The sequence below is a fragment of the Gigantopelta aegis genome, chromosome 15 (assembly GCF_016097555.1).
Source record: "Gigantopelta aegis isolate Gae_Host chromosome 15, Gae_host_genome, whole genome shotgun sequence".
In the NCBI taxonomy this organism is placed as follows: domain Eukaryota; kingdom Metazoa; phylum Mollusca; class Gastropoda; order Neomphalida; family Peltospiridae; genus Gigantopelta; species Gigantopelta aegis.
In genome coordinates, this window is record NC_054713.1 from 6,014,468 (window position 1) to 6,120,469 (window position 106,002).

The 106,002-nt window shown below is 38.6% G+C and overlaps 5 protein-coding genes across 5 annotated transcripts; 3 read left to right on the forward strand and 2 right to left on the reverse strand.

Annotated features, from left to right (window-relative positions):
• The first annotated feature begins 18,723 nt into the window (after positions 1 to 18,723).
• On the forward strand, positions 18,724 to 22,571 carry LOC121390300. The gene is made up of 4 exons (XM_041522086.1): positions 18,724 to 20,352; positions 20,951 to 21,035; positions 21,471 to 21,530; positions 22,185 to 22,571. Exons 1-4 carry the CDS (start codon positions 19,282 to 19,284, stop codon positions 22,370 to 22,372), a joined length of 1,404 nt encoding a protein of 467 aa, XP_041378020.1. The 5' UTR covers positions 18,724 to 19,281; the 3' UTR covers positions 22,373 to 22,571.
• A 1,057-nt stretch (positions 22,572 to 23,628) lies between these two features.
• Positions 23,629 to 29,489, forward strand: LOC121389911 (A disintegrin and metalloproteinase with thrombospondin motifs 4-like). Its single transcript, XM_041521569.1, has 3 exons — positions 23,629 to 24,181; positions 27,725 to 27,881; positions 29,358 to 29,489. The coding sequence occupies exons 1-3, from the start codon at positions 24,029 to 24,031 to the stop codon at positions 29,447 to 29,449; spliced, it is 402 nt and encodes a 133-aa protein (XP_041377503.1). The 5' UTR covers positions 23,629 to 24,028; the 3' UTR covers positions 29,450 to 29,489.
• A 3,675-nt stretch (positions 29,490 to 33,164) lies between these two features.
• Positions 33,165 to 54,287, reverse strand: LOC121390098 (neuronal migration protein doublecortin-like). Its single transcript, XM_041521819.1, has 6 exons — positions 54,133 to 54,287; positions 45,249 to 45,391; positions 44,118 to 44,302; positions 40,951 to 41,354; positions 39,760 to 39,858; positions 33,165 to 33,982 (listed from the first exon to the last, which is right to left on the reverse strand). Exons 1-6 carry the CDS (start codon positions 54,151 to 54,153, stop codon positions 33,980 to 33,982), a joined length of 855 nt encoding a protein of 284 aa, XP_041377753.1. The 5' UTR covers positions 54,154 to 54,287; the 3' UTR covers positions 33,165 to 33,979.
• Positions 54,288 to 61,068: 6,781 nt separating this feature from the next.
• Positions 61,069 to 63,522, reverse strand: LOC121390302 (extensin-2-like). Its single transcript, XM_041522087.1, has 2 exons — positions 63,385 to 63,522; positions 61,069 to 63,081 (listed from the first exon to the last, which is right to left on the reverse strand). Exons 1-2 carry the CDS (start codon positions 63,520 to 63,522, stop codon positions 61,069 to 61,071), a joined length of 2,151 nt encoding a protein of 716 aa, XP_041378021.1.
• A 15,123-nt stretch (positions 63,523 to 78,645) lies between these two features.
• LOC121390303 (fibroblast growth factor receptor 3-like) lies at positions 78,646 to 103,259 on the forward strand. Its single transcript, XM_041522088.1, has 16 exons — positions 78,646 to 78,670; positions 79,605 to 79,717; positions 81,202 to 81,445; positions 83,862 to 84,003; positions 84,534 to 84,679; positions 85,119 to 85,229; positions 86,636 to 86,755; positions 88,566 to 88,693; positions 89,878 to 89,946; positions 90,657 to 90,834; positions 92,659 to 92,769; positions 94,263 to 94,438; positions 95,477 to 95,599; positions 97,637 to 97,748; positions 98,728 to 98,824; positions 102,955 to 103,259. The coding sequence occupies exons 1-16, from the start codon at positions 78,646 to 78,648 to the stop codon at positions 103,130 to 103,132; spliced, it is 2,073 nt and encodes a 690-aa protein (XP_041378022.1). The 3' UTR covers positions 103,133 to 103,259.
• Positions 103,260 to 106,002: the final 2,743 nt, after the last annotated feature.

Sequence of the window (106,002 nt, forward strand, 5' to 3'; positions counted from 1 at the left end):
CCATTAAATTGTTTTCGTAAATCACAGTACTAAAGTCGCCACCACTTATAATATGACGTCATCACGATTAGCACAGATTAGTTTGACGTCACGCATTTAAAAAAAAATCTTTGAAAACGTTACGCTCAGGTACACGTGTCTTGTTGGCTTGTAAGCAAATGACCCATCACCTTGCAAATTTGCATACCATTATTAACCGGGTTAATAATATAAGTTGTAGAAGCATCACGAGGGGTATATGGCTTTTTATGTACCCTCTGTGTGTTCTTTTACCCCGAGCCGAAGGCGAGGGGGTAAAAGAGCACACAGAGGGTACATAAAAAGCCATATACCCCGAGAGATGCTTCTACAACGAATTTATCTTGCCGACATGTTAAACCATATAGCCAAATAATCAAAATAACGCCAGAAAATAATTGTTAACAATTTATTAACGGAGCCGTACCACGCGGACGCGAACGAAACCACTTGCCAGTGACGAAAAATAGTTCCGTCGTTAAACGAGTTTTTAACTTCAAATGTTTGTAATACGAAATTGTCTGAAACAGATATTAATACAAAAAATAAAAAACACTTTTTTTTAATTAGAAATGTATGTAGTAAAAAAAAAAAAAAAAAAAAAAAAAAAAAAAACAACAACTGTTGCTAATCGCGCATTAATACAATAACACCACGACCGTAATTAGGTGGCCGAGTTCAACGTTGCAGCTTTTAAAAGTATTGAAATAGTGTATTTTATAGTAAAAATAAAATTAATTATGTATACTTGGTTGATTATCAATGTTATTTATAATCTAATTATTGCTTTAGCATTAACTGGGGCGGCTGGAAACTGTTGGAAATTACAGACGGGGTATAAGAGGATTTGGCTCCGCCCACAGGGGAATAAGGGATTTGTCCAACGGCAAACAACCAATGGGATTAAAGAATTTTACATGAAGGCGAGATAAAGTAAATTATCATATGGGTTTATGACATATCATGGGTAAGTTATAGGATAAATGTTAGTATTATACTGTGTTGAAATGTTTGCTTAATATTGCTTATTATTTAATATCATAATATATTAAAGACGTTAGTATTATATAATGTGCAGAGAGGTTAGTATTATTGTGCATTATTGTATTATTCGCTGAAATCTTTCTTATTTTTTAATTCTAATTCAACACATTTGTAAGAACGAATCTGATTGGACCTCTACTAAAAAATTCAGGTGGTAAAATCACCGATATACCAGTCGCAAATTTTCTGGCAGAAATACGTCATAAGTTAAGTAAAGAACAGGGTTGTTTTGTAATGACGTCATAAAGACAATTTCTGTAGCGTTCATTTTACATACAGAAGTCGTTAAATACTGTGATGGTTTTATGTCAGAAATGAACATATTATTCTTTATCAGTCGTTATCTAATCACGAGAGCTGATTAAATATGTCAAATTACACATCTATGTTCGAGTCGCTAACTGTCTAACCACCCATCGTCTGTTAATGGGCAGCCTAATGACGTCACCAGCTGGTGACGTTTATATGCTTATTCTTATTACAAATGTGGCAATTTCCTATTTAAAATCAACCAGCAAACAGTTTAATTAGAATAGGGATAACCCTACTGTGTTTTTCGATTTGCGGACGTATATCGGTGGTTTTACAGTAGCAAATTTACGCGTCGACAATAAAACTTAATTTGCGACAGTAAAACCACCGATATACGTCCGCAAATCGGAAAACACAGTCGGGTTATCCCCTAATTGCCCAGCATAGCTTTGCTTCCGCGTTGTCATTATTGGCTATTTGTTTTCAGGCCATACATATGCCGTAGGATATAAAAGACCTAATGTTCATGTCTGTAGTTGAGTTCCCATGTTATTTCTTGGACGAAGTGTCGCTACTCTTAAAATATACAAACTATTTGCCGGATTTTATAATGTTTTCATTGAACTTATTTTATAATGTGCTCAATGGCTTTATTTCTAATGTTGTCATTGAACGTATTTTATTATATATATATATATATATATATATATATATATATATATATATATATATATATATATATATATATATATATATATATATATATATATATATATATATATATATATATATATATATATATATATATATATATATATATATATATATATATATATATATATATATATATATATATATATATATACCGGCCTCGGTGGCATCGTGGTTAGGCCATCGGTCTACAGGCTGGTAGGTACTGGGTTTGGATCCCAGTCGAGGCATGATATTTTTAATCCAGATACCGACTCCAAATCCTGAGTGAGTGCTCCGCAAGGCTCAATGGGTAGGTGTAAACCACTTACACCGACCAGTGATCCATAACTGGTTCAACAAAGGCCATGGTTTGTGCTGTCCTGCCTGTGGGAAGCGCAAATAAAAGATCCCTTGCTGCCTGTCGTAAAAGAGTAGCCTATGTGGCGACAGAGGGTTTCCTCTTAAAAACAGTGTCAGAATGGCCATATGTTTCACGTCCAATAGACGATGATAAGATATAAAATCAATGTGCTCTTGTGGCGTCGTTAATTAAAACAAACTTTACTTCTTTTTTTAAAATATATTTTGTACTGTTCTCGTTGGCTTTATTTTTAATGTGGTCATTGAACTTATTTTATAATGTTCTCAATGGTCTTATTTTATGAAGTTTTCATTGAACTTATTTTATAATGTTCTCATTAGCCTTATATTATAATGATCTCAATGACCTTATTTTATGTTCTCAATGGTCTTATTTTATAAAGTTTTCATTGAACCTATTTTATAATGTTCTCATTAGCCTTATATTATAATGATCTCAATGGCCTTATTTTATATTGTTCTCAATGGTCTTATTTTATAGTTTTCATTGAACTTATTTTATAATGTTCTCATTAGCCTTATATTATAATGATCTCAATGGCCTTATTTTATAATATTTTCATTGAACTTATTTTATAATGATCTCAATGGCCTTATTTTATAATGTTTTCATTGGCCTTATTTTATAATGTTTTCATTGGCCTTATTTTTAATGTTATCGTTGGACTTTGGGGTGGGACGTAGCCTAGTGGTACAGCGTTCGCTCGATACGCGGTCGGTCTGGGATCGATCCTCGTTTGTGGGCCCATTGGGCTATTTCTCGTTCCAGCCAGTGCACCACGATTGGTATATCAAAGGTCGTGGTATGTACTATCCTGTCTGTGGGATGGTGCATATAAAAGATCCCTTGCTGCTAATCAAAAAGAGTAGCCCATGAAGTGGAGACAGCGGGTTTCCTCTCTCAATATATGTGTGGTCCTTAACCATATGTCCGACGCCATATTACCGTAAATAAAATGGATGAGTGCGTCGTTTAATAAAACATGTCTTGCTTTCTTTCGTTGGACTTACTTTTAATGTTCTCGATGGCCTTATTTTATAGTGTATTCATTGTCCTTTTTTGTAATGTTCTCATTTGAATTATTTTATAATGTTCTCGTTGCTTGGTAACAAACATCTTTTGCTTTCCTCTTCTTGATCGTTTTAGAGATCTCGGTTATGAAGACAACCTCGATACTCATGGTTTGGTGTCTGGCTGCTATACAAGCATCACTGGCCTTGGGTAAGGTTCAATACCACCATTTATTTCTATTTTATTTTATTATTATTTATTATTATTTGCTGCTATACAAGCATCACTAGCCTTGGGTAAGGATCCATACCACCATTTATTTCTACTTTATTTTGTTTTACTATATTTTATTATTATTTATTATTATTTGCTGCTATACAAGCATCACTGGCCTTGGGTAAGGTCCCATACCACCATTTATTTGTTTTACTATATTTTATTATTATTTATTTTATTTGCTGTTATACAAGCATCACTGGCTTTGGGTAAGGTCCCATACCACCATTTATTTCTATTTTATTTTGTTTTACTATATTTTATTATTATTTATTATTATTTGCTGTTATACAAGCTTCCCTTGGTAAGGTCTCACACCATCATTTATTTTAAAATAGTATAATGATGACTTACGCACCTTCCCTTGGATGAGGACGGGATGAAGTCCAGTGATTTGAAGTTGGGTCTAGAATTGATCCCCGTAGGTGGGCCTATTTCTTGTTTCAGCCAGTGTATAATGACTGGTATATCAAAGGACATGGTATGTGCTATCCTGTCTATGGAATGCTGTATATAGAAAATCCCTTGTTACTACAGAAAATATGTTGCGGGTTACTTCGCTAAGACTATATGTCAAAATTACCAAATGTATGACATCCAATATGCGATGATTAATGAATCCATGCGGTCTGGTTGTGTTGTTAAACAAAACTAATGTTAACTTTTCATTGAGCAGCTGACATACACTCACAATCAACTATTCATTACATGGTCCACTGAGCAGCTGACATACACTCACAATCAACTATTAATTACATGGTCCACTGAGCAGCTGACATACCCTCACAATCAACTATTCATTACATGGTCCACTGAGCAGCTGACATACACTCACAATCAACTATTCATTACATGGTCCACTGAGCAGCTGACATACACTCACAATCAACTATTCATTACATGGTCCAAATGTGATGTCAGACACAGATAGAACATTGTTATTCCGTATAAAGAAACTTAATTGTTTGAGCTAACGAGGAAAGAGTATATTGTAATTACGCATTATGCTCTACATGAAATAGGTTAAGGAAATGCCTTGCAAAATGTAAAGGCGGGACGTAGCCCAGTGGTAAAGCGCTCGCCTGATGCGCGATCGGTGTAGTATCGATCCTCGTCGGTGAACCCAGTGGGCTGCTCTTCGTCCCAGCCTGTGCACCACGACTGACATATCGAAGGTCGTGACTTGCTATCCTGTCTGTCTGAGGGATGGTGCATATAAAAGATCCCTTGCAACACAAGGCAAACTTTAAGGGAAAATTATACTATTTGGTCAAACTTTAAATGCCATTTCACCTTTTTAAAATGTTCACATATTATAAAGATATGCTTTAATATATTACTGGAATATACATAAACATAAAATCATAGGCCACCGTATAAAATGTTGATACACGGGCCATAAAGTGAATAGGTGTATGAATCAAGATGACGTTTCCTTTTTTCCGCGCGTAGTCGAATTAATCATGTTTTATATCCATTGACTATATTTAATTTTAAACGTTTCTGTAATGCAACAAAGCGAACATTATTTGTGTTGCTTAAAATGATATCCAGCAGACACACAAGTACATATATTCACTACTGTTTTAAATAGATGGGAACTAAAGGGAAAAGTGACTTTTAAACACATTTACTGACTATTTATTTTACAATTGTATACAGGATCGAATATCATTACAACTTATAATTTTTGTACAAATAGTAATACAGGGTGAGTAAATCAATATGAGATAATAAAAATGTACTGTCATCGATGAAAGTTGTCTTACAGTCAGGGCTTGAAATACCCCATGCATAGAAACAAAATCATTAAATTTCCATCATAAATCTTTTGAGCACTTTTCTTTTAAAAACAGCTTTATTGGAGTGATCAATTATGTTCTTAAAAACACAAACAGTACAAATAACATTAAAAAAATTCATTGTAGGTGTGGGTGGGACTGGGGTCGGGGTGGAGGATGGGGTGGGAGTAACGGTGGGGTTGGTCGTGTGGTCATTATTCCCACATATCTGTATGTACTGATAAAATGCTCTACCTGTCAAACGTGACGAACTAGTCAAACAAATTACACTAACACATGAGATGTGTTATTGAATACGAAGACAAAATAGCAGTCCTTTGATTGCCGTCCATTGTAGGACTAACATGGAAGTACACTATAGTGCGTTTAAATCATACAGTTTTTGATAGAATATTATTTAATTTCACATAACATTAACTCTTTTTATCATAACTGTTATCTTTTTTCCCTTCGTTAACATACACAAACATTATATATGAAAAACAAGTTTTGAAGAACAAAAAGCAGACTATGGCTATAGCCTACATAGACGGACGATATTTTGTTACGTCATTGTGTATGTTTCAGGGCTAAATCTATCCGTAGTGACGTCACGCCACTGTCGTCCTATTAGTTAACGATTCTACCGCTTTCAAATATAGTGGCGCTGCGTACGATACTATCATTTCCTCTTAACTACATTTTGTTGTAATTCTAACGTTTGCTTTGTATATAGATATAATATTGTATATCCTTGTCTTATTTCCTTGCAGGGCTTGTTTTCGATTATGCATCTTGTTGTACAGATACGTGAAGAAAAGGACTAGTCAGAGAAACAGGAATAAAGGAAATACGCCAGATATGCCTTTATTGACAAAAGCAAAACTGAAGACTCCAAAATCCACAACTTAAGTCATTCCGCAGTGTGTGTGGGACCGGATATAGCACGGTGGTAAAGCGCTCACCAGATGCGCGGTCGGTCTAGGATCAATCCCCGTTGGTGGACCCATTGGGCTATTTCTCGTTCCAGCCAGACTGGTATATCAAATGCAGTGGGTTTCCTTTCTAAGACTATATGTCAACGTTAATAAATGTTTGCCATCCAGTAGTCGACGATTAATAAAAAAAAGAAAGAAATGTGCTCTTGTGCTGTTGTTAAAGAAAATAAACTAAATTTGTGTAGTATGTGATTCCATGACGAACATACTGCGGCCTGGTACCAATAGTGTACGCATCACCAATAGTCAAGTGAATTTTTTTTAATTTTTTTTTTTTGGGGGGGGGGGGGGGGGGTACGTGGCCCAGTGGTAAAGCGCTAGCTTGATGCTCGGTCGGTGTGATATCGATCCCCGTTGGTGGCTTATCGGACCATAGTAAGAAAACGACACTTGCAGGGTTATGGACGCCATTTTGGTTTTATGGTCTGATATTATGATGTAGTCGGAATACCCTGCGCGTGCTGTAACCTCATCGTGGTGCAGGCGTGTAACATTCTCTTTGAGAATGGCCAATACAGCACAAATCCCCTTGTTTTCTTCGAGATACAATTGAAATTTTGAGTAAAAGTCAGTATCTACTGGATGTTTTGTATTTTTGCAGTTCTCTAAACTGTGTTTTTATTTAAATCTTAAATTTTTATATTGATGTTGATCATCACTTTATTTGTTTGCATTACCATAGTTTGACACCCAATAGCCGATGTATGTTTCGTGCTGGAATGTCGTTAAACATTCATTCATTCCATTCCATTCATTCCATTCTTGATACGAGATAACTGTATTTGATTATTTCATTACAGAGGGAGAAAAAAGAAAATAATCAGTTATGTCATTAAACAAGACCATATCAATCCATAAAACCAAACCGCTGCAAGCGTCGCATTTTTACTATGGTATGTATTACAGTTTTATTTATTTCTGAACCGAATTTTTGTTTTTTAATTGCACACAAAAATTGTCGTTTTATATTATTTCCAAAACAGTTTTACTCCTTTTTCTTGCGTCCAACCAAATTAAAATTATTTACACCATTTTTTAGAAGACTGGGGCAGACTGTAGGTACAGATTCATGCAGGGGTAGGGGTAATACAGGTAGCATGGTGGTAAAGGGCTCGGCTGATGCGCGGTCGGCTTGGCATCGATCCCCGCTGAGCTGTTTCTTGTTCCAGCCAGTGCACCACGACTGGTGTATCAACAGGCCGTGGTAAGTGCTATCCTGTTTGTGTGATGGTGCCTATAAACGATCCCTTGTTATTAATGACAAAATGTAGAGGGTTTCCTCTATATATATGTAAAAATTAGCAAATGGCATTTCACATCCAATAGCCGATGAAACAATGTGCTCAAACATTTTAAACTTTCATGAAATCGACCACTATTTTGCCAATTTTCCTTTCGACTCTGTGTTGTGCAGATATACTGCCTCAATCACGTATGACAGTGTTATCGTTCTAATTGTTTGAAAAAATGTGTCATGTAACACCCAGAGATACGGCCTCCATCACGTATGACAGTGTTATCGTTCTAATTGTTTGAAAAAATGTGTCATGTAACACCCAGAGATACGGCCTCCATCACGTATGACAGTGTTATCGTTCTAATTGTTTGAAAAAATGTGTCGTGTAACACCCAGAGATACGGCCTCCATCACGTATGACAGTGTTATCGTTCTAATTGTTTGAAAAAATGTGTCATGTAACACCCAGAGATACGGCCTCCATCACGTATGACAGTGTTATCGTTCTAATTGTTTGAAAAAATGTGTCGTGTAATACCCAGAGATATCATCAAACAAGTAACCCAAAACAGATTTCAAGCATAAAATTATTCATAGAATAAACCGGCCTCGGTGGCGTCGTGGCAGGCCATCGGTCTACAGGCTAGTAGGTACTGGGTTCGGATCCAAGTCGAGGCATGGGATTTTTAATCCAGATACCGACTCCAAACCCTGAGTGAGTGCTCCGCAAGGCTCAATGGGTAGGTGTAGACCACTTGCACCGACCAGTGATCCATAACTGGTTCAACAAAGGCCATGGTTTGTGCTATCCTGCCTGTGGGAAACGCACATAAAAGATCCCTTGCTGCTAATAGGAAAGAGTAGCCCATGTAGTAGCGACAGCGGGTTTCCTCTCAAAATCTGTGTGGTCCTTAACCATATGTCTGACGCCATATAACCGTAAATAAAATGTGAAGAGTGCGTTGTTAAATAAAACATTTCTTTCTTTCTTTCATGGAATAACGGCCACAAACATTCATGGATGTTTAACAACATGATTCTGCGCATTTGTCGATTAACAGGTGAAAATACTTGGATACAGAGAGGAGAAAGGATACTAAACCATTTAATTAATTTTGATAATAAAAACATTCCCTTTTTAAAAGGAACTTTTTAATAAAACAAGAATCACTACGGATATATATTTGTGTTGATCTCTCTTCGAGTTAACTACATACGTGAATACTGAACTATTATTGTCTGTAATAATATATTCGTATATGCAAATACAGAAACAAAAATGAATAATAATAAAATTGAGTTGACGGGAGGGTACTGAGAGAGAGAGAGAGAGAGAGAGAGAGAGAGAGAGAGAGAGAGAGAGAGAGAGAGAGAGAGAGAGAGAGAGAGAGAGAGAGAGAGAGAGAGAGAGAGAGAGCACATTGATTTTATATCTTAACATCGGCTATTGGACGTCAAACATGGTCATTCTGAAACTGTTTTTTAGAGGAAACCCGCTGTTGCCACATAAGCTACTCTTTTACGACAGGCAGCAAGGGATCTTTTATTTGCGCTTCCCACAGGCAGGATAGCACAAACCATGGCCTTTATTGAACCAGTTATGGATCACTGGTCGGTGCAAGTGGTTTACACCTACCCATTGAGCCTTGCGGAGCATTAACTCAGGGTTTGGAGTCGGTATCTGGATTAAAAATCACATTCCTCGACTGGGATCCGAACCCAGTACCTACCAGACTGTAGACCGATTGCCTAACCACGACGCCTACGTAGGTTTCGTTTCGCATCTTTATACTGGCTCCTCGTATCTATAGTATGTTGAATAAGACCACTACATCGATTTGTTTCTCGCTAACGACGGGGCGGGACGTAGCCCAGTGGTAAAGTGGTCACTTGATGCTCGATCGGTTTCGGATCGATCCTAGTCGTGCACAACAACTGGTATATCAAAGGACGTGGTATGTGCTATCCTGTCCTAGCATATAAAAAATTCCTTGCTACTAATGTAAAACCTGTCCTGAACAGAGGGGCCACAGAAAGTCGATACCTGCGCCCATGACAGGCGTGTTCTACAACAGCTTGTTCTGAATGTGCACGTTAAAACCTATAAACTGACCTTTTCCTAATGGAAAACAATATAGAGCGTTTCCTTTCTAAGTCTGTATGTGAAAATTACTAAATGTTTGACATCCAATAGCCGATGGTTAATAAAGCAATGTACGCTATTGGCGTCGTATGATATGGCGATTTTTGATGTTCAATATGGATCTGGGCCCATGGTGGAGTTAGCCGGACCTTTCGCAAGGTACATGGGAGCTAAATTTGTTCTAAAGGTCCAAAAGATTTGAAATCCACCCTCAAACTTTGGTCCCCGAAAAATGGTCACGTGGCAGCCAAATATGACCTCACTATTTATTTCAAAAAGTATAACTATGTGTATGGGGAGGGGGTAAGTTTTCTTAATGGCCACAGTCACACACACACACACACACACACACACACACACACACACACCACCACCACCACCACCACCACCACCACCACCTTTCAAAACCGTTGACAGTTTCATACAGGTCAATTTGTACTGTGTTAGATGATTTGGTAGTGTAAAAAGTAGTCTTAAGACATGGCTGCTTGATACAAGTGGGTGGAGTAAATGTAGATTTCACTTTAAGTGTGTGTGTGTGTGTGTGTGACTGTGTGTATGTGTGTGTGTGTGTGTGTGTGTGTGTGTGTGTGTATTTGTCTGTGTGTGTCTGTGTTTGGTGCAATGTTGTCAACAGGGTTTCCTTTGTGTTATGCACTTTGACATTCTAAAAAATATATTATATACTTTTGCATAAGGCAATCATAAATATAAACACAACATAAAAAGAAAAAAGATCTGCTGAAGGAGTTAGCAGTGGTTTATCAAGGATTAGCCTAGCCGCTCTTTTTGTAGCTTTATTAATCTGACAACGTATGATTTATTGCAGCTATCCCATGTTACTGACCCGTAATAAAATATGGCAAGAATATATGCATTATAGAATAGAGATTGTGATTCTGGGGTGAGAAATTTGCTAATTCGTCTCAAAAGAGCCAGTTTAGCTGAAACTTGTGAACAAATGCGATCAACTTGTGTGTTCTAGCTAAGATTTTGATCAACACAGAGTCCTAAATGTTTCTGGCAATGAGCAGGTGATATAGGGTTATTATTGATACTGAGTTGCAACTGATCAGTTCGGCCCAATTTTTGCAGTGTACTAATTAACATACATGTAGTTTTAAATGAGTTTACAAACATATTATTTTCGATGCGCTAAGAGTTTACAGCATCTAAATTTGTTTGTAACGTGGTCTCTATTACAGACAAATGTCTGCCTATTAGTACCAATATCTCAGCACCTATGTCACCTAGGATCGCAATTCTTTGGTCTAAACTAACATTTTTAGGGGCAAGGAATGCAATGATAGAATTACAAATATTACTGGCTAGATTTGTATAAAAGGAACGAAATATAGAGAAATATTATTGAGGAAAACAAACGTCTATTGTGCATCACCAGCTTCTTGCTGTATTATTATCGTTATGTTTTAGAAAAAATCTTTAAGAAGAAACTGTACAAAGAAAACAAGAAATGTTTTATTTAACGACGCACAAAACATTATGGCTTCGAAAATATGGTTAACGACCACGGAGATAATTAAAGAGGAAACCCGCTGCCGGCTCTCCATGGATTACCCTTTTTGATATGCAGTCAAATAATTCACGAGAATGTACTTGAAGATCGATACGGTAACATATTGTAGTCACGGCATAGATTAACACAATAATTGTAATATGCAGAGGTATTGTGTTTTTTTAATTAAAGCTATACTTATCACAGTAGCAAATACAGTTCAATACACTCCAGTGCAGCACATCTTTTACCGTATCACCTCAGACTTGAAACTACACTTAACGCTTCACTTCCATTCCGTTAAAATGCCATTTAGTCGAATAATAAAATAAATTATAAAAAATAGCGAGTGAAATGCTAATCATCTAACGGGTACATCCATTTGAACCAGTCAACATTTCTTTAACAGAATAACAAGAAAGATATGACAATAACATGTTATAAAACTATTAGAAAATACAACATTTTAATGAACATTTTAGTGAATAATACTTGAGGAATAGTTTGAAAGTTTGAAAGTCATTTAGTGATTAATGCCAATGCTATCCGAGTTCAATATTAATACGACTTAAAATAGTACCGGAATACACCTTGCTTAACATCATTATTAATCAGTCACAAGGTATTTTAAACAAATGCAACACAAATTAGAGACATCTCAGTTAATATATTAGTTAATATAATTAAACACTTTACCTATTTTATTATTATTACTAACAAACCCAAACGAGTAGAAGCTTGATCGTGTAAGTTTACGCAAATCCATTTATTAAACACCCAAACGTCCCAAGTAAAGATTGTACCGACTTTTCCATCATTGTGCAGGTAAGGCTATGGTCTTATCTTTTAGACCAATTGCAGTGGAGACGTAGACGTAATGGGATGACGCCCACATATTTTATTTCAGGTCTTGGATGCTATAAGTAGAAAGGCTGTCTTTATCAAAAGTCCATCCCCACTCCTCCACCGAGTGGGTAACTGTTCATTGATAAGACATAATTCATCTTGGTAGGCAACCTGTTTTGACTGCTGCAGTCGGGCATCCTGGTGTAAACGAAATGGTTTCTATTATCTTCCCCTTGATTCATTGACAATTGTCAGGTCACTGAATTTATCATACAAGATAACTATAATGCATTTCAGTAGCTTGGGGATATTTCCAGGTGGTAAATGTTGCTCTAGAGGTGTCGTTAAACAAAACAAACTTTCATTGTGAATGTCGAATCACACAAGTTTAGAAATTTCAGACTTCATGTGACGGAACATGCTCTTAATTTGTTTTCGCCTGTGGCGATATTAATTGTTTTAGAGGTCCGTGTGCAGCCCCAATATGCACTTAAGCCCATGTGGGCACTTTGTTACGTAATACCTCTGCGCGACGGTGGTCGAGCTGTTTTCAATACACACTCAGAACAGGTTCGGAGGCCATGTGGCCAGTAGTTACGTAATACCTCCGCTAGTTCGGTACGATCGGGGTATTGCTGGCGCGAACTAGGCGACGACCAGTCTAGGCTTCTAAGAAAGAGATGCCGTCTTGGTCGCTGTCGAAATATCACTTGTAGGTATTCGGTGCCGCCTTGTACCCCCAGGCGATATTCGGATTTTTATTATAAATAGCTAGGGTTTTAGAGATATCAGGGAGAAACATAGGAAGGCTCCCAGGGAACGTTGTCCGTCCGGACTGGTAATTATCTTATTTCTGCTCTGTTGTATAACCTTGATGTGATTGATGTGACTTTAAATATTTTAATACTGTATTATACCAATATTATTTAGACGGTGTTTCCGGTAATCTGACGAAGTAAACTGAAGGATTCATTGTTCTAAAAATTATTAAAGCTTAACCAGTCATCCTAGAGGACCTAGGTAAACTGTAGGTTATTGTCTTTATTGTGATAGGTACCAGTATTAAGTCTGTACTACAAGGTTACTGAATGAGTAGTTACAGGTTAATTAAAAATTAACCAGTTAGGAACAGAGTTGTAATTCCTTTATTAATTAAGTTCCCCTGGAAGCGTTTCTCAATTATGACACGTGTGGGTGTTGTGTCACGGTGAAGTGATTAGAATATTGTGTAAACTAGACACCTAGAGATTGATTAACTAATTAAGTGATCAGTTCTGGGTTGTTATTATTTGTTGTTGTTAATTAACTACTGCGGCAGTACATTTGTCAGCGTAGTATTAATACAGATTCCAAAGTGTATTGTGTTTTTGTTGTGTTTTCTAGTGAACTAAACGTGCTATATTACATATACTTTATATAAGATCTTATGACTGATCATACCTAGACGAGCCACGCGGGTTTTGAACTGCCCGTTACAGAGAGATCTAATAGATATACAGTTAGGAGAGAGATTTGGATAATCGTGTTTCATTCAGTTACGGGTATTGTAGGATCCCCGTGACACTTCATGTGTAAATGATACAGTCGCCATAGTTTCAAATGGCGAATGAAAGTAGCGCAGAGAAACAAATGGTTACATGTTTTCAAGATATACAGCTGGAGAAAAGACTTTCAGAATTAAGGAATTACCAAAATGGAAACTATTACTGTGATTCTCTCTGTCTCTCTCTCTGTCTCTCTGTCTCTCTGTCTCTCTCTCTCTCTCTCTCTCTCTCTCTCTCTCTCTCTCTCTCTCTCTCTCTCTCTCTATATATATATATATATGATAAGAGTAATATCTCCTTGCGTTTCGGTTTCGCCAGTATCATATACCAGGGACAAAATTAATTAACTATATATATATTTGTATTCTTAATGTGTACTAGTAATAGTTACGTTAATGGAACACAGTCTGGTAATATATTTCTGTGAATTGGCATGATATTATTGGCAAGACAAGACAAGACTGTATTACACTCAGGCCGTATTCTACGGCATATGAGGACATGTGTTCAATGGTAGGACATGGTTTAGAGGAGAAAAAATTGTATAATTATAATATTGGTAGTAGTACAGATATAATAGAATTGCGAAAATGAGTAAATATGATATTTCGTCAATAGTATATAAATATAGCTAATGATGTAGTACACAAATACGTTATATGTTTGCTACATATAGAGTTTGGGGTGGGCGTGTACGAAACATAGCATCCATGAAACCACATCGAGATCTTAATTATACACGATAATGGAAGTGATAAATATACGATGTTCAAAACTATGTATCTTTTTTCTGTAATTTTGTTGTTGATGATATTTGGCTATGGATGATTTAAACATAAGAGTTGGACTGAATGTTTGTGTTTGCGTTTTAAACATGCCAGCAAGTTGGATGTACTACTGCTTGTCATTTTAACAGGATGCCCAGACCGTGCTTATGGTAGTATTTATATTGTTGGTAGGGACTTACGGCTTCGTAAATTTATTCATGATTATGTTTTGTTAGGCGACACATACATACACGCACACACACATGCACGCACACACAGAAATAACGCACACGCAGACATCACACACAGACACATACGCACGCACACATACAGACATTACAAATATCCACACAGAGATACATATACAGACATAAACAGACACGTGACCACACAACAATTATATTTAAAGAACAAGCAAAACCTCTTATAAAAGTTTGGTTCAATTATATCCTTGTCATCGGTATGTTTGATTGCGTGTTCGATTAATGCCGACAGAACAGAGCAGAACAGAACAGAACTTGATTACGCTCAGGCCGTTACACAACAGAAGGAAGGAAAGAAGGAAATGTTTTATTTAACGACGCACGCAACACATTTTATTTACGGTTATATGGCGTCAGACATATGGTTAAGGACCACACAGGTATTGAGAAAGGAAACCCGCTGTCGCCACTTCATGGGCTACTCTTTTCGATTAGCAGCAAGGGATCTTTTATATGCACCATCCCACAGTTACACAACGGCATATGATATATAAACTGTAGCGACAAGATAGGGTTTACAGGATACAGTAGAACAATGGTATTAATACAAATGCAATACAGTAAAAGAGACAATAGTATACTACAAATACAATAGAATAATAAAGACAGTAATATAATACAATTAGAATAAAGTAATGTAATGCCACATTGTTGTAATTACTACCAAATGTATTAATCAGACGTGCGAATGCGCGCACACATATGTATACTTGGGTAGTGATAGACATTGTAAATAATTCATATATACATAGGCCAGTGTTTGGTTTTGGGGGTTTACTGTATTTATCGATAATTGTTTTTATTAATTTACATACTTTTTTTTAGAACACTTATTTTGCTATTCGTCATTAGTTATTTAAATTTCAGCGTACTTGGTTTATTATAATAATATGGCTTAACCAAATGTTTACGGGTGTTAGTGAAATAAGTACATGTGAATAAATAGTGAAAATCGTCTCCAATGTCATTATTGCTACATAACGTGCACGTTCGATCTTCTTCTGGGGTGTTGTTCCAGCGTCCTATTTCGACTGGTAAGTAGTGGTTAGATGTTCTAAATTTGAGTAATATAGCCCAGGATGTTTGTGGTAATATAATAAGATAGTTTTCTAATCTAAGGTTTTCTTTAAATAGAGTGTACGCTTTACATCTTGATGATAAAGCTATGTTACTATCCCATTGTTGTAAATACTGATCGTTATGTCTTAATTTTACTTGATTAAGAAGTATTTTTATGGATGAAAAGTTCCGTGACATCCAAACATTTGTCATGCCTAGCTGGTTAAATGTATCTCCGACAAGACGGTGGAATCCGTGTTAATCGACTAGTGTGAGCCAAGCTTTAATCTACATTCCATTATGAAAGAGAAATAACTGTTGACATATTCAGTCAAGTGTATGGCGCGGAACACAAAGACTGCATACCTGATTAGTTAACCTCAAATATACTGCCGTCCATTGAACACGCACCTGTTAGATTTGAAAGGATATGAAAAGGTAAAACTAGTATATTAATCTTTTAATTTTGTTTTATATAACAACTGAATGTATTCTGATAGACAATAATTGCTACGTGTCTCCCCTGGGTTGTCATGCCACGATCTGAACAGATCAGGCCCTTTTAGGGGCCCCTATGGGCAACCTAGCGAGACATGTCAACACCAACTAGGTCTACTTAGCGAGCTACTCTCGGCATACTAATCTTCCAAAACTATATGTAGCTCCCTATTTTTACTTTTTGGCGGACCGTTAAAAATTGCGCCTAATTTCCTTCATAAATTTGCGCACCCTTTCTCTTTGGCTTAATCCTACGGTAGCATAACACCATGCTACCCTCCGCCTGTTACTGGCCACGGCCAGACTGCTGGTGCTCCTTTGCACATGCCAGTGAAGGCGCATCGATGGTATCATCGTTATGCCATCAGAAATAAGGCCGGTAGGTACTGGGTTCGCAGCCCGGTACCGGTTCCCACCCAGAACGAATTTTAACTACTCAATGGGTAGGTGTAAGATCACTACACCGACTTCTGTCTCACTAATCACTAACCGACCGTCCATGGCAGACAGCCCAGATAGCTGAGGTGTGTACCCAGGACAGCGTGCTTGAACTTTAACTGAATATAAGCACGAAAATACGTTGAAATGAAAACATTTAATGTGTTTATAGCAACCTCGCTTACACGTTGCGATAGCAACAACAACGGAAAATTGGCTGTTGCATTTTCAATGGCGTTCAGTATATTTGCTAAAATGTGTTACGAAAATATTTTGACAAAATTCGAAATCGAAAATATTTGTCGATGCTAAGCTTCTGAGCATGGTTTATTTTCATAATCTTACTGTATAACAGGGACGGACTGAGCTTGGTTGTTATTTGAAACGAAACGAACATCGCCCATTTAACAGAACAGATCTACTGCAAAAAATAACGTGTACAGGGATACATGGTGGAAAACGAATTTCATCATGAACATGTTTTTCACACTGTTGACGGTTGTCGCGTGTCATGCAGGTAAAAGTAGTTTTATTTATGTGTTAAAAGTTTGTTTTGTTGAACGGCACCACTAGAGCACATTTGTTTATTAATCATCGTCTATTCGATGTCAAACATTTGGTAATTTTTGACACATAGTCATGGAGAGAAAACCTGCTACATTTTTCCATTAGTAACAAGGGATCTTTTATATGCACCATCCCACAGACAGGATAGCAAATACCACGTCTTTTGATATACCAGTCGTAGTGCGCTGGCTGGAACGAGAAATATCCCAATAGGCCTACCAACGGGGATCTATCCCAAACCGACCGCGCATCAAGTGAGCGCTTTACCACTGGGGTAAATCCCGCCCCCTTATTTATGTTTCTATGTGCGTGGCAGGCTCGTAGGAAGGATGTCTGGAGTTGGGGGGGGGGGGGGGGGGGGGGGGCACAATCTCTAGTTAGTGGGTCACAGTCTCTAGTGGGGGCACAAACCATATTTATTTTTATATATATAGAATAGGACAAAAAAATTCAATTTTTGTTTTCATTGAGGTGGGGAGCTGTAACACTACCTAACTCCGGTTTCTACGGGTCTGCGTGGAGCGAGATGATGCTCTGTGCTAGAGTGTTAGCCTGAGAAGTGATGGCTCGCAGGATCAATCGCCCTCAATGGAATCTGGGGTTTTCCCTCCCAACCAGTGCCCCACGACTGGTACACCAAAAACCGTGGCATGTATTTGAATTCCTATAGGGCAGTGGTAAAGCATTCGCTTAATGTGCGGTCGTTCTAGGATCGATAACCCGTTGGTCAGCCCTTTGGGCTATTTCTCGTTCCAACAAGTGCACCACGACTGGCATATTAATGGCCGTGGCATGTGCTATTCTGTCTGTGGGATGGCACATATAAAATATCCCTTGCTACTAATGGAAAAATGTAGCGGGTTTCCTCTCTAAGTCTAAATGTCAGAATTAACAAATGTCCGACATCCACTATCCGATGATTAAATGAATATGCTCTAGTCGTGTCCTTAAACAAAACAACTTTAACTTTTCCTATTGGGAAAGTGCATACAACATATATCTTGCTACTCGATAGTAGTAGCCCCCTCCCCCAATCACACCCCTCTTTCCCCCATCACATTTTATACTAGCCCGTCGTAGCAATAACACGTGTGAAAGACATCCACCCCCCCCCCCCCCCCGACTCAATATAAAATACTGCCTACACCAATGCACTCGATGTAAATTTAAAGCGGCTTAATCTGTGCGACTAGACTTTACTGGCAACTCACACCCCACCCCCACCCTCACACAATTCACGTCTTCACGTTTGATTTTGGAATTCATTTTGCTCTCTCTCTCTCTCTCTCTCTCTCTCTCTCTCTCTCTCTCTCTCTCTCTCTCTCTCTCTCTCTCTCTCTCTCTCTCTCTCTCTCTCTCTCTCTCTCTCTCTCTCACACACACACACACACACTTCCCGCCTTCATATTTGATTTTAGAATTCATTTTGCTGTCTTTCTAAATTGGGGTAGGCCGTTATTAAGATATGTTTCAGTTTGTTTATTACCTTCTGCTAGATTTGTATGCACTAAATGAAAAAAATTGATATTGACACATACGTAATCCGAACAGCAAAACAGAAAAGACGAAGGGGTGCTTTGACATGGTCATGGTTCCTTATTTTATTTATTTTTTCATTTTGTTTCATTATCATTTTATTTTATATATTAGTATTCTATTATATTGTTCTGTTCTTGTAATATTCCATGTCATTACGTTGCATTCCATTATTTTCATACCACTCCATTCTGTTTTAACTCTCAGGCAGAGACAACCAAGGGAGAGAATTCATTATCGGTTTCATTGACAACAAACCGACCGGAAATCCTCTTGACTTGGAAATTTCATTACAACCATATCCAACTTACCGTGCATTGTCAACGTCACGACGCCCGGATACAACGATTCGTTCTTCGTACATCTCGAAGTCGCTCGGCGCACCATTCAAAAGATAACTCTTCCCAGTGGCATGCGAGGCACGGGAACCTCTAAAGAACGGAAGGCTATCTGGATTCGTGCCACAGGGGAGATAACTGTGTACGCCGATAATAAACAGACGTACTCCACCGACGCTTTTGTAGCTCTGCCAGTCGATATCCTGGGAAGGGAATATTACGCAATCACGTACAAGACTCACCCCGAAATAATGATCGTTGGGATTGAAGATGAAACAAATGTTATCATTACCTTTCCCATCGGGGCTACGTTACCCATTTCTGTGTTCTATAAGGGAATAACATATGGAGACGGCGAAACGATGACCATATCTCTAAACCGTTTCGACACGTTTCACATAAACCAGGTTTCAACGAACGCCGATTTCACCGGCAGCCATATTGTTTCCAATAAACCAATCGCTGTCTTCTGCGGGAACTACAAAATCACAGTCCCGCTCAGCTCGGGGAGTTCAGACCATCTCGCCGCGCAAATGACGTCACTTGACACGTGGGGGATGACCTTCTCTTTCGTCAGTACACCGTCGAGAGGCGTCGGAGACTTGTGTCGGGTGCTGGCTTCCGAAGACAACACGACGGTAACAGTTAGCGGGATGTCTCCTCAAATGATCGCTCTCGCTGGGGATTTCCTGGAACTGGACTTTGCCACCGACGACTTTAAGACGATAGCCGCAGACAAACCGGTTTTGGTGGCAGCATTTTCTAAGACCTACCAAAACGATGGATTCCAGTTAGGCGGAGATCCGTCGATGTCTCTCGTCGTTCCTAACAGACAGTTTGGTTCGGATTACACGTTCAGCACCGTGGAGACTCCTTCCGGGGAGTTCTACAACTACCTCACCGTCACCATTGAGGACGTCCGCAAATCTGGTCTCAGGATTGATGACGCCGAACTGGGCGCGATCGCATGGAAGGGTATCCCGGATTCCGGTGGTATGGTGGCAGGAACTCTGACCTTTGAACCCGGCGCTCATAACATCTATCATGTTGACCCTACAGTTGTGTTTATGGCGATGGCATCAGGAGTCGCGCAGCTGAACTCGTACAAGTATGCGGCTGGGATGCGTTTGGCGCATATTAATACGGTACGAATGTCAGTCTAAGGTTATATTTGAGCGAGTGTTCTAGAGTATACTATACAAATCGTGTTCAGTATAAAACTCGAGTTATAAATACAGAATTAGTGTTGGTCTCTCGAAGATTAGAATGAAAATCATGTTCATATCCTTTCAGGAATGCATTTAAATTGTTAATAATAATAATAACAGAGTAAACTAACGTTAAGCAAATAAATAAGTAAATAAATAAATAAACATTCCACTGCGATCTCTTTCCACATCATGTGGCATCCAGGGCCGTACCCTGATCAAAATCCTGGGGGGGGGGGGGGGGGGGGGGGGGGGCACAAATTAAACCCTGAGATGTGTATCCTATTTGTTTGGTGTAAAAAAAAAAGAAAAAAAAAAGAAGAGATTAACAGGGGGGCAACTGCCCCCCACCCCCTTGCCCCCCGTAGAGTACGGCCCTGACATTACGTAGCCTACTCGTTACCTTTGGTATACGCTACAAGTGGTGTTTTCCCGTTATTCTTGTAGCCAATCCACTTTTCACAAGCAGTATATTATACTCTAAACTGATGTCTGTACTTTTTTTTTAATCTGTTTATTTTTCACCATTGTCCAGGTTTGTTCAACGACAACGCCTGTTGCTGGTGATATCATTGACAACGACTGCGACGGCAAAATAGACGAAGAAACAAACAACGGCATTGGTGTGTATACAATATAGCAACAGGACATAATTTCGGAATTATCTTTTCTTTCAACTCACCGCGGAGAATCATTTCGCGTACAATAATGACTTTCCGACGACAAGAGCTAACAATTCATGGCAACGTTGACCTATTTATGAAATAAAAATTTAAATAATAAAACCCCCATTAAATCGGTATATTATATGATAGCATAAGCAGCTGCCACTATATGTGTTTTGTAGTGGTAATTATAACTGATGGTTGTAAATATGCCCACTCCTAATCAACAAATGTGCGATGGAGGTGGGGTTAGGGTGATCCTGTTACATTAACTAGTCTAGGTAGCACTTTATCTACTCGTGTCCATTCTAACACCGGGCAGCCTAATAACATAATCTGTTAACGTCAATAGTGTTACCAAGCGTGTGGACCCCACTACGTTTTGAGTGTATATTTCAGATGATGACGGAGATGGGCTAATTGATGAAGACTTGGCAATGCCACCACGAAGTGAGTGGGGTTTTTTTTATATATATCCTACAATCATTATATATATTGACGAGATACGATCACTAGATACATTTCTGATGAGATCTGAACAGATCAGGCCCTTTTAAGGGCCCCTGTGGACAATGGAGACACCTCAACACCTACTAGGTCCCCTTAACGAGCTACTCTAGATATACTAAATTCAAATGGTTATCGAATAAAATGGTTAATTTCGTTAATTTGGAATATCATCGTAATGTAGGATTGCAGGATAAAAACAAAAATAGTTGGTTACTGACTTAAGAGATCAGATTTATCCTGCTCTGATCACTGATTGAAAGTTAAAGTTTGTTTTGTTTAACGACACCACCAGAGCACATCGATTGATTTATCATCAACTATTGGATGTCAACTATTTGGTACTTCTTCCATATAGTCTTAGATAAGAAACCAGTTACATTATATTTGTTTGCATTAATAATAAGGTATAACTTATATGCACCATCTCACAGACAGAATAACACATACCACGGCCTTTGATATAGCAGTCGCGGTGCACTGGCTGGAACTAGAAATATTGCAATGGGTCACCGACGGGCATCGATTCTAGACCAAACTGCGCACCAGGCGAGCGTTTTTACCACTGGGTTGCATTCCTTCCCCTTTATGTTTTAGGTGACGGTAGCTGGGGTGAGTGGCAGTCGTGGGGAACTTGTTCTTTGACGTGTGGCATTATTTCCGGTCTGAGCACGCGAATAAGAAATTGTGACAACCCGGCACCTGTCAATAATGGACTCTATTGCGCCGGAAACGGAACTGAAAACCAAACATGTGTGCCATCTACAGCGAACTGTCCAAGTTAGTATCTGTCTGTAATATATTTCTTCAACTGGAGCAGTCATTTGAAGTATAAGAATAGCTTATAACTATATATGGCTATAGTAGTGTTCTATCATTTTGAACCAGTAAAATATATTTAACCTTTAGAAGACAATAAAGGATATATAGCAATTACACGATGCGTGAGCCGAAATGATGTGAGAAATTTTTTATATTTACCCCCCCCCCCCCCAAAAAAAAAAAGAAAAAAAAAAGGAGTGAAACAGCACGTAACCCGGCGTTTATATTTCTTTCCATGTCTTTTATTTATTTTTATTTCATTTTGTTCACTCTTCCCCCCCCCCCCCCCCACCCCTCCTACGCAAAATTTAAGAAACTGATATCATACCGAATTCAAACTGATAAACATTAGATAAAACATATTTTCTTTGTTCGAGGTCAAGGTCAAAATGTCTCTTCTTTCAAACGCCATATGTCTTCTCTAATTAGCTTTGTATATGAATTCTTTATCTAACTACCTGTCCTGGGTTTTTAATTTTTTTACCTAACTACCTTGCTACCTGACCTACCTATCCACCTATTTACTTATCTATTTAGTCATCCACCAATCTGACCATCCATCTATTTATTCACCCGTCCACCCTGATATCCATATATCTTTTCCATCCATTCATTTTACTTATTTAGGCACATTCCTTCACACAGTGTGTGTGTGTGTTTGTATGCCCACGCATGACTGTCAGGTCAGATGTCGGGGAAATACCGTATTTATATCAATTTAATGTTTAAGCACGCTTGTTGCGAGTAGCATTTCTAATGAGTGCAAGAAACTGTTCTCAGAACGAGATGGGATGGGTGAGTGTAAAAAAAACAACCAAAAACGTTTATACAAAAGGTTAAAAAGGTTTATACAACTGATTAGATAAAACTACTGAATTGATGGTTGAATAAAATGCATTTACAAGGAATTTATAAATGGTTTATTCACGCATTCATATTTTGTTTTTTCTTAAGTTGATGGAAACTGGTTTTCGTGGGGAGGCTGGTCCCCCTGTGTTGTGACGTGTGGTAACGGAACCATCGGAAGAACGAGATCCTGCGTTAATCCCTCCGCGCAGTACGGCGGCACCACCTGTGTTGGTAATGACACAGATGTGGACGTTTGCAGTACTGGAAGTGAATGCCCAGGTGGAGTATAAAAGTTTTAATTTGGGTTGAAAGCTAAAGTTAGTTTTGTTTAACGAAACTCCAGAGCAAATATATTTATTAATAATCGGCTACTGTATGACAAACATTTGATAATTCTGACATATAGTCTTAGAGAGAAAACTCGCTACATTTGTCCATTGCTAGCAAGGTATCTTTTATATGCATTATCTAATAGACAGGATCGTATACAAGACAGCCTTTGATATACCAATATTGGTGCACTGGCTAGAACGAGAAATAACCCAATGAGTTTCTACTTCATCATATAATATTGGTTGTGTTCAAGTGCATGCTTTGTGATGTGGTGCAATAAAATATATTCACCCCTGGCACTAACGGGCTTCCGTAGATTACTGTGTTGATGAGAGTAGTGATTATATACTTTATTTATTTATTTATTTATTTATTTATTTATTTTTCATTAAGCGGATGGCGGGTGGGGCGCGTGGAGTGCCAAGGCTGGTTGCTCTATGTCGTGTGGCGGAGGACTAGATACACGGAGCAGGACGTGCAACAGTCCAGCCCCGGGATACATGGGAGCAGAGTGCGTGGGGGATTATGTTAACACCGTGCCATGCAACACTGACCCCTGTCCAGGTCAAACAGCCATCCCGTACAGTGAAGTATGAAAATAATTATACATTGAACAATTATACAGTGTTTTTCTATAGAAAAGGAAAGGAGTATGAGAGAGAGAGGGGCGGAGAGAGAGAGAGAGAGAGAGAGAGAGAGAGAGAGAGAGAGAGAGAGAGAGAGAGAGAGGGGGGGGGGAGGGGAGGGAGGGAGGGAGAGGAGAGACAGACAGAGACACAGACAGAGAAACAGAGAGAGAGCGGGGGGATAACACGAGAGGGAAGTGAGAGGGCGAGACTAAGATACGAATAGGATAGAGAGAGAGAGAGCGCGCAGGGGTGTAGGAAGTGGGGCCACGGGGCCATCCCCCCAATCAAACGTTTTTAAACTTAAATTTATATAACATTTTACACATACATACATGCATACATGCATACAAGAACCCCGTGTCACTATAATTCTCTAAGATGTATACTAATACACTGACCTGTCTTGGTGATGTCGTACTGAACAGAAACCTTTTTCTGAAATAGCAGCATACTATATATACTATAATATATGCATACCATTCCATCCGTGTACACGTTAAATATGCTCATGGACGCCAAATGAAGACGAATGTACGTGGAGCAATTTGACGTTCATAATCGTATTGAAACGTCATCGTATTGTTGACGTCATAGCTCTGTATAGCTTTCGGCAACGCCCGTAATATACGGAGAATATCAAAGTGACGCACAAAGTTTTGTTTTTGTTTTTCAGTTAAAGTTTATTTTGTTTAACAAAACCTCTAGAGCACATTGATTTATTAATCATCGGTTACTGGATGTTACACATTTGATAATTTTGACATATAGTCTTACAGAGAAAACCCGCAACATTTGTTTTATTCCATGGACAAGATGGCACATACCACGGCATATGATATACCAGTCGTGATGCTCTGGCTGGAACGAGAAATACCCCAATGTGCCCACTGTCCAGGATCGACCCCAGACCGACCGCGTATCAAGCAACCCCTTTACCAGTGGGTTAAGTCCCGCCCCATGTTTTTCAGAGTCAATAACGAATATATACATGTAAGATGAAAAAAAGTGCAGACCATTACACATGGGCCTACATCTCTTACATGTATATCAAACAAGACATGAGGAACCCTACATCACTATACACTATAAATGGGCGGTCCAGGAGTTTGTAAAACGGGTAGGGAAAGGTTACAACATTCTAAAAAAAAAAAAAAGCCTAAGGCAAATGAGCTCAGCTCCCAAAGGGGGCAAGATCTGTAAGGTGGTTCGGGAAAATTATTGTGAAATAAAGATGCACAGAGGCGAGTTTTTAGGGCAATTAACAAATCAGTGCAGTATGTCGTGGGTGATGAACTAAAAAACCCACAAAAAACAGGCCCAAAAACAGGTAGGAAATTGGGTACTCGAGTACTCATGTTGAATTATTCGACGAGTACTCGAGTGCTCGCCTGGAAGTTGCGAAGCGCCTTGCCCGAGGTTGTGACTAAACTAGGGGGTCCTGGAGTATGCCCCCACCCTCACCCCGAATTTTTGTTTAAACTGAGACGGCCAAATAAGCGATTTCCTGCATTTTTCGGTCGTATTTAGCACCTATAACTCTTCTGAAAAGTAAACTATTTTTTAAATAAAAATATTTATATTTTAAACTTTGAAGTGTGGATGTGTGGATATATAATTATTTTCTAACTAAATTTATGACAAAAAGAGAGACGACAATGATACAGAAATACTTCAACTTATCTTCCAACAATTCGAAATGGGTCCAAACGGTCGATCGAGTGTTGTCCGCCATTGTTCATTACAAAGGGGAGATCACTCTCGAGTACTCGAGTATCAATTTATTACTGGAGTAGTACCAATCGGAACACCTCGTCACATTCTGCTACGCTAGATGTAGGCTCGGACACAAGTTGTAGGAATACACCAAATTTTCATGTATTTGGTGACGCGGTTAGGACGAAGTTCGTAACATAATGTAGTTCGATCAAATATGGAACATCTTTTGACACAACATTTTTTTTTAATTATAAAATTATTATTCTGGAGTTACTTAAGCAAATATTATGTGTGGGATCGAGTAAATTGTAGTTATTTATTACAATCGCATGTGAAAATAGCATAATATTTTAATTTAACTCTGATATTGCACCTTTAAGATATTTTTTAAAATGTTGCTAAACATGGACAGTGGGTTGGTGGGTGCATGCAAGCACATGTGTAATGCAATATTTTAATTATAACATTTAAGAGTTCTATGGTTTTAAATGTCCAGTATCACAATAAACTATTAAAAAAAGCCCCACTTAGTTTTTTGGAGGAGCTGAACCTAATGACAATCTGTACCAAGAAACAGCTGATTAAACAGACTGATGTTTTGATGAAATTGTTCTTAAATGTGAAAGCGCTGGATTGTTTAAAAAGCTGACTTGTCACTATTTCTATGGAACATGCTCGCCAACTGCACACATTAACTGTGATATAGATTTAACCGTGGTTCATGAGTAAAGATAAAGATATGACGACTAAAAAATTGTTTCGTGATGGATTTGTATTTTCAATCTGTTTTAGAAACTTCTGAAAAAGGTTACTTCAACATATTTAATTATAGTTAAAATTGAAGAAATTGTAATACATTTATTTTGGAATTTAATAATTTTATTTACACATCTGTCACATATTCTGTAACTGTCAGTAGGTTTAAAGCCTAATGTGTCTGTTATCTTTTGTATTATATCATTCTCGCGTATTCTCTTCGATGCATTTGCTGTTGTATGTAGTTGTCTATTCACTGAAGCACAGAATGAGCAATTATATTCCATGGCCATGTTTTGATCATGTGACTGAAAAAAGTTCCGTCCAAAATGGTGACGCATTGTGTCCGAGTTTATATTTCGTAAAAATGTACGAGGAGTTCCGATTGGAGTAGTACATGTACCCGACCTGTACTCGAGTACCCGGGTACCCGTTTCAGCCCTATCCATAGGGGCGGGGATGCACAGGCCCCTCACTACTCGACGACAAAAATGTCCCTGTTTTTGTTTTCTGGTTTGTTTGTTGTTGTTGTTGTTTTTTGGGGGGGATCCTATTCTATATAAATAAAGATAAAAGTATGGCTTGTTCCCCCTCCCACACACACACGCTCCAGACATCGTTCCTACATGCCTGATTAAAAACAAAAAGGTCATTACATTCATTCATAGGCGAGATGTAACCCAGTGGTAAAGCGTTCGATTGACGCGCGGTCGGTTTGGGATCGATCCCCGTCAGTGGGCCCATTGAGTTATTTCTCGCTCCAGCCAGTGTAGGCCTATCACGACTGGTTACTCAATGGCCGTGGTATGTGCTATCCTGTCTGGGATGGTGCATATAAAAGATCCGTTGCTGCTAATCGAAAAGAGTAGCCCATGAAGTGGCGACAGCGGGTTTCCTCTCTCAATATCTGTCTGGTCCTTAACCATATGTCCGACGCCATATAACCGCTAATAAAATGTGTTGAGTGCGTCGTTAAATAAACCATTTCCTTCCTTCATTCATTCATTCCTATGTCTGTTTATCGACTTCCAGTTGTGCCCGTTTCGGTGGTTTTCGTGCCGGACAAGTCGTCAGTGTCTCCACTTCCTCAAGAGGTGTGACTGTGTCAAAGACTGTCCTGACGGGAGTGACGAAGACCCCCACTACGCCATGTGCATTCCCGAAATAACCATGTGTACCAATTCAGCGGGTATAGGTGTTTTGTACATGTACATGCATTTTATTAGATACTCTTAAAAAAAAGTAGGGGAACTCTAATAAGAATTTACAATTGCCAAAATTGTAAGATATATTAGCTGTGGGGAATGGTTATATGACAATAATGAATTTTATTAATTGGGCAAACATTACAACTGGTAGTTCAGTATTACAGTAGGTTTTATGACCACCAAAGATCTTGAAGGACGGTTGACGTTTTTTTTAAATCAGTAAATCGCAAATTCAAACAATAAAAATGACTAAAAACAAAACAATGACAACTGTATGATCAACATAATGAAAAACATTGACAGAAATAATGTTCCACGGTGATTAATCGACCTTCCTGGAAATTGTCAAAATCGAGAATGACACCCCATGCACGTGTACGGGGCAACTGCGTGATGCACGTGCAAACTATGGAATGTGTTTCGGTGTGATGATAAACAGACCTGGACGTTCTCTACTGGGATGTCTGTGGTCAAAACGTATGTTCGGTCTAAGTTGATGTCAACATTAATATTTCAGGTTCCCCTACTTTTTTTGAAGAGTATAGTAGGAGTAGCAATAGTACTTAGTTTTAACCATGTGTACCAACTCAGCAAGTATAGGTATGTTTTACATGTACATACATTTTATTATAGTAGTAGTAGTAGTAGTAGTAGTAAGCTAATAGTAGTAGTAGTAGTAGTAGTAGTGGTAGTTGTAGTAGTAGTAGTAGTAGTAGTAGTAGTAGTAGTAGTAGTAGTAGTAGTAGTAGAAGTAGTAGCTGTAAGCTAATCGTAGTAGTAGTAATAGTGGTAGTAGTAGAGGTAGTAGTAGTAGTAGGTAGTAGTAGTAGTAGTACTAGTAGTAGTAGTAGTAGTGGAAGTAGCGGTAGTAATATACTTGTAGTAGTAGTAGTCTTGATAGTAGAAGTTTTAGTAGTCATAGTGGTGGTAGTAGTAGTTGTTGTTGTAGACATAGTAGTTTTAGTAGTAGTTGTTGTTGTAGACATAGTAGTTTTAGTAGTTGATGTTGTAGTAGTGGTAGTAGTAGTAGTAGTAGTAGTAGTAGTAGTAGTAGTAGTAGTAGTAGTAGTAGTAGTAGTAGTAGTAGTAGTAGCAGTAGTAGTAATATTACCAGTAGTCGTAGAAGTAGTAATAGTAACAGAAGTAGTAATAGTAGTTATTAGTATTATTAGTTATAGTAGTAATATTACTAGTAGCAGTAGTAGTATGAGTAGTAGTAGTTGCTATTGTTGTTGTTGTTGTTATTGTTGTTGTTGTTGTTGTTGTTTGTGTTGTAACTAGTAGTAGTGATACGTGGTTAAAACAGGTGTAGCAGCTGTACCTGTGTCATCGTCTCCTAGTTTTCCTCTTAATTGTGATGTTCATACCCATTTATTTGCCTCTGCGTTTTTATGTTCTAGTATTTAATATTTTTGCATACATAATGTAGCTTGAATTTATTTTATATTGTTTTTCAGATTCACAGCATTTGTCTTGGATTGGCCTTCTCTCGATTCTCTGGTTTGCCGTAGACACCTGGTGTCACCACTGTTTGTCCAGTGATTCATGAGAAGATTGCGGCAGAACTTTGTAAAAAAAAAAAAAAATCCTTCTGCTCCATGTCGTAAAAACTGTGATATGTATATTTATACCCATCGACGGTCGGTAAGAGGCGTGGAACTGAATTCTAGCATCTTATCATTAGGCTATATAACAGGGTCGAAATCGTTTGTTCACGTTGTAGGGTCAAAGGTCAACATTCATTTGCTATAATTATAGTCATGTATATATCTCGATCCCCGTCGGTGGACCGTTGGGCTATTGCTCGTTCCAGCCAGTGCACCAGAAAAAGTATATCAAAAGCCGTGGTATGTGCTGTCCTGCCTATGGTGCGTTTCATATAAAAGATCCCTAGCTACTAATGGAAAAATGTAGTGTGTTTTCTCTCTAAGACTGTATGTCTAACAATACCAATTGTTTGACATCCAGTAGCCAATGATTAACAACTCAATGTGCTCTAGTGGTGTTATATAGTTTTATCTTTAATGATGGTTCTGGTACTGATTTCTATTTGCTATTATTATTGATATGATTGCCAAAATGTCGATCCCTTAATTCTTTCCATAACGTGGCGAGCGAAGTTTATAGTGCGGTCGACCTAGAAAATGAATGAAAGAAAAGAAAATCTGCTTGATCAAGGAGGGGTTTCGACTCATAACTCTCTCCCTGCAAACACACTAGGTTTTAGTGCATATAAGAATCAGTGAGTATATCCTTTTAGGTGTCAAATGCATAAATAAACAAACAAACAAACAACAAAACTTGATTTACTTTGTAAATATATTTATATTTCTCAAACGGACAACAGTTGAAGAAACACCTTATTAAAGCTGCAATCTCGATTTCAAGCATATTAAGTTATTATTTAATAATTCAGAATACATAATGTACGGGTTTTTTTGTTTTTTGCTGGTTTTTTGTTTCTTTCTTTTTCGGTTTTTTGTTTTTGTTTTTTGGAGGGGTTTTTTCATAACACCCTTTTCTTCAATATACTTTAGATACAATCGATAACCTAGATCACGTAAAATGTATTATTTGCTATTTCAAAGCTTCAGGCAAGTTGAATTTTCGCATTCCAGTGACACAATATATTTTAGTTTTTTCAGTTTATATATTTGCACATTATATGAGAGCTATTGATCATAATTCACCTCTCTTAAAATGTATGGTTGTTATTTACTACATCTCCCATCTGTAAACGAATTGTTTCCAGGTTGGTCATGTGGTTAACGCTAAGGTTTATCAAAATGTCTTGCTCTTCGGAGCAAAAGGTTCGAATTTCGTTAAAATACCTTTCTGTGATTCTGTAATGAAACTCGAGATTGCAGCTTTAACTAAAGCTGTGTACATACATATACTGAGGGTGGAGGCAAGATGGGGGTGTATTGAATATCACACACATGCTGGACGAAAGCCTTCCATGATAACAACATGATAATACTAGTTTTAACAAAATACTAAGTCTTATCTCATTAATATAAAATAGTTCTTCGTAAAGGGTCGTTTTCCATGTGAGTGATTTTTAGCGCTGGCGCAGAATGCGTCAAGCAGATGCGCCAAAATATCTTCATTATATAAAAAAATGTATTACTTATCATTAGTACTGTTTCCATCTCAGCTGCGATGTTCAAGGTCATCACGCTGTAAAATCACGTTAGTTCCACGCACCTGAAGAACGACCATTATGAAGACAATGTAGGGAGAGTTCCTACGCACGTACGTGTGTCTGTGTGTGTGTGTGTGTGTGTGTGTGTGTGTGTGCGTGTGCGTGTGCGTGTGCGTGTGTCACCAGGGTTCGAAATACACACTATTCCGCTTTTCCGAAAATACTCGGTTTTAAATCGTAATAGTAAATAAAATCTCCTGGTATCCGTCATGAAAGTTTCATTAAAACACGGAATAGCGAAATTCATATGTGGCTATTCCATCTTTACTTCATGGGATCCTACGCTATTCTCGAAATGTTTGGGTTTTTTACGAATGAAAGAACTTTATTGAACGAAACTAATCTGCTGGGTGCGTTCGATTCTAGTTCTCATTGCTGCGTACACTGACACACACTTGCTTGATCGTCGCTCTGTCGTGCGTAGCGTAACATAACACGGTAAATGGTTAGGAGAGCAGCGTTGTACATGCCTACAGTTATTTTGACGTGCGATTTTTATGGGATAGTACATTCCGTAAAGGAATAGAGATTCTTAAAATTCATCATTCTGTTGGAATACTAGTAAAAAAAAAAAACACAACTAAATTTCGATCCCTGAGTGTGTGTATGTTTGTGCGTGTTCGCGCGTGCTTCAGTGTTTGTACATGTATATATCTATGTGTACGGGCGTATGTGTGGCTTTTTGCCTACGTATGCGTGTGCACAGAAACACTGCAGGTTGTGCAGGTTGGTAAACAGACAGAAATGGTATTGTGCACGTGGATTCTGAAAAGAACCATAAAATCAATCAGGCACTATACTAAGTGCTTCTAGATCAACGTAACCATAGTGACGGCACACTCCACACAGGCACTGACCTCAACAAACTATTAGTATTTAACGTGTAAGGATCTATTTTATAAAATTACTAGTATTAGGCACTTTAATGTAAATATGTTCCAGTTGATTAATATAGTATACAGACTATTCTGCTGATATTAAATGGCTTAAATTATTTTCTCACCAAGGCACCGACTTTCATTACTAGTTAATAAACTATCTTCGGCTATTCCAATTTCTGTTTACTGTTTATTGTTAACTTAAACATATATTAAAATTTTTTGTTTAAACTGATTACATTTTGAAAAATCCAATCTGCGTTTTATGATCAACAGAAAACTTACGAAGTTCAGAATCAAGACCGACATATTTAAAAGACACTGCCGCGTGTTGAATACAAATAGGTTTTATAGACTATGGCATAGTTTTCAATATTACAGCCTTTTTTTGATAATTGAAATGGGATATTAGGCTATTTAGATTTTCATGTTTAGATTACCAGTCTCTGTACATTCGGAGTGTTTCCGGTCATACCAGTGTTTCACGTAACACGACATGCAATTTTCATATTTGTTTTAAAACGCACGTACCTCTGAGAAGTCATGGCCATATCTAGTGGGGGGGGGGGGGGGCAATGTGCGCACTTGCCCCTCCCCCCAGAACAAAATCCGGAAAAAAATTATAGAAACTTAAAGCAAAAGTCTCTTCTTCACCGTTTAAGGAGTTTTAGACTATTAACTACTCAGTTGCCCCCCCCCCCACCCACCCACCCCCCCAAAAAAAAAAAAAAAAAAAAAAAAATAAATAAATAAATAAATAATAATAATAATAATAATAATAATAAATAAAAAAAATTAAAAAAATAATAATAATTTTAAAAAAATCCTAGCTTCGGCCCTGGAAGTAACGGTTATATGGAGACGATATCTAGTCTAATTTTAAAAGTATTTCACAATTTCAACATCACTTACCGATACTTGTTTTCCTCATTATCCAAATATGTTACAGGTTTGTAGATTTTCACGGGCTCAAACTAGGGTCTGTGACTTTAAGAGGGTTTTTTCTCTGCCAGAAACAAACGGAATAAGGAGATACTGATATTCTACTCGCTCCAGCCAGTGCACCACGCCGTGGTATGTACTATCCTGTCTATGGGATGGTACATCTAAAATATCCCTTGCTGCTAATCGAAAAGAGTAGCCCATGGAGTGGTGACAGCGCGTTTCCTCCCTCAATATCTGTGTGGTCTTTAACCATATGTCCGACGTCATATAACGGTAAATAAAATGTGTTGAGTGCGTTGTTAAATAAAACATTTCCTTCCTTCCTGATATTCTAAACACGAAAATGTATTTAATTATGTAATTTCAGTCGTAAAAAGGGTTTGGTGGTCGAATAGGGTACAGTGGCAAAAAACTCTTTATTGATTCTTATTTTATTATTATTATTATTTTTTTTTTTTTTTTTTTTTTTTTTTTTTTTTTTTTTTTTTTTTTTTTTTTTTTATTTAAATCTTCTTTTTTCGGGCAATAAATATTCTGTCATATTTCGTGACTAACAACACTAAATAAAACAGCAGTCAGCCTTATCGCTTTGTGAGACGGGGATAGCAACCTGGGGTCTAATTCACTAAACTCTCGCAACTTTGCGATCTCGCAGTGCAATGCTAAACGACTTGCAATGAGGATGCTTTGTTGTCTAGCAGAGCCTAAGAGATATTTGTGAATTAGGCACCTGATCATGTTTTACTATGAATAATCACTGATGTAAGCCAGCCAACATTTCGGGGGACAGGAAAGGGAGTGTCTGGTCTATGGCAGGTGCCCCCTATCACTCGCCCACTTCCAAACACCACTGGTTCCACCGTCTCTGTGTATCAGAAATAATGGTGCAAGTATCAGTCCACGGAGTTCTTGGAATGTTTAATCACAGACAAGAAATGTATTGATGAAGATATAAATAATATATCCGAGAATTAAAACAGTTTTGTTCTTGTTAACGAAATACTGGAAAGTTCACACATCACAGAATAGTTGCCAGTTTATCTGTTTTTAATTACTGAAAATAGAAAATGTATATTAATAAATTATAAATAAGCAATTATTTATTTATAAGCAATTGCGAAATGATTCAACACACTATTAATCCTTTGTTGACGAATTTCTTCATAATTTGCAAATGGTCATGTGTTTAATGTTCATCTCTGGAATTGGTCTTCTGTATCATTGACATGTTTCGTATTGTTTTGTTTTGTTTTGTTTTGTTTTGTATGCTTGTTCGTTTGTTTTATTTTGTATGTTTTGTGGGGGATTGGTTTTTTTGTGGGGGGGTTTTGTGGGGTTTTTTTTTTTTGGGGGGGGTGGGTGTTTGGTGGGTTTCTTTGGGGGGGGGTTGGGGGTTTCTTTCGTTTTTTGTGGATTTTCTTTTGTTGTTGTTGACATTATAAATCTGTACCGTGTTAGTTATATATTCATGCATATAATTAATCTTTAAAATAAACCATATCACTGTACAAACACTTGTTTATTTTCAGTTTGTTTGTGAATGGTTTGCGCTCATGCGCGCGTACTTGTGTGTGTTTGTGTGTTTCTGTTTTGAACTGGGTTATTTGTTGCTGTTTTTGTTATTTTTATTCTTCGATTCTTTGTGTTCTAATTTTGCACTTTTGTGTTGTTTTGTATTTGTAGTGTTTACCGCTATCTGAGCTAACCTTTATCTGTGTGAGATAACCACACTTACCGTAGTGTTTACCGCTATCTGGGCTAACCTTTATCTCGTGAGATAACCATAGTTACCGCAGTGTTTATCACTATCTGAGCTAACCTCTATCTGTGTGAGATAACCACAGTTACCGTAGTCTTTACCGCTATCTGGGCTAACCTTTATCTGGCTGAGATAGCCATAGTTACCGTAGTGTTTATCACTATCTGAGCTAACCTTTATCTTGTGAGATAACTACCGTTAACGTAGTGTTTACCGCTATCTGAGCTAACCTTTATCTGGCTGAGATAACCATAGTTACCGTAGTGTTTACAACTATCTGAGTTAACCTTTATCTTGTGAGATAACCACAGTTACCGTAGTGGTTATCGCTATCTGAGCTAACCTTTATCTCGTGAGATAACCACAGTTACCGTAATGTTTACCGCTATCTGAACTAACCTTTATCTCGTGACATAACCACAGTTACCGTAGTGTTTACCGCTATCTGAGCTAACCTTTATTTCGTGAGATAACCACAGTTACCGTAGTGTTTACCGCTATCGGAGCTAACCTTTATCTGGCTGAGATAACCATAGTTACCGTAGTGTTTATCACTATCTGAGCTAACCTTTATCTGTGTGAGATAACCACAGTTACCGTAGTGTTTACCGATATCTGGGCTAACGTTTATCTGGCTGAGATAACCATAGTTACCGTAGTGTTTACCGCTATCTGAGCTAACCTTTATCTTGTGAGATAACCACAGTTACCGTAGTGTTTACCGCTATCTGAACTAACCTTTATCTCGTGACATAACCACATTTACCGTAATGTTTACCGCTATCTGAGCTAACCTTTATTTCGTGAGATAACCACAGTTACCGTAGTGTTTACCGCTATCGGAGCTAACCTTTATCTGGCTGAGATAACCATAGTTACCGTAGTTTTTATCACTATCTGAGCTAACCTTTATCTGTGTGAGATAACCACAGTTACCGTAGTGTTTACCGCTATCTGGGCTAACCTTTATCTGGCTGAGATAACCATAGTTACCGTAGTGTTTATCACTATCTGAGCTAACCTTTATCTTGTGAGATAACTACAGTTACCGTAGTGTTTACAGCTATCTGAGCTAACCTTTATCTGGCTGAGATAACCATAGTTACCGTAGTGTTTACAACTATCTGAGCTAACCTTTATCTTGTGAGATAACCACAGTTACCATAGTGTTTACTGCTATCTGAGCTAACCTTTATTTCGTGAGATAACCACAGTTACCGTGGTGTTTACCGCTATCGGAGCTAACCTTTATCTGTGTGAGATAATCACAGTTACCGTAGTGTTTACCGCTATCTGAGCTAACCTTTATCTGTGTGAGATAACCACAGTTACCGTAGTGTTTACCGCTATCTGGGCTAACGTTTATCTGGCTGAGATAACCATAGTTACCGTAGTGTTTACCGCTATCTGAGCTAACCTTTATCTTGTGAGATAACCACAGTTACCGTAGTGTTTACCGCTATCTGAATTAATCTTTATCTCGTGACATAACCACATTTACCGTAGTGTTTACCGCTATCTGAGCTAACCTTTATTTCGTGAGATAACCACAGTTACCGTAGTGTTTACCGCTATCGGAGCTAACCTTTATCTGGCTGAGATAACCATAGTTACCGTAGTTTGTATCACTATCTGAGCTAACCTTTATCTGTGTGAGATAACCACAGTTACCGTAGTGTTTACCGCTATCTGGGCTAACCTTTATCTGGCTGAGATAACCATAGTTACCGTAGTGTTTATCACTATCTGAGCTAACCTTTATCTGGCTGAGATAACCATAGTTACCGTAGTGTTTACAACTGTCTGAGATAACCTTTATCTTGTGAGATAACCACAGTTACCATAGTGTTTACCGCTATCTGAGCTAACCTTTATTTCGTGATATAATCACAGTTACCGTAGTTTACCGCTATCTGAGCTAACCTTTATCTCGGGAGATAACCACAGTTACCGTAGTGTTTACTGCAATGTGAGCTAACCTTTATCTGGCTGAGATAACCATAGTTACCGTAGTGTTTATTACTATCTGAGCTAACCTTTATCTTGTGAGATAACCACAGTTACCATAGTTTTTACCACTATCTCAGCTAACCTTTATCTGGCTGAGATAACAATAGTTACCGTAGTGTTTATTACTATCTGAGCTAACCTTTATCTTGTGAGATAACCACAGTTACCGTAGTTTTTACCGCTATCTCAGCTAACCTTTATCTGGCTGAGATAACCATAGTTACCGTAGTGTTTATTACTATCTGAGCTAACCTTTATCTGGCTGAGATAACCATAGTTACCGTAGTGTTTATTACTATCTGAGCTAACCTTTATCTTGTGAGATAACCACAATTACCGTAGTGTTTATTACTATCTGAGCTAACCTTTATCTTGTGAGATAACCACAGTTACCGTAGTTTTTACCGCTATCTCAGCTAACCTTTATCTGGCTCAGATAACCATAGTTACCGTAGTGTTTATTACTATCTGAGCTAACCTTTATCTTGTGAGATAACCACAGTTACCGTAGTTTTTACCGCTATCTCAGCTAACCTTTATCTGGCTCAGATAACCATAGTTACCGTAGTGTTTATTACTATCTGAGCTAACCTTTATCTTGTGAGATAACCATAGTTACCGTAGTGTTTACCACTATCTGTGCTAACCTTTATCTTGTGAGATAACCACAGTTACTGTAGTGTTTACCATTATCTGAGCTAACCTTTATCTTGTGAGATAACCACAGTTACTGCAGTGTTTACCGCTAGTTGAGCTAACTTTTATCTCGTGAGATAACCACAGTTACCGTAGTGTTTACCGCTATCTGAGCTAACCTTTATCTTGCGAGATAACCACAATTACCATAGTGTTTACCGCTATCTGAGCTAACCTTTATCTCGTGACATAACCACAGTTATCGTAGTGTTTACCACTTTCTGAGCTAACCTTTATCTGGCTTAGATAACCATAGTTACCGTAGTGTTTACAACTGTCTGAGATAACCTTTATCTTGTGAGATAACCACAGTTACCATAGTGTTTACCGCTATCTGAGCTAACCTTTATTTCGTGATATAATCACAGTTACCGTAGTTTACCGCTATCTGAGCTAACCTTTATCTCGGGAGATAACCACAGTTACCGTAGTGTTTACTGCTATCTGAGCTAACCTTTATCTGGCTGAGATAACCATAGTTACCGTAGTGTTTATTACTATCTGAGCTAACCTTTATCTTGTGAGATAACCACAGTTACCATAGTTTTTACCACTATCTCAGCTAACCTTTATCTGGCTGAGATAACCATAGTTACCGTAGTGTTTATTACTATCTGAGCTAACCTTTATCTGGCTGAGATAACCATAGTTACCGTAGTGTTTATTACTATCTGAGCTAACCTTTATCTTGTGAGATAACCACAATTACCGTAGTGTTTATTACTATCTGAGCTAACCTTTATCTTGTGAGATAACCACAGTTACCGTAGTTTTTACCGCTATCTCAGCTAACCTTTATCTGGCTCAGATAACCATAGTTACCGTAGTGTTTATTACTATCTGAGCTAACCTTTATCTTGTGAGATAACCACAGTTACCGTAGTTTTTACCGCTATCTCAGCTAACATTTATCTGGCTCAGATAACCATAGTTACCGTAGTGTTTATTACTATCTGAGCTAACCTTTATCTTGTGAGATAACCATAGTTACCGTAGTGTTTACCACTATCTGTGATAACCTTTATCTTGTGAGATAACCACAGTTACCGTAGTTTTTACCGCTATCTCAGCTAACCTTTATCTGGCTCAGATAACCATAGTTACCGTAGTGTTTATTACTATCTGAGCTAACCTTTATCTTGTGAGATAACCACAGTTACCGTAGTTTTTACCGCTATCTCAGCTAACCTTTATCTGGCTCAGATAACCATAGTTACCGTAGTGTTTATTACTATCTGAGCTAACCTTTATCTTGTGAGATAACCATAGTTACCGTAGTGTTTACCACTATCTGTGATAACCTTTATCTTGTGAGATAACCACAGTTACTGTAGTGTTTACCATTATCTGAGCTAACCTTTATCTTGTGAGATAACCACAGTTACTGCAGTGTTTACCGCTAGTTGAGCTAACTTTTATCTCGTGAGATAACCACAGTTACCGTAGTGTTTACCGCTATCTGAGCTAACCTTTATCTTGCGAGATAACCACAATTACCATAGTGTTTACCGCTATCTGAGCTAACCTTTATCTCGTGACATAACCACAGTTATCGTAGTGTTTACCACTATCTGAGCTAACCTTTATCTGGCTTAGATAACCATAGTTACCGTAGTGTTTACCACTCTCTGAGCTAACCTTTATTTTGTAGATAACCACAGCTACTGTAGTGTTTACCGCTATCTGAGCTAACCTTTATCTTGTGAGATAACCACAGTTACCGTAGTGTTTACTGCTATCTGAGCTAACCTTTATCATGTGAGATAACCACAGTTACCCTAGTATTTACCGCTATATGGGCTGACCTTTATCTGGGTGAAATAACCAGATACCGTAGTGTTTACCGCTATCTGAGCTAACCTTTATCTGGGTGAGATAACCACAGTTACCGTAGTGTTTACCGCTATCTGAGCTAACCTTTATCTGCGTGAGATAACCACAGTTACCGTAGTGTTTACCGCTATCTGAGCTAACTTTTATCTTGTGAGATAACCACTGTTACCGTAGTGTTTACCGGTATCTGAGCTAACCTTTATCTGGCTGAGATAACCACAGCTACCGTAGTGTTTACCGTTATCTGAGCTAACCTTTATATTGTGAGATAACGACAGTTACCGTAGTGTTTACCGCTATCTGAGCTAACCTTTTTCTTGTAAGACAACCAGAGTTACCGTAGTGTTTACCGCTATGTGAGCTAACCTTTATCTCGTGAGATAACCACAGTTACCGTATTGTTTACCGCTATCTGAGCTAACCTTTATCTCGTGACATAACCAGTTACCGTAGTGTTTACCGCTATCTGAGCTAACCTTTATCTGTGTGAGATAACCACAGTTACCGTAGTGTTTACCGTTATCTGAGCTAACCTTTATCTGGGTGAGTTCTCTGGGCGTCATCTCTTCGCCGCATGCTAGAAAACCATCACCGTTCTGGAAATCCCGGAGTAGCTGATGCAGACTCAGTACCTGAAAATACATATAACACGTTTATAGCGTTTCAGAAGAAAGGAATGTTTGTTGTTTTAATCGGCGACTATCAAAGAGACTCTTCTGTGCTGCAATTGTAACATGTTGTTGGGGGATCCACCAGGTCCATGGAACTCGATATCTATTCAAATGGGTCCTCTTTTTTTCTTTGTTTTTGGCTTTAAAAAAAAAAAAAATAATAATAATAATAATTAGTCCCCCCATCCCCGCCCCGCCCCCCAAACAAATAATTAAAAAATCACGGATCCGCCCCTGCAGACTTCTAATGGAGCCCTACTTAATGACTCAATTTACGAATTAAACACATTGACCACTTGACCAAGTAAATGTGTCCTTAAATATGGGGTATTTGGTTTAAAGAGATTATGTTCTGTAACGAGTTTTTTTGTTGTTGTTGTTGTTTTTTGTCTGTTTGTTTTGTTGTTGTTTCTTTGTTTTTTGTTTTTTTAAGACGTCTGATTTGGATGAAATTCTTTATTTATTTATTTATTCATTCATTTATTCATTTTTATGGGTTGCACCATACATCTTGTTTAGAATACCAGTGTCTGTATGAATAACTTGTTTCTAGTTGTCCTAGTGTTGGTAGTAGTTCAAACGTATATAACGCCGTACGTTCGAAACTGAAGTTACTGTAGGTCTACACGTATAAGGATGACATGAAACACTGTATTTAATAAACACTAATATTCTAATGAAATATACTTTATTGTGTAACATGTAAAGACAAACAGATAGACAGATAGACGGACAATCGAAGACACAGACAAACCATAGTTTATCGTTCCAGCCAGAGCACCACGACACGTATATCAAAGGTCGTGGAATGTGCTATCTCGTCTGTGGAATGATGCATAAAAAAAGATCCATTGCTACTAATAGAAAAATGTTGCTTGTTTTTTTGTTGTTGTTGTTTTTTTGTTTTTTTTTTGGGGGGAGGGGTTTGGGGGGGGGGTTCGGGGGGGGGGTCTCTAAGACTATATGTCAAAATTACCACATGTTTGACATCCAATAACCGATGATAAATAAATCAATGTGCTCTAGTGGTGTCGTTAAACGAAACAAACAAACCTTAGTGTACGGCGGTTTGTCGTAATGCAGACTTTTGATTGGTGGACGAGGTATGTCTAGCCTCGTTATGATGTCTCGCATGAGATCGGCGAATGTGTCTCTCGACTCGGGATCTATCACGAACAGTCCGTGACTCTTTCGCTTCAAGTTGCTCGTGATCGTGAAGAATCGGTCCGTTTCGGAAGTCGGCTCGGGATCCTCCGGCGTGGTCTGTGGTGGATTCTTGCGCGTGTGCGTGTGCACTACTTCGGCGTTCTCCGGATTCGCCAGGGCGTCTCCGTAATCGGTGTCTTTGTTGAGTGTTTTCACCGAAGAGACGACGAGAATTCGAGAGTCCAGTTTATCGAGATCTTCGTTTGTTTTTACTTCAACTCCAGAAGGCCAGGAAAACAAATATCGAACACCTACGGGTGAACAAAACACAAAAGTATTATTCACTTGAATACTTTTTAAACGCCGCCTCTCCATGAGACATAATCGCATGAGAGGCCAATTGCCCACACCCCCACACACATCCTACCAACTGTACCAAGTACTGCAGCAATCCTCAAATGGGCGTCTTAGCTCAGAACAGGGGAGATAATAAAACAGGTGGCGCGTCACTCGTCAGGGTCCAACAAACTCGGACAATAGCTGTATTGTTTCCATTGCTTTGTCATTCTTTGTTATACCACGATCATAAGAGACCAAAACCTTATCGGCTCTGTACAGGACGTTCCTATACAGCACGGTTCTGCACAGGACGGTCTATAGTATACGCTGCAGTGAACGGTTGCCAGTTGTTACCAGTTGACATTTGTCTATATGTGTACTGAAATATGGGGGGGGGGGGGGGGGGGGGGGGAGTCAGTAATAATAAAGAAAATATATGTATATTGTGGATAATAGTATTAAAAAATATATATAGTGATGACGGCTCTGTACAGAACGTTCCTACACAGGGCGGTCTAGTATTTTATATACTTAGATATGGTGGAAACACATTAACAGTAAAGGGAATAAATATATATTTTGGTATCGTTCCTACACAGGGCGGTCTAGTATTTTATATACTTAGATATGGTGGAAAACACATTAACAGTAAAGGGAATAAATATATATTTTGTATATAAAGAAACTATATGTATATTTTGGATAATACTCGAAAAAAAAGAATATATATTTAACGTGTGCGTGTGCGAGTATTAAAAATATATATAGAGATGACATGACGGCTCTGTACAGGACGTTCCTACACAGCACGGTTCTGAACATGACGGTCTATAGTATACACTGCAGTGAATGGTTACCAGTTGACGTTTGTCTACACGTGTACTGAGATATGAGGGGGGAAGTCAGTAATAATAAAGAAAATATATGTATATTGTGGATAATAATCAATAAAATATATATGAAAAGCCGGGATTGTTTTTATATATCGTCAACGTCCCTAACTTCGTTATGCTTCAAATTCCGTTCACTTTGTTTTCTCGTGCACGGTTCGCGCAATCAACATCCGATGTGTCGTCATCGGCATGTCGTTCATTTATAAGGATTTTCTTCACAGTTCAGGAAACGACAAAGAGAGCGCTAAACAGAGTATTTGTGTCTGGACACACACACCAGGCATACAACCAACACCAATGGGAGCCGTGCTCAGGAAGGCGAGAGCTCGCAAACAGTTTGACTGGTTTTTCATCACATCATATCCTATCACATTAATTTATTATTAAGCACAAAAAGACAACAACAAAAAGCATTAAAAAAAAAATATATATATATATATATATATATATATATATATATATATATATATATATATAATTATATATATATTGTTTTCCAAAGACTGAAACTTAAATCGGAAATTATAACACATGCAGGCACTAATTTCGGGTTGAAAAAAGTTGAAGTGATGTCTCCCAAGAACTAAATGAAATTTGATTTTAAAAAATTTGCGAAGTGATCATCAATCGGTACATGTATTAATGTTTCGTCATTCATTCTGAGGTAGTGCCTCCTCCCAGAAAATAAATCTGGAAAATATTATAAAAACTAAAACAAAATTCTCTTCTTAACCGTTTAAGGAGTTTTAGACTATTAACTACTATTGCCCACCCCCACCCACCCTCACACACACCCGATCACCCCCCAACCCCACCCCATCACCACCCCCCACCCCCCCCCCCCAAAAAAAAACAAATAAAAAATTTAAAAATCCTAGCTACTGCCCTGGTGCCTATATCCAATTAAGTTTCAAGCACGTCTCTTCCCGGGCACAGCTGGGTCCGGGACAGAAGGGGGTTGGGGGTACAGTTGGATATGGACAGAGTTTTGGAAATAGAAATTAGTGAAAGAGTTAAAATAGAATTTGTTTTTTAAATGAGAAAAGTTTAAAAAAAATAATAATAATAAAAGGGAATTGACCGCTCGGTCGAATATTTATATAATTTGGAGCATTTTAGAAGGACGGTCCAAAGATAAAGAAGAGAAAGAAGAGAGGGTCAGACTGTTTAATAATATAAATAAGGTACTTTTGCACTAACCATAAGGTTTACACCACACATTAATTGTTTACAGTGTGCTATAGCGACATTAACGATCTCATTATCGCTCATTGTTAAAAATCTTCCGTGTCTTATCGTGTGACAAATGAACATTAATTCGCTAGAAATAAAAACCTACAAATTATTTATGTTTTAATTATCTTCACTGTTTTCTCGGCGGATATGTATTTTATGCATGTTTGTACTCGGAACTTAACGCTGCGTGTCGTGTGACCTTTATTGCAGAAGGTCGTCTTAACTTTATTCTAACTATTGACTTGTGTTGAGCAGTTAATTGTCTTAAGTAAAGAAAATGATTATTATTTAATTAACAATGTTGGCAATTTTTTATTGAACTTTGGTCGAGAGAGAACGTTTAGACAAACAGATAGAGCTATTGCGCAATTTCTCGTAGCAGCCAGTGCACCACGACTGGTATTTAAAAGACTATGGTATGTGCTATCTTGTCTGCGCTATGGTTTATATATAAGATCTATTTTTACTATTAATTTTTTTTGCGGGTTTCCTCTCTAAGTCTGTCAAAATCACCAAATGTTTGACATCCAGTAGCCGATAATTAATAAATCGATGTGCTCTAGTGGTGTCGTTAAACAAAACAAACTTTTTTATTTTAGTTTTTACCTGTGGGTGTTGAGATCTTCTGGTTGAGCCACGTGGTGAATGACTCGATCACCGGAAATTGCTGCCGACTGTACGACACCGGAAGTCCTTTGAACAGCTTGTCGTTGTTCCTGTACACGCGGTACAGTGTGGCCTTCTGGGGGCGGTAGTCGTTTCCGGGAACCATATGTGAGTCTTTGTTGCGTCTGAAAATATATACGGGTTTGAGTATTATTGTTGAGAATATCAACAGTAGCATGTCGCATTTTCCTGGCTGGGGTTGGAGTTGAAATCCATTCATGCTCAAACCGAATGTTCCTCTTTTATATATATATCTCATGTGTTTCATGACCCGAACCCTCCTAGAAACTTCTCTACAGTCTAGACCCCCCCCCCCCCACACACCTATTGCATGGATACGACATCGGCCTCGATGTTTCATTGGTTAAGACATCAGACATAAGGCTAGTGGGTATTGGGTTCGCGTGGAGGTATACGGCCACTACAACGACTTCTCTCTCACTAACCACTTACTAATAGCTCAGTCTCCTGGACAAACAGTCCACATAGATGAGGTGTGTGTGTGTGTGTGTGTGTGTGTGTGTGTGTGTGTGTGTGTGTGTGTGTGTGTGTGTGTGTCCAGGATAACGTGTTTGAACGATAATTGGATATGAACACCAAAATAAAGTATGAATTAGTTATAGCAGTTTTTGTATCTTGACCTTAATATCACCACGTGGACATCATATATCACCTCTTATTTTTTCTCTTTTTTTTCTTCTTCTTTGAGAGAGACTAACCCGACTTTGCTCTCATTGTAACATGTTTTCAACAGCGCCCTTTTGTCGACTATGGAGTTTCTGATTCATTTCTTTCACTTCAACTTATTTTCGTGCTTATATCCAATTAAGGTCAAGCACGCTGTCCTGGGCAAACACACCACAGCTATCTAAGCCATGCTACAAACGCATATGCCCCCCCCCCCCCCCCCCCCAAAAAAAAAAACAATAACAAAAAAACAACAACAAAAAACAAATAAAAAACCCATTAAAAAAACAACAACAAACAACAACAACAAACAAACAAACAAATCACTAACCAAACAATTGGACAATTTCAATGAAATGACACACCAGTTCTACAAACACTCACTTGAGGTTGGAGTGGTCCTCATATCGCTGTTCTGCTTCCTCTTCCTCCTCGTTCTCCTGTTTTTCAGGGTCCTCCCACCTGTCGTCGTCCTCGTTCACGTCGCTCTGAGGGGTGCCGTTCACCCGGCGACCACGTGGGTCGTTCTGAATTACGAGTAAAAGACAAACATTTATAAAAGGAAAAAAAAAAAAACAAAAAAAAAACAAGACTAAAACAAACAACAAATTTATTTACAGAGATTTGAATTACCAAGCATCTCGTGGATATAGAGTAGTGGTAAAGCGATCGCCTGATGTGTGGTCGGTTTTCGGATCGATCCCCGTCTGTGGGCCTATTGGGCTATCCAGCCAGTGCACCACTACTGGTACATCAAAGTCCGTGGTATGTGCTATCCTGTATGTGGGATGGAGCATATAAAAGATCCCTTGCTATTAATGGAAAAGGCTCTCGAAGGCTGTATGTCAGAATTACCAAATGTTTGACATTCAGTAGCCATTGATCAATAATTCAATGTTCTCTAGTGGTGTTGTTAAACAAAACACTTTTTTAAAAGTTAGCCGTAATTTAAACCAGACTTGTGAATCGAATAGTTGGAGTGGCAGTGCTCCTTCGGACAGCAGACGAAAAAGTAAAGTTTGTTTTATTTAACGACGCCACTAGAGCACATTAATTTTTTTATCTTATCATCGGCTATTGGACGTCAAACATATGGCCATTCTGACACTGTGTTTTTTTAGAGGAAACCCGCTGTCGCCACATAGGCTACTCTTTTACGACAGGCAGCAAGGGATCTTTTATTTGCGCTTACCACAGGCAGGATAGCACAAATCATGGCCTTTGTAGAACCAGTTATGGATCACTGGTCGGTGTAAGTGGTTTACACCTACCCATTGAGCTTTGCGGAGCACTCACTCAGGATTTGGAGTTGGTATCTGGATTACAAATCCCATGCCTCGACTGGGATCCGAACCCAGTACCTACCAGCCTGTAGACCGATGGCCTAACCACGACGCCACCGAGGCCGGTCACGATAGGCAGCAGACGAAGAAAGAACGTACAGTCAAACCGACTATTAAGCAACCATTACAGTCTTGATAGTTTTGCAGAAGAAAAAAAAACATCATTTGATCTCTTGTACGCCTTTGTCATAAACAAAACGAAAGAAAGAAATGTTTTATATAACAACGCACACAACACTTTTTGTTTACGGTTATATGGCGTCAGACATATGGTTAAGGACCACACAGATATTGAGAGAGGAAACCCGCTGTCGCCACTTCGTGGGCTACTCTTTTCGATTAGCAGCAAGGGATCTTTTATATGCACCATCCCACAGACAGGGTAGTACATACCACAGCCTTTGATGTACCAGTCGTTGTGCTCTGGCTGGAACGAGAAATAGCCCAATAGGCCCACCGACGGGGATCGATCCCAGACCGACCGCGCATCGAGCGAGCGCTTTACTACTGGGCTACGTCCCGCCCCCTTGTCATAAACAAGACAGTACATACCACGACCTTTGATGTACCAGTCATGGAACAATGGCTGGGACAGAGAGGGAAAAAAGTACATAGAGGTTGATCGATCCTTCGACCCATCGCATGTGCGGACTGCGTTATGTCACCGTGTTATACCCTGGTTGTGAAGAGTAAGCCCGCTACACAAGGGAATATTGCCACACAACAATTTTAATTACTTGGAACATTAGCGAAAGTCCTCTGGGGATTTACTGATTATACTAACATGATTTCAATACCCGTAGTTTAGAATAAATTTGACAGCCGTTTCAGACTGGAAGGAAGGAAATATTTTATTTAACGACGCACTCGACACATTTTATTTACGGTTATATGGCGTCGAACATATGGTTAAGGACCACATATATATTAAGAGAGGAAACCCGCTGTCGCCACTTCATGGGCTACTCTTTTCGATTAGCAGCAAGGGATCTTTTATATGCACCATCCCCTAGACAGGGTAACACATACCACAGCTTTAGATATACCAGTCGTGGTGTACTGGCTGGAGCGAGAAATAGCCCAATGGGCCCACCGACAGGGATCGATCCCAGACCAACCGCACATCAAGGGAACGAATTACCACTGGGCTACGTCTCTCCCCCAGTTTCAGACTGATAAACCTTCATTATAACGGCTATCTTATTAATTTAACAAATACGGCAAAAGTTAAAGTTTGATTTGTTTAACGACACCACTAGAGCAGATCGATTAATTAATCATCGCCAATTGGATGTAATTTTGGCATACATTCTAAACGGAAACCTGTTACATTTTTCCATTAGTAGCAAGGGATCTTTTATATGCACCATTCCACAAACAGGATAACACATACCACGGCCTTTGATATACCAGTCGTGAAGCACTTTGGAATGGATATAACCCAATGGGCCCACTGACGAGGATAGATCCTAGACCGACCACGCATCACCACTGGGCTACGTCTTCAAGGGAATGATTCTTGAGACAAGTCACAATCTTGTCGAAATATCCTTTATGGGAAGGATATGAAAGATCCCTTGCTGCTATTAGTTAAAATATAGCGCGTTTCCTCTGACTGCGTGTCACAATGGCTTTAAATGTTTAATATCCTAAAGCCGATGATTGATAAATCAATACAGGCATTTTTTTAACATATTTTTTCTTTGTAGAAGTATGACATGAACCTGTTCGCTCAACACAGTCTAGACACTCGCTGCTCAATTTCCTGCTCTCTTGGTGTCGTTAAACAAAACAAACTTCAATAATTAAATTCTGAATTTTGCAGAAGGAAGAAAGGAACGATTTCTTTAACGACCCACACAGGTAATAATGGAGGAAAGCCGCTGACACGCCATGTACTACTCTTTACGATTAGCAACGAATGATCTTTTAAGCCCCAGTCTCACATACACGAATTATACCCCGAATGTCCAGGAATATACACGATCCTATGCAGCCCCGATTGCTCCCGATTTTTTGCGGAAAAATGTGCATGATTCGGCTTCTTTCCCGAACTGTGTACGAATGCTCACGACTGCTGCAAGAACTAATGCGATATCGTTACGATCTTGAACCCGACTCATTACGAATCAGAACGACCTACTACATGTCTCCTAGGATGCCTTCCCGAATATGCTACGAATCATGACGATTAATGCGGAACGCGTCAAGAATTACTACGACACGCCTACGAATCCGCACGACTGCTATACGAATCAGTACGAATGCCCCAAGAACCAGTACGACTGCCGCAAGACGATTATATGAAGGCTGCCGAACAGGCCAAATTTCATTCGATGTTCTGCCTGCAAGCAGTGAGCATCACAATGCCGCTTTTCAAGAAGTCAGCAACTGGCCGCAGGGACGAGGGAAGAGCCAGCGTACCCGTGGAGAACCAGAGGCAGAGAAAGAGCCAGAGGTAGAGAAAGACCCTTCAATAGCCGTACGAATACCCCACGTTTAACCACGAATATCCCGAATGCGTCTACGAACATACTACGGTTACGCACGATGCCCTCAAGAACTGGTAAGATTAAGTTACGATTTCAACTTTATTCACGATTGCTCCCGACAGTTTTGAACATGTTCAAAACAGTCGGGAGTCGATCAAGAACATTCAAGAATACTGACGAAAGACCAGGAATCCCCAACGGTCTCAGTACGTATATCCAAGAATCACTAAGAATTCTTAAATCGGGCCCATTCGGGATATAATTCGTGTATGTGAGACTGGGGTTTCATATGCAGCATCACACACACGGAACAATACATACCACGACCCTTGTTAAACCAATTAAAGATCACTAGCTTGAACGAGAAATGGGGCGGAACGTAGCTCAGTGGTAAAGCGCTAGCTTGATGCGCGGTCGGTCTAGGATTGATCCCCGTCGGTGGGACGATTGGGCTATTTCTCGTTCCAGCCAGTTCACTGCAACTGGTATATCAAAGGCCGTGGCATGTGCTATCCTGTTTGTGGGATGGTGATATCAAAGATCCCTTTCTTCTAATGGAAAAATGTAGCGGGTTTCTATGACTGTGTCAAAATGACCATATGTTTGACATCCAATAGCCGATGATTTATAAACCAATGTGCTTTAGTGGTGTTGTTAAACAAAACAAACATCTACTTCACACAGACGGGACTATACATAACACGACCCTTGTTAAACCAATAATGGAGCACTGGCTTGGACGAGAAATAGCCCAACTGGTCCATCAACGAGGATCGATCCTAAACCGACCGCTCATCAGGCGATCGCTTTACCACTGGGCTACTTGCTCTTGCAAGCACACGTACACACGTTAATGGTGTTGCCGTTTTGATTAAACGTGCCGAGAGGCCGCTATACAAATAGTTGTATTACTTTCTTTTAGCATGAAAAGGTCTGCAGCGACGCTCGCCTGTGGCAGGAACCCACGTTATCCGTTGTAATCAATAGACTTAATCGACCATTTCTATAAATATTTAACACAACAACACCACTATGAGGAGCAAAAGACAACCTGTCAATACATGTACACGACTTTCTCAAAGATGGTGTCAGTTTGGAAGAGAGAGAGGCGAAGATAACAGATCTAACTCTCTCGCCATAATCAATAAAAACAATTCGAGTTTGCTTAAATAAAATACATAAATAAATAGCTAACTAACTAACTAAATAAACGAATGAATGGAAAATAATGGATAGGGTTTTTGTCATTATAAAAAAAGGTAAAATTGAGGTTGCTTACATAAAATAAATAAATAGCTAACTAAATAAATACATGAATGAATGTAAAAATAATGGATAGGGTTTTTGTCATTATCAAAAAGGAAAAATCGAGGTTGCTTAAATAAAATAAATTGGAAAATGGAAAGGATTCTCGCCAATATCAAGAAGGAAAACTCGAGTTTTCTTAAATAAATAAAATAAATAAATAAATAAATAAATAAATAATTGTATAAATAAATACATAAATAAATATATAAATAGAAAATATGGAAAAGGTTTGACATTCAATAGCCTCTTGATTAGTCAGTGACCGAGCTTTAGTGGTGACATTAAACAAAACACACTTTAACGTTTTCGAAAAAACAACTAGATAAAAGCAATTCACTACACGTTACCTACAGCTTCCATGTTCTTAAAGGGACAGACCCTAGTTTTTAAACACAAATGCATATTTTTCACTATTAGAGCCGTTTATGATCACTGAAATCAAACATTACTTATATTTTATTGTTTAGTTTATCCATGTCCGTACAACCGAAGTGTTTCTGGTCATCCTGGTGCATCTCATACCACAAAATGCATTTTTCATATTTTTTAAAATTCACGTGCGTCTGAGAAGTAACGGTTATGTAGTCGTGTTTTTTCTTCTTCTATTTTTAAGGGTATTTCAACGTCACAGACTCCTGTTTCACTCTGTCGTATCCCAATGTGTTACAGTTTGTAAATTAACCAAACTTAGTATCCATTTTTATGGGTTGAAACTAGGGTCTAGGTGAAAGATATGCCTTAGTGTTTAAAAACTAGGGTCTGTCCCTTTAATTAAGATAGTTAAGAGTGAACAGTTGGCAACTGTCATTAATAAAATTCTGAACGGTTCAGTGTTCAGATTTGAATTCGAACCCACAATCTGCTGAACTCGCACACCATGCATTTGCAATTTGGTTTAACATTCAAGGCTAAAGTGACAAGAAGGAATTAATATAACACGTATAACTGTGGAACACTGATGGTACTGGGCAAAACACAATGTATATGCGACTGACAGACAATTTAAAAACGCATTTTTAGCGATAATATTTACCCGTATAACTCTGAATCTTGGACGTTCTAAACCATATATCAAAATACCTGAGACTTTCTAAAACAATCTAATTAAAATTAGCTCCACTATTACATGTGGATCTAACAGCAGCCAGTTGTAGCTCATGTCCACCAATCAAAACCTAACTTGCAGAATCATGCTAGTGATTTAAAAATAATTTGAAAATATTTCGAATTATCCTGAGGGTATACGACATGTTTCGTGTGAATTACGAATGCCTTAAAACATGTTTTATTTTATAAAATAAATAATTTGTAATGTAAAACTGAAGACTGATTTAGTTGGGGTTTGTTTTATAAATAAATAAATAATTTTAATGTAAAATTGAAAACTGATAACCCATCGCGTACGTATTGGTATGGTTCGCTGTACTGCGGCCATTAAAATAGACTCGCCCGATATTTTTAGAATTTGTATGCTCCCAAATAACGTTATAAAAGGCAAAGTGTGATTGGTCAATATTTAAATTATTATATACAGACGAAATGTTACATGGACATTGGAGACTACGCAGTGTTGTTAGCAATCTGATTAAAATTAGTTCTACTGGTCTAAATAAGGCATTCGTAATTCACATGAAACATATCGTATACCCTCAGGATTTTTCGGAATATTTTCAAATTATTTTTAAATCACTGGCATGATTCTGCAAGTAAGGTTTTGATTGGTGGACATGAGCTCCAACTGGCTGCTGTTAGATCCACATCTAATAGTGGAGCTAATTTTAATTTGATTGCTTTCTAAAGGTTATACCAAAATATTCGATAGTTCCTAAAGCGTACACCAAACTACTGCATAGTTTGTAAAAAGTTTTCCAAAATAATAAAACATCTCTAAGGCGTATGCAAACGGTGAAATTATATAACCCACACCGAAATATACCAAAATATGAGATAATTTCTAAAGGAGAACATATCAGCTATTGTTTTTAAATGTACAGTATAGTCGTGTTGACATATAAAGTGTGCCATCGATTTGTATATTAAATGTTGTGCTGAGAGAGGGCTTGATTGCTGCTAATGACAAAATGTAGCAAGTTACCTCTAAAGATCTCTTGTCAGAATTACCACCTTTCCAAGTGGTTGGCATTCACTAGACGGTGGTTAATTAATCAATGTGTTCTAGTGTTGTCAGTAAATAAGAGAAACTATTTTCCTACTGGCTCCTAATCAGGTTTCTTTGTGTCTGCGTGTATGTCTGTTTCCAAAACCCCAAAATAACTAGCTCGGGTATTGTTAAACAAATCAAACTTTAACATACAAAAGTTACAATAAAGATTTAGAGAATAACTAACGAGCTACGAGGAATTATGAATTATCTGTCCCGAGTGAATGAATGTTGTAAACCCGAGCCTTTGGCGAGGGTTTTACAACATTCATTCACGAGGGACAGATAATTCGTAACTCCTCGTAGCGAGTTGGTTATTTTCTTTATTACCCATTGTCAATTTTAACTGATTTTTAATGTAAAAATTCCTCTGCAGTCTACAACAAAGCCATCAGCCATTACGTCATATAATCTTACGCACATTACATGACGTAATGTAAGTGACGTCATAGCATAACGGCGTTCTTTTTACAGCCAAATGTTTACAGTACAAAATAATACGACTGTATTTGAATTTGAAAATAATTATTTTTATATATTACTAAAGCCGCTGCTTATGAAAATATACCATTTCATGTTTACGAAACAAGTGAGTCCATTTGTTTTTGTAAATCTTTGTATATCGTATAACGTATGTGTAATCTGACTCATGAATGGAAACATTATATGAATGAAAGTGAAGTTCCGGCCATGACAAGCAACCAACCAAACATCGTGATTTTTAAGCCAGCCAATCAGTGGCTGTAGAAGCAATCTGCACACTGTGCAGAGATCGAAAAAATATTACCCCGTATATTTGAGCCCATATGGGTAATAATATATTGTATTCCATTTTATTATCCATATGGTTCAACATAACCGAGTTAATAATAATTATACGATGCAAACGTGTAATAACAAGTGTAATGACGTAATTTTGGGAAGCGACGTCATAACATGACGTTGCTTCTCCAGTCCTAGCTCAGACTGTGCATTTGAAATATGACGTCATTTCGTCATCTCCTAGTTGTGACTAAAACATTTTGAGTTGGGTCTTGTTATTCATAAAGAAAACAACAATAATAATATGGATAATAAAGAAATTATTACACTCGCGTGTGAGTCGTACTGATTTTACGAAACTCGTGTCAGGATTCATGTATTGCCCTCGCTCGGGCAATACAAAAATTCTGACACTCGTTTCGTAAAATCAGTACAACACACAAGCTAGTATAATAATCTCTATTTCTCTCATCCTCAGGTATATGGAACAGAGCTATCCCATGCAAGAAAGCCATGTAAGAAATTTCTATCTTACATGGGATATCACGCGCTTGCGTTTAACATGACGTCAGTGGTAATATATGACGTCATATTAATGTGAGGCGGTGACATGAGGTTATTAGAATCACTTTTAAATTAATATGTTGTTATGAAAACCTTCATTTTAAAAGCTATCTTGTTAATTTGTAGTGTTAAATATTATTTAACACATGAAAAAAACACGGTAAATACGATAGTGCAGTCTATTTATGATAAAATGGTCAAATAAAAAGGTTAATTGTTCAACCATTTTTGTCTGTTCGTGTAAAATAATGGTTTATTTACCGAATGAATGATAGAAAAAGACTCCATCATCTGTGGTCATGTGGGATAGAAAAGGTACACCCTCGGTGCTGAAAATTTTGACCATGGGACTCGGCAAGCCTCGTACCAGTATCTTCTATTCCTAACCTGTTCATACGTGGAAATAGGTCTAAATGGCATTCATGCTACATCAATTTGCATCAATCTCGTATATATGTATTACATTCATGCTACATCAATTTGCATCAATCTCGTATATATGTATTACATTCATGCTACATCAATTTGCATCAATCCCGTATATATGTATTACATTCATGCTACATCAATTTGCATCAATCCCGTATATATATATATATATATATATACATATGTAACTTAGTATTACATCTACATACCTGTAAATCTCTTTTAAACATTCTTCTGTTTTGTCTTTCAAACGCCGCCCTTCAGTATGCGCTCAAACGATGTAGTGTCAATATGATGATATGTGTTCGTTCCCTTCATTCCCCGTCTCGCTTGGTTAGTCAAAATACAGATAAATATTTCCCCATCTCCATGACAAACGCCCCAGCAGACCTGCACCTAAAGAAGCGTCATCACAAAGCGCCGCAAAGAACCCATTGATGCTTCTCGTTCCAGAACTCACGAGCAAACGACCATTGATCTATAGAATCCGCGCATCAGTGACTCTATCTCCGCATGTGTATTTGTCCAACGTGCAGAATGGAAATACAGATGAAATATTGATGTGCTTAACTTACAGAACGTTAATAATGGTGGGGATTTTTTTCATCGTATTGATCAAATTGGCTTGGGGTATTGAAACAACACATGCTGATGTCAGGGGCTTAAAAGAACTGGAAGAGATAGACCAATATCTGTCAATACATCTTTAAATACCTATCAAATATTTAGGGTAATGTCGTCTCCTGGCTGTCTTATTTAGGTGAAAATGGTTGAAAGTTGTTTGACATGCAAACGATTTCTCTAATGTGCAGCGGACTGGTGCAAAAAAACATCTATAGTATTTCCCAACCTCCATGAACATAGGTGGGTTTTGGGGGTTTTTTTTTTTATAATTTCACTTTCATTAAGTGTTTTGGAAATACAAAAGAACTGCATTATTCTTGTGCGCAATTTAGAAAACAATCATATTAGAAATAAATCACTTGTAGTACATACTCTATTAAGAACATAACATCTGGCGGAACAGACTATAGAAGGAGCTAGATATGTGGTCCTGTACAGTTATTGTTGCTATTGCGGCCTACAAACAAACATTCCACATTGTTACCAAAGACAAAAACAACATTCCCCTTGCGTCCTCGAATATGAATTTTAAATAGTAGCGTAAAATAGGACTGTTATACAAAAATTGTCGTTTTCCATCTGCGCGGTTTTTGGAGCGGGGGAGATAGAGGCGCGCGGCGGCGCGGAACGGAAAAACAAAAACAAAACGGACGCGAAAAACGGCCGCGTTAAAAAAAATATCGATTCTGGTTATCATGTGGTTAGCGTAAGTGTAACATGCAGTGCGTCATATAACAATATTTAACGATGTAAAAGGGGTCATAATGGCTTACAAAACGTTACGAAGAGGGAAAGAGGGAGAGTGTTTTGGAGTTCCGTAACATATTCTAGATCGTATGTCATGGTTATACATAATTTAGATGCAGGCAGTCATTGACCAAGAAAGAAAGAAAGAAATGTTTTATTTAACGACACACTCAACACATTTTATTTACGGTTATATGGCGTCAGACATATGGTTAAGGATCACACAGATTTTGAGAGGAAACCCGCTGTCGCCACTACATGGGCTACTCTTCCGATTGGCAGCAAGGGATCTTTTATTTGCGCTTCCCACAGGCAGGATAGCACAAACCATGGCCTTTGTTGAACCAGTTATGGATCACTGGTCGGTGCAAGTGGTTTACACCTACCCATTGAGCCTTGTGGAGCACTCACTCGGGGTTTGGAGTCGGTATCTGGATTAAAAATCCTATGCCTCGACTGGGATCCGAACCCAGTACCTACCAGCCTGTAGACCGATGGCCTGCCACGACGCCACCGAGGCCGGTCTCATTCACCAAGAGTGCAAATGGTTTGGCTGTAATGAGGCTTGGTATTCATTCACCGAGCTACAGGCTGGTAGGTACTGGGTTCGGATCCCAGTCGAGGCATGGAATTTTTAATCCAGATACCGACTCCAAACACTGAGTGAGTGCTCCGCAAGGCTCAATGGGTAGGTGTAAACCACTTGCACCGACCAGTGATCCATAACTGGTTCAACAAAGGCCATGGTTTGTGCTATCCTGCCTGTGGGAAGCGCAAATAAAAGATCCCTTGCTGCCTGTCGTAAAAAGAGTAGCCAATGTGGCGACAGCGGGTTTCCTCTAAAAAAATCTGTGTGGTCCTTAACCATATGTCTGACGCCATATAACCGTAAATAAAATGTGTTGAGTGCGTCGTTAAATAAAACACTTCTTTCTTTCTTTCTTTCATGCACCGAGCTCAACTTGTCACAAAAGTGAGACGCGACCATTTAGGCTTGACGCAAACAATTTGTGTTTTAAATTCTAACTGTAAATTTAGTTATTATGATGCATTAAAATAATTATGTGTTGTTGTTGTAAATTCCAGAGCCCCCTTCCGTCGTGGACACATCTACTGGGGAATCACAGTCGTTCTTGAACCTTCAGTTGATGTAGGCACGAGTTAAAGGGACATTCCCGAGTTTGCTGCATTGTAAAATGTTTCCGACTAATAAAATATTTCTACGATTAAACTTACATATTAAATATATTTACTTGTTTAGAATATTAGTGTCTGTATATTCAATGTGTTTCTGGTCATCTTAATATTTGTAAGCAACCCAAACTGGATTTTCTTTTCAAATAATTTCGTACGTACGAAAGAATATTTTTTAGGAAATATAATGAAAATTAACCTAGTATAAATATCAGAACGATCAGAAACACGTTTAATATACAGCCACTAATATTCTAAATAAGAAAATATATTTAATATGTAAGTTTAATCGTAGAAATATTGTAATAGTCGATAACATCTTAAAACATTGCAATAAACTCAGGAATGTCCCTTTAAATGGTTGATTGATTGACCAGCTTGAGGAATGTTCAAACAAGCTTAATTTTATGAAAATCTTAATAACTGAACTTTTATTCAAACTATGTTATTAGAACGGCAGAGCATCCCTGCATTCGCCATTCTAGCCTTCGCAGAATAAAGCCGATATCTTATGATAGTAGCCAGTTATTCCATATATATATAAACACATATACACATACATACATACATACGCACGCAAACACGCACACACGCACACACGCACGCACACACACACATATGAATACATACACCTATATATATACATAACTGTATGTGTGTGTGTGTGTGAGTGCGCGTGCGCGCACGCGTGTGTCATATCAAATGTAACAAAGATCGTGGTATGTACTATCCTATCTATGGGATGCTGCATGTTAAACTATCCCTGCTGTTAGCCGGAAGGAGTGGTCCTTTGCTAGGCTATAGAGGATTTCCTTTCGCAATGTATGTGTGGTCCTTAACTATATTTCCCACACTAAATAACCGAAGTTAAAATGTATTCAGTGCGTCATTAAATAAAACATTTTCACTTCCTTTCTTCGAATTGGCAGCTTTAACCAATCACTGAACAATGCTTGACTCTCATTCCATGTATACTTATGTTCGTGCTTATATATCGATCTTACTTAAATATTTGTTAGCAAGGGGTTCCTGAGAGAAGAACGGATATTCTTCTTCTTCTTTCTTCTTCTTGTTCTTCTTGTTCTTGTCCTTCTTCTACTTCTTCTTCTTCTTTTTTCTTCTTCTTCTTCTTCTTCTTCTTCTTCTTCTTCTTCTTCTTCTTCTTCTTCTTCTTCTTCTTTCTTCTTTCTTCTTCTTCTTCTTCTTCGTCGTCGTCGTCGTCGTCGTCTTCGTCTTCTTATTCTCCTCCTTTTTATCTTTTTTTCTTCAAATTCTTTTTTCTTGTTGTCATTTTTTTTTTCTTTCTTTCTTTCTTCTTTGTTTTCTTCTTGTCCTTTTGTGATTAGGATCTGGCTAAGTCGGTAGAACACTCGCCTTAGATGTTTGGGTCAAAGGATCGAATCTTCTGTGGACTGATAAGTGTTTTTTTCCGTCTCGACCAATGTCCCACGATTGGTATATCAAAGGCCATGAAATGTGAATCCTGTTTGTCGGAATGTGCAAATAAGAGATCCCTTGCTGCTAATGGAAACATGTTGCCAGTTTCCTCGGACTACGTGACACAGTGACCAAATGTTTTGACATTCAATAGCCGATGATTAATAAATCAATATACCCTTGTTTTCGTTAAACAAAACAAATATTTCTTATTTTGTATTCGATTTTTTTTTTCACGGCGGATATTTCATTAGCATGGACGTGACGATGAAGTTTGTAGTCCACCGGATGTCGTGGATAGATCCTCAAAGATTGGTTTTCAAAGACTTGTCACTCCATAGGCGTACGGGCTCCGGTGTTTGTAGGGGGAGGGGGGAGGGGCAGGGAGATTTTTCCCGAATTAAACGAAAATGCCCGAATTCGGATAACGACATTTATTCATATTAGAATTACTGACAAACAGCTATGTCGGGTTTGGTATGGATTACAACTAATATTGTTGGTAGAAGATGGAAATACATAGCGAAAAGGTTACAAATAAGCTAATTTTGCCCGAATATCTCTATCAGTTTTGCGCGAATTTGAGGATTGTCTCCAGCTCAGTGGGACGGGAGTTGCCTCCACCCCTGCCCTCCCCTCTGTCTTGTACCTCTATGTGTCTCTGATTGCTCGTAAGATATTTTATTAGTACTCGACACTAATTGGTCTGATTGGCAGGTCGTTAAAGGCCTGTCACACCTAACCGATTTGACTCGCCGGAGCTATACCGGAGCATAAATTTGGCAGCGAAACGGTATCACATCGCTAAGAACGGTAGTACATCGTCAGGACATCGTCAGAACATCGGCGAAAAAATTAGCAACGGCAGGCGACGGTATAAATTTTTGAACATGCTAAAAAATGTCTGCCGTTGCGCTGCCGGAGTGAGCAACGGGACTACAACGGCAGTACAACGGCAGTACTCCGATATGGCTTCGTTAATGTCGGTAGAGCACATGTAGCGCCCCGTAATGGATCGGCGGCTCTCCGGTGGCCTCAATGTGTACCGTACTTGTACAGATGTGATACCGTAGTCCTGCCGATGTACTAACGATGTACTATCGTTCTTAGCGATGTGATACCGTACTAATACCGTTGTGCATTTTGCATATAAATAGGGGCACAGACTACCAGCCCGTCATTCCTTCATTTGTCACCTAGGATGGCGGACCTGTGGCTACACGATTATCAAATAGCCGTTCTCCAACACCAGAACCTGGTGACTCAGTTGGCACTTCACCAGATCCAGGCCAGGAGGAGGAGAAGAAGAAGAAGAAGAAGAAGAAGAAGACCTCAAGTACCTCGAGCAGTCTGGGTGAGACCATGGATCAGCAGGCGTCGTCAGTTTGGCATGTATGACCAGCTGCTGGTGGAGCTCCGTAGAGAGGACCAGAGGGCCTTCAAGAACTTCCTCAGAATGCCCCCAGAGATGTACGATGAGCTGGTACAGCGAGTTGGTCCCAGGATCACCAAACAAAGAACCTGGTACAGGGAGCCCCTGGATCCTGGTCTGAATATTGCCATCACTCTGCGCCACATCGCCTCTGGGACCAAGTACGCGGCCATGAAGTTTGGTTGGAGGGTACCCCACAACACACAGTCACTGGCCGTGAGAGAAGTCTGCCAAGCCATCATTGACGAGTACCTGGACGAGGCGATGACCTGCCCCACAACCTCTGAAGGCTGGCGTGAGATCTCAGACCAGTTCATGGAGAAGTGGAACTTCCCACATACCTGTGGTGCCTTTGATGGCAAGCACGTTGCCTGCAAGGCTCCTCCAAAGAGTGGTTCCGTGTATTATAATTACAAGAGGTTCTACTCCATCGTGCTCATGGCACTGGTAGATGCGGACTACAAATTCCTCTGGGCAGATGTGGGTAGTCCCGGAGCCTCGTCTGACGCCCAGATCTACAACGAGTCTGAACTCAAAGAAATGGCTGAAGATGGAACCATTGGCTTCCCTGCTCCAGATCCTCTTCCTAATGACTACAAGGATGTGCCATACGTCTTCGTCGTTGATGACGCGTTTGGCCTACGGAAGCACACGATGAAGCCATACACCTTGCGTGGTCTTACATATGAAGGGAGGATCTTCAATTACAGACTGTCCCGAGCCAGGAGGGTTGTTGATAATGCCTTTGGCATTCTGGCAAACCGCTTCCAGATTTTGCTTACCACAATGCAGCACCACCCATCCACCATCAAGATCATCCGTGAAGGCATGCATTGTTCTCCACAACTTGATGAGGATGAGGTATCCAACACTGCAGAACCAGCAGCTAGACTGTGCGGAGAATGTCAACAGAGACTTCATCCCAGGAGCGTGGAGGCAGGGCAGAAACCTACAGGACATCCATGTCGTGGCTGGCTCCAACACCTCCAGCAAGGAAGGGAAGAAGCAGCGGAACCTGATAAAACATTGGGCCAACTCCGAAGCTGGTTCTGTGCCATGGCAAGACAGGATGTTGTAGAGGAGATGTGATTGTCATAATAAAAGATTTCTACACTCTAACAACAGTGTTTAGAAAGTGAAGGCAACATGTATTTAAATGGTTTATGTTTAGATATTAAATATTTGGTGTTTAGAAATTGAACATTTAGTGTTTACATATTTGACATGTTTAGAGATTAAACGCTTTAGATATCTGACAAACGTTTAATCTCTAAACATGTCAAATATCTAAACACCAAATGTTCAATTTCTAAACACCAAATGTTCAATTTCTAAACACCAAATGTTCAATTTCTAATCCTTGTGACTTGATATTTAATCTGATATACAATTCACACATTTTCGTTACATTTTTGCAATCACCAACAATGTTAAATTGTACCTTTAATAAAATAATATACTGAAAGAAGATCCATTGGAAGCAAGGTTTAGACATAGTAAGTTGAAAATAGCAGACTCGCTTTTATTGAGTATGTTCATGAAAAGTGTAGGGTAGTGTAGTGCACATGATAAAACACCAGATTTAAGTTGACAAAACTTTTATTAAAATACAACACATACAAAGATGATGATATCTACAGTAAAGACACATGGTACCACACAGAGTCACTATCTGCACTATCCGTACTGGCACACACAGTCACTATCCATTCTACTGGTCTTGTGGTGGTGGAGTGCCCATTGGCCCTTCAGCATCGTTCAGGAGGCTCGTGTCCAACACTGCCGAAAGGTTTGAAATGTTCCCCAAATTAATGCTACCAGCCAAGAAGGGGAGGGGCGAATGCAGTGTCGCTGCAGCTGTACTCGAAATACAGGACACGAAGGAGGAAGAGGATCGAGGTTGCTGCTGTTGCTCCTCCTGCTGCTGCAAATAGGACACGGTGGAGGAGGGCTGCTGTGTACGCTGCCGCGGCTGCAGGATAGTGTGGGTTGGAGGAGGCAGCATCTGGTACTGCTGGGGCTGCTGGTGCAGGTCGGGCTGCTGGAAGTACCTCTCCATGTACTCCGGTGTCTGGGAGTTCCACACTGAAGAAGGTGGTGGCTGGTGTTTCCACATGGCAGGCATTGGCTGGTACTGCTGGGGCTGCTGGTGCAGGTCGGGCTGCTGGAAGTACCTCTCCATGTACTCCGGTGTCTGGGAGTTCCACACTGAAGAAGGTGGTGGCTGGTGTTTCCACATGGCAGGCATTGGCTGGTACTGCTGGGGCTGCTGGTGCAGGTCGGGCTGCTGGAAGTACCTCTCCATGTACTCCGGTGTCTGGGAGTTCCACACTGAAGAAGGTGGTGGCTGGTGTTTCCACATGGCAGGCATTGGCTGGTACTGCTGGGGCTGCTGGTGCAGGTCGGGCTGCTGGAAGTACCTCTCCATGTACTCCGGTGTCTGTGAGTTCCACACTGAAGAAGGTGGTGGCTGGTGTTTCCACATGGCAGGCATTGGCTGGTACTGCTGGGGCTGCTGGTGCAGGTCGGGCTGCTGGAAGTACCTCTCCATGTACTCCGGTGTCTGTGAGTTCCACACTGAAGAAGGTGGTGGCTGGTGTTTCCACATGGCAGGCATTGGCTGGTACTGCTGGGGCTGCTGGTGCAGGTCGGGCTGCTGGAAGTACCTCTCCATGTACTCCGGTGTCTGGGAGTTCCACACTGAAGAAGGTGGTGGCTGGTGTTTCCACATGGCAGGCATTGGCTGGTACTGCTGGGGCTGCTGGTGCAGGTCGGGCTGCTGGAAGTACCTCTCCATGTACTCCGGTGTCTGTGAGTTCCACACTGAAGAAGGTGGTGGCTGGTGTTTCCACATGGCAGGCATTGGCTGGTACTGCTGGGGCTGCTGGTGCAGGTCGGGCTGCTGGAAGTACCTCTCCATGTACTCCGGTGTCTGGGAGTTCCACACTGAAGAAGGTGGTGGCTGGTGTTTCCACATGGCAGGCATTGGCTGGTACTGCTGGGGCTGCTGGTGCAGGTCGGGCTGCTGGAAGTACCTCTCCATGTACTCCGGTGTCTGTGAGTTCCACACTGAAGAAGGTGGTGGCTGGTGTTTCCACATGGCAGGCATTGGCTGGTACTGCTGGGGCTGCTGGTGCAGGTCGGGCTGCTGGAAGTACCTCTCCATGTACTCCGGTGTCTGGGAGTTCCACACTGAAGAAGGTGGTGGCTGGTGTTTCCACATGGCAGGCATTGGCTGGTACTGCTCAGATGGGGATGAGGATGAGGCGGCGCCAAACGCAGGTGCTGAAGATGGCCGCACTGACTGAGGGATGTTGGGGGTTGCCAGGGTGGGCCTCATGGGCGGTATCTCCATGTCCTCCTCGTCACTGTCCACCAGCATGAGGTCAGACAGCACCTTGTTGATGTCCCTCATTGCCGTCTTGTACTTCTTATCAGACATGGTGAGAAGACTGTCCTTGACGTAGTTGGCGAAGGCGCTGCGAGCAGTGGGCTTGACGGGGTGGCGCTGTGCTGTGAGGTCCTTCAGGAGCTCCCCTGACTGCTGGACGCTCTCCTGTAGGGCGGAGAGGAGGGGGATGTCCGGGTCTTCCTGGGGACGCCGCTGCTTGCGTGAAGAGGTAAGGGTGGTGGTGTCCAGCTCCACGGCGGCAGCTCCAACCTCAGCGCAGGCAGCCTCAGCAGCTTCGAGGTCACCAGCATGAGCCTCAATGGTAGCCTTCAACTGCAAAGACAAATGTAGAAAATCATAATTAAAATGAATGAAAACATTAATGCAATAATGCACATTTGATTGTCATAAAATGTTGAAAATCAGAACTAAAATGAATGCAAAAAATATGTCACTGTCATGAAATTGAATTAAAATTGTAGTATACTTTTCATGGGTGCAGCCTTGGTGCGCTGGACCACCTTCCGGATCTTGAACCGCTCCAGAAGCCAGGACTCCCTTTCAGTCAAGTGTTGCGCACCAGAGCTACTCTTGGTCTTGAGGAGCTTGGTGTGCGTGTCACGGGCAGAGGTGTACCAGGTGAAAATGGTCTCGTACGACTTTCCCCATGAGGGCAGCCTGGTCCTCCCACAGCTTCTTCTTATTGTCCCGGCACATGTAGTCCATCATGAGTGTGTTCCACAGGATGGGGTTGTCCTCCAGCCAGTCCACCATCTGGTTCTCCTCCTGGAGTGTCAGGCTGCTAGTGTTCTTTTGAGTCCCTGCCTTCCTCTTGGCCTTGTAGAGGTGGAGGCGGCGGTGGAGGTCACTGAGGTGTTGGAGCCCGCTGAAGATTGGGAGGCCACTGAGGACGACCGGGACTCAGGAGAAGGTTCACGGGGGAGTCATGAGGAGGACTAGGCGATCTTGGGGCAGGTTCATCAGGTTCATCAGCAGCAGCGTCAGCCAGGGGACCAGGGGCTTGGGGTGTTGGTGAAGTGTTCTTGCCACGACCTCGTCGGCCCTTGGGAGACTTGGGAGCCGGCTTCGCCTTCTTCTTAGGAGGTCCCTTCCGCTTTGATGGCATGGCCTGAACGTAGTAGTTGTAGTAGTATTAGTCACTGTTGTCAGCTCGGCGTCTACGGCAGGAATGGTGAGGTTCTCCAAGAGGGGCCCATATTTATACTGATTGGTCACGTAGCCGTGGCGACATTTCGGTATCACATCGGTAGCACTTCGGTAGTGCATCGGCAGTACAACGGCAGCGCCTCGGTATAATATCGGCGGCGCATCGGTAACACTAAGGTGACAGAAAAGTGGTATTCAGTAGCACATCGGCTCTTACATCGGTAGGACAAAGGTAGAACAACGGTATCACAACGGGAACGCCGGTACTACATCGGTATTGCTACGGCCAATTATGATTTTTCAAGTGCTTTCTCGACGGAGCTCTGCCGATTTTCTCGCCGTTGTTAATTATCTGCTCCGGTTTAGTCCCGGCGAGGTACATCGGCAGTGTGTGACAGGCCCTTTAACTACGCCGAGACCACGGCAGACATCAGATTACCAGTTAACTAATTCTAATCAATGTACATGTAAAGATCAATATATAAACTGTATTGTTATAAAGTTGCAATTGTAACACGGTGACAGTGTTATATTCAGACATACTGTTTGGGGTACTTATGCATTTAAAGTGACATGCCCTAGTTTTTAAACACTACATTTTTGTCACTATTAAAGCCATTTATACTTGAGACAGACATTACTTACATTTAATTGTTTAGATTATCCATTTCCGTACATACGAAGTGCTTCTGGTCATCCTAGTGTTTCTAATACCTCAAAAGTGGCTTTTTTCAAATCTTTAAAAATACACGTACGTCTGACAAGTAACGGTTGTGGAGACGAGCTCTTGACTGTTTTTCACAAACTCGTTTCATTATATATTAACTTAATATTAATGGGATATTTCTCGTTCCAACCAGTGCACCACAAGTGGCCAAAGGCCTTGGTATGTGCCTTCCTGTCTGTGTGGAACTGACTATAAAAGATCCCTTGCTGCCAATGGAAAAATGTAGCGGATTTCCTCTGACGACTACAAGTCAGAATTATCACATGTTTGACATCCAATAGCCGATGAGTAAATAATCGATGTGCTCTAGTGCTCTAGTGCTCTGGTGTCGTAAAACAAAAACTTCCTTTTTGATCTAGATGTTTTACAGGTTTGTATATTATCCAAAGTTAAGAGACTATTTTCACGGATTGAAACTAGGGTCTGCTACTTTAATTCTATGATCTAGGCAGCGTGTATTAAACACATTTCAGTTGTGACAGGGACGGGAATTAGCCCAGTAGTAAAGCGTTCGTTTGATGCGCGGTCGATCTAATATCGATCCCCGTCAGTGGGCCCATTGGGCTAGTTCTCGCATCAGCCAGTGCACCACGACTGGTATATCAAAGGCCGTGGTATGTGCTATCCTCTCTGTGGGATGGTGCATATAAAACACACCTTGCTGCTGATCGAAAAAGAGCAGCCCATGAAGTGGCGACAGCAGGTTTCCTCTCTCAATATCTGTGTGGTCCTTAACCATATGTCTGACGCCACATAACCGTAAATAAAATGTGCTGAGTGTGTCGTTAATTAATACGTAACAATTGATAATTCAATGTATATGGTGCTTACTTCATTTGATTGTCTAGCTGTTGCGAATGCGTCGTTAAATAAAATATTTCCTTCCTTCTTTCCTTGATCATAGACAATCATGTCTGGAACTGTCTTGGCGAGACTATTCATGACAATAAACGATCGTCTCGTCTTGACGCTTGTTTACATTTGGAGAATGTTATGACGTGAACTGCATGCAAGGAATCAATAGATCAGTATAACCGTTATAGGAATGTTTACCGAGCAGTAAGGGAAAGCTAGCACATTCTCTCTGAGTGCACAATAACAATAAGTGAAAAGTACTGGGTACATACGGAAACATCTAGGAATCGATATAATCGATGTGTGTGTGTGTGTGTGTGTGTGTGTGTGTGTGTGTGTGTGTGTGTGTGTGTGTGTGTGTGTGTGGATGTGGGTGGGTGTGTGTGGATGTGGGTGTGTGAGTGTGTGTCTTTAGAACTGTTCCGGAGACACAGCCGACAATGTCTTGAGGGTTTTCTAAGCTGGTCTTGCAAGTGGCAGTCCTCCTAATCGCGGTGCAGGAGGGATGAAACATCCTGTTACGGATCTCCTACGAAGAGGCGGTCCTCTTAAGGACAATCACCTCATAGTGCACCATGGAAGTAGTGACGATTTTCGTTCCGGCCTTGTGCAGTGATACGATTTTTATCACTAAATACGGTTTTGTTATTCAGATTAGGCGAAGTTTCATATTTAGAGCGTCAAAATAGTTTCTGTGGTATCTTCCGTTTACCTATTGTTGTTTGTGTGTTGTTGATTTTTATCCCTTTTTTCTTTTATTTTATATTTCTTTTTCTTTTTTTTCTTTTTTTCATTTCATTTTTTTTTCTTTTTTTTTCTTTCTTTTTTTTTGTTGTGTTTTTGGGGTTTTTTTTGTTTTGTTCTTTTGCTGTTCTTCTAGTTTTGTTAAAGCCCAACTGATATTAATGCTCCCAATGTCTGGACAGTATATGCCACGGCTTTTAGCAAACCAGTCGTAGAGCTATGCCTACCCAGAGTGCATAACGTAGTGGGTATGCCAGGATATTGTGACAACCTTATTTTGATATACATGTATGTGTATTTTCCTCAGTGGACGTATTCTATCATTCTTCCCCTTCTCTACCAGCGTTCAAATACTAGTAACTGGTGTCACGGGGATCCTACAATACCCGTAACTGGATGAAACACGATTATCCAAATATCTGTCCTAACCGTATATCTGTTGGATCTCTCTGTAACGGGCAGTTATACCCGCTGGTGGCTCGTCTAGGTATGATCAGAGATACGATCTTATATAAAGTATATGTAATATAGCACGTTTAGTTCACTAGAAAACACAATAAAACACAATACACTTTGGAATCTGTATTAACCTACGCTGACAAATGTACTGCCGCAGTAGTTAATTAATAACAACAATAATAACAACCCAGAACTGATCACTTAATTAGTTAATCTCTAGGTGTCTAGTTTACACAATATGCTAATCACTTCACCGTGACACAACACCCACACGTGTAATAATTGAGAAACGCTTCCAGGGGAACTTAATTAATAAAGGAATTACCACTCTATTCCTAACTGGTTAATTTTTAATTAACCCTTAACTACTCATTCAATAATCTTGTAATACAGACTTAATACTGGTACCTATCACAATAAAGACAATAACCTACAGTTTACCTAGGTCCTCTAGGATGACTGGATAAGCTTTATATATGTATATATCAGAACGGTGAGCCTACAGTATACTGCGTCAGATGACCGGCAGCACCGTCTAAATAATATTGGTATAATACAGTATTAAAATATTTAAAGTCACATCAATCACATCAAGGTTATACAACAGAGCGGAAATGATATTTACCAATTCCTAACGGACTAACGTTCCCTGGAAGCCTTCCTATGTTACTCCGATATCTCTAAAACCCTAGCTATTTATTTAAAACTCTCAGAGACAGCGAATATCGCCTGGGGGCACAACGCGGTACCTCACCTATCATCTGATATTTCCACCTCTCCCAGAGTCGGCATGTTTTTCTCTGATCGTCAGACTGCCTGTCGCCATTCCGCGAGCAATCCCCTGGTCATAAACAGCACTAGCGGTGTTATTACGTAACTATTGGCCACATGGCCTCCATACCTGCGCTAGGTGTGTATTAGAAAAGCTCGACGACCGTCGCGCAAAGGTATCACGTAACAAGTTGCCCACCTGGGCTAAGTGCATTGGAACTGCACACGGCCTCTAAAACAATTAATATCGCCACAGGCGAAAAGAAATTAAGAGCATGTACCGTCACAACTGGTATATCAAATACCATGGTATGTGCTGTCATATCTATGCATATAAAAACATCCCTTGCTGCTGATGGTTTACTATTACTACGTAGTTTGACATCCAATACACGATGATTAATAAATCAATGTGCTCTAGTAGAGTCGTGAAACAAAATAAACTTTAACTTCAAACTTTTAAAATAATATGATGCTTGCACTGCTAATATAATGGGCGGGGCGGGACGCATCCGAGTGGTAAAGCGTTCGCTTGATGCGCGTCGGTTTGGGGTCGATCCCAGTCGGTGGGCCCATTGGTCTATTTCTCGTTCCAGCCAGTGCACCACGACTGGTATGGTATATCAAAGGCTGTGGTATGTGTTATCCTGTCTGTGGGATGGTGCATATAAAAGATCCCTTGCTACTAACGGGAAAATGTAGAGAGTTTCTTCTCAAAGACTATAATATAAAATTTACCAAATGTCTGACATACAAAAGCCGATTATTAGTAAATCAATGTGCACTAGTGGTGTCGTTAAACAAAACAACGTTTGATAATAAAGGTGTTCAGTGTACTAGTCTGTAGGCAGTACTTTCTTCGGGCGAGACCTACTTCTTTCTTCCGTATTTAACTCCCGCCTCTGGGCTTCCTTCACTGAAGCGAAAACCACAAACTTCCTGTTTCGTTTTAAAGAGTTCAATTTAAAATGGAGTATTTTAAATGTCTTGCGTATTTGAAATACCGTGAACATAATATAGAATACGAATTATGTTTGAAATATAGTACAATCGAAACAGTTTAGCTAGATGTGCAAACGAGATCTCTCAAATGTAAGCGTATAGGGATTATTATTGCCATTGACTGTGTCGTGGATAAGTTCTGTTCACCTGTAATTAAGTGTGGCACATACATTCATATGGAGATTTATTTGTTTCTGCTTGTTGGTAAGTTTATGTATTTGTTTTGTGATGTTTCACAGAATGCTGAAGTTTCATATTTATCATATGTAGCTATTAAAGAACGTCTTTAAAGGGACATTCCTGAGTTTGCTGCAATTTTGAAGATATTATTGACTAACAGAGACTTTTTAACAATTGTAAATACATTTCAAAAATATTAGGTGTTGTATATTAAATGTGTTTCTGATCCTTCTAATACTTGTACTAGGTTAAATTTCGTTTTATTTCCTAAAATATTGTTTTTTCATTCGTACGAAATTATTTGAAGACAATATATTTAATATGTAAGTTTATTCGTAGAAATATTTTATTAATCGGAAATATCTTACAATGGAGCAAACTCAGGAATGTCCCTTTAAAGGTATTGATAGTTACGAAAGTTATAATTACTATCAAACCATTCGGAAATGTGTATGCAAAATGTTACATCCTCAAACTGACGTTTTAATTGCAAATGTCTATTTACCTCCCTAAAATTTACAAAACGCTCATTAACTCCCAGCTCTGCCTCTCATTGTGACGTAATTCCAAACACACACACACAAAATATTACAATTATTATACTTGTATGGGTTTATTAATTATTCATATGCAGTATTACAATTATAATTGTAGGTATTTATTATTTACTATATTTTAGTACATTAATATATGTATTAATTTATTAGCTATTTAATTATAGTATAGTTATATTTGCATTGATTAATTAACTATTCAGTTATGTTATATGAGTATACTTGCATTGATTAATTAACTATTCAGTTATGTTATATGAGTATACTTGTATTGATTAATTAACTATTCAGTTATGTTATATGAGTATACTTGCATTGATTAATTAACTATTCAGTTATGTTATATGAGTATACTTGCATTGATTAATTAACTATTCAGTTATGTTATATGAGTATACTTGCATTGATTAATTAACTATTCAGTTATGTTATATGAGTATACTTGCATTGATTAATTAACTATTCAGTTATGTTATATGAGTATACTTGCATTGATTAATTAACTATTCAGTTATGTTATATGAGTATACTTGTATTGATTAATTAACTATTCAGTTATGTTATATGAGTATACTTGTATTGATTTATGAACTATTCAACTATGTTATGGGTTTATTTGAATTCAGTTAGGGACGGTCCATAAATGCTAATGGTTTTCATAATCCTAGCAATGTTAGGATTGGGTTTGATCCCCCCCCAATCATAACATAAAAACATTGATATAATGTGTACTACAAGATGACTTTTATTAACAGATTATACGTGTTGGCTTTACACATTTACTGGTAGATATAAAACATTAACCCTAAGGGGCGGTACATATTTTGACGCTACTTGGGATGGCCTAGATCACAATTGTAGAGAGCGCAGCCGCAAAAACTAGCCCTAAAAATACCAATGTTATGGCCTGAAAAGCAATCAGAATATGGCGTTTACCCCGTCCCCCTTGTTTTGAATTGTAAGAAATATTGACCATCGATGGACCGATGTTTTACCTGAAAAGCAATCCGAACATGGCTTTTACCACCTCCCCACCCCCCCCCCCCCCCCCCCCCCCCCCTTCCGAACATTGTTCGGATTGTGAAGCACATCGATATTTATGGACCGTCTCTTATTCGCTTATAGTACAGTTATACTTGTATTTAGTTATTAACTATTCACTTATAGTACAGTTATACTTGTATTTAGTTATTAACTATTCGCTTATAGTACAGTTATACTTGTATTCAGTTATTAACTATTCACTTGTAGTACAGTTATACTTGTATTTAGTTATTAACTATTCGCTTATAGTACAGTTATACTTGTATTCGGTTATTAACTTATAGTACAGTTATACTTGTATTTAGTTATTAACTATTCGCTTATAGTACAGTAATACTTGTATTTAGTTATTAACTATCCGCTTATAGTACAGTTATACTTGTATTCGGTTATTAACTTATAGTACAGTTATACTTGTATTCAGTTATTAACTATTCGCTTATAGTACAGTTATACTTGTATTTGGTTATTAACTATTCGCTTATAGTACAGTTATACTTGTATTCGGTTATTAACTATTCGCTTATAGTACAGTTATACTTGTATCAGTTATACTTGTATTCGGTTATTAACTATTCGCTTATAGTACAGTTATACTTGTATTCGGTTATTAACTATTCGCTTATAGTACAGTTATACTTGTATTCAGTTATTAACTATTCCCTTATAGTACAGTTATACTTGTATTCGGTTATTAACTATTCGCTTATAGTACAGTTATACTTGTATTCGGTTATTAACTATTCGCTTATAGTACAGTTATACTTGTATTCAGTTATTAACTATTCGCTTATAGTACAGTTATACTTGTATCAGTTATACTTGTATTCGGTTATTAACTATTCGCTTATAGTACAGTTATACTTGTATTCGGTTATTAACTATTCGCTTATAGTACAGTTATACTTGTATTCGGTTATTAACTATTCGCTTATAGTACAGTTATACTTGTATTCGGTTATTAACTATTCGCTTATAGTACAGTTATACTTGTATTCGGTTATTAACTTATAGTACAGTTATACTTGTATTCAGTTATTAACTATTCCCTTATAGTACAGTTATACTTGTATTCGGTTATTAACTATTCGCTTATAGTACAGTTATACTTGTATCAGTTATACTTGTATTCGGTTATTAACTATTCGCTTATAGTACAGTTATACTTGTATTCGGTTATTAACTATTCGCTTATAGTACAGTTATACTTGTATTCGGTTATTAACTTATAGTACAGTTATACTTGTATTCAGTTATTAACTATTCCCTTATAGTACAGTTATACTTGTATTCGGTTATTAACTATTCGCTTATAGTACAGTTATACTTGTATTCAGTTATTAACTATTCCCTTATAGTACAGTTATACTTGTATTCGGTTATTAACTATTCGCTTATAGTACAGTTATACTTGTATCAGTTATACTTGTATTCGGTTATTAACTATTCGCTTATAGTACAGTTATACTTGTATTCGGTTATTAACTATTCGCTTATAGTACAGTTATACTTGTATTCAGTTATTAACTATTCGCTTATAGTACAGTTATACTTGTATCAGTTATACTTGTATTCGGTTATTAACTATTCGCTTATAGTACAGTTATACTTGTATTCGGTTATTAACTATTCGCTTATAGTACAGTTATACTTGTATTCGGTTATTAACTATTCGCTTATAGTACAGTTATACTTGTATTCGGTTATTAACTTATAGTACAGTTATACTTGTATTCGGTTATTAACTATTCCCTTATAGTACAGTTATACTTGTATTCGGTTAGTAACTATTCGCTTATAGTACAGTTATACTTGTATCAGTTATACTTGTATTCGGTTATTAACTATTCGCTTATAGTACAGTTATACTTGTATTCGGTTATTAACTATTCGCTTATAGTACAGTTATACTTGTATTCGGTTATTAACTATTCGCTTATAGTACAGTTATACTTGTATTCGGTTATTAACTTATAGTACAGTTATACTTGTATTCAGTTATTAACTATTCCCTTATAGTACAGTTATACTTGTATTCGGTTATTAACTATTCGCTTATAGTACAGTTATACTTGTATTCGGTTATTAACTTATAGTACAGTTATACTTGTATTCAGTTATTAACTATTCCCTTATAGTACAGTTATACTTGTATTCGGTTATTAACTATTCGCTTATAGTACAGTTATACTTGTATCAGTTATACTTGTATTCGGTTATTAACTATTCGCTTATAGTACAGTTATACTTGTATTCGGTTATTAACTATTCGCTTATAGTACAGTTATACTTGTATTCAGTTATTAACTATTCGCTTATAGTACAGTTATACTTCACTTATAGTACAGTTATACTTGTATTCGGTTATTAACTATTCGCTTATAGTACAGTTATACTTGTATTGAGTTATTAGCTATTCGCTTATAGTACAGTTATACTTGTATTGAGTTATTAGCTATTCGCTTATAGTACAGTTATACTTGTATTCGGTTATTAACTATTCGCTTATAGTACAGTTATACTTGTATTGAGTTATTAGCTATTCGCTTATAGTACAGTTATACTTGTATTCGGTTATTGACTATTCGCTTATAGTACAGTTATACTTGTATTCAGTTATTAGCTATTCGCTTATAGTACAGTTATACTTGTTTTCAGTTATTAACTATTCGCTTATAGTACAGTTATACTTGTTTTCAGTTATTAACTATTCGCTTATAGTACAGTTATACTTGTATTCAGTTATTAACTATTCCCTTATAGTACAGCTATACTTGTATTCAGTTATTAACTATTCGCTTATAGTACAGTTATACTTTTATTGATTTATTGGCTATTCGCGAATATTATAGTTATACCTCAATGTATTAATACATTTACTTTTCATTTTATGTACAGTTATGCTTATGTTCATTATATTAATAATTCACTTATAATACAGTTATACTTGTATTGTTTTATTAGCTATTCACACATAGAACAGTGATATATTTTAGTGTGTATTAATTATTCTCTTGTGGTACAGTTATTCTTGCGTTAATGTATTAACTGTTCATTAATATCACAGATACATACTCATATTGACGTATTAACTATTCCCTTATCATATATATATATATATATATATATATATATATATATATATATATATATATATATATATATATATATATATACTTGTATTGATTTATAACGTATTCCCTTATAGTAGGTATACTTGTAATGATTTATAACCTATTCCCTTTTAGTAGATATACTTGTATTGATTTATAACGTATTCCCTTATAGTAGCTATACTTGTATTGATTTATAACCTATTCCCTTATAGTAGATATACTTGTATTGATTTATAACGTATTCCCTTATAGTAGCTATACTTGTATTGATTTATAACCTATTCCCTTATAGTAGATATACTTGTATTGATTTATAACGTATTCCCTTATAGTAGCTATACTTGTATTGATTTATAACCTATTCCCTTATAGTAGATATACTTGTATTGATTTATAACCTATTCCCTTATAGTAGATATATTTGTATTGATTTAGTATATATTCACTTAAAATATATATACTTGTATTTATTTATTATCTTTTCATTATTAGTACAAGTATTCTTGTATTAAATATTCACATTGTTATTAATTTGTGGGAAATAGCGATTTAATTTTATTTAGAGAAAAGTTGTTAATTTTCGTATTATGAAAAAAAGGCGAACAGAAAGACAGACAGAAAAACGAACAGACAACATCTAAGACCGTGGTATGCGACGTCCTGTATGTGGGAAGATCTCTGCAACTAACAGAAACAAACGTATAAGAATATGTTTGACATCCAATAGCCGATGAATAATATATCAATGTCCTCTAGTGGTATCGTTAATCAAACTTTAGATCTACAAATCTCTGATTCACAGGCCTCAGTCTGATGTGCCCTTCAGGAGGTCAAGAAGAAGAAGAAGAAGTTGTTGAAGTCCACGCGGGTATCTATCTGGAGTCGTCAGAAGAAAACAGTACAGAACGTTATTATTCCAATGGCTTTACATATCGGCATATGACGAACTCGTCTGCTTCTGTAATAAAAGGGGGACAACTTTCACTGAAATGTGTAGCTGTGAACTTCACAGAGCCGCTTCAGGTTAGTTCATTTCAATCAAAACACTTTGAGGGGCGTAGTGTTTAAGTAATCGGACATAAGGCTGGCTGGCAGTGGGTCCCCCCCTCCTCCCCCCCCCACCCCCCACCCCCAGTACCGGCTCCCACTCAGAGCGTGTTGTAACGACTCAATGGGTAAGGCCAATACACCTACTCCTCTCTCTCTCACTAACCACTAAACACTATCCCTTAACCCGCTGTTCTGAGCAGACAGCTCAGAGAGCTGACATGCATGTCCAGGACAGCGCTCTTGAACCTTACTTGGATATGATCACGAAAATAAAGATGAAATGAATCGAGGCGCGGAACATAACCTAGTGGCAAAGCGCTGGCCTGATGCGCGGTCGGTCTAGGATCGATCCCCGTCGATGAACCCATTAGAGTATTTTTTCTGCCAGCAAGCGCAGAACTATCTGTATATCAAATGTCGTGGAATGTACTATTATGTTTTGGGGATGATGCATATAAGAGATCCCTTACTACTAATACAAAACAATAGCGTGTTTCCTTTCTACGAAAATATATCAAAATGACAATAACCAATGAATAATATATCAATGTGCTCTAGTAGTGGTGTTACGGACAACGCACATGTCCTCTTTGAGTGGTGGATGATATAGTGTCCACTAAAAGATCTCCTTAGGAGTAGCTCCTTATCTTATAAAAGAAGCACTAGATAGAGATTCATGGAATCACCCAAATATCCATTCGACTCTGGATTGTGCACAGATACGGACTTGTTCGCGGATAACGGTTTTACATCAGATTAGATTAAGTATCCAACCCCGTGTTAAGCAGGTTTTGATTTATGTGACAGCGTTTCGTGTACCTCTCATATGTCCGTGTGTTGGTAGCTCGTGGCGTTCTGTTATCGATCACTCGGTTAATCATAGCTCTTCCTGTTGCACTGTGTTACTTATCAAGTAGTGTCAAGGCGCGGATTTAGGCAGGGGTCGAATGGGCAAGGGCGATATCTCTAGTTGTGGACAACAGTGCTTTCCCACTCACAAACTAAACCAAAAAATGAATGAAGATACGGCTTAGGATTAGGTGTCCTTTTCTTCTTCTTCTCTTCTTTTTTTGTTTTTTGTTTTGTTTTTTGTTTGTCTAGCTGCAAAAGGTCCTCTATTATTTTGTTGTTCTTTTCTGGGGGTTTTAAACACACACACACACACACACACACACACACACACACACACACACACACCATCCCCTGCCTTTTTATTATAGGCTCCTCACCTTCGTAACATATGGTGGGGAGATGTAGCCCTGATTAAACGTTGTACAGGGGTGTCGATAGACAATCTGTTCTGTTCCTTTCTAAATTTGTGACCATGAACCTATGTTAGGCCTACATTGTGGCTTACTAAATTCCAAACCTATACGTAGCTCCTTACCTTTCCATTTAGGTCGACTGTTCAAAATTGCGTCTAAATTCCTTCATCAAAAATGCGCACCCATTCTCTTTGGGTTAATCCTACGGGACATTTCAAATTCCATAGCACCATAACACCCTACGCCTGATACCGGCTACGGTCGGACTGCTGGTGCTCCCTTGCACCTGTCAGTGCAGGCGGTCCCCCTCCCCTTCCCCCCCCCCCCCTCCTATCCATCCCATACCTTTCCTGTCCTGGACGGAGGAGCCGGTCGAGGTCGGCACTTGTGCCCAGGACAGGCGTGCGCTACAACAGCTTGCTCTGAATGTGCACGTTAAATAATCCTGTCCTTGTCCTTATACAAAGAAAACAGTGTTTTGGGGGAATCTGGCCCTATCTAGAGGATTTAGCTCAGTTTGTTGAGTACTCGCTTCAGGTGCTTGCGTTGCAGGATCGAACCACCTCGGTAGATCCATTCAACTGATTGGGGCTTTTTTCTCGCTCTAACCAGTGCACCACAACTGGTCAAAGGCCGTAGTATGTGCTTTTCTATCTGTGAGAAAATGCATATAAAAGATCCCTTGCTGAATTTGGAAAAATGTAGCGGGTTTCCAATAGCAGATGATTAATTAATAAATGTGCCACAAACAAACAAACTTTTTTTACCTAGAAAAACAATAACCGACTCCTTTTTTTCTTCAATACATTAAAAATATATCTGTGTATATATATATACATATGTGTGTGTGCGTGTGGTTGTGTGTGTGTGTGTGTGTGTGTGTGTGTGTGTGTGTGTGTGTAGGTGAAAAGACATAATATTTATCTGGAACCGGAGGGGTGAATATAGTAAAACAAAAAATACACAAAAAATCAGCCACCCCCACCCCATCTCACACCCACACCCAAAAGAGAAACCTCGACCTAGTCTACACTATTTTTCGCCGGTTTAAGGAAACATTTTATGCCTTATTAATTTAAAACGTATTTTATTTCATCAGGTAAAATGGAAGAGGCATTCGAATTCTGAAAGTGTTTCATCTGAGCACTACGAAATCGATCTGCAGACTTCAGACAATTTCCGGTTTTCAGTCAGCCAATTAAATGTAAGCAAACAGATATTCACTGCCGTTCTCTCGTCTGTTCAGTATGACGACGGAGGATTCTTTTCCTGCAGCGTCGACGTAAATTCCTCCATCTATAGTGACACTCTACTTGTTGAAGTGGTTGGTAAGTAGTGATTTGTTGTTTTATGTGCTTTTTTGTCGTCGTTTTGTTTGTTTTGGGAGTTTTATTGGAGGACCTAGATCAGTTGTTTTGGGAGTTTTTTTTTTTTTTTTTTTTTTTTTTTTTTTTTTTGGTCTGTTATCGTGTATTACATTATTTAGATTTTTGTTTAATTCTGGGTAGTCTTTTTTTCACTTTGAGTCAAAATGTTTCGATTTTGTATATCGTAAGAGTTTAATTATTTCTTAATCAGGCAAACCGGAAATAGAGAAAACAATTTCAACTAAAGACGTCATTTTGGGTCACACAGTACATATCAGTTGCCATTTCCAGGCTCAACCGACACCTACTAACATCACGTGGTATGGTCCAACCAATCAGATACTTCAGAACGACACGAAGTCGCCCAAGTAAGAAGTGTTTTTAAAAGATATCTAATTATGACTAAAGCAAACAAATATATATATATATATATATATATATATATATATATATATATATATATATATATATATATCACAAAGACTAATGCTTTAAACATGAATCTGTATTTAGTATGTACTTTTATTTCTTAAAGGTAAAAGTTGTTTTGTTTAACGATACCACTAGAGCACATTGATTTATTAATCATCGACTATTGGATGTGAAACATTTCGTCGTTTTGGTATTTAGTCTTAGAGAGGAAACCCGCTATATTAGTATGCATCATCCCAGACATGATAGCACATACCACAGCCTTTGAAATACCAAATATACCAAATGCACTGGCTGGAAGGAAACTAAAACACCAATAGGTCCACCGAGGGATCGATCTTAGGACGACCGGGTATCAAGCGAGCGCTTTACCACCTGGCTACATCCTGTCCTCTCTTCAGTTGTTAGATAATGATGTTAGTCAGTAACACCTTACAATGGCAGCACACTCAGGATAATACTTTATTTTTCACTTCCGTTTTGTTATTTTTCACGTATTTGAATAATGAATAATGTAGGCCTATATTGTATCTCATAGGGCAAGCCATTAAAATGTATATAATTGTCTTGTGTCGAACGATCAAACTACCTCGGTGGATCCATTCAACTGATTGAGGTTTTTGTCGTTCCAACTAGTGCAACACAACTGGTCAAAGGCCGTGGCATGTACTTTCCTGTCAGAGGGAAAGTGTATATAAAAGATCCCTTGCTGCATTAGGAAGAAAGAAAAAAATCGGGTTTCCTCTGATGACTACGTGTCAGAATTACTAAATGTTTGACATACAATAGCCGATGATTAATTCATCAGTGTGCTTTAGTGTTTAGTTAGACAAAACAAACCCCGAGTGAGTGCTTCGCAAGGCTCAATGGGTAGGTGTAAACCACTTGCATCGACCAGTGATCCATAACCGGTTCAACAAAGGCCATGGTTTGTGCTATCCTGCCTGTGGGAAGCGCAAATAAAAGATCCCTTGCTGCTAATAGGAAAGAGTAGCCCATGTAGTGGCGACAGCGGGTTTCCTCTCAAAATCTGTGTGGTCCTTAACCATATGTCTGACGCCATATAACCGTAAATAAAATGTGCTGAGTGCGTCGTTAAATAAAACATTTCTTTCTTTCTTAAACAAAACACACTTTTTAAAGAGTCTCTGTTTGTCGGCAACAATGTTAACAATGGAAGAAAAGTCACGTTAGTCCCTTTAATGAGAAACATCTCAACTGTCTGTTTCAGATATTTTCTGCATTCGTCTCAGTCTCAGTGGGATGGCTTCACGTTTCTGGTCATCTCAACTTTCACAAAACAAGATGTCGGCCAGTACAAGTGTCGTGTGCAAAACAGTTTAGGCGTCGACGAGCATGTCATTCATTTAAAAGGTTTTAGAATCTATTTATTTTGTTTGATGTATTTATGTATTTATATATGTTTTCTATCTATCTATCTATCTATCTATCTATCTATATATATATATATATATATATATATATATATATATATATATATATATATATTCAGGTCCGTACGCCAAAAATCTACATTGTTTTTTCTAGTCAAATATAGATAACGTTGCGTAAACGGTTTTTTAGGTTGTTGTTGTTGTTGTTTAGCCATTTTTGTCCCATCACGAATAATTCGCACCAAACCACCTCCCCCACCTTCCCAATTAAAAATCCTGAATACGGGCCTATTATTTATTTATTTATTTTATTTTATTTTATTTTATTTTATTTTATTTTATTTATTATATTTATATTTATATATATTTTTTATTTTTATTTTTTATTTTTTTATTTACTTACTTACTTATTTATTTACTTACTTATTTACTTTATTTATTTACTTTTATTTGTTTATTTATTTAATTATTTTCTTCTTTATTATTATTAATTTGTTTATTCATTTATTTAGTTAAGTATTTATTTATTGTTATACCTTTCTGCTGTTATTATTATTAGTAGTAATGGTAGTAGTAGTAGTAGTAGTAGTAGTAGTAGTAGTAGTAGTAGTAGTAGTAGTAGTAGTAGTAGTAGTAGTAGTAGTAGTAGTAGCAACAACAACAGCAGCAGTGTGTATTTTCACGTTTAATTAAAGGACATATTCAGCTTATATTTATTTTCACTTGCAGGTAACCCGTTTGTTCAACTAGTTCCTGACAACAGTTCCTCAGTTGTCGACTACCGTACAGTTACTTCGTACAGGTGCATGGCAGTTAATTTCCCATCAGGGGCCGACATCGAGGTAAGCCAAGAGATATCAGACATATGGCGTGATTGATACATATCATATATTTGTAATCTCCCATCAACAAAAGTGGTTGTTTTAATGTTTGCTGCACAGACTTATGTGACGTCATGCAGGTCAGTAAATACAGAAGGGTGCCACTAAAATGCGCTCATTACTTCAGTTTTAAAAAAAAGTTAAATAACTTTCAGTAGTAACACGTTTATTGTTCCATTGTACTGCGGCGGTGAAACAAATCTTTTTTAAAGAAAGATTTTAACTTTAAAAAATAACACAGATGCTTAGGTGCTCAGACTTAGGTGTCACCAGTGTACAAGTTTATAATTTTTACTCAAATATATTCACTTAAATGTTTTATAAATACATAAAATAAAGTTCATATTTGTATCAGTAAGTATTATTTTCGTGTATTTTTCTAATTTTTATGATATCTTAGATCAGTTGATTAAACTTATGCCAAGAATATAAAATAGTCGCGTTTATTTACGGGCATTTCTGTCCAGCTATCCAGTATATATGTCCAATATTCCCAATAACAGTGTCTTTCTGACCAGAATTACAAAAACAAAAACAAACTATGATTCATATCCCAATATATGGTGATTTTCATTGTTGATAAAACGATCAGATTTATTATCAAATTAGCTGTCACAATCAGCTATCGATCCTTGAAAATGATCGCGACGTGCCGCCGTTGTTGTCAAGTGAAAATACTTGCCGAAAACCACTTTTTTAACTCAAAATTCCAAGGTATTTTCTCATCAATTACGTCTACGTTTGTTTCTAGGATGTTCTTGGAGTGTCGGATCTTTTACTTTTTAGAGCATGTCGTATATTTAAATTAAATGTTTGTGCCAAAGGGACCATGGACCATCTTGTGAAAACCCAACAATGTTTTTAAGCAAGAGAAAGGAGGCACTTGAATATATATAAGGGGAAACGGGTCACCATTTACCCGCCTTTGATCCGCTTGTGAAATTCCGAGAGGCCATAGACTAGCTGTGACTTTTCATTCTCCTAAGACTGCAGAACCAGAATGTTTCTTCTTTTTGCTTTAATTCTTTATAACCCGAAACTTCTGATGACATATTATTGCATGCGTGCTATTGAAAAGAGTTTTTGAAAGTTTGTTTTGTTTAACGACACCACAAGAGTACATTGATTAATTAACCTTCGGTTATTGGATGTCAGACTGAAACATACGGTTTGACCAGTTGTGGTGCACTGGTTATAACGAGAGAGAAAAAATTAGTTGAGTGGGTCAACCGATGTGGTTCGATCCTTCGACGCAAGCACCTCAGGCGAACAATAACACGAATGAGCTAAATCCTAAATCAAACCCTACCCCATCCCCACCCATCCCCCACCCTCACCCCCACCCCTCACCCTCCAAATGTTTAAAATGCACAATCTATGATCATAATGTGCACCTAAATGTAACGTTCCTGAATCCATATTACATAGTTTGTTGTTCATTGCAGATCTCCTGGTACATGCGCACAGAGTTCAGTTCGCCGATAAAGCTGCACGACTTCACGTACAAGGAAGGGTGTGAGATTAAAATCGTGTCCTGGCTCGAGGATCCAGCACAGCCGGCGTTCGGCGCCCAGAAGTTCTCCGAGCTCAGCATCATCAACGTCACGTACATGTTCGACGGGAAGCTGGTTTGCAGCACCACGTGGGATGGAGAGATATATGACACGTCTGTCAACATCTCTGTCATAGGTAAAACATCTGTCGACATGTCTGTCAGAAGTAAAACATCTGTAGATATGTCTATCATAGGTAAAACATCTGTCGACATGTCTGTTATAGGTAAAACATCTGTCGACATGTCTGTCATAAGTAAAACATATGTTAACATTTCTGTCATAGGTAAAACATCTGTCAACATATCTGTCATAGGTAAAACATCTGTCGACATGTCTGTCATAGGTAAAACATCTGTCGACATATCTGTCATAAGTAAAACATCTGTTAACATCTCTGTCATAGGTAAAACATCTGTCAACATATCTGTCATAGGTAAAACATCTGCCGACATGTCTGTCATAGGTAAAACATGTCAACATCTCTCATAGGTAAAACATCTGTCGACATGTCTGTCGTAGGTAAAACATCTGTTGACATGTCTGTCATAGGTAAAATGTCGACATGTCTGTCATAGGTAAAACATCTGTCGACATCTCTGTTATAGCTAAAACATGTCGACATCTGTCATAGGTAAAACATCTGTCGACATCTCTGTCATAGCTAAAACATCTGTCGACATGTCTGTCATAGGTAAAATATCTGTCGACATCTCTCATAGGTAAAACAGCTGTAACATCTCTGTCATAGGTAAAACATCTGTCGACATCTCTGTCATAGGTAAAACATCTGTAACATCTCTGTCATAGGTAAAACATCTGTCAACATATCTGTCATAGGTAAAACATCTGCCGACATGTCTGTCATAGATAAAACATCTGTCAACATCTCTCATAGGTAAAACATCTGTCGACATGTCTGTCGTAGGTAAAACATCTGTCAACATCTCTGTCATAGGTAAAACATCTGTCGACATGTCTGTCATAGGTAAAATGTCGACATGTCTGTCATAGGTAAAACATCTGTCGACATCTCTGTTATAGCTAAAACATATGTCGACATCTGTCATAGGTAAAACATCTGTCGACATCTCTGTCATAGGTAAAACATCTGTCGACATGTCTGTCATAGGTAAAACATCTGTCGACATCTCTCATAGGTAAAACATCTGTCGACATCTCTGTCATAGGTAAAACGTCTGTCAACATGTCTGTCATAGGTAAAACATCTGTCGACATGTCTGTCATAGGTAAAACATCTGTCGACATGTCTGTCATAGGTAAAACATCTGTCGACATTTCTGTCAGAAGTAAAGTATCTGTTGACATATTTGTCATAGGTAAAACATCTGTTGACATGTCTGTCATAGATAAAACATTTGTCTACATGTCTGTCAGAAGTAAAGCATCTGTTGACATATTTGTCATAGGTAAAACATCTGGCGATATATTTAACAGAGGAAAAACATCTGTCGACATAATTGTCAGAGGTAAAATGTCTGGCGATATATCTTTCAGAAGTAAAATATCTTTCGACATATTTGTCAGAAATAAAACTCTGTTGATATATTTGTCAAATGTGAAACATCTGTCGACATATTTGTAAGAGATAAAACATCTGTCAACATATATGTCAGAGGCAAAATATTGTTTTAGAATATTTGTCATATGTGAAATATTTGTCGACATATTGTCAAAGGAAACACATCTGTTGATATATTTGTAGAGGTAAAACATATGCTGACATATTTGTCAGATGTTAAACATCTGTTAACATATTTTTCAAAGGAAAGACGTCTGTTTACATATTTGTAGAGGTAAAACATCTGTTGACATATTTGTCGGAGGTGAAAAATATGTAAAATGTAAAACATCTGTCGACATATCTGTCATAGGTAAAACATCTGGCGGCATATTTGTCAGAAGTAAAGTAAAACATCTGTCGACATATCTGGCATAGGCAAAACATCTGACGACATCTCTGTCAGAGCCAAAACATCTGTTAAGACATTTCTACCAGAACTAAAATGTCTAATCTGGAGACTCAACATCTGCCACGTGTAAAACATGTGTCAACATATGTTAGAGCTAAATCATCCGTTAATCAGTTGAATGATGTCTGTCAGAGGTAAAACATATCAACATCAGAAATAGTCAGCCTTGCTTAAGACAAAGCCAGTACATATACGTGACTGGGGTGGGATTTATCTGTTGAGTGCTCGCATGAGGTGCTTGCGTCCCAGGATAGAACCACCTTGGTGGATCCATTCAGCCGATTCTTTTCTCTCTTTCCAACCAATGCACCACAAATGAACAAAGGCCGTGGTATGTGTTTTCCTGTCTGTGGGAAAATGCATATAAAACATCCTTTAATGTATTAGAAAAAAATGTAGCGGGATTCCTCTGATGACGAGTCAAAATTACCAAATATTTTACATCCAATAGCCGATAATTATTAATCGATGTACTTCAGTGGTGTCGCTATACAAAACAATATACGTGACTGGTGCATCATTTGCCTCGTAGATGTTTATATATTACTTCTGTTTAAGGAGAGCCAGAGATACACACAAGTGGGACGGTCCCTGCTCAGTTGGGAGCATTCACAGAAGTCGTCTGCAATGTGACGTCACGCCCTCCATCATCCATAGTAAACTGGTTCATCAACAGCACTAGAATGGATTTCTACTCGAGGTATTATTCATAATTAGTAAATTAAAAGAATAAGGCTTCTTTAGTTATTGCTCTAGGTTTCGGAGGAAATGCATTTAGGAAATAACATACTTTGATTCTGCTTCCCTTTTAGCATATTAATATTTTAATTGATATCACCTCTTTATCTTGGTATCTCTGTTTTATTAATTATCCCATCCATTCGTTCATCCGTTCAATCATGCATTCCTCCAGATGGCATTCAACCGTCCAATTCGTATTGCAGTTGTATCGCAGTAGCATCGCAGTAGCAAGTTCCACCCTCTATTTCTGTCTCCCTCTATGTGTCTGTCTGTATGTCTGTCTGTCTGTGTGTGTGTGTGTCTCTCTCTCTCTCTCTCTCTCTCTCTCTCTCTCTCTCTCTCTCTCTCTCTCTCTCTCTCTCTCTCTCTCTCTCTCTCTCTCTCTCTCTCTCTCTCTCTCTCTCTCTCTCTCTCTCTGTTAGTTTAACTATGGACTATGTAGCACTGAGTTAAATGTTAAGACTTCTGTATATGTTTATATTCCACAAGGAAACACGGGATTCGGAACACGGTGATTGGCGTCACGATTCTTTCTCGACTCACTATATTCCGCGTCACTCACACCGACTTCGGCGTGTACACGTGTCAGGCGGAAAACGACTATGGAGTCCAGTCTGGCATCATAAACCTGCAAGGTAAAGTAGTCGTGCGAAGAATTGGCTCCGATTCATTCATATACCGTGAAATACGTTAAATATACATTTGTCGGATATCTACTAGCTGATGTCGTTTGGATATGTAAGGACATGAAGGGTCCGAAGGAAATAGCCTATGATGTCTAAACAAAGTCATCATTATAAAGATCGTGTATGTCAATGTCACACAAAAAAAAGGGTTTCGAATATGAACCAAGTGGACCCTTTTTTATTTTGCTTTTTCACCACCAGAAACTCCATATGTATAAACCTGTATGTTTTAGTCCTGGGAACGGATAATTTGCTTCAGCTGGGAGGGGGGGGGGGGGGGGGGGGTCGTACGAACCCCCCTCTCCCAGCCTACGCCCCTGCATTAATTCATTCATTTATCCATTCATTATCTTCTATTTAAAGATAGAATGAATTTTTTTTTTCACAGAACAGATAGACTGCACGAAGCATATGTGTGAAGGAAACAGAGAGTGTAAGGATGGAATTGTCTGTATATGCAAACACGGGTACCGAACAGACGGCGATATGGATTGTATAGGTAATTGAAACGTTGCAAGCCAAGGTTTCTAGTGCTTATTACGGAAACATTACTCCATAAATACTCTTAAGATTTTGTGGTAATTTATTTGTTTGTTTGTTTGTCAATAAATACTTAAAAACAACAGAAGAGCAGTGACATTATCAATGTCATATCAAATTTGAACGACAAACGTTATTACCACGTAGCATAGCTTTGCACAGTGCAGAGTGGAATGGGCATTTATCAAACTAGTGGCTGATTTCATGAATCTCTATCTAGTGCCTCATCTATAGCAGGACAGCCATTCCCGAGAATACCTTTTACTGGGCAATGCATCCTTCACACACACGATGCTATCAAGCCAGTCTTGGGAAAGTGGCAGTCTTCTTATAGGCAGTGCAGGACGGATGAAATTGCCTTGTGTCGTGCTCGCATCGGGCATACATACTTGACCCATTCATTTATCTTGAAGACGGATCGTCCACCTCAGTGTGAGCACTGTCATTGTACGCTACATTTTGGTGGAGTGTACTCATTTTAAGGAAACTAGAAAAGATATATTTGGACAACGAAATGTGATGGAATCACTTCGATTCCATCCAGAACTTTTATTACAATACTTACGTGATACTGACTTTTTATTCTAAATTTTAATATTACCTATCTGTGATATTTGTATTTTTCTCACAGTTCTTTACATTATGTTTTAATTAACTTTCGATTTTTTTATTATATTGATGTGGTTCATCATTTACTGTTTGCATTTACCATAGTTTGCACCCAATGGCCGATGTATTTTTCGTGCTGGGGTGTCGTTAAACATCTATTCTGTTGTATTCTATTCTATTTTATTCTATTCTATTCTATTCTATTCTATTCTATTCTATTCCTTCCTGCACAGCCCAAACGAGGACTCCCTCTCCCAGACTAGTTTACTAAATCAAAACAAGCGACAGAGTTCATTGGAATAAATAATAAGCCTGTTATGAGGTCATATATCAAATGATCAATAAGTAATTCAAATACTCATATTACCAAATCTCATCTCATTGACGAATTTTTATTACGTTTTTCACTGTCATGGACAAAGTGCCACATATGTACTATGTCCTTCAATGTACTATGTCCTTCAATATACCAGTCGTGCAGAATTGGTTTGAATGGGCGGAAACTAGTTGTGCTTTTTTTTTGTGAGAGTTTTTGTGGGGGTTTTGTGGGGGGGGGGGGGGGGGGGGGGGGGGGGGTGGGGGGGGGGGGGGGGGGTCTAATTTTTTCTGTGTGCGGGGTTTTTGTTTTTTGTTTTTGTGGGGGGTTTTTTGGGGGGGGTTGTTGTTTTTTGGGGGTAAAGTGGTTGGAATGGGTGAAAATGGTCCAATTTCCAGACTCCTCAAACTGTTTTTCACTTTCGCTGCATCCCGTTTCAGATGTTAATGAGTGTAGCGGCCGTCATGGGTGTGAACAGGACTGCAAGGACACCCCCGGCTCGTTCATGTGCGCCTGTTTCGCCGGGTATACACTGGCAGAGGACGGAAAGACGTGCCAGGGTTTGTATAATAATTACAAAATCATGTAGCCTGAAAACCATCAAAAACAGACCCTCTGTAAACCGGAATTTCCTCAAATCTACGTTTTATACGGTCTTCTTTTTAAATATCTGAGGCCAATGTCACAAAACATGCATGGGCGTATGGGGACTCTTTGATTTAGGCCCCTGCGTGTGCTGTAACCTCACCGTGGTGCAGGGGTGTAACATTCTCTTTGAGAATGGCCATTACAGCACAAATTGAAGTTTAGAGTAAAATTCGGTGTCCGTAAAATTCTGTGATATTTGTATTTGTATTTTTGCACAGTTCTTTACACTGTTTTTGTTTAAACCTTGAATTTTTATATTGATGTTGATCATCACTTTATTTATGTGCATTACCATAGTTTGACACCCAATAGCCGATGTATTTTTCGTGCTGGGGTGTCGTTAAACATTCATTCATTCATTCATTCATTCATTCTTTGATTTAGGGGGGCTGGAGGGGTTGATTTGCCCGAAATTTTACCCAGATAAAAACTGCCCGAATTTTTCCCACTGTTTTGCCCGAATTTGGAGAGGGGGGGGGGGGCAATTGCCCCCCTGCCCCCCCCCCCCCCCCCCCCCCCCGGCTCGTACGCCCATGACAACTAGCAGTTAAACAGGGCATACGTTTACACGTGTTTGACATCTATTTAACGAAGAACATTACATAATTACGGCAAATGGAGCATTTTAAGGTAGAAATTAAATAAAACGTGTATTTCTAACTATATCTGTTGCACTATAACAGTAATAGGAATTGTGGTTTAGTCGTAGATTTACGCTTACGATGTTTAGTGAAATTGGACCCAGTATAGAACATATACTTGGTCCCATGGGTGTCCGGTATAGAGAAGGGCTCATTCTACTTAAAACCTCGTTATCTCGACCTCAGCTATCTCGACAACTCGGGATATCTCGAGGTACAGACATGGTATAATTTGCACCAATAACTACAATGGTTATCTCGAAGTACCGTTATCTCTTGGTTCATTCCTTTCAACATCGAGATAACAATGTTTTTTTCTGAGCGTGGTCCCAGAGAAAATAACTGAGGCAAAGTCATGTTAATTAACCTTATGCTTTATGTTCAAATCAACTTTAACGCTTTAATATTATATTTATTAATCTCACATGAATTACATTTCTTTTGTTTTATTGTGTTATTGTATGCTAACTTCATTTCATGACAACAAACTACAAGTCCTATATCAATAAAACATGTTTTACAGTTGCACATATGCTAGTATACGGGTGTTGGTTTTTGTTTTGTTTTTTAAATACTTCTTCTGTTTTTTTCTTTTTGTTTCTTCTTTTTTATGTATGGTTTTATGTATGTGTTTTGTGTCAAGGATTTTTTTTCGAGGAAGGGGGTCGTGCTGGAATATTAAACATTCATACATCCATTCATTATAATCTGTTCTAATTTTTAAACATGTGTTAAATTTTACGGAAATAATAACAAAGTCTACATGTTTTCATATCATTTCAACTTATTTTCGTCCTTATATCCAATTAAGGTTCAAGCACGCTGTCCTGGGTACACGCCTCAGCTATTTGGGCTGTCTGTCCAGGACAGTGGGTTAGTTGTTAATTGTTAGTGGTTAGTGAGAGAGAAGAGGGTGTAGTGGCCTTACACCTACCCACTGAGTCGTTAAAACTCGCTCTGGGTGGGAGCCGGTATCGGGCAGTGAACCCTGTACCTACCAGCCTTATGTCCGATGGCTTAACCACGACGCCTCTGAGGCCGGTCTATATGTTGATATTAATGTTGTTGTTGTTGTGTTTAGTGTACCATGCGTTGGACACGGCCATGTTGAGAAGTCTCTTAGTCGGCATCGGTATGGGAGCCAGCGCCGTAGTCTTAGTGGGTGTCGCCGTCGTCATGTGTGTATGCTACAGACGTCATCTCGATGTGGTACGTTACTAAACCTGTACTGGCGGCAATATTTATAATAATCCTCTGTTTCTCTTTTTGTCTCTCTATCTCCATTGCACTTTCAGGAATCGATCCCCATCAGTGGGCCCATTGGGCTATTTCTCGTTCCAGCCAGTGCACCACGACTGGTATATCAAAGGTCGTTGTATGTGTTATCCTGTATGTGTATATTAAAGATCCATTGCTACTAATGGAACAATATAGGATGTTTCCGCTTTAAGAGTGAATGTCAAAATTACCAAAAGTCTAACATCCATCGATGTGCTTTAGTGGTGTCGTTAAACAAAACGAACTTTACTTTTAACCATTGCACTCTGGTGTGGGATTTAGGTCAGGTCGGAAGAGCATACTCCTAAGTTTCGATGGGTCGCTTAATCAATCACCCTCTTTGGACTTCTCTTTTTTTCTTCTTTTTTTGTCCTAGCCAGTATACCATGACTGGTACATCAAAGTCCGTGGTATGTACTGTCTTGTCTGGAAAATGTATATAAAAATCTCTTTGCTGTTTGCCAACGTTTTTCTCGAATCATGTTAGACACCAAATAACCGAAGTTTAAAATGTGCTTCACATCACTGATTGATTGATTCTCTCTCTCTCTCTCTCTCTCTCTCTCTCTCTCTCTCTCTCTCTCTCTCTCTCTCTCTCTCTCTCTCTCTCTCTCTCTCTCTCTCTCTGTGCCTGTCTGTCTCTCCAATCTCTCTCTCCTCTCGCTGTGCCTGTCTGTCTCTCCAATCTCTCTCTCTCTCTCTCTCTCTCTCTCTCTCTCTCTCTCTCTCTCTCTCTCTCTGTCTGTCTGTCTGTCTCTCTCCTCTCATCTCGCTGTGCCTGTCTGTCTCTCCTATCATCTCGCTGTGCCTGTCTGTCTCTCCAATCTCTCTCTCTCTCTCTCTCTCTCTCTCTCTCTCTCTCTCTCTCTCTCTCTCTCTCTCTCTCTCTCTCTCTCTCTCTCTCTCATTCGCTCTGTCACTGTCCCTCTCATGTATCTACTATGGTGTTGCCAAATACATTTTAATTATGTTTTCAATTGTGTAGCTTATATCACATACTTCTACTGTACATTTTACAGTACTATTTAGTAACGTTATGTTTATCATTGTTTTGTTGCATACATTATATATCTGAATATATATTTCTTTTCTTTTTGTTCATTTGTTTTTACCAGAACAAACAGCTGATTGACAGAGAAAACGATTCTATGTTTGGAAGTGTTTTGTATACCAGGCATGAACGAGTAAGAAAATAGATTTGAATTTACCTCAAAATCCCTTAGTTCTGGTGAAGTGCGTCGTCCCCCCCCCCCCCCCCCCCCCCAATACATTTTTTTTTTAAACTGTATTAAATTTTATAAAATCATATATCTTGGCATTCGTGTTATTACGTATTCTGTGAGGTGGGGTTTTTCCCGGTCCAATGCTTAACATGAACATTAATTTAGCATTGCCTACAATCTCGCTCTCACTCTCTCTCTCTCTCTCTCTCTCTCTCTCTCTCTCTCTCTCTCTCTCTCTCTCTCTCTCTCTCTCTCTCTGTCTCTCTGTCTCGTTCTGTCTCTCTCTATCTCTGCCTGTCTTTCTCTCCTTCCCTCCCTCTCTCTGTCTCCCTCTCTGTCTGTCTGCCTGTATGTCTGTCTGTCTGTTTGCCTCTCTCTCTCTCTCTCTCTCTCTCTCTCTCTCTCTCTCTCTCTCTCTCTCTCTCTCTCTCTCTCTCTCTCTCTCTCTCTCTCTCTCTCTCTCTCTCTCTCTCTCTCTCTCTCTCTCTCTCTCTCTCTGCAGAATTATATACAAAATTTGTGAATTCAGCATTTGCTAATAGTTTTCGAATACTAAAACGTGTATATACATTAAAAAGTCATTACAAAGAGTACTTTAAACGGGTAGAGGGTGTCATGAGACCCCTATCATCCCCGCTCTAAGCGCTAATGTGCTGTATTTGTGTACATAGCTGACGGAGATTGACGTATACGAGACTGTTGAACGACTGAGTGACGAGTTTCCCCGAGATCGACTTCGGTTTCTGGAGCAGCTCGGGAACGGGACTTTTGGCGCGGTTTTCAAAGCAGAAGCTCTAAGTATAACCGGTTCGGGGACATGGGAAGTCGTGGCTGTGAAACTCTGTAGAGGTATGGCATCCTGTTCATAGTATACAGAATCTACCAACTTAAATGCTGGTCATAATTAACATATCTACTTACATCTTGTTCATAATGAACATACATGTATCTACTTACATCTTGTTCATAATGAACATACATGTATCTACTTACGTCTTGTTCATAATGAACATACATGTATCTACTTACATCTTGTTCATAATGAACATACATGTATCTACTTACATCTTGTTCATAATGAACATACATGTATCTACTTACATCTTGTTCATAATGAACATATCCTCTTAAAAACTGCTTTCTACTTGTACAAGTTTAGTTTTATGCTCAAAAAGGATATATATATATATATATTATATGATGATGATGATGATGTTGAGATTTTGAAGTTGAAGTTGATGACGATGATAATGATGGTGTTGATGATGATGATGATGACGACGATAATGATAATAATGATGATGATGATGATGATGATACATAATTAAAGGCATGTTCTGTAATCAAAGGATACCTTGTATTAAAGAAGTGACAGCTATTTTGTGTGACAGCTATTTTATAGAAAATAATCCTAAAACAATATTTTCAAAACAAAAGGTCCCACACCGTAACTTTTAGTTAAATAATAGTTTGTTAAGCACTATAGATCACATTTTGTCCGCTTTGTAAAAGACATTTATTCGAGGGTGAAATCAGACAATGGGAAATATGGTGGCGTAGAAAGGACATCGACATACTAACATTATTTAGAAATGTTTTTACGACAAAACAGTATATTCCTATGCTTAGCTACCATAAGAATATTAAAGTTTGTTTTTATTTAACGACGCCAATAGGGCACATTGATATATTAACTACCGGATATTTGATGTGAAACATTTGATAATTGTGATATAGGTCTATAGTCTTAGAGGAAACCCGCTACAATTTGTCCATTAGTAGCAAGAAATCTTTTATATGCACGATCCCACAGACAGGATAACACATACCACGGCCTTTGATATGCCAGTCGTGGTGCACTGGCTAGAACGAGAAGTAGCCCAATTTTCCCACCGACGGGAATCGATCCTAAACCGACCTCGCATCAAGCGAGCGCTTTACGACTGGGCTACGTCTTCAAGGGTATGATTCCTGAGACAAGTCACAACCTTGGCGAAATGCATTGGAAAGTACATATGAAAGATCCCTTGCTGCTAATGGTAAACCATAGCGAGTTTCCTCTACTCTGACTGTGTGCCACAATGACGTTTAAAGGTTTGACATATCATATAGCTAATTACTGATAGATAACAAGAAGAAGGAAATGTTTTATTTAACCACGCACTCATCACATTTTTTTATTTACGGTTATATGGCGTCAGACATATGGTTAAGGACCACATATATATTGAAAGAGGAAACCCGATGTCACCACTTCATGGGCTACTCTTTTCGATTAGCAGCAAGGGATCTTTTATATGCACCATCCCATAGACAGGATAGCACATACCACGGCCTTTGATGTACCAGTCGTGGTGCACTGGCTGAGGCGAGAAATAGCCCAATAGGCCCACCGACGGGGATCGATCGTCCCGCCCCTACTGATAGATAAATGCAGGAATAGATTTTCTTTAAGGCCATTTGTTCAGTATTTTAGATCACATTTGATTTGTAAAATATATTTAGGCGAGTGTAAAATCAAACAAGGAGAAATATAGTGGCGTAGAATTGACATTGACATAATAACATAATTTTAAAACGTTTATACAACAAAAAGATATATTCCTATGCTACCATAAGAAGAAGATGACACATCCCTTCCCTGGATAATTGTTTATTTTGTTTTGTGTGTAGAATGCGCCACAGACTTGGATAAGGAGGACCTGTATAACGAACTGATGATCGTGAAGAAAATCCCGGGTCACGTGAACGTCGTGTCATTCTACGGATGCTGCACAATCGGAGGTAGGTGATGGTGTTGTCGCGAGAACAGGCACGGCGGAGCAGGAGGCTGAGGGTGGGAGTGCTCTCCTTTCCCGAATACTTCTGAATCAAAAATATTATTGGTAGTAAATCTTAAAGTAGAGAGAGAGAGAGAGAGAGAGAGAGAGAGAGAGAGAGAGAGAGAGAGAGAGAGAGAGAGAGAGAGAGAGAGAGAGAGAGAGAGAGAGAGAGAGAGAGAGAGACAGACAGACAGACAGAGAGAGAGAGAGAGAGAGAGAGACAGACAGACAGACAGACAGACAGACAGACAGACAGACAGAGAGACAGACAGACAGACAGAGACAGTGAGGAGAGAGGGGGGGGGGGGGATAGTATTATCATAGTTAATTCAAGTGTACGCCGTCGATCTCAGTCAGACCATTCCATCCTCACCCCTGTCTCTACTTGCTTCCGCCGTGCCTGAACAAACAGGTTATGCTAGGCTTTAGACTGTCAACTGTTATGACGAGGTTGGTCAACTCGACGGTTGTGTTATAATTTCCCCATTTTGCGGTCAGATTGATAACTAATGGTTATATGACAAGAACCGAGTTGTAAGATCTCTCAGACTAACATCTGGCAGACATTTGGCCAACTTTGTTGTGGCAGCAGTTAGTAGTCTGATGCTGCCATTAGAAGAATAAATGTTTTATTTAACAACGCATTCAACACGTTTTAATGACGGTTATTTGGCGTCTAGGTTGATTTTAAAGTGGGATTGGTAGTAGCGTGTCTGTTTCAAAATACACATAAAATGCATCTTGTTGCCAGTCAAAAACAAAAAGAGTAGTATGTGTGGAAAACATGTTTTATCTCACACACTTGGAAAATACTGTTGTTTGATGACACCAAATTAAAGGCTCGTATGGATGCGATCGGCAAAACAAATAACTTTAAATACATTAGTTTCAGTGTGAATATCTAGATTGGATGCGTGCGTCTGCAAAACACGAGCGACCAGCCACAATGAAATAATCATAATAATATGGTTTATATGCCCAAAACGAAAGCCGCAGAGACGTCATAGGATAATGTTGGGCCACACGCACGCGCCGCGTCCAGTCTTTGTAAGTCTTAACTGCCAACTGTTTCAGACCTGTCCTGGATAGAGGAGCCGGCGAAAGTCGACACCTGCTCCCATGACAGGCGTGTGCTACAACAGCTTGTTCTGAATGTGCACGTTCTTTCTTTTTCTTTTCAACTTATTTTCGTGCTTATATCCAATTAAGGTTCAAGCACGCTGTCATGGGCACACACCTCAACTATATGGGCTGTCTGCCCAGGGCAGTGAGGTAGTTGTTAGTGGTTACTGGTTAGTGAGAGAGAGAAGACGGTGTAGTGGTCTTACACCTTCCCACTGAGTCCTTAAAACTCGCTCTTGGTGGGAGCTGGTACCGGGCAGCAAATCCATCGAGGCCGGTACATGTGCACGTTAAAATCTACCTACCTACCTACCTACCTACCTACTGTTTCAGATCCGCTCGTCCTGATCATGGAGTACGCTCCTTGCGGCAATCTGCTTGAGTTCCTCAGGAACCGGCGACCCGAGAACCTGGAATCACATGCCTATGACAACGACCTGACGGCTAAGGACCTGCTGTCGTTCGCGCTGCAGTCCGCCAGAGGGATGGCGCACTTATCCCATAACAGTGTGAGTAGCAAATCGTGGTTTTATGAGACTAAGTCAACAACAAGGTCTTGCATTTAAAGGTACGCTGTCGTCTTATGGAAACAGTGATGGAAAGAAATAACAGATCATGGCGACTTTAGTCTCAGACCAAAGAGTGGCTACAACCTATAGTCCATCCCACAGGGAACGCCTTTTTTTCATATCGTGGAATGTAGAACAAGTTATTTATGTCTGAGCGGATTATTAAAACAAAACATGTTTACAGAATGATGGGATGGACTATAAATCATTATCGATAGTTTCAGGAAGTCAGCCGTGTTACTGACATTCAATCTAACATTACTGACAGTCAATCTCACATTACCGACAGTCAATCTCACATTACTGACAGTCAATCGCACATTACCGACAGTCAATCTCACATTACTGACCATCAGTCTCGCATTACCGACAGTCAATCTCACATTACTGACAGTCAATCTCACATTACTGACAGTCAATCTCACATTACTGACAGTCAATCTCACATTACCGAGTCAGTCAATCTTACATTACTGACAGTCAAACTCACATTACTGACATTCAGTCCACGTTGTATGTTTGTATTTTTATACAGACATTACTGCGCTAATGGTCTCTAATAACAAGTGTTCCCAGATTGTTTGGTTTTCTCTCAGTATATATTGTACAGTATAAATGGTTGAAATGTGCAGTTCTGTCTTAAAGTATTATTTTCTATATAACTTTTCTATTCTTCCTTCTCCTACAGTCTGTAAGAAACTCAACATGTCAAACCAGTGCCTTGATGAGGCTGTTTCTTACACACCCGTTGATGAGAATACCATGCATTATTTTTTGTTAACACATAGGTTGTTACACACGTACGCTGCTCTTAGGTGATGACCAGGTCACCACTGCCATACGTTCAATGAAAAAGTACACGATGGAAATCGATTACATTGTGACGATTAATTAACCTAACAACCATGGGTCTGTGACGCGTATATATGATAGTAATTTCTAAGCTAATTTTAGATATTTGTCCGTTTTTGTCAATAGATCATGCATCGTGATGTTGCTGCCAGAAATGTTTTGATTGGTACTCATCAAATCTGCAAGATTTCAGACTTCGGCTTGGCACGTGACGTGGAAGGAATCGACATCTACGAAAGGACATCCAAGGTATGGTTACTGCACAGTTAATGAACGAAATGATGATGGGGACAAGCGGATATGGTTACCGCATACAGTGTGCGAGATAAATTACGTAGTATGTGTGTGACGGAACATGTTCTTATCTTTTCGCCTGTGGCGATACTAATTGTTTTAGAGGGCTGTGTGCAGCTTGGTTACGTAATACCCCAGCGCGACGGTGGTAGTCTTGTGTCCCATTATGCACTTAGAACAGGTGGGCACTTGGTTACGTAATACCTCCGCGCGACCGTACCCCCTAATACACACTTAGACCAGGTGTGGGGGCCATGTGGCCAGTAGTTACGTAATATCTTCGGTAGTTCGGTTTACGATCTGGGTATTGCTAGCGGAATGGCGACAGTAAGTCTGACCATCTAAAAAGTAAAGTTTGTTTTATTTAACGACGCCACTAGAGCACATTGATTTTTTTTATCTTATCATCGGCTATTGGACGTCAAACATACGGTCATTTTGATACTGTTTTTAGAGGAAACCCGCTGTCGCCACATAGGCTACTCTTTTTACGACAGGCAGCAATGGATCTTTTATTTGCACTTCCCACAGGCAGGATAGCACAAACCATGGCCTTTGTTGAACCAGTTATGGATCACTGGTCGGTGCAAGTGGTTTACACCTACCCAATGAGCCTTGCGGAGCACTCACTCAGGGTTTGGAGTCGGTATCTGGATTAAAAATCCCATGCCTCGACTGGGATCCGAACCCAGTACCTACCAGCCTGTAGACCGATGGCCTGCCACGACGCCACCGAGGCTGGTCACTGACCATCTAAGAGAAAATACCATCTCTGGGAGTTGTGGGAACTATCACATGATAGGTGAGGTACCGCGTTGTGTCCCCAGGCGATATTCGCTGTCTCTGAGATTTTTTAATAAATAGATAGGATTTTAGATATATCGAGGAGAAACATTGGAAGTATCCAGGGGAAACGGACGTCGTCCACTGAACGATCTATATAAGTTCAGTTCGGACGTGGTAAATATATTTTTCTGCTCTGTTGTATAACCTTAATGTGATTAATGTGACTTTAAATATTTAATACTGTATTATACCAATATTCTTTAGACAGTGTCTTCGGTAATCTGACGAAGTAAATTGTAGGCTTCACTGTTCTAATATTTTTATACGAGTATTTGGTAAAATAAAGCTTAGCCGGTCATCCTAGAGGACCTAGGTAAACTGTATGTTATTGTCTTTATTGTGATAGGTACCAGTATTAATTCTGTATTACAAGGTTACTGAATGAGTAGTTAAGGGTTAATTAAAAATTAACCAGTTATGAATAGAGTTGTAATTCCTTTATTAATTAAGTTACCCTGGCAGCGTTTCTCAATTATCACGTGTGGGTGTTGTATCACGGTGAAGTGATTAGAATATTGTGTAAACTAGACACCTAGAGATTAACTAATTAAGTGATTAGTTCTGGGTTGTTATATTTGTTGTTGTTAATTAACTACTGCGGCAAGTACATTTGTCAGCGTAGTGTTAATACAACTTCCAAAGTGTATTGTGTTTTGGTGTGTTTTCTAGTGAACTAAACGTGCTATATATATATATATTTATATAAGATCTTATCTCTGATATACCTAGAGCCGAGCCACTCGGGTACTGGACTGCCCGATACAGAGAGATCTAATAGATATACAGTTAGGAGAGATATTTGGATAATCGTGTTTTATTCAGTTACGGGTATTATAGGATCCCCGTGACAATGTGGGATAGAGGTTAGTGCATATTGCTTAATTCGTGAAATGGTGTAGTGGGGCGGATGTTAATAGTGGATGGGAATGAGGCAAGTGCAGTGAAACAATGGTTACGTATCACGATCATATATATTAGACACTAAAAGCTATATAATTTGAAAGATTGATTACTTTACAGATTTTTTTATTTTATGTCAATAAAATTTAACTAGTTTTTTTTCTTTTTTTCTGAAAACCATGTCTTTGGATATAACCCGTTCTGGTTGCCAGACCTCATCAACAAATTTTTGTTTTCACGTTTTAGGGTCCACTTCCAATTCGTTGGATGGCACCCGAGTCTCTGATGGAGGGAATCCACTCTCACAAATCTGACGTGTGGTCTTACGGTGTCCTGCTTTGGGAGATAGTAACACTCGGTATGGACCGTGCAGATACTATTTTTACATGTCATAGTAACCTGAAATTGAAACCTCCAAACCTTATGTTTGAACTGAACATAAATAATCGAGACCCAGTATTTCGGCCGCAGTGATACAATCATTCTGAGAGTACTGCTAAAGTAATACATGTCCCCTACCGAACCTAAGAATTCTTGGTATCTCCTAAGTTCAAGGGCCATAACTCCGTCAAACGTGGTTAAATTGCCATGAAAGTCAAACTTGATCTCTAACAGTACATGATAAAGCTATAAACACAATTTCAACTCAATATCTCAAAGGTAACTGAAAAAAAAAAAAAAAAAAAAAAATATCGTCCGGAAAACTAATTTTTATATCTCCTAAGTTCAAGGGCCATAACTCCGTCACAAATGGATAAATGACATGAAAGTCAAACTTGATCTGTAATAGTACATGATAAAGCTATAAACAAAATTTTCGCTCAATATCTCTAGGCAATTCTAAAATAAAACATCCGGAAAACTATATTATGTGGAACAGACAGAAGGACGGATATAAAACATTCTATCTCTAAAACATATCGTCACTTAAATACAAAGTACGCATACATTTACATCAGTCTGCGTCGACATGGCACACTTGCAGTATCACGACACACAAATGCGTCACAGAACACAGAATAGGTGTCATGTCATATAAAAGCGTCACGGCAGACAGCAGCGTCATAACACATTAAAGCGTCACGGGATACTAAACCGTTATTACACACTAGTTGGAATATAAGCATCGCTATAGGCCTATGACACTACTATTAGGTCAATAGGTTCATATTCAGGGGACACATCCTCTTGTTGTGACTGAACAACTTCCTTTCGCACCATCATGCTCAGTAATACATTATTTCGGGAAGAGAGAAACAAGGGGAGGTTATTTCCTGGTACGTTTGTTCAGTTCTAGATGTTCCAATGAATAGACCAAGATGAGCATATTTTTGCAGGTGCCAGCCCGTATGCAGATCAGAATCTGAAGTATGTTATTGAGGCAGTCAATGCAGGAAAGACACTGGACAAACCTCAACACTGCACTGCCGAGCTGTAAGTACTTAAGACCTATATTCTGTTCCAAACGGAACCAGTGAATTAACATGCTTGTGTCTTATGCTAAAGGCGTCGCCACACGGTACAGTGCCTCGTACGAGAAAAACCGATTAAATATTAATTCATTCAACTTAGTTTGTGCTTATATCCAATTAAGGTTCAAGCACGCTGTCCCAGAGTTTCATATGACGCAGGAATCCTGCGTATTTGACGCAGCATTGACCTAAAATACTTCTAAATAAAATATGTGTGCGTCATGGTTGACGCATAATATTTCAGATGTCAATCGATTTTACATTCATTTTTTTAATACATAAAAAACTAACGACTAATTCAATTAAATTCCAGTTCAATATATTGCACAATACCAAGCAAACTGGTGTCAGCAAACAGATAGAAAAAAAAGAAAAGTATACAACATCAACGATGTTCAGTACAAAAATAGCCGATCGGTTTAACTGGTTCCCAATCTTATCAATACGTTTAACGTAACTTAAGTGTTAAAACCAGTGTGGCTAATGAAGTATGCCAGTCCCTTTCTCTAAGTTTAGATCATCGCGACAATGTCGAATACGCGGTCTTTATACGAATATCATCCGCGAGGGGTTTTTTGTGTATTTTTTTCCCGCTGTCATTCGCTTTAACATTTTTTTTTTTTCTAAACTGGTTTAACTTCAGTCTAATTAAAATTAGCTCCACTATTACATGTGGATCTAACAGCAGCCAATCGAAACCTTATTTGCAGAATCATGCCAGTGATTTAAAAATAATTTGAAAACATTTCGAATTATCCTGAGGGTATACGATATGTTTCATGTGAATTACGAATGCCTTATTTAGACCAGTAGAACTAATTTTAATCAGATTGCTAACAACACTGCGTAGTCTCCAATGTCCAGGTAACATTTCGTCTGTAAATAACAATTTAAATATTGACCAATCACACTTCGTCTTTTATAACGTTATTTGGGAGCATACAAATTCTAAAATTATCGGGCGAGTCTGTTTTAGTGGCCGCAGTACAGCGAACCATACCAATACGTACGGGATGGGTTATCAGTCTTCAATTTTACATTAAAAATTATTTATTTATTTATAAAACAACTAAAAAACTAAATCAGTCTTCAGTTTTACATTACAAATTATTTATTTTATAAAATAAAACATGTTTTAAGGCATTCGTAATTCACACGAAACCAAATTATTTTTAAATCACTGGCATGATTCTGCAAGTAAGGTTTTGATTGGTGGACATGAGCTCCAACTGGCTGCTGTTAGATCCACATGTAATAGTGGAGCTAATTTTAATTAGATTAGTTTAACTTGTTCCCAACAATGTCAATACGTTACATAACATAAGTGCTAAAAACAGTGTTGCTGATGTAGTGTGCCAGTTCCTGTCTAAATTTAGATCATCGCGACAATGTAATTACTTTGTTTATAGAGAATTGGGACGATTTCCACTAGCTATTATAAGAAAGCTGAGCATTTTTAAATATTGGATAAACCTTGGTAGTACCAGTAATTGCATTCTAAAAGCTGTGTACGAGGAAATGTAGGCCCTATGAGTATGGAGATATTGGCTAACGAATGTTAAGCAGGAATTAGATACGCTTGGGCTAAGTTATATGTGGAAATCGACCCATACCCATATCAGTTTTTATTACATAATTAAAGAAAGAATATTTGATCTATTTAAACATAAATCTTACAGTTTAATAACAGCGTCGCCAAAAGGATCACTATATAAACACTTAATAAAGGAATATCAATTACAAACATATCTGACGAAGCCAATTGATTCACGTAATATAAAAGAAATAATGAAAATGAGAATTTGTGCACACAGGCTAAATATTGAAGCTGGTAGGTACAAAAATATCGAGATAACACAAAGAGTATGTACATTATGTAATATTAATGAGATCGAGGATGAGTTTCATATTATTCTTCAGTGTCCACGATACGAAACTTTAAGAAATAGATTTATTAAGAAATACTACTACAAGAACCCCAGTGCTTTTAAACTAATACAGCTATTGTCAACTACAAACAATAAGGAGATAAATAACCTTGGCAAATACTTAATACAGGCGAACAAAATGAGGAATATGCTATTACAACAAACAACTTAATATATCTATATTTGTGTAACCCATATTGCCCATTGTTTATATATAGATATAGATAGATTGTTTTATCGGTATAGGTGTATGTATTTATGTAAGTCAATCTCCACCATTGTTCCACACTATTGTACATAATATTGTATTTCATTGTTATAATGCTGATAAGTTGAAAAACTTAACGCAATAAACAACTTGAACTTGAACTGTTTACGGGCATGTACAATGTCATGTAGATGGTTGAGCAAATCTCACAATAGGTGTTAGTCGTAATTATTGCGCAGATGCAGCTATGGTACAAAAAAAGTAAAGTTTGTTTTGTTTAACGACGCCGCTAGAGCACATTGATTTTTTATCTTATCATCGGCTATTGGACGTCAAACATATGGTCATTCTGACACTGTTTTTAGAGGAAACCCGCTGTCGCCACATAGGCTACTCTTTTTACGACAGGCAGCAAGGGATCTTTTATTTGCGCTTCCCACAGGCAGGATAGCACAAACCATGGCCTTTGTTGAACCAGTTATGGATCACTGGTCGGTGCAAGTGGTTTACACCTACCCACTGAGCCTTGCGGAGCACTCACTCAGGGTTTGGAGTCGGTATCTCGATTAAAAATCCCATGCCTCGACTGGGATCCGAACCCAGTACCTACCAGCCTGTAGACCGATGGCTTGCCACGACGCCACCGAGGCCGGTCTATGGTACAAAGCAGGTTAACATGCAGCACTGGGTGACTAAAAGCTAAAGGGTGCATTAAAAGATAGCGCAGGGCGCATAATAAGTCAATTCTTTTGTTAATGTGCAGGGCGAGTTACTTCCCTCTATTTAGCAAATTTAAAATGGCGGGCAAATGTTTTATGTTGTGGTTGGAAGATTTATTTTGTTAATAATGACGCAAGTGCTTAGTCGGGATTCAGTGAGAACAGTAAGTTATACATTTTTGGTTTGGATGTCCATTTGTTACACTATTTCGGTTGAGAAACGGTTGAAACAGGGTGCCACAAGTTTTAAATACCAGCTATATAGAGGATATGTCACAATATTCGGATGTAGAAAGAACGTCCCTTCGGACTACATAAAAAGACAGAAAAAAAACCCCTACTAAATTATTTACAAGAAGAAAAACAATGGATATGCATGCATATGTATTATACAGATAGAATAGTGGATATAATATATGCATGTAATATAAACGAGACAGTTATTTAGTTAATTATGTGATTTAAGAAATATATATCATAGATGACTCCCATTTTTTAATGCATGACTCCCAAAATAAAACCCTGTAAGTCATGATGACTCCCATTTTCCAGATGCTAGGTGGAATCCTGGCTGTCCTGAGCAAAACCTCAGCTATCTGGACTGTCTGTCCAGGGCAGTGGTTTAGTTGGTAGTTAGTGAGAAAGAAGGTTTAGTAGTCTTACACCTACCCACGGAGTCGTTAAAACTGAATGGGAGCCTCTAGTCTACCAGGCTACGAACCCAGTACCTTCCAGACTCATGTCCGGTGGCTTAACCACGACACCACCGTGGCCGGTGCCGATTACATAGCAACCGAAGCTGATGAAATAGAAATGTTGTCTCGTCCCAATCGGTGTTCTCGTACGAGACATATTGTGTGGCGTCGCCGTAACGCTCATATAAAAATATATATTTACTGTTTTAAACTCATACAATGTATGGGGTTATTAATCACCAATGCAATATTTGCTTTCAAATAATTCGTTTCTGTGTTACCGTCATTTGTATTTGTAATAAATTGAAAAAACAAATGCGCAAAACATCACTGCTGAATAGCATATAGGAACCACAAATGCAATAAACATAATCAGCGACCAAATCAACTGTTATTTGAAAAGCGATTTTTTCCAGGTTTAAAGATGTGACTTTCAAACATTTTGACCCTCACATTTGTTTATTGTTAGGTATGACCTAATGCACTAGTTTTTTTTTTTTTTTTAGGTATCACCTAATACACTAGTATATGTTTATTTTTAGGTATGATTTAATGTGCTTGTGCTGGTTTATGCATCCGGCCAATCGTCCCGGTTTCTCCAGTATCTGTGGAAATCTCGAATGGCTTCTCGAAAAAGAAGCAGACTATATTCAGCTGGACCAGTTCCAAGAACACATTTACACTGTACTAGAACCAGACACTATGGAGGAAAGACTTTAATTATATATAGATGTGTTTCAAGAACACATTTACACTGTACTAGAACCAGACACTATGGAGGAAAGACTTTAATTATATATAGATGTGTTTCAAGAACACATGCACACTGTACTAGAACCAGACACTATGGAGGAAAGACTTTAATTATATATAGATGTGTTTCAAGAACACATTTACACTGTACTGGAACCAGACACTATGGAGGAAAGACTTTAATTATATATAGATGTGTTTCAAGAACACATGCACACTGTACTGGAACCAGACACTATGGAGGAAAGACTTTAATTATATATAGATGTGTTTCAAGAACACATGTACACTGTACTGGAACCAGACACTATGGAGGAAAGACTTTAATTATATATAGATGTGTTTCAAGAACACATGCACACTGTACTGGAACCAGACACTATGGAGGAAAGACTTTAATTATATATAGATGTGTTTCAAGAACACATGCACACTGTACTGGAACCAGACACTATGGAGGAAAGACTTTAATTATATATAGATGTGTTTCAAGAACACATGCACACTGTACTGGAACCAGACACTATGGAGGAAAGACTTTAATTATATATAGATGTGTTTCAAGAACACATGCACACTGTACTGGAACCAGACACTATGGAGGAAAGACTTTAATTATATATAGATGTGTTTCAAGAACACATGCACACTGTACTAGAACCAGACACTATGGAGGAAAGACTTTAATTATATATAGATGTGTTTCAAGAACACATGCACACTGTACTAGAACCAGACACTATGGAGGAAAGACTTTAATTATATATAGATGTGTTTCAAGAACACATGCACACTGTACTGGAACCAGACACTATGGAGGAAAGACTTTAATTATATATAGACGAGTTTCAAGAACACATGCACACTGTATTAGAACCAGATACCATGGAAGAGAAACTTTTAATTATATATATAGATGTGTTTCAAGAACGCATTTAAACTGTACTGGAACACTGTAGACCTACTGGAACCAGACACAACGAAAGACAAAGTATAGACATATTTAGATTAGTCCCATAAACACATTTAAACTGTAGGCTTAATGGAACCGGATAAAATGGACGACAAACTATAGATATATTTAGATTAGTCCCATAAACACGATTACACTGTAGACTTAATGGAACCGGATACAATGGAAGACAAACTATAGATATATTTTGAATAGTCCCATAAACACGATTACACTGTAGACTTAATGGAACCGGATACAATGGAAGACAAAATATAGATATATTTAGATTAGTTCCATAAACACATTTACACTGTAGACTTAATGGCACAAGATACAATGGAAGACAAACTAAAGATATATTTTGATTAGTCCCATAAACACGATTACACTGTAGACTTAATGGAACCGGATACAATGGAAGACAAACTATAGATATATTTAGATTAGTCCCATAAACGCATTTACCCTGAAGGCCTACTGGAACCAGACACAATGAAAATGTAATGTTTTATTTAACAATGCACTCAGCACATTTTAATTACGGTTATATAGCGTCGGACAGACAGTGGAAGGAAGGAACGAGAAATAGCCCAATTGGTGCACCGACGGGGACCAATCCTAGACCGACCGTGCATCAAGCGAATGCTTTACCACTGGGCTAAGTCCCGCACCAGACACAAATTATAGATATACCGGTATTTAGATTAGTTTCAACAACACATTTACACTGTACTGGAAGCAGACACAAACTATAGATATACCGGTATTTAGATTAGTTTCAACAACACATTTACACTGTACTGGAACCAGACACAAACTATAGATATACCGGTATTTAGATTAGTTTCAACAACACATTTACACTGTACTGGAAGCAGACACAAGCTATAGATATACCGGTATTTAGATTAGTTTCAACAACACATTTACACTGTACTGGAAGCAGACACAAGCTATAGATATACCGGTATTTAGATTAGTTTCAACAACACATTTACACTGTACTGGAACAAGACACAAACTATAGATATACCGGTATTTAGATTAGTTTCAACAACACATTTACACTGTACTGGAAGCAGACACAAACTATAGATATACCGGTATTTAGATTAGTTTCAACAACACATTTACACTGTACTGGAACAAGACACAAACTATAGATATACCGGTATTTAGATTAGTTTCAACAACACATTTACACTGTACTGGAAGCAGACACAAACTATAGATATACCGGTATTTAGATTAGTTTCAACAACACATTTACACTGTACTGGAACAAGACACAAACTATAGATATACCGGTATTTAGATTAGTTTCAACAACACATTTTCACTGGAACACATTTAGAATCTCATACAGTTAAACAATGAATACCACACCCATCAAAACAAAACAATTTACTAAATTATTAACATTATGTACTGTACCATATATATGTTTCAAGGGACATTCCTGCAACGTTTTCGACAAATAAAATATTTCTACGATTAAACATATTAAATATATTTTCTTGTTTAGAATATCAGTGTCTGTATATTTAATGTGTTTTCCGTCTTAATATTTGTAAGAAGCCCAAACTGGATTTTGTCTTCAAATAATTTCGTACGTACGAAAAAACATTATTTTAGGAAACAAAATAAAATTTAACCTAGTACAAATATTAGAACAATCAGAAACACGTTTATTATACAGCCACTAATATTTTATGCAAAAAAAATATATTTGATTTTTAATTACAATCGTTAAAAATTCTTTTAGTCGATAACATCTTAAAAACTGCAGCAAACTCAGGAATGTCCCTTTAACAATTCATCTGTATTATAAGTACTTGCAAACCCATATATTAGTATTAAATATTGGTTTTATTATGCAATA

Bases quoted from the DNA above. Each gene is read 5' to 3' on its own strand.
- LOC121390300 (XM_041522086.1), top strand. From the start codon at position 19,282: ATGCGAGGCACGGGAACCTCTAAAGAACGGAAGGCTATCTGGATTCGT. The intron at 21,036-21,470 runs TTGGTGTGTATA...CGTTTTGAGTGT, and splicing joins CGAAGAAACAAACAACGGCA to ATATTTCAGATGATGACGGA. The intron at 21,531-22,184 runs GTGAGTGGGGTT...TTTATGTTTTAG, and splicing joins CTTGGCAATGCCACCACGAA to GTGACGGTAGCTGGGGTGAG.
- LOC121390098 (XM_041521819.1), bottom strand. From the start codon at position 54,153: ATGTTTAAAAGAGATTTACAG. The intron at 44,303-45,248 runs GTGAGTGTTTGT...ATATATTTTCAG, and splicing joins GAGGACCACTCCAACCTCAA to ACGCAACAAAGACTCACATA. The intron at 39,859-40,950 runs GTTTGTTTGTTT...ATGTATTTTCAG, and splicing joins ACAAACCGCCGTACACTAAG to GTACTGAGTCTGCATCAGCT.
- LOC121390302 (XM_041522087.1), bottom strand. From the start codon at position 63,522: ATGGTGGACTGGCTGGAGGACAACCCCATCCTGTGGAACACACTCATG. The intron at 63,082-63,384 runs GTACACCTCTGC...TTGTCTTTGCAG, and splicing joins TACGAGACCATTTTCACCTG to TTGAAGGCTACCATTGAGGC.
- LOC121389911 (XM_041521569.1), top strand. From the start codon at position 24,029: ATGTCGTGTGGCGGAGGACTAGATACACGGAGCAGGACGTGCAACAGT. The intron at 24,182-27,724 runs GTATGAAAATAA...ATCGACTTCCAG, and splicing joins CAGCCATCCCGTACAGTGAA to TTGTGCCCGTTTCGGTGGTT. The intron at 27,882-29,357 runs GTATAGGTGTTT...ATTGTTTTTCAG, and splicing joins CATGTGTACCAATTCAGCGG to ATTCACAGCATTTGTCTTGG.
- LOC121390303 (XM_041522088.1), top strand. From the start codon at position 78,646: ATGTTAACAATGGAAGAAAAGTCAC. The intron at 84,004-84,533 runs GTATTATTCATA...ATATTCCACAAG, and splicing joins AGAATGGATTTCTACTCGAG to GAAACACGGGATTCGGAACA. The intron at 95,600-97,636 runs GTATGGTTACTG...TTCACGTTTTAG, and splicing joins TCTACGAAAGGACATCCAAG to GGTCCACTTCCAATTCGTTG.